This window comes from Delphinus delphis, chromosome 14 (assembly GCF_949987515.2).
Source record: "Delphinus delphis chromosome 14, mDelDel1.2, whole genome shotgun sequence".
In the NCBI taxonomy this organism is placed as follows: Eukaryota; Metazoa; Chordata; class Mammalia; order Artiodactyla; family Delphinidae; genus Delphinus; species Delphinus delphis.
In genome coordinates, this window is record NC_082696.1 from 28,080,868 (window position 1) to 28,202,763 (window position 121,896).

The 121,896-nt window shown below is 35.6% G+C and overlaps 1 protein-coding gene and 1 non-coding gene across 5 annotated transcripts; one reads left to right on the plus strand and one right to left on the minus strand.

Annotated features, from left to right (window-relative positions):
* Nucleotides 1-19,548: 19,548 nt before the first annotated feature.
* TRNAW-CCA (transfer RNA tryptophan (anticodon CCA)) lies at nt 19,549-19,621 on the minus strand. Its single transcript has one exon. It is a non-coding gene; the product is annotated as a tRNA-Trp (tRNA).
* Nucleotides 19,622-39,591: 19,970 nt separating this feature from the next.
* On the plus strand, nt 39,592-121,481 carry HBS1L (HBS1 like translational GTPase). 4 transcript variants are annotated; one of them, XM_060029926.1, is made up of 18 exons: nt 39,592-39,746; nt 43,141-43,206; nt 51,402-51,530; nt 54,638-54,832; nt 91,416-91,524; nt 95,908-96,170; nt 96,642-96,807; nt 99,514-99,631; nt 102,213-102,359; nt 104,038-104,112; nt 104,829-104,946; nt 105,580-105,648; nt 108,398-108,502; nt 111,363-111,453; nt 111,881-111,989; nt 116,064-116,164; nt 118,673-118,817; nt 120,791-121,481. In XM_060029926.1, the coding sequence occupies exons 1-18, from the start codon at nt 39,704-39,706 to the stop codon at nt 120,800-120,802; spliced, it is 2,061 nt and encodes a 686-aa protein (XP_059885909.1). In that variant the 5' UTR covers nt 39,592-39,703; the 3' UTR covers nt 120,803-121,481. The 4 variants fall into 4 exon arrangements, with proteins under 4 accessions (XP_059885909.1, XP_059885910.1, XP_059885911.1 ...); XM_060029928.1 differs by lacking the exons at nt 39,592-39,746; nt 43,141-43,206; nt 51,402-51,530; nt 54,638-54,832 and adding an exon at nt 55,970-56,034 and having other exon boundaries at nt 120,791-121,476; XM_060029929.1 differs by lacking the exons at nt 39,592-39,746; nt 43,141-43,206; nt 51,402-51,530; nt 54,638-54,832 and adding an exon at nt 56,155-56,258 and having other exon boundaries at nt 120,791-121,476.
* The last annotated feature ends 415 nt before the right edge of the window (nt 121,482-121,896 follow it).

Sequence of the window (121,896 nt, forward strand, 5' to 3'; positions counted from 1 at the left end):
CTCTCTTCCTCCCTCCCTTCTTCCCCCTCTTTCTTTTCTTTTCTGTTTTCCTTCCTCTCTTCCTTCTTTCCTTCCTTCCTTCCTTCCATCCTTCCTTCCTTCCTGTTCCTTTCTCCCTCCCTCCCTCTCTCCCTCCCTCTTTCTCTTCCTCCTTTCCTCTTTCTTTCTTTCTTTCTTTTTCTTTCTTTCTTTCTTCTCTAGTGTGTTTGTCTAGTTGCTGTGACGTTTCTTTTCCTCTTATCCAGGTTTACTTAGACGGCTTAGTTCAAACACTCTGTCTTCTATAATAAAGTGTGGGTGTGTTCTCCCTAATTCTCTTCCCACTTATCCCTGGGACCTATTTGTTCTTTCCCTTCTGGGCTAATGTTTGAGGGTAGTTTTATTCTTTCAATTTGCTTTTTCTGTAACCTAACAACAGAGAGGAAGGAAGAGAAAGAGTGAGCTTAACTTGGGCTGGTACAGTCCATGCTGGGAAATCTTATTTTGCAGAGTCTTCCTAGGGTGTTACATGTCCTGTCCCATGGCCCACTCCGGTTAGCCAGAGGTATATCTCATCTATGGGCTTTGACTTACCACCCCAAGATACCACCGCACCTATAAGATGGTAAGTACTGCTAGCCTACTGCTTCAGACAAGCTTCTAAGTTAATTTTAGGTGATTCTACTCTTGAAGAATTTCTCTTGACTTTTCCCACCACTAACAATAGGCTCCTTGAGCTTACTCTACAAAATGCTTAGCTCATTTTTTTTACTCCTTACTGATTATGTCTGGGGAAAGAATTGGAAACTATACAATGTCAAATTGTGTCCCATCAAAAATTTTTCCCTCCTAGTCACCCCTTTTCTAATTTTATAGTCCAAGTTTATTTACTTTTCCTGGTATGCTTAGAAGGGAGATTCTGTGATTCTGCTTTATTCTACAATTTTTCCCCAGAAATCTTTAGAAAAATATATCTCCAAAATAAAGATCCTTATATGATCTACACCAACATAATGCCAATCAGTGTTATTAAATTTGAAAGCTATGATATTCTAAAGCAAATAAGTGTTATAATACTTAAATACTGGTGTGAAACTATAATAAAGTTATGATTATGATTGAATAGGTAGCATAATCTTGGGGAAATTAAAAAGAAAAAAACATGGATCACAGGATTGGAAATGACCAATGAAGAACACATTTTGACTGTGTACTCTCTCTGGAGCGTGGGGCTAATTGCGTGTAGAGCAATCTGCTGTAGAGAGACTGGATAGATATAACACACACACACACATTGGGAAACAAGAGTGTAGCATGTGAACAAAGTGGCATTTCAAATCAATGGGGAAAGACAAAGTTATTCAATAAATGGTATTATAACAAATGGCTAATCATTTGAGTGAAAAAATATAAATATATAGTATACATATCTTTTTATGCAGGAGTCTCTAATGTATATGTGTATTCCTACCTCAAGTAATGTCCAAAAACAGATGCGAGAGATACTGTGTTCGTAAATGTTAAAACCAAAAAAAAAAAGTTAAAACCCAAATCTTTAACTTCCAGAGAATAACTGTTGATATTTTTACAATCTCTGGGTAAAGTGAAACTTTCCAAGTTTGATGCCAAAGGTAACAGATTAAATTACATAAAAGTGAAAACCTTGAGTTTTTTTGATAACAACATCAAAGATTAAAAATCAAAAGGAAAGAGACTGATGAAAGTATTGCTACATATGTAACAAAGGATTACTGCATAAAGAGTTCACAGAAATAAATAATAAAAATATCCAATATGAAAGTGACAAAGAACATGAATAAGCATTTCACAAAAGAAGAATATAAAAGAGAGATAAATATATTTTTAAAATTGGGTATTATTAGTAACCAAAGAAGTACAGGGGTTTAAAAACCTAGCAAGGTATCATTTAAAGAAAAACAACAACAGATAGACAAAGATTGTTTTTAGTGATAATATTTGTTGTTGGCAAGTTTTATTCACTTCTGGAAGTACTTTGGTGAGAATTCAAAGTATTTAAAATTTTGACCAGGTGATTCCACTTCCAGAATTCTATCCTAATAATTGAACTATATCTGTGCATAGGAATTTCATAGCAGTAATGCTTATAGTAGTGAATAAATTGTAAACAACTGTATGTTCAGTTAACTAAATTATTGTGTATCCATGCAATAGAATCCCACATAGCCTTTTAAGGTGATGCTGTACAGGAATATTTAATGACATGAAGATATATCTACTATAGAAGTAAAATGCAAATTATAAACATTGCATACACTTCAGAACAGTTCCCTACCCCGCCATACCACACACACACACACACACACACACACACACCCCACACACAGGCCTGTGCTTTTCTCAGAGATGGCATTTCTGGACATTTTTATTTTACTCTTCTTTTTTCCTTTGTACTTTCTAAGTTTTCTACCATAAACTCTTATAAAGAGAAAAATGTTAAATTTTTTGATAGTAAGTATCAGAAGTTTTTGCCAGTAAGTGTCTTCTGAGGGAACCGCCCTGATAACATTTTGTGGTTTTGATATTGTAACATCTGCTTTCTAGAGTGAATTTAATCCTGATGTAGTGTCAGTAGAACTCCTTAATCAGAAAGACCAAATTGTTTTGTTCTCCTGCAATGTCGCAAAATTATTTTCCCAATCAGGCTTAAAAACAGAACTTAAAAATGGTGTGCACTGAAACTATGGTGGTGGTGGTAGGTGAATGTAAAAGTTATTTAATTTGCCCCTAATAACCATAGAGGAGAAGAATAACAAAAGTGTCTGGGCAGGCTGGAAGAGAAATCTGAAGACCCAGCTTCTAGTTCCATTTGGTCCATCAGCTAAAAGAGTGATTTGCAGCTAATGAGAAAAAGAATAATAATTACAGGCATTATTATTATTAACCTCTTGATTACTATATATTACTTTCTACAGCACTTTATTATATTATCACTAATTCTCACAAGCTCTTTCTCAGGATATTAAGTATCCCAATTTTACTGCTGAAGAAACTGAGGTTTAGAAAGCTTGCTGGCTATTAGCTACCTTCCTAGTTTCAGAAAAAGGTGTGACAATATTTCCAGTTTGTTTCGTTCACTAAAGCCCTGATTGCCCCAATAAACACCTATTAAAGGCAGTAGCTTTAATTTACTTTAGATGCAGTGGCTTACAAAGAAAGGCTCAATAAATTATCCTGACCAAAAAACTTTCACTACTGTCATAATTCTATTCAACAAATACTTAATAAATGCTTCTAAATACAATGTACTGCATTCATTATGGCAGGAGCACATGATTGTTGAAAATGATCCTTGCTCTGTAGAAGTTTAAAATGCAGAGTGCTGGGTTTGGATCCCAGGTCCTTCACTTACTAGCTATGTGGACCTTTGACTTCTCTGTGTCCCAGTTCTTTATCCATAAAATGAGAACAATAATAATACCTACCTGAAACCTCTTTAGGAGGATTAAAAGAGTTATATATAATGTGTTTAGAATAGTGTTTGGTACTTATTAAGGTGCTAATATGTATTTATTGTGGTGAATTATATAATATTGATAGTGTTCATTGATAGAACTACTGGTCTACTTCTTTGAATTTGTAATTCCTTCAAGCCACATCCACATTGCTCTTGAGCAATGGCCCTGTGTGTGTGTATATATCTACGCATTGAACTAATTTATGCCTTTTTACTACCTGGTCCTCTGCTTGACTATAGTATCTGAAAAATAGGATCAGTAATATTACTAAATTCACCAGTCCATTGGCTAGGTTAAATAATACAAGATATTTGAAAAAAATTGTATTCAGAATGTGTATTTATTATTGGTATGTATCAGTCAGTTGTCTTCTCAGCAGCTTTTTTTTAAATACAGAGGTTTAAGAGAAGATAAAATTTCACTAAAAATCATAATTAGGGTCAAATCTAGAATGAACTCTCACAACAAGGTAGTTCCTAAGTGTTTGAGGTATTGCTTCTTTTAAATATGTTCCAAACATGCCAGACATTGTGAATAGATGTTCTTCTAAAATTTCACAGGATTCTGTGAGTAGGTATCGGGTGTAAGTCTTGTTTTAATACTTTAATAGGCTTGAACACTAGTCTTTTAATGAGTTTGTGATATCATACAAAGTTCTGAGTATGCATCCTCGCCAAAGTTGGCAAGTACCAAGAATATAATATTCATACATTGATAAAGACAGCCCTATTTCATAAATAATAAGAGAGTTATTCGAACAAACGTGAAGAAACAGGGGAGTAAGTGACTTGGTTAAGCACATGATGTAAATTAGTAGCAGTGCTGATTAGTTAAATATTGAAAGTCTTGGCAAGGAACAGTTTTCTGTCCACTAAGTCAGATGAGACTGTTAAACTATATATACAGAAATGCACACTTTCTTTCTTAATCTGGTTTATTTTTCTATGACTTCATTGCAATTCAAAGAATAACAAAGAACAAGGACTGACCACACTCAGGAGATGATCTGGTCTTTGGAAAATATGCTTTTGCTATTCTTTAGAGGATTTAAGGTAATTTCCTTATTCATGAATTATCAGGCATTAAGAAAAAAAACTCAATTACTAAATGGAGAGTTCAACTGTGACCAATCTACCTATCAAGTGAACTCACTAACGAACAAATGGAGTAGTGAGAATATCTGAAGTGGTTAGTATCTCAGGAGATTCTCAACCTCGGGCCAGGCCATTTTCACTTAAAATATAACCATAATCATGCACATGTCAAAACTCATTTACTATGAAACTGATATTGGTTTTGAAATAGATTTAAGTGTAGCCAGTGAAATATCTCATAGACTTCCCTACTGAGCTCTCTGTCTTCCTTTGCTCATCTTGAAATGCTCACTGTTTGAAATACATTGAAATAACATCTTATAATATAGCTTTAAAAATTCTACTTTATAGCTAACTTGCAATTTGAAAAATCTTTTTATTTTTTCAGAAAAATTCTCTAGAATAGAAACTCAAAATACATCCTGTATTACAAAAGTATAACCAAGTCTCATGTTAGACTCGAAAGGCTCAGAGTATTTAATCTTATTTACATTAAACAATGCAATAAAAATCCAACAAAGCCTCAAGTGTTTAAAAAAATTGTTTTTGGAAATAAGAAAAGCTTAATTTAAGCAGTAAAGATAATTATCATGCTTAAAAAAGAATAAGTAGCAGTGAATCACCAAGGACCATTTTACTATGAGTCATAATGATATGCGATCAGAGTTTTTAGTGGGTAGACTTTTTTTTTTTTTTTTTTTTTTTTTAAAGAATACCCTTTGGTGGTTTTCTCCTGCCTCCGGATTTTTCATAATTTGACATTGCTTTCTGGGGTTGAGACTTTTCATCTCTAGAAGATTCACTACACTATAAATACAGTGCTTGTGGTTCACATGGTACAACAGAGTTGATCATACAGATGAGTTCCCTTCAGTGTCACCTGCTAAGGTTTTTTCTCCACCCCACTCTGTCTCATGTGCAGACAAGTAAAATGTTCAGTTGATAAACAGGATGGTTTAAGGTGAAAGGTGAGAAGAGAAAAAGGATAATGTGAAGTTTTTTGAGGGTAGATATACTACATCTTTGTATTCACTCCTTGTGACTAGCATGGTTACTCTGCCCGTAATAGGACATCAGTAAATATTTGTTGACAAAGAGAATAAATGGATAAATGAGTAATCATTGAGAATTGTTTGTAACCTCTTTTTAAAATTTTTTTTATTTATTTTTTTTAATTTTATTGAAGTATAGTCGATTTACAATGTTGTGTTTAATTTCTGCTGTACAGCAAAGTGACTCAGTTATACATATATATTCTTTTTCATATTCTTTTCCATTATGGTTTATCACAGGATATTAAATACAGTTCCCTGTGCTATACAGTAAGACCTTGCTGTTTATTCATCCTATATATAATAGTTTGCATTTTGTAGCCTCTTTTATTGTATTCGGGAAAGCAATTTGAATAAAACAAAATTGTGAATAAGGACATTGGAATAATAATGTATGTTAATAGTGTTTTATAGTACATGTAAAACACTTTCACATAATTTATCTCATTTGAACCTCACAAAACTCTTGTAAAGGAGGCAAGTGTTATTATAGGTGGAAAATATAAGGTTCAGGATCAAAAGATGACAGTGTTTTTCTTCAATATCTCACTAACAAAGCACCGACCTCCGGGAGTGTCTATCTTCTGGATAGCATATCATTAGTTGTGGTCATTGTGGTGAGCAACAAACCATCCCAAAGATTAGAGTTACACCAGTTTAGGGATGAAATAATTAGTCTAATGAGTAGCTTTATGTATATGTGGACAGAGTGAAAGGGAATGGAATGGAGAAGCTTATAAATTAATATTATGCAAACAATAAACATTTAATGAGAGCTTACTATGTGCCAGGCACTTTGATAGGTCCCTTCTCATACATTTTCTCCATTTTACAAATGAGGAAATTGAGGTTTTTAGAGATTGAGTGACTTTCGCGAGGCCACATGGCAAATACATGGCAGGGGTAGAATTTTAACATCCAGAAAGAGTGATAAAGTTTTCTGTCTTAAAGAGCTTGAAATTTGGTTGGAGGAAAAACCATGAGTTACATGCATCAACTGAATAAGTAGAGATACAGCACAGAACAAACTCAGTTGTTCAAATAGTGTATATGGCATGAGCTAGAAGGATGAAGTTCTTAGGAGAGGTGGAAAACTTGAGTTGACCCTTGATAGGTGGGCAGGATTTAGTTACCTGTAATGGAAAGGTGTTTCAGACAAAGTGAAATGCATCAGTAAATTGTCAATACAGGGATGAACATAACAGAGTCAAGGGACAATAAAAAACCTGGGAGGAGTTTCATGACCATTAACAGCTATCATCTTACATGATTTAGGGCATGATGCTGGATATGTCAGAAAATTCAGAGGCATCTGACATGTGATATGAGGGATCAGAGAGGGCAGTCAAGGCCTGGGTTAGTTGAGAAAGGCATCACGGCAGAGCTGGATCTTCAGCTCAATTCTCATAAAATCTTAGAATTTAGATATTGCATAGAGGAGGAAAGAGAGACCAGGAGAATGCTCTCAATAAAGACATGCTGGGTTTATGGTGTGTTTTGGTGGAGAGCAACATTGCTATGGGCCTTGGAGTCCATGCTAAAGGGTTTGTGCTTTTTCAGTCAAAATTTCAAACCATTGAAAGTTTACAATTGCCTGTCAAGAAAGACAGACAGAGATAAGACTTTGTTTTTGTAAAACCTACTAAAGGAAAAAAGAAACAGCAGCTCGAGTTAGAACTATTAGGAGGCCATTAAAATAATTAAGCATTAACATGTGGAATGGGCAGTGGAAAAGGAAAAAATAGATGGAAAGACCTCAGGACCTATTGGACATGAATTGAGGAGAGGGCAAAGAGAAAAATGAAGGAGTCTGGTCTGGTGACAAGAAGACTGAGAGCATCTTGGTCATCTGCATGATATTCGGTAATATCCACCGTTCTTCACATTTATGATGTTATTTCACCCATCACCCTTATGATGAACCTATGGAGTGGCTATCATTTCTTCTGTCTACAAAAGAGGAAACTGAGAGGTTAAACCAGGGTCCCTAGGCCCCAGGCAAGTAATGCTTCTGAGCACATGGAGCTGGCAGTGGGGAGTGGTGGGGATGTGAAGAACTCGAAAGCATGGTCCCTATCTTCCATATTGTAGAGATTCTATCTGTTTACATTTCAACATTTTTGAAATTGGGATGCATCTTACAATGCTATAGTCTTTGTCAGTGGGGTGGCAGTTGTAATGTCCTTGCCTGAGCGTGCATGAACTTGTCACAGCTGTTTATGTTCTGGTCGCTTCAATTTAATTACATGCATGTTGATACTACATGTATTGAGTTTAATTGTCATATAAGATGTCTTTTAAAAGAGTATTATTTGGCATTGAAATTTGAAACTATTATTTGGAATTGAAATTAAAAGTGACGGTTTACAAAAAAAGGCATTTAAACAAGGCAGTGGGGCCTACCTTTGATATTTGTTGTATTAGTTTTCTACTACTTCCGTAACAAGTTTACACAAACTTAGTGGCCTAAAACAACATGTGTTTATTATCTTATGGTTCTATAGATCATAACTCTGACACAGGTTTCACCAGGCTGAAATTAAGATGTTGGTTGGGCTGAATTCCTTTCTGGAGACTCTAGGGGAGAAGCTGTTTCCAGCTTCCTGGGGCCGCTCCCATTCCTTGGCTTCTGGGCCTCTTCCTCCATCTTCAATGCCAGCAACAGCGGGTTGATTCCTCAAATCATATCTCTCTAACCTTCTATATTCACATGTCCCTCTGAGCCTGACCTTAGCTGGGAAATGTTCTCTGCTTTTAAAGACTTATGTGAGTAGGTTGGGTCTACCTACATAGGCTGGGATAATCTCCTCATCTCAAGGTCCTTAACCTTAATCTTTACACTTTTACTTCTTAACCTTAATCTTTACACTTTTACTTCTTAATTTTTTTTTTTTTTGCGGTATACGGGATTCTCACTGTTGTGGCCTCTCCCGTTGCGGAGCACAGGCTCCGGATGCACAGGCCCAGTGGCCATGGCTCACAGGCCCAGCCGCTCCGCAGCATGTGGGATCCTCCCGGACCGGGACATGAACCCGTGTCCCCTGCATCGGCAGGCGGACTCTCAACCACTACACCACCAGGGAAACCCACTTCTTAATCTTTAGATCTGTAAAGTCCCCTTTGTTTCCGTGTAATCTAACATAGTCATAGCTTCCAGGAGTTAGGACTTGGATGTCCATGAAAATTATTATTCTGCTTACCACACTGGGTAAAGCAAAAATTTGTCTTTTGAGAAATGACCGCAGCTCTATATTTCTTGCAAAGCAACAACAAATACTTTATAGCACCCCCAAAAGGAAGTTATCACAAAGCAGGTGCAACTATATTATGTTTATTATTGAGATGTAAGCAGAAGATTTTATCACAAGCCAAGCAATGCAACTAGGTGAAGGGGAAATTGTCCAGTCTGCCAGAATGGATATAAGATATTTCAGTGCCGAGAGGCTTTCCTGATAGAGATTTAGAATATCAGAAGGATAATGATTTTCTAGACTGTGCAAAACCTGAGCCACGTGGGACTTCCCTGGTGGTCCAGTGGTAAAGAATTCACCTTACAATGCAGGGGACGTGGGTTCGATCCCCGGTCAGGGAACCAAGATCCCACATGCCATGGGGCAAGTAAGCCCAAGCACCACACTACTGAACTTGGCGCGCCTCAACTAGAGAGCCTGAGTGCCGCAAACTACAGAGCCCACGTGCTCTGGAACTCGCGTGCCACAACTACAGAGCCCACGCGCCCTGGAGCCTGCGCTCCACAACTAGAGAGAGAAAACCCACACGCCACAATAAGAGAGAAGCCCACATACTGCAACGGAGAGCCCGTGTGCCACAACGAAAGATCTTGTATGCGTCAGCGAAGATCCAGGGTGCCACAACTAAGGCCTGATGCAGCCAAAAATAAATAAATAATAAATAAATAAATCTTTAAGAAAATATTCAGCATTAAAAAAAAAATCTGAGCCACATAACTTCCCACTTCTTTAGTGTCTAAATTAGCTCAGCATTTTTTGCCCAGTTAAGTTCCAAATGTATATAAAACTGGCTTTGTTAGAACTATAAATTATCCTCTCTTTGCTTCTTGACCTCTTTCTATATAAGAGTAAAAGAACGAGACTAGCTTTATAAGTCGGAGTACGTGTTATTCCTGGGCAAGAGTACGTTAGTGACAATTTCCAGTGTGGGTGGATTTGAGCTTCTGAAAGATGAATATTTTCCAGTTTGACTTTCTATCAACATCAAAGACTCTATTGTCATATCTGCCCCCATTTACGGCTTCAATCTTGGGCCTCTTATAAAATACGTTCTCAACCTTAAGATCTTTTACAGAGGTCTTGTTTCACATATTTGTTTATAGTTAATTAAATGGAGGCTTTCTGAGTACGTACCTGGGCAAAAACTGTGCTAGAGGCTTCAACATGTGTCAGCATATCACAGTTAATCCTCAGAGTGTGTCCAGGAGGCATATAGCCCATTACTGGGAGCTGGGCCTTGTTTGTTCCCAACAGTGTTCCCCATGTTACCACTCACCAACATATAGCCTGGACTTGGCTCCATATGTTATTGACTACAGTAATCATTCCTCCTCCAATATCAAAGATTTGCTAAGGTGGAGGCTATTGAAAGCTCCAGAGGCTCTGGTAGATTTTAGAAATATTACAATACATAGGCAAGACCACTGCTTTTAAGAAAATAATAGTTATTTAGATAATTGGTTTCTGCTACTTTTATTTAGCAAAAATCAGTGTTACTTTTCAGTCATATACGTGTGAGGGTTGTAGGTGGTTAAAACTAACAACCTTTTGGATCTAAAGCCCTAGCTCCTATAGATTTTCTCAACACATGTGATCACTCAATAAATGTTAGCTTACATATGTGACTTAAAAGTAAAATATTAAGCACTACCAAAACCTAAAGAGAAGTAGCTGGCTAGATAGTGCATAAATAAATAAGAAATGTGAAACAGATAACGTGTTTATATAAATTTTCAATTCCCCTTTCAATATTTCCATCTATTGCTCCCATCTATTGAGGCCCACAGAGCCTGTTTATAGAGTAAACATTATTTTCCTAGTATCAAATGAGCGACATTCTAAAATGAGAATCCGTGTTCCCAAGTCACTGTTTCCCCAGAGTGCAAATGTGAATCTATGTTCCATCACACAGCATCTTAACTATATTTTCAATCCTACGCAGATTAAAAAATTAACATGCCGTTCCTAATGGCGCTGGCTTTTCCTGGTGAATCAATTGCATGTGACTGTGTTTCATGAGCTCTCTGATTACATGCTACCAGAGGACAGAAGTTACTGTAGGTTGCTCTTTTGTCTATAGATATGATAAACCATAGCAACAATGCAATACTTAAGAATATCAAGAGTAGCCCTGGGTGCGAGGCAGCAGGAGGCTGCTGCTGGTTCAGACTGGCTCCTGAGAACTGACTGTGTACATTTCTTCTCAGCTTAGCTTCAGTGACTTCCTGATGGTAACCTGAAATGGGATATGGTAGGAGTCTTTATACCATGGAAAATGGCAAACAATGCAAATCAGGTTCATTTGTTTGTTTGTTTATTTATTTGTTTATTTATTGGGAGCTGGCCTACCAGCTCACCACTGGTGTGGGTGATTTCTCTCTCCCAAAGAAAGAAATACACACTGTCTCTCAATATTTACTCACTTTATCCCAGCTGACCCCACGCTAGGTCAGCTGAGCTCTTACCTTAAGAGTATGTAAGACTGCAGGCAACAAAAGGATCCGCAATCGTTAACAAATTTATACTGAGTGCCTGTTACACACTGTGGATGTACATGGAGGTGACAAAAGTCAGGGACGGTCCCTTGCTCCCAAGGTGCTTACAACTGGTGGAGGAGACTGATGTTAATCCAAGAAGAATATAAGTATAAAACTCAGCTGTAGTAAGAGCTGTGAAGGAGAGATAAATGATATTTCCAGTGTGTATAAAAGGAGGATTTGAACTCTTCAGGGAAGGAAGGAAAGTCCGTACTAAATGATGATTCCTTGAGATTTAAGGAACAGCTGGATTTAAACAGACGAAGATGGGGAGGTGCAGTACAAAGAAGGTGCTCAATAAAGATAAATGGTAGGTAAATTGCCTGCTTGTGTACTGGAATCTCTGTTCAACCTTGATAGCAATTTCTCGGGAAACCTGGGTTTCTTTCGATTTCAAAAGCGTATCACTCTGAGACAACAGCTGGAGGTGTCTTTCTGACCCCTCTTTGGTCTCTTAAAAACTGGCTTTCAGGGACCGTTGGCACCTGCTCACTGGAAGCACTCCAGCTCTGTGTGAGATCAGATGATAGGAAAGCCATGGCCTTTAGGTACACACCAACCACACAGGTAGCTGTGGTTTGCCTAGTTAAAAAAAAAATTATTCTACATTAGAAGCCCAGAAACTGCCAGCCTCTTGAGTTGTTGTGACGCCGTCTGTCTTCACGTCTGGCTGTTTGTTCCCATGTGCACTGTGACTCATGTTCTGTCTTGTCCCTTTGCCATATGGTTTATAGAGGTAAAATTCCCTCAAGGAAACACACACACACACACACACACACACACACACACACACACACACGCTATCATTGTTAAAGTAGCGGAACTTAGGTTTGGAATGCAATTGTATGTAGAATGTCAGAATATTTTGCTGAAAAAAAGAAAACATAATCATAATATATATTTTTTGGTGGTGAAAGGGCTAGGAGGTGTGGAAGGTAGGCAGGACACAAGTATTATTTGGTGAGAGTCATTGGTAGATATGCCAACTGGGACCTGTGGTGGGAGATCTTAGTTGCCTCATGCGGGAAGGTACAAAGCTCACACAGTAGTCTAAGAGTTGTGGGCTGGGAAGGGGAAGAAGATAGGTGTGCTCAACCATCAGGCACTGCATTAATTTAACCATTGCTGTCCTGACACTTAGCCCTCAACACTCCCAGCTCTTTCTTTCTCATTGAGTCTCATAAAAGGTTTAGAAAGTTCTGTCTTAATTCCTGTATCCATGACATCACCACAGAACACAGTTTTTCCACGGAATCATTATAAATACCCTGATCCATCTCTTAACCACTGTCTATACCATGAGCAGAAAGAGCCCCTCCTAATACTAACAGCATCCATATATTGCGTGTATACTGAGTGCCAATTATTAGAGTTCACCTATCATGCTGTAATCCTCACAGAAATGCCCCGGAGGAGGTATCATCTCCATTCCATAGATAAGGAAACTGAAGCATAATGATATTAAATAGCTTCACAAAATGCACTTACGCAGGGAGTGTGGCTATATGTGGCTCTAAAGCCTACACTCTTTCTACTATGTTAAAACAGTATTTTGTTTCTCTCTTTTTTTCCCCCATACTCTAGTCATTATGGGTAAGAATTTGGAATAAATTATTTAGTTGCTCTTTCTAAATCTCAGACTAATTTTTCCTAGTTTTAACAATGAAGTAACCATACTATTCAAGTGATGGGGTCCAGAGTAAATTTCCTTATCTTCTTTCAAATGCTGCTTGAAGTTAAGTAGAAATAGGTGTTTTTTTTTTTTTTAACACATCTTTGAAATATAAAAATCTTTAAGGGTTTCTGAGAGCCTGGGGTGTTCAAGGGAAGGTTTCTGTGCTGAGTTCCTGTTGATGGAATATCTTAAACAGAGCCACTGGTGTTGACTTACCGTGATTATCTTTGAGACTTTAAAGTCCAGAGTGTAGAACCACAACAATAGTAACAGACACAAGGTGTGTAATATAGAAACACAAAGTTCAGAAACTTTGCCAAAATCATAATGAATTTAGAACCCAGCCAATCCAGAGTAAATTATTACATAAACAAAAAGAGAAAATGCATTAAGAGAACTACCTCTGTGAAAGCAAAGTGAAAGCAGGTGACTTTGTCTCTCTACCATATAATTGCATATGCAAAACACATTAAAACATCAGCCTGAATTAGGTGATCTTGAGCAGGCCATCCTTAGAGTCAATCCGCAGAAGCATTTTTGTCTGTCTGTAGACGTGGGTGTGCCAGGGATGTCAAATCAGCATGCTCCACCCCAGACACCCCTCTGCTGAGGGCCTCCCCTACAGGCCCCGAGGTAGTGTAAAGCAAATCTTCTGAAATTAAGCCCCAGCCCTAAGCTGAGAGCTTAACTGGAGGTAATTTTACAGCCTACCTTATCTATTTGTAGGGGAAGAGGAGTCCCAGCTTTGACTCAAAGATGTATACCAATGTCACTGTTTTAAAAAAATGGGTTGTGGGCTTCCTTGGTGGTGCAGTGGTTAAGAATCCACCTGCCAATGCAGGGGACACGGGTTCGAGCCCTGGTCCAGGTACATCCCACATGCCACGGAGCAACTAAGCCTGTGCGCCACAACTACTGAAGCCTGCGCGCCTAGAGCCCGTGCGCCGCAACGAGAGAGGCCACCACAATAAAAAGCCCGCGCACCACAACGAAGAGTAGCGCCTCCTCGCCACAACTAGAGAAAGGCCGCTCAGCAACAAAGACCCAACACAGCCAAAAATAAATTTAATAAAATAAATAAATTTATTTTTAAAAATGGATTGTAATCATCATCCTCCACCTCTTATTTATCATGGATAATTTTTGCTTTGACAACCCAAAGTCTATCACATAGATTCTTTTTCTTTCTTAGGATTTTCTTGATGAAATATTTCCTACGTATAATTTTTAGTAAAAGGCAGCTCTAAGTTACAGTGATTTTACTGCTACTTATTTTGATGATTGCAGCATCTCCACCAAGTTTATAAGATTTTTCATTAATTTTGATTTTTTTTTTTTTTTTTTTTTTTTGGTCCATGCTTTAAATTTGCAGCATGAATTCAATTCTCAGCAGGTTGGTTAGAGTGAAGATTGAATTTCAGAAACTACTATCTGTCTGTCTGTCTGTCTGTCTATCTATCTATCCATCCATTTATTTATTCATTCATATATATATTTTTTGTTTTTTACTTTTTTTTTTGCGGTACGCGGGCCTCTCACCGCTGTGGCCTCTCACCGCTGTGGCCTCTCCCGCCACGGAGCACAGGCTCTGGACGCGCAGGCCCAGCGGCCATGGCTCACGGGCCCAGCCGCTTCTCTGCACGTGGGATCCTCCCAGACCGGGGCACGAACCCGTGTCCCCTGCATCGGCAGGCGGACTCTCAACCACTGCGCCACCAGGGAAGCCCCATTCATTTATTTTTTCCACTCTTCATAAAATTATGGTTTTCTATATTTGACTAATACTATAAACACTACTTCTAATTAGGACGTTTTCATGGCTATTACATCACAGTTAAAATGTATTGATTTTCAGTAAATATTTATTTGGCATCTTCCCTCTGAATAGATGAAGGGTTGAGCAACTGTAAATAAAACCTGCAAAAGATTGAAGGAAATATTCATTCTAAGCCATTATACTTATTGAAATTAGCTGCCTATGCTAATCAAATAAATGAAAATACTCAATACAATTATTACTGTAGGGCTTCCCTGGTGGCGCAGTGGTTGAGAGTCCGCCTGCCTGATGCAGGCGACACGGGTTCGTGCCCCGGTCTGGGAAGATCCCACATGCCGTGGAGCGGCTGGGCCCGTGAGCCATGGCCGCTGAGCCTGCGCGTCTGGAGCCCGTGCTCTGCAACAGCAGAGGCCACAACAGTGAGAGGCCTGCGTACCGCAGAAAAAAAAAAGTAGGGAAGTAGGGTGATCTTACATACCGATTAACCAGAGACATTTCCCATTTATGCCTTTTGTCCTGACATAATTATTAACAATGTCCTGTGTTACTCTCAAAACTGCTTTGATTTCCATGATAAATTTTATGGTCATCTTGACAAATGAGAACTCAGTGGTTTAATTTTACCACATTAAGCCAAAGAGTTGAATGAAATTTGATAATAATCACCTGCCTTTATGTTAAATTGGTATAGTCTTGTGTTAAGATTTTAATTCCCTTGTTGTGTATATATACATACATATATATAAATATTTGTTATTTCTTTAGTGGTTTCCTTGGGATTATTGTTAACATGTAAGTTTTAAGACCATCTATTTGTATTGAGTGACAATTTCAATAGTATGCAAACATTTTGCTCCAATATTGCTCTGCTTCCTCCCTCTCCATTGTGTTAGTGTTGTCATACTAATTACATCTTTATAGATTATAAGCCCATCGATACAGTCATATGATTGTTGTTTATATAGTTGTCTTTTAAATCAAATAGGAGAAGAAAAGAATTACCAAAAAAAATGCATGTATGTAGTCTTTTATATTGACCTGTATATTTTTCATTACTGGTGTTTTTACTGCTTCATATGGATTCAAATTATTATCTAGTGTTCTTTCATTTCAGCTTGAAGGCCTACGTTTAATATTTTTTGTATTTTGTTTATTTTTTAATGTCTTAATTTCCTCTTCATTAAAAAAAAATTGTTTATTTATTTATTTATTTTGGCTGTGCTGGGTCTTAGTTGCAGCGCATGGGATCTTTGTTGAGGCATGCAGGATCTTTTAGTTGTGGCATGTGGGATCTTTTAGTGGTGGCATGCAGGCTCTTATTTGTGGCATGTGAACTCTTAGTTGCCACATGCATGCAGGATCTAGTTTCCTGACCAGGGATTGAACCAGGCCCCCTGTATTGGGACCATGGAGTCATACCCACTGGACCACCAGGGAAATTCCCCCTCTTCATTTCTGGCTGGACATAAAATTCTTGTTTGACTGTCTTTTTCTTTCAGTGTTTGAATATGTTATCACACTGCCTTCTGGCCTTATTAGATTCTGATTAGAGGTCAGAATCTCACAGTTACTGAGGATCCTTTGTACATGTTGAGTCACAGTTCTCTTGGTTTTCCAAGATTCTTTATCTTTGCTTTTCTACAGTTTGGCAATGATTTGTCTAGGTCTTGATCTCTTTGAGTTTATCACATTTGGGATCTACTGAGTTTTTCGAATGTGCAGATTAATGTTTTTCATCAAATTTGGAAAGTTTTTAATAATTATTTGTTCAGATAGTCCTCCTGCTTCTTTCTCTGTCTCCTTTCCTTCTGGGACTTCCACTATATTTATCTTGGTACAACTGATGTTGTCACACAGGTCTCTAAGTTTCTGTTTATTTTTTTTCATTCTCTCAACTTCTCTGCTCTTTAGGCTGGATAATCTCAATCTATTTATCTTCAAGTTCATTGATTCTTTCTTCTGTCAGTTCTAATTTGATATTGAGCCCTTCTGGTGAAATTTTTATTTTGGTTATTGTAATTATCAACTCCAGAACTTTCATTTGGTGTATATAATTTCTACTTCTTTGTTGATATTGTTTATTTGATGAAACATCATTCTCATGCTTTTCTGTAATTCTTTAGTATGGGTTCCTTTAGTTCTTTAAACACATATGTAATAGCTGATCTAAGTCTTTGTCTAGGCAATCCGAAGTCTGTGTTTCTTCAGGACAGTTTTTATTTACTACCTTTTTCCTATAATAGCCATACTTTCCTGTTTCTTTGTGTGTACTGTAATTTTTATGTTGAAAATTGGACATTTTAAATAATATAACAAGGCCACTCTGGAAATCTATAAATCCAAGGATTTGTTGTTTTTGCTATTGCTGTCTGTTTATGTAGTGACTTTCCAAACTAATTCTATAAGGTCTATATGTTTTGTTGGGTGTGGCCAGTAAAGTCTCTGCTCAGGTAGCTTAGTGGTCAGTTAGGAATTAGAGATTTCTTTAAATGCCTTTAACTAGTAAATCTTTTGACCTTTGCTGAGGGGCTGTGTGTGTGTGTGTGTGTGTGTGTGTGTGTGTGCGCACATGTGTGTATGCCTATGGGTTGAGGTATACTTTCAACCTCAGGCGGAAAGTTTTTATTATGTAAAAAATGAATTACTTTTTATACTATACATCTTCTGTGTCTTAAGTTAAAAGCAATGTAAAAATTCCTAAAACATTTTTAAACAGCAAAAATCAGCACTGCTTCTTTCTAGTCTATACATTGCCTTTGTTTTCTAATTTAAAAAAATGACTTTCTTACTGTACTCAGACATCCCTAGAACCATGTGGCGATGCTTACAAACACCTTCTTTCTATAGCAAAATACTTGCTGTTCACAGAAATAAATGTGTCAGGCTTACATTAGACTTAGAGTGTAAATAATTGGGCAAGCAGAAGTCTTGAACAGATTGTCTGCTTAAATACCATTGTTAGTATAAAAAGTGTTACAGTGAAACCACGATCCCAAGAATTCACTATAATTCTGCAATATGCCCTCCAGCATATGGAATGGGGATGTTTCAGAATGTTTTAAAATGTTCTGTTGCATTTGATATCTTTTTGTGTATACCCCAAAGCATGATTAGACATTTAATGTTCTTTAAATTAATAAAAATTCTGAAGAAAACACTATGAAAAGCATCTGTAAAGGCTTGCTTCATCTAATTAAAGATTAAAGGGTCCTAAAGGAAATTCATGGTTAGAATTTGGAAGCACAGCTTCCACGTTCCTTTTCAAACATCTTAGCACACTACTTTTCATAGTAAAACATATGCTTAATGCACAGAAGCTGCTGACTTTTGGGGTTCTTTATATGAGAGACTAAATGAGAGAAAGGCCCCCCCCAAATAAAGCATATCCTAAATACAAGCATGATATTAAATTAGCCTAAATATTTGTGATTTGTGTTTCCCATGTTTCACATAATTAGTAACGTCTAAGTTAATTGGCACATTTTAACTGCATCAAAATTTCACACCAGGGATATGTATTATCAATGGGAACCTACAAAGGTTTCTGAATCTCATACAAGAGTTCATGCTTTAAACTGAAAATATCAATAGCAATTTAATGAATGCCTCGCTGAGATATCAAAATGTTACTTCAAAAGCTGTTTGTACAGTAGAGAATAATGAGGGAAGAATCTAAGATTTGTGGAAGAACTTCTCTTCTGAGTTACGTCTTTAACTCTGTTCCCTATTAGACACATGCATTTTCTGATTTTCAGCATTGCAGTGGTCCACTGTGTGCTGAACACCACCATATGTAATTTAGCTCTTATCACGCCAGTGTGGCACTGTATTTTTGCCAGAAACTGGGGTGCAGAGCACTCATTCCCTGCAGTTTGTGATACACTTTGTCATGTGGAAATCTAAGAGGTATCCCTAGTGCCTTGTGGGTTTTTTTGGTTTTTTTTTTCTTTTTGCGGTACGCGGGCCTCTCACTGTTGTGGCCTCTCCCGTTGTGGAGCACAGGCTCCGGACGCGCAGGCTCAGTGGCCATGGCTCACGGGCCCAGCCGCTCCGCGGCATGTGGGATCCTCCCGGACTGGGGCACGAACCCGCGTCCCCTGCATCGGCAGGCGGACTCTCAACCACTGCGCCACCAGGGAAGCTCGTGCCTTGTGTTTTATGAAGACTTCATGGATATGAGCTCTTAAGCCTGTTTACATTTTCTCTCTCTCCTTATAGGATTCCAAATTTGTCAAAGAGACCAAGCTGGGACTTGAATGCCATGCATACTCTTTATTCTCCAATCTCTCTCTATAGGCACTTGATCATTAAAATCTATTTCCTCCTCCTTGAGCCAAAAGAAATAGACAAAGAAGCAAACTAACAAATATATCAACTGATATAAATTAACTTCTCTTAGGCAAATCTCAAAAGCTCAGTAAAGATACTTAGATATCCCTGAATCACGATAATGGACATAGTCTAAGCTCAAACTGAGTTTTTTTTTCTTCTACATGTTGTACCAGCCAGGCAGCACCTCCAACTTCAGGGCTAAGTCCCAGTTCCATGAACCTCTTCCTCTGAGTTCCTGGGGTTTCAGTACCAACAAGCCATGGCTCCTCCTCAGGGGCTCTGCTGGGTCCTTCCTCTAGGCTTCCAGGTTCTTTTAAGTCTTTTGGCAGTGCCGCATGACATGTGGGTTCTTAGTTCCCAGAGCAGGGATTGAACCTGCGCCCCCTGCGTTGGAAGCATGGAGTCTTAACCACTGGACCACCAGGGATGTCCGAGGCTTCCAGGTTCTGATAACTCCTCCTTTCTTTTAGCCTTTGGGTGGCAGCTGCTCCCTGGGATTGCTTATCTGTTTTACTTCAGTGTCCCCCTTTCGCTTTTTCAGTTTTCTAATACGTATTTGATCTTTCATTTCATTAACTTGGTGTTGTTTTTGTTTTCCTGACTGGGCCCTGGTTGTACCAGTGTGGGACACCACAAGGCTGACAGGAGATGAATCATTGCCTCTGCCAGGATGAGAGACCTTTGCTGAGACAACGCCAATGAAATAGGAAGCCAACAAGAAGGGGCAAGCCCTTTCTTCAGCCCTAGCCTTCCTGCCTTCCTCTAACGTCTTCTGTTGGTTGAGCCCAGCAGGGAGCCAGATGGCAAAGGAGGAATGTGCTTTGCAGAGTCTCAGCCCCAGTAACACAAACCCAAGTATAAAGGGTGGGTTTGGGGCTGAAACCCTTTATAATCGGCACACACAGTTTTGATCATTGCTCTTGAATATTAGTGACCTCAGCTGGACTTCTGATAGCGTTAGAAGTCAATGTATTATGTTAGGCACCAGGAAAAGAGGCATTCCACAGCATTAAAAAAACACTAATTTTTTTTTTTTTGGTCTTGAATACGTATACAGAGATGTACATTTTTATTTCATTACTAAGAATTTTCATTTAGCAAAAAAAAAAAGTGAATATGTGTGCATACTTTCCAAGATAATTTGATGGTTCTATAATTTAGAACTAGAAATCAGAAGGTAATAAAGATGGAGTTGTAGAGCTTAGTGTAACGTTCTGTTGAAAGACTTGAAAGTGCATATGGACTCTGAACAGCAGAAAGTTATAGTGCTGAAGTCACAGTACTATCATGTTTTAATCTTTTTTTTTTTAAGTAGAAGGATTTTTATTTCTTTTTTATTTTTGGCTGTGTTGGGTCTTCGTTGCTGCGTGCGGACTTTCTCTAGTTGCGGTGAACGGGGGCTACTCTTCGTTTTGGTGCGCAGGCTTCTCATTGTGGTGGCTTCTTTTGCTGAGGAGCATGGGCTCTAGGCATGTGGGCTTCAGTAGTTGTGGCGTTCGGGCTCAGTAGTTGTGGTGCATGGGCTTAGTTGCTCCACGGCACGTGGGACCATCGTGGACCAGGGCTTGAACCCGTGTCCCCTGCATTGGCAGCCGGATTCTTAAACACTGAACCACAACAGAAGCCCCTATCATGTTTTAATCTTTGCTTTAAAAACTATTTTTTTATTTTACTCAACTTATTTGTTAAATTAATACTTTTTTCTTTACAAATGTTGAACCGAATCTTTTCATTCATTTGTTCATTTAAAAGTATTTATTGAGCACTTACCATGAGCCTGGAAATGTGCAGGGTATTAAGGATATAGTAGCAAAAAAAAAAAATCAGGATGTTTCCTGCTTTAAATGTCCAAAGATAGACATTAAGCAAGTGGTATAATAAAACTGTTGGGTTTTATTATAAGGAAAAATTGTTAGTTTATAGCCCGTGTACCTATGTCTATGGAGTTAGAGAAGGTCTTCCTTGTGTCCAAGGAGCATGGTTTAAGTTGAAACCCTGAAAGAGGAATAGGAATTGAACAAGGGATGTAAAGTGGGATGGAATGAAGGAGGAATGTGGAGCAAGTGAGAAGGAGTCAAGAGAAAGGGGAATGGAGAAAGAGGATTCCAGGTCGAGAATAGTTCATATTCAATGACAATATTACTTTCTCTAGATTGGACTCTCCTACAGTTTTTTTTTTTTCTTTTTGCGGTACGCGGGCCTCTCACTGCTGTGGCCTCTCCCGTCGCGGAGCACAGGCTCCAGACGTGCAGGCTCAGAGGCCATGGCTCATGGGCCCAGCCGCTCTGTGGCATGTGGGATCCTCCCGGACCGGGGCGCGAACCCGCGTCCCCCGCATCAGCAGGTGGACTCTCAACCACTGCGCCACCAGGGAAGCCCTCTCCTACAGTTTTATATTATCTTTTCTTTTTCAGTTTGTATCTCTGGTTTCTAATGAAAGGCTTATCATATAGTAGGTGTTCAACAAATGAATGAAAAATGTCTGAGTGAATGTGTTTTCCCTTTTCCCAATATTGAACCTCACTGATTTTTCTGGTGACCAAGATTCCAACGACTAGGCACTTAATAGTTTCAGGTTTAGGCATGCTGGTTTTAGGAAGCCCAGTTTAAAGTACAAAGTTCTCACCCCTAAAAAGAAATAATACATTGACTCATATTCAGTCAATAGTAGAAAAATTTGAGACAATACTAGCATTTGAGGGTTCACGAAAGCACTAGAGGTTCAGGACCTCAAAGAGGAAATCAGATGTTGTCATGCTTTGGCTTTACCTAAAACACTCAAATGTAAAATATCATCATTATTTGCTCAGTTCTCTAAAATGGAATTAAAAAATCCTTGCATCTAATTCACTTAATAATTTTTATGTTTGCACTTTAAATGGACATAGGAATAGAAAGCTATTTATTTGTACGTGAATTTTTCTAATAAAATTCTTAAAGATGTGAGAGGTGAGATGCTGTTCCATAAAGATAAAAATAAAAATAACATGAGTTTTTCCACAGGTCTATATAATCAAATGTCTAATTAGACAAAAGAAATAGGGACTTCCCTGGTGGTCCAGTGGTAAAGAATCCACCTTCCAATGCAGGGGATGTGGGTGTGATTCCTGGTCGGAGAACTAAGATCCCACATGCCGCAACTGAGCCCGTGTGCTACAATTACTGGGCTCGCGTGCTTCAACTAGAGAGCCTGTGTGCCACAAACTACAGAGCCCACGTGCTCTGGAGCCTGTGTGCCACAACTAGAGGAGAGAAAAACCTGCATGCCACAACTAGAGAGAAGCCTGTGCGCTGCAACAAAAGATTCCACACGCTGCAACAAAGATCCCATGTGCTGCAACTAAGACCTGACACAGGCAAAAAAAAAAAAAAAAAAAAACAGTCAAAAAAGAAAATAAAAAAGAAATAAGCACAAACACACAATAACCAACCAAACAAAAAATATTTAAAAGTGAAAAAAAACAAGTACTTTATTTAAATTCCTAAGTTCTTAACTAGAGGAAGAAAGAAAGGAAGGAAGGAAGGAAAGAAGGAAGGGAGGGAGGGAGGAGGTGAGGAAGAGGGGCAAGGAAGGAAGGATAATTTTTATTCCTGCTACCTCATGTCATAGTAAAATGGTAAAATGAAGTCAAGTCAAGTAGTCAACTTCTCACCTTCCTCCCTCCTTCCCCCCACGTAACACTTTGGTACGTATTATGCAAAAATATATGGTCATGGGTTTAGCCCACTTCCTGGGCTTTTCCCACCTAAACAGCTATATTTTCAAAGTCACTGAGTGCCTGACCTATCTTTGGCCCTGGGTCTTAACAGTCATCAACTCCTCTAAAGCATCACATTGACTTTCTGATTCGTTCCCGTTCTATTCTGGTTAATCTGTCAACTTCTGGTTGCATTTTTGGTTCAAGGTCCCAACCATCGTCCTGAAGTTAGAAGTCAAGTGAAAAAGTCAGGTGAAGAGCAATTAATTATCCATTCATGAAGTAAGGATAGAGATCCTAATTTACTATAATTAAAAAAAAATTTAGGGACTTCCCTAGCGGTCCAGTGGTTAAGATTCCGTGCTTCCAAAGCAGTGGGCACAGGTTCAATCCCTGGTAGGGGAGCTAAGATTCCATATGCCCTGTGGTGCAGCCAAAAAAAAAAGTTTTTTTTAAATCCCTGAGAATAGTACAGAAACCTGACCAATATGTCCAATAATAATACTCTTGTTTGACTATGTATGCATAGCTCTTGTTTCTGAGGTAGGGAGGGGCTGGCTGAAATAATTAGGAAAATGTGCCTTTTTAGGGCTGGACTTTGTGAACTTTTAAAAATGTTCCTATCTTAGATTTGTTTAATTAGATTTTAGAGGAACAGTTTTGAGACCGTGTATCGCACATTGGGACTTGAGCACACGGTCTTTTAATTAGAATCACTCACCTGGTGACTAGACTTACTGAGGCTCAGCTTCTTTGTGTCTCAGCGCAGAAGGAATTCATCGAGAGGCAAAGTGATAAGCAAGTGGATTTATTAATACAGGATGCTTGTGAGAGATGCAAGTGGGCAGGCGAGGAGGCTCTGCCCCGAGGATGAAGTGGGCTAAAATTTTATAATCAAAGGAAAGTGGGGGAGGGGAAAAGACCACCTTCTCTGAGTAGACGTCAGGCTTACATCACTAGCTCCTCCTTCGTATTGGGCAGGAGAGTGTCTGACCCTATGATGTCAGACTGTCATAGCGCTTATTCAAATCAGTAGAAGAGTGGTAACATTTTTCTTTCACCTAATGACCTGGAGCATGTCTCATGCTTTTATTTATGTCTTCATAGTTAAGCAAGCCTGCTTTGTTCCACAACGTTCCGATAGCTTTCTTGAGCGATCATCATCTTACAGTGGTCTCCCATAGTTTCCTAGGTTTCCCTATGTATAATCACCTACTGGGATTTCTACAACTACCTGCATAACTATCCTATTCTATCCCTATCAGTTTCTCATTTGAAATTTGACATAGGTAAAGTGCCCTATTAAAGTATTAATGAATATATAGAAAACCACCCTCATTTTCAGTTATTGGCTATTGGACTTGACCCACGGTTGCTACAAATAAAATTAATTATAGTGTATTTACAACTAACTAAATAAAGACTCTGGGACAAGAAAATAGGGGAAACTGGGAAATAGAGGGGAGATAGAGCACATTTTCTACAAGAGAGCTCTCCTGGACTTCCCTGGTGGCCGTGGTTAAGAATCCGCCTGCCAATGCAGGGGACACGCGTTCAAGCCCTGGTCTGGGAAGATCTCACATGCTGTGGAGCAGCTAAGCCCTGTGCCACAACTACTGAGCCTGCACTCTAAAGCCTGTGAGCCACAACTACTGAGCCTGTGTGCATGCCTAGAGCCCATGCTCTGCAACAAGAGAAGTCACCGCAATGAGAAGCCCGCGTACTGCAACGAAGAGCAGCCCCCGCTCACCACAACTAGAGAAAGCCTGCGCACAGCAATGAAGACCCAACACAGCCAAAATAGTTAATTAATTAATTTTAAAAAAAGAGAGCTCTCCCTCCTTACTAGTATGCAAAATGGACTACAATGTTTGACGCAAAGAAGAATTATAGTCCCAATTTCAAGCACACCATTTGAGAATGAGTCAGGGCAATATGTTTAATCTCAATTTTAAAATAAAGATAATGGCCAAAGTAAATAAAACCTTTCTAAAGATTTACTAATTTTTCAGGCAAAATGACAGTTTGTCTCTTTGTACTCATGTAATAAAGTCTGAAAAAACTTATTAGACAATTTTTTGCCTGGAACTTAAATAAATGTTTCTTCTTTTCATCTTGTGGCTAATGTTTTCCTATTATCAAGACTTTGCATGCTTCTAACACCCACCCAGCCCCATCACATAATTTTTTTGAGGGGGTGAGTTCTGAGTGACAAGTGCATGGATACAACTGAATCATCCTTCTGCAGGCATGTTTTTATTATCAGATTGGTTTTCAAGTAAATTTATACATTTTAAAAGTGCATCCGTTGAACAAGATTAGTCTTTGCAAGATATGACATTTATCCTAGCAATGGGTGATAGAATTTTACACTTTAGACATGTGAAGCAAACTAGATAGTAAGCTGACATATTGTTAAGTAGTTCCTTTATTTCTGGTTATCAGAGTAATCTTTCATTAACCAAAATGAAGCTGAAAGAGTGTTATCATGAAAGTTTATTGGATTAGGGCCAAGCTTCCACCCTCCTATGATGCTAGGATTTTCCAATAACCAAGCCAAGTTAGGTCTTGCCTTAATGTAAAAGAGAATTCAGAAAGGCTGACAACTGAGAGGTGGAGTGAAGAAGCAAGCAGAAGTTGATATTTTCTTGGATTTCTATGGTGAGCCTTCCAAAGAGAACCATGCAAAATATAAGAAAAGCTGGAAGTTGCTTCCTATCATGTAATTTTAGGAAAGATGCCATCTTGCTATATAAAAATAATCATATTAAATTATATTCCTAACCATGATGTTCCGTAAACATATATTGCTAACATAACAAAGATATATATTACTAAATAAAGATCCAAAATGTTATGGTTGGGAAAAATATTAACAACCTAAATTTAAAGCATCTTTTTTGAGGGATATAAAGAATCTGTGGACTTTTAGAAATCTGAGAATCACATTCTACCACATAGTATAATGGTGTGAACAACTCCAGACATGTTTTATTAGCTTTTAAGGAAGTGAAGCATGACTTCCCTCAAATAAGCAGTGGAGGGTTTAGGTGGAGAAAATAAAATTATTTGACTTGGAATTTGGCCAGGATGTGGAGATATCAGCACACCTTCCTCTTGAAGTAGTGTGTAATCTTTAACAAATACAAGTGTGTAAATGACTTAGATTTTACTTATTTTCCAGAAAATAATTCCCTTTGCTTGACGGATAAATAAAACCATTATGTGTAAGTTCTGCAGGCCTTTTGGAAAGTTCTCTCCCTTACCTTCACACAAATTTCTCTCATCTCCTTTTCCATCCATTTCTCCCAACTTCTCACCTTCCTCCCTCCTTCCCCCCCATGTCACCCTTTGGTACGTATTATGCAAAAATATATGGTCATGGGTTTAGCCCACTTCCTGGGCTTTTCCCACCTAAACAGCTATATTTTCAAAGTCACTGAGTGCCTGACCTATCTTTGGCCCTGGGTCTTAACAGTCATCAACTCCTCTAAAGCATCACATTGACTTTCTGATTCGTTCCCGTTCTATTCTGGTTAATCTGTCAACTTCTGGTTGCATTTTTGGTTCAAGGTCCCAACCATCGTCCTGAAGTTAGAATGCTTTATTATGTCTGTCTAAATTTCTTTACTGATCTTGTCTTTTCCTATTCCATTCTCTTTTTTTCTGCTAATTCCCCGTTTATACCTCTGTTACTTCCCCAATGCTTTTCTTTCAGTCTATTATTTGCTTAAAATAATTTCTTGACTTAGCTTACTATTTGATTAAAAATTGAATCATAGACCAGAGTTGCATGAGCTTTTGAAAGGACAACTAGTGCAATCTCTAACCAAATGAAGAAATAATCCTAGAATTTTCTCGGTAGGATGTTCTCCATAATGGGAAATTAACTATCTCTTAAGACATTCCATTCCATTGCTGAAAAACTTTGTTTAAATTGTCCTTGTAGTCAACTGAAATTTCGTCCTTGTAAAGCCCACCCTTCTAGGGCAACACAAAATCAATTGATTCCATTACCTATAGGGAAGTTCTTAATATACTTCATAATAGCTGTTGTAACTTCCTTTGGTCTTCTCTTCTCTAGACTAATTAGTTCCAAGCTATTCAATCATTTTTTTCTAGAGTGTGGTATTCATTTTCTTACATCAGCCCTGGGTCCAGGGCTGAGAAGAAGAAAGAGGGGCCAATATAAAGGCCAGTCTGTTTGGCTCTTCCTGTTGGACTTGTTGGCCAAATTGTGATTTTTAAAAAAGAATCCTAATTTCCAATATCATTTTCCTCTTAAACTTTTTATTGTTTTCTCTTTTTTTCCTCATTGACTGTCAGTGGTTATGACTTACCTATACTTACCAGCACATTAAAACAAATGTACGTACATTAATATGTTCTGAGTGTGGGAAAAGCATTGTCTCACCTTTTGCCAGGTCTGAAACACCTGACTGGACTTCCCTGGTGGCACAGTGGTTGGGAATCTGCCTACCAATGCAAGGGACGTGGGTTCAAGTCCTGGTCCAGGAGGATCCCACATGCCATGGAGCAACTAAGCCCGTGTGCCACAACTACTGAGCCTGCGCTCTAGAGCCTGCAAGCCACAACTACTGATCCCATGTGCTACAACCACTGAAGCCCACGCGCCTAGAGCCCGTGCTCTGCAACAAGAGAAGCCATTGCAATGAGAAGCCTGTGCACCGCAACAAAGAGTAGCCCCCACTCGCCGCAACTAGAGAAAGCCCACACAGCAACGAAGACCCAACGCAGCCAAAAATAAATTAATTAATTAAAAATAAAATAAAATGCCTGCTAGGGAACAATTAATTCTTAAGCATTTTATTAAAGTTTTAAAAACATTCTTATAGAGAATGTTGTGTATTTATTGAAATTGATTAAGACTATTTTAGTGACATGGGTAGTGGTCACTTGCTTAATTTCTTGCTCTCTTTCTCTTTCACTACTCAAAAAATGACTTAAGGAATAAAAAGTCCTTGAGATAAGTTTGAATCAATTATCAGCACAATTAAAACGTAATAACATTGTAATAATATTTTTTTAAAAAATCATAAATGACCCATATTAAATTACTTGGGAAGGGGGCATTGTATCAAACATTTCTTTGTTGAGTTGTGGTTTTTAAAAAAAGCATAAACCTTTGAATAAAATATTTGTTCCTTAATACTTTTCAGGAAATGTGTTGGGTAACATGTTAAAGAGTAGAGACTACAGGATTTCATAACATAAATTTTTAAATTAGAAAATCAAGTCCTTGTTACACTAGCCTTCCTGAGTTATTTTAGTATAAAATATCAATGGAATGGAATAAAAAGATCTTTTGTGATTATTCATGGAATACCTAGGAGGCAGTTTTCAGAATTGTGGCTAGTAACCAAAAAAAAAAAAAAAACAAACCTACCACAATACCAAAACCTCACTTAAAACAGACTGTTGAAACTTTTATTCTTTGTCATACAAATGATCATAATCAATAGTGTTGAACATTAACTTTAACTAACGTTAATATTTTTATGAATTATCAGTCTGTAGGTATGTGAAGTCTTTATTAAAACATGGCAGTATTTATTGCTATCGCCCCCTGAAATATTTTTGGGTTGATAATTATTCTGGTTATCTGTTGCTCCATATCAAATCACCCCAAAACTTATTGGTTTAAAACAAAGACAACATTTATTTTTGCTCATAAATCTGCAATATGAGTAGGATGGGTGAGGACAGGTTTTCTCTATTCCCCTCAGCATCAGCTGAGGCATCTGGAAGGCTGGGGCCTGGGATCATCTGAAGCCTCATGGTTGTAGATGCTGGCTGTCATCTGAGACCTCAGCTAAGGCTGATGCTGTGAAACACTGACACATGGTCTTCCCATGTGGCTATTTGGTGTCTTTACAATACTAAGTGGCTAAGTTCCAAGAATGAGCATCCCAAGAGGATTGGGTGGAAGCTGCATCATCTCTTATGGCAGCGTAGAAGACGCATAACGTTGCTTCCACTGTAGGCACTGGTCTACCCAGTTTTAAGAGGGGATATATAGCCCCCCTTCCATCTCTCAATGGAAGAGTGCCAGCATTCACACGGTAAGGAAAATATGTTGGACGGAATACACTGGTGCAAACATTTTAGGAAAGTATAATCTACCACAATTGTGATGGGAAACCATTAGGAGTAATTGCTCAATGTTCTACTTGAAAAGGATTAATGTCTATTCAATTATTTATCTAAATGCAAACATGGCTATAAACCTTCTAGTCATATCAATGTGATTATGTACATTTCAACCATAGTCAAAGAAACTCTTGCTTATTTAAATCATACCCCTAGAATCACAAATCAGTATAAGAAAACTAAGCAGAAAATGACTAATCACATTGAAAAATTTCCTGGTTCAAATAAAAATTAGGAGCCAAGCTCCTATATTACCTTTGGTCATAAAAAGTTAATCAGTATCAAGTGGCCTCTTCTCAGTGTGATGTTTTCAAAACTGCTAACAGATTTTATGGGATAGTGTGCAAAATCAGTGGTCTAATATATAGGCAACAGTGTTGTGTGACTGTCCCATACCCCAATTTGCCAAGATGACCAACACCTCCAGACTTATACACATATTGAGATGAGAAAGAAAAAAATACTTCCCTTCTGCTTTTCCCATTTTCCAACTTTCCTCTTAAGAAATTCTAAGAACTATCCCAAGTGGCTTAAATGGTTTTGATTTAAATTATTTTACTCTTGTCTTCTCAGAGTTTTTCCAGATTTAGGTTCCTAGACAACCCATTGACACCATACCTCATCTCTGCCTTTTCAAAGAAAACAGAGCATGACAAGGCAAGGGAGGGAAATTCCTCAAACAGTTCACTGTTCTGAATGACTTCTAATGAGACCCTATTTTACCTTTTCAAACCCTACCTTTTATGTGTATGCTTTTTTTCTCCTTTAAATTTAATTTGTAAATTTTCTTTGCTTTGAATTTTCCCTTGGGATTTAAAAGTGCTTTGCCCTTTGATGTGTTATTAATATTCTGCTGGTGCCTTGCAGCATTTTGTACCGTGGATACACCTCTTTCCCATGGCTAAGGTGCCGTATACGTCCCTAAACTAAACATAACACAGGCAGCATTCAAGAGGACACAAAGAAATGGACAAGCTGTAGATCCAAAAAGTTATGTGTGCACTAACAACGTATTTCCAGCAAGCCTGAATCGAGACCAGAATGGACAAATAAGTATTTCATCTTCTCACTGAAGTATTTCCACCCAACTATCTTTCTTGTCCAATGTTCTTCAAATTTCCCGTCAGAACTAATATGTTTCCCTTGCTCATGTTTTTTCAGACAATGCAACAATCAGACCACATGATCCTTCTTTTCTTATTTGGTATCTTCACCACTGCTCTACATTATTCCTTGTCTAAGAAACTGTAGACTTTTAAGGTGCAACTTCTGATCGATGCTTGAAGGAGAGGAGTAAAATGCAGGAAGTTAGCCCATTAATTCAGCTTATTTATCCCTGACTTTGCTTATCAAAGTAGATTCAGGTTTGGTGGGGTTTGTAGCTTATTCAGTTTTGGAGTTCTTCTTTAGGAAGAGAAACGTGAAATAATTATAAAATTATTTTGAAAAGTAGGTACATATTTAGGTTGAAAAGAAGAATCTCAAAAGATTATAAATGTATTTAAAAAGCTGGCAAATACCACCACCATCATGAAATCCTTAAAAATAACAAGACATCTATGAATTGCCTATCACACTTCTATAATACTTTTTCCTATATCTTTATTTGCATATAATTTGATTACCTCTTCCCATGACAATAATTTTGCAATATTTCCTGTAGAGAGAATAGAAAGATAATTCAATCTTTCTATTTGTATAAAATTTTCAACAAATATTTTAAAAAAATCTATTATGTGCTTGGCATCATGAAATAGGAATATGAGTTTATAGTTTGGTGAGTTCAGATTTCTTGATGACTTACTTTAAATTATGATTTGTTGGCATTTTCAACATTCTTTCAACATGCATCTTTCAAATGCATTTATGTTTCATGGTAGAATTCTACAGGTATAATTCAAAGCATCATTCCATCAGAAAGGCAACAAAGTACACATATTAACCATCAAATATAAGTACAAAATAATTCCATAGAAAATATGTTTTAGTGCTAAGGGAATGATCACTGTGGAATAAACTTATATTAAAAAAAAAGTTTTGAAGTTGTCTTGCTACAGCACAGAGCTGAGAAAACATTTAATGATCAGCCCTGCCAAGGGGCAAGAAAGTACTAAACATTCTGATGGGCCAAGAGGCCTGAAGTAATGTTGTGAAGGCCTCATGGGGGCATTACCACTGGAGGTAGTGGTAAAGTTCAAGGGTGTCAGTGTGATGGATGTCAGCACCAAGGCACAAAACCAGACCAATCCCATCTCAGTGGGGACTGACATAACATTCAAAGACAAGATGGGCTTCGGAACGCAACGGAAGTCAATGGGGCCTAAGGAGAATTGTTGGAATGCTTTCTATATAACAGGAGATGTTATATTTAAATCCTCATTGTCCTTTAAGGCTGTTCAGTTTTTATCCACCGTCTTACAGCATGGTAAATAAGGCATCAGAGGACAAGCAATTGACCCAAGATTGCATAGTTGGTAAATGGAAGAACAAGGCTTTTCACTCAGGTAGCTCTTAACCACTGTAGTAAGTTGCCACTGTGCTAGATATTTCTCCTTCTCAGCTGAGAATTTGCAGAAGCTTCTCACTGCACCCATGTTCCTCAATTTCAAGGATGAAAATTTGATCTTCAAATTGACTAAATATTTATCTGAAAGAGATTGAATTTCACTGAGACTCTTCAAAAAAACCCAGCTTTATTGATATATAATTAACATATCACCCATTTAAAGTGTACAATTTTTAAAGCGTTTTTTATGTATATTTTCAGAGATGTGTAGCCGTCACCACAATCAATTTTAGAACAAATCCATTACTCCCAAAAGAAACACCCTGCCCATAAGCAGTCACTCCCCATTTGCCCCTAACTTCCCTAGCCCTATGTAGTCATTAACCTATTTTCTTTCTCTACGAATTTGCCTTTGGGGGACATTTCTTATAAATGCAATCATGCAATATATGTTTTCTTACTGACTTCTTTCACTTAATGTAATGTTTTCAAGATTCATCCATGTTGTAGTATATTATCAGTATTTCATTCCTTTTTATTGTCAGATAATATTCTACTGTGTGGAATTACCACTTCAAAAAAGAATCCATTCATCAGTTAATGGATATTTCAGTTGATCCTGCCTTTTGACTATCATGGATAATGTTGCAGTGAACATTTGTCTGCAACATTTTGTGTGAACATGTGTTTTGTTTCTTTTGGGTATATATAAAAGAGACCTGTAATCTAGAAATTTCTACTCACAGCCTATATTTCCGTATTGTTCACTCTCTCTTTCTCATTCCTTGCAAAAAGTTTCTTTTTATCTGATTGATATTGATGTCTCCAAAGTTATGAAATTCTTCTACCTTACAAACATATTTATTTTATAAGTTATAAATTTACTCAACAATCATTCAACAAAATGTATTTTATTTTTTCCAGTTTTGTACTAGTCACTATATTGAATGCTGGAGATACAAAATAAGCTAAAGGATGTCCTGCTTTTAAGGAATTTATATCTAGCTGGGGAGATGGATAGATACTAACATAGACAATTAGAATATTATTAATATGTGTTATAACAGAGACTACCAGCAGGTACTTTGAGTGTCCAGAGTAGGGGTGCTTATTCTGTGAGAGTCAAGGAAGGCATCACAGAATGTGTGATGCTACTGGGGTTCTCCTGAGTAATATAAGATGGCATGAAGATTGAAGGGCATTCTAGGCAGAAAGGGTAGCATCTGCAAATGTCCTGGGGCAGGAGGAGCATGAAACACTAAAAGCAAGAACTATGGTGTAGATTGGCTCAGGTAGGGTGGAAGAGTGATGGCAGGTGATGTGTGAAACCAGGCAGCAGTGAAATTACAAAGGATGCCAATGCCTTTCTAAGGATTTAAACTTACTTTGTAAGTAATGTGGCTCCATTGAAAGATTTTAAACTGGAGGATTAGTTATTTTCAGAACACTTAGAACAACATGAACTTGAAAAAGTGAATCTTATAAAGAATTCCTGAACCATATTTACTGTCATATTTTATGACAAAGTGCTTGACAGTTAGACAGCCCAGGATTGGTGGTTGAAAGAACTTACCTGTGTAGGAAGGTTTTGCCCTCGCATTATTGTTTTGCTGGTATTCCCCAATGAGTGTAGTTCACATCTAAATGTAGAACACTTTGACTTCTATTTTGTTCTTGTAGAGAATCATTCTGCCTTATGAAGTTCAGGACCCCACCATTGCCTTTTCAAAGTTTTGATATGTTCTGCATTAAGCTCTATAATACCACACAGAAATTTTAAAATCACCCACTGAATTTCTTTGAAGATCTCTTTCAGCTTCCCTGAACACCTTCTTGTTTGTTTAGTTATGCTGTCAATGCTTCTGTCAAACAAGGAATCCCTGGATGGCCTCAAGCCCTTTGGGGGAAAAGCTTTATCTTGATGTAGCACCTATTCACTGGATCTTGACAGTTTTCACTCATCTATGTGCATGTTTAAAAAAAAGAGAGGGGGCTTCCCCGGTGGCGCAGTGGTTGGGAGTCCGCCTACCGATGCGGGGGACGCGGGTTCGTGCCCCGGTCCGGGAGGATCCCGCGTGCCGCGGAGCAGCTGGGCCCGTGGGCTGTGGCCTCTGAGCCTGTGCGTCCGGAGCCTGTGCTCCGCGACGGGAGGGGCCGCAATGGTGAGGAGCCCGCGTACTGCAAAAAAAAAAAAAAAAAAAAAAAAAGAGAGAGAGAGAGAGGAAGAAAGTAAGAAAGAAAATAAATGAAAGAAAAAAGGAAAGAAGAGAAAAAAATGAATAATACACGAAGATAGGGGAAGTTCCATAGAGGAGGGTAAGAATATCATTAGGTCAGACAGAGGGTTACGTAACTAATTTAGAAGGTGAGTAGGAAAATTGTCACCTGTTTATAGTTTTACAGATATTTGGTAATAATAAAGATGAATAGATGTACATTATTAATGTGTAATCATAATCACAGAACTGCAAAGGACCCCAAAAGAATCCTCTACCTACATATGTTGTTTTACATTTTGGACTATAGGCCATATTTTCCTAGGCATTTAATTAGAAAACTCTAGACTTTTCTCATATGCTGTGTCTACTGTCACAATTACAATGATTCTCCCTCTCTTCCAACTCTTCCTTTCTTAATGAGTAAGAGTAATTCCTTTATTTCTTTTTAAGAAGTATGGAGTACAGAAGTCACCATAATGTATTTTCCAAAATTCCTATGAGTATTTAAGTAGGTGCCAAAGTAGTGTTGTTTCAGCAACAATAGAAAATTCTAAATTTCAGTCTAAATTGATTGGTTTAGAATAGAAAACAGAAAACAAACTGCATTCTGGGAAATATTGATATATTACCAAATGAATTCTAACCCAGATATATCAAAGTTCTTAGTTTTTATATATATCTTAAAAATTGCACACTAAGAGGGTATAAAGGAAACATTTGAAAACTGTATGGTATATATAGTCTCTTATTCTATATCAAAGATAGGCTTGAATATACCAAGGATTTTCCCCCCATTTTTCTTTTTATTTAGTTTTTTTTATAGAGGTATAACTTATGTACTGAAAGGTGCAGATATCTTAAATATACAGCACAATAAAATTTTACATATGTATAAAACCTCCCTTGTTGTTTTTCAGTGCTGTGTATTTTCCTACTAAATGGACATGCCACATTTCATTAATCTAGTCTACTGTTGAAAACATTTGGTTTGTTTACATTTTGGAGCTATTATGAATAAAATTGTTATAAACATTCTTGTACACAAGCACTGATTTTTGTGGAGTCTGTACTTAGATGTGGCATTTCTGGGTCACAAGGCATACAAATGTTTAGTATTTGGCAATGCTGCCGAAAGTTTTCAAAGTGGTTATACCAATTTGCACATGCACTAGCTATGAGACTTCCAACTGCTCCACATCCTCGTCAACCCTTACTATTGTCAGTGCTTCTAATTTTAGTCATTCTGGTAGGGGTACACCCATTATGATTTTATTTGCATTTTTTAATGATGGATGACGTTGAGGATGCTCAATGCCCATTACAGATATTATTTTTTTGTGAAGTGCCTCTTTGGGACTCCTACTCATTTTTAAATTGTTGGGGTTTTGGGGGGGGGGGTGCATAGGCTTCTTTGTATATTATAGATACGAGTTCTTTGTGAGATATATTTGCTGCAAGTATTTTCTCCTAGTCTGCAACTTGCCTTTTTACTTTCTGAATGTTGTCTTTTGATGAACAGAAGTTCTTAATTTTAATAAAGTTCACTTTATGAATCTTTTATGGTTAGTGCTTTCTGTGCCCTGATTAAAAATCTTTGCCCCCCTTCATGCTCTAAAGATATTCTCTTATGTTTGTTTTTTTTTTCTACAGTTGTGATGAAACAACTTATTGACAAGACTATCCTCTTCCTTTCTAAACTGCAGTGGTATCTCAGTTGTAAATTAGATGATCACACGTGATGATTTCTTTCTTCACAGTGTTTCAATAGTATATTTGTCTATCCTTATCAGTATCACACTGTTGTACTTACTATGGCATTAAAGCAAGTCTTAGTGATAGTGTAAGTCTTCCAACTTGATTCTTTTCTGAGATTGTCTTGGCTATTCTAGGATCTTTGCAGCTCCATTTTTATTACAGAATATGTCAATATCCATCAAAAAACTTGTAGGATTTGACTAGGATAATATCAAATATAGATTAACTTGGGAGGAATTGACCTGTCTTCCATTTAACATAATACTAGTGATTCTTCCAATCCATGGACGTTGTATATTTTTCCATTTAATGTTATTTTATTTTTCTCAGCAATGTTTTCTAGTTTCAGTTTAGGGCTTACCCATTTTTCCTATATTCATCCTAGGTATTTGATATTTTTTATGCTAATATAGCTAATTTATTTTTAATTTTTATTTTCCTACTGTTTTTTCTTATATATATTTTGTGGGTATTGATGGTGCTAAACAACTTAATAATTTTAATAGTTTAATTATATATATTTACCTTGATATTAAAAATGTATTATTCACAACAGAATAAAAATATTATGGAATAATTAGAATTAAATCTTCAAAAGTTGTGCAAACAAGTCATTGAAAACCAGAAAGCATTACTGAAAGAAATTAGACATATGATGTGCATGTGTTGAAAGACTGCATGTTTAAAATGTCAATTTTCCCCAAATTGATCTATAGATTCAACAAAATATTAGAGTCCCAGCCAGAATATCTGTAGTAATTGATAACCTCATTTTAAAATTCATATGGAAATGCCAGGGACCTAAAATAGCTAAGAGAATTTTGAAAAAGAAGATGAAATTTGGAGGATTAACATTACCTGATTTTAAGATTTTTGAAGCTACAATAATCATGACAGCATGGTATTGGTGTCAAGCTAGATCAAAAGATCAGTAGATCAATGGAACATAATGGAGAGTCCAGAAATAGACCACACATATATGAATAACAGATTTTTGATAAATAGCAGATGTAATTCAGTGGAGAAAGGACCTTCTTTTCAACAATGGTGCTGGAACCATTGAAAATACATATAAAAAAACAATCTTTGATCCAAACCTTACATTATATACAAAAATCAACTGAAAACAGATCATAAGTCTAAATGTAGAACCTAACACTAATTTAAAAATAGGAGAAATTTTTTGTAACCTTGGGTTAAGCAAAGGTTTCTTATGTATGAAATCAATAGCACAATCCATTATTTAAAAAAATTGATAAATTGAACTTCCTCAAAACTAACTTCTCCTATTTGAAAGACACTATTAAGAGAATGAAAAGGCCAGTTACAAATTGAAAGAGGTATGTCCAAATTATATATCAAAGAAATTGTATCCAGAATATAAAAAGAACTCTCCAAAGTAAAATTAATATTGACATTAAAAATTGAAAAAAGATTCAAACAGACACTTTACCAAAGAGGATACAGAAATGTCAAACACACATAACATCTTTAGACCATACCAACTGCTGGCAAGGTTGTGAAGAAAATGGAACTATGTTGCTGGTAGGAATGTAAAATATTGCAACCACTTTGGAAAACAGTTTGGCAGTTTCTCAAAAAACTAAAGATAGGGGTTTCCCTGGTGGCGCAGTGGTTGAGCGTCCGCCTGCCAATTCAGGGAACACGGGTTCGTGCCCCGGTCCGGGAAGATCCCACATGCCGCGGAGCGGCTGGGCCCGTGAGCCATGGCCGCTGAGCCTGCGCGTCCGGAGCCTGTGCTCCGCAATGGGAGAGGCCACAACAGTGAGAGGCCCGCGTACCGCAAAAAAAAAAAAACAAAAAAAAAAAACTAAAGATAACATCATATTGATAATCCAACCATTCTGCTCCTAGGTATTGACCCAGGATTAATAGGTTTATGTCCATACAAAGAGTTGTACATGATTCAAGCACCTACATGGATGAATCTCAAAATTACTATGCTGAGTGAATGAAGCCAGAGAAGAAAATAATACATATTACATGACTTCCTCTACATAAAATTTTATAAAATACATCCTATATCTATAGCGACAGAAAGGTGATCAGTTTTTGCCTAAGGCCAGGGTGAGGAGGCAGCGAGGTGCAGGAGGGAGAGATAATAAAGATACTTGAGGAAATTTTGCAAATTTGGGTAAGTTCATTATCTCGGTTGGGTTGATGGTTTCGCTGGTGAATATGTATGTCAAAGCTCATCAAATTGTATATTTTAAATATGTGCAGTTTATTCCTTGTCAATGATTCTTCAATAAAGGTGTTAAAAACTTTATAAGGTAGTTATGCTACTTTCACTTATAATTTTTTTAAAAAAATTGATATTAAGATGAATTAGTTGTATAGTTGTTTGTGGTATTTGTTAAATATCTCATAGCAAGATATTATATCTATTATATATCTATCTTTTCAAATTCATTAATTTATTTAGCAAACATTCAAAGTGCCAGACATTAGGGTGCTAGAGAAACAAACATAAAGCTTTCCAATTAGTGGGGTAGAGAACTAGAATTTACTGAGTACTGAAGGAGTTCAGGGCATGTCACCCTAAAATATGCTTTGGTATATTGATTATTTTGAATTGAAGTAACTTGAGAAACATCAAGAAGGGCTCTCAGGCCTTTTCCTTTCCACCTAAAAGCAGGTCATAAAATTTCCTATGAGAAAACTGTCCTTCCTATACCAGAAGACAGATAAGATACCATCCTCATCAACAGAAACTAGGAATTGATGCTGAAATGGGTTTGTACAAACTTACTGAAACATCCCTTATCTTCCACTAGTTTTGCTGCCCCTCCCTTGCCCCCAGAATACTTATCCTAGTCACAATTTACAACCCATAGCCCAAACCTTTGTCTTGTCTGTGTGAAATCCTTCTACAAGGATAATTATTCACAACTCTGTACGTTACACACTATTACTATCGCCATTTTACAGACGAAGAAACAGGCTACAACATAAACATTACCTAAAAGTGTAAACACTTAAGCCATATGAAATTAGCAACTATTTTTGTGTAAAATTTTGTCTTGGAGTTACATTGAACAGGAATGATAGTTAAAAACAAACATTTGGTGGTTAGACACATTCAAACACATGTGTAAGTTACCATTCAAGCCACTTACAAATATGAGTTGAATTTGTATCATTATTTTTTTCCATTATGGATAATAAAAAGCTAAGTAAGCTTTTATTTCTAGAATTTGATATATCACCACTTCAAAAATATAAAAGTAAAACTAAAGTGTAGTTTCTTCAGTAAAATGAGGAGGTTGATTTTTTACATAGCATCATTCACTTTGTGACCTAAGAAATGATGCTTAATAATAGGTATAGGTTTATTCATTAACAACATTCATCACCATTTAAGGCCAGTATCTAAGAAGCTATATTTAGTAATCTTAGCATGTTACTGTGTTGAATGAGTGTTCACTGAATCCTCTATGATCTGATGATAATCATTTACATGGCTAAGGGCAGACAGGTGTTTACTAGAGGTATTAATGCAGGATGGAGCACATACATGAAACCACGAATTGCATACACAAATGCATGGTGACCTATTGTAGCCAGGTTCTCAATGAAAATATACCCGTTTATGAAGAGTCTTTTTTTCGCCTTTAAAACTTGGAATAATTCTTACACCAAACGTATACAAGTTTGTTAATGCCCATTAGCGCCTAAGTAGGCCGCAAAGATGAAAGCTGGGTAAGACAAGGTTCGTGCTCTTACTGAGCACACAGTCAGCTTTTTCACTAGATTATCAGAAACCAAATTTGGAAAATAATCTGGAACGCCGGCGTAGGTCAAGGATCCCGACTCGAAATATTAAGTCCAAACTAACAAATTATAAACGGTGTAATTCGTCTCCGGCGAAAGCCCCGTCAGTCAATTTATCTATGGGCGCGGCCTCGCCGAAACGCACCCCTCCCGTGAGCATGAGTGCGCATGCGTTCTCAGTGAGGGGAATGACCCTGAGAGGTTGCCGTACCCTGATAAGACGTCGTGCGTGCGCAGGCGCTCAGCGCTGAGGCCTGCCGGAAGCCAAGATGGCGTATAGGTAATCGGCAGGCCGCAGTTGGCGCCTTGTCAGTATTTGAGCTGGTAGTTTGTAAGCGGCTGTGGCGAACGCCCTCTCCGCCGTCATGGCCAGGCATCGGAATGTCCGAGGCTATAACTACGATGAAGGTAGGTGGCAGGGTTATGCCGGGCCGTCATTTTTATCGTTCCAGCCGGGATAGCAGCCGGTTGGCACTCACTTCCATATGTTAGTTTCTCGTTAGTGGTGCCAGGTTGGCGTTCAGAGGAGGCTCATTTGGAGAAAATTACAGGACGCCTGAGCTCCACCGAATGGCGTTGTTTTAAGTAGTGTTTTTTTCCTTCTGGGATTGGTTTTATTTAGGGTAGGGGAGATGCTGCAGGGCCTCATATGGGAAGGACTTTTGAAAAGGTTGGGATCCGGTGATAGTTACCCACGTAAGCATTATTACCTCTCCCATTGTTTCCCCCCAGGTCGGCTACACACTTTCCTACTTCGAGCTTCTCTCCCCGACCCTCCTTTCAAACAGGCCCATGAAACTTTCTTATTTGTAAAACAAGGATTGACCTAATGCTTACATTCAGCCGTTCTGCTGTAACTGTTAGATTTAAAGGGTAAATCTTGTGTGTTTGTTCCTACACACTTAGTGCAGAACCTGGCTTGAATTAGCTGACTAACTTATTTTGTATGCTTTTCAAGTTAAATTGGAAACTTAGGAGATGGTAGAAAAAAATACATATTAAAAAGGCCCAAAGAGTAAGTTGATCAGATGATCTTGAGGTGTGTACTCAGTTCTTGGTTGGTCATGCTGAATATAAGTGTACTTTTTGGGAAAAAAAAGTAGTATTAGAAGAAAGGGGGCTTCTAAAAGGACTTACTGATTTTAAAAGTGAAATAAAAAAATATGAATGTTGTCCAGAAGTTTAATTTCTATACAGTGGATACTTGTAGGCATCACCAAGCATCACACAAACTAAAACTGTAAACAAGTATGAAGGAGTGCAAATGAATAAAGATCTATCACTTTGTTGAGTACAGGGCATGCAGTGTGCTTAGTATATTGGTGGTGGTTATTAGCATTCCCAGCAGATTATTCTAGAACATCAGTATGCTCTAATCATAGCGGAGGGCAGCTAATACCCTTTGCTGCATTTGAAGGCAGTGATCCAGTTAGCCTGGCACGTGTTAGGTTCCTGGTGGTCACTTCAGAATGGAATTCTTTTTCAGTATTGCGGTGGATGTTAAGTATTGCCTGTGGACCACTGTTACCTGAGAAATGACTTTAGCTTGGGAGATATTTTTGCAAATATGCTGTAAAAGACACGAATAGGTCTAATTACTACTTACGCATTTCTTTAATAGATATTTATCATGTCCTCAATCAACAGTGAGTGCTTGGAGTACTGTTTGAGCTTTGGGGACCAACAGCAAGATGTTTGAGGGAGTTTAAAGAGGGAGATACACAAGTAACGGATGATTATGAAGTGCTATGGGAGCTACTTAAGTGAGAACAACTGTTCAGAATGAGTCGGAGGACTTTAAGCAGAACTCGTATGTGAAGGAAGGTATCCTGAAGGAGAGGTGCTTGGCTTGAGGGAGTGAGTGCTAAGTATCTTCTCACCTTAGCCACCCCACATCAGGTGTTCAGATTTCTTTGGAACAGTTGATGACATCATAACCAAGCTGTTCCTATAGCATTGGAGGTCCATCCCCTTTTCTTGCTTGTGAAAGTTCTACTTATTTTAAGTGTCCAGTTTTTTTCTCTTCTCAGTTAAGCTTTCCCTTCTCTCAGATAATAATTTAAAAATTCTCAAAAGTAATATAACTTCACTACAGAGATTTTTATGCTCCAAAATCTATTGGCTCCTCTCCTTAACTCTCATTGTGTTCTTCTCTGTAATATGGGTAGTAGTTTACAAGACTGCCTCACCTACTAATTAATAAAAGTCCCAGGAAGGCAAAGCCCATACTTTATTTTTATATTTACTCCATTAGCCAGTACAATGCTTTATGTGCAGCAAATACTCCAAAATATTGTTGAGGAAAAGAACCACTTGACAAAAATCCCAGGAAAGAATTCTCTTTATCTTCTGATACTCTAACACTTTTAGGGTTCATTTCAGTAGTGAAAAACTGACCCAGTATAAAAAGATTCTTGTCTTTAATATCCAAATATATTTTTTTGTGAATAGCTTCTCATTTATTTGCTAATATTTTTTATTAAGTCGGGATTGTGATCTAATAATTTATTGAATGTGTAAAAATGTACACATTTTCATCCAATAGTAGCATTTATGTAATTTTTCTTTGCCATAAATATTTGGTCTCAGCCTTTGAACATGCTGTTCCTGCTGCTGCTACATGAATACCCTCAGAAATTAGCTAACTATCCTTTAGAATTGGTTTAAAATATGATATTCCTGGGGATCTTTCCCTAGCCACCCCACTCCCAATTCTGTTTTTGTTGTTCCTATGTGTGTTCCCAGATCATTCTGTATTCTTATGTCTCAAACAGTCGTAATATCGTTTTATAATTGCTCGTTTTCTCGTCTGACTTCCCTTGTTAGATTTTAGGTTTGTAGAGATCTGGGAATGTGCCTGCCACTCAGTCTTGTACCCCAAATGTCTCTGGTAGCCCCTGGCATAGTGTTAGTGTTTGTTGAATGAATAAATACACTTATGTAAACATGTTTATGTTCTTTGTGGGGTTTTATAGATTGATTCATTAATTTATAATAAAACAAGTATTAATTTATGCCAAGCATGTGTCAGGTAGTTGTCTAGACAGTCTTGCCCTGAAGGAGCTTATAGTCAATGGAGTGAACCAGGTATGGTGCTTTGAAGACATTCAGTTAGAGGAGTGTGCTAGAGAATAAAAGTGGCAGGCAGGGCTTGCTGCTTTACCCGGAGTGGTCAGGGAAGACTTCTGAAATAGATGACATTTGAGCTGGAACCTTAACTAGGAGAAGGAAACAGCGGTAGGAAAATCTGGGCAAAGAGCATATTGTAGTCAGTTTGAAAAAAGGCCAATTAGCTAGAGCAGAGGGGAGTTTAGGATAAGCTGGGTTTTGTGCATTACCTAGCTTTACATGAAGAAAAACTGCCTTCATGGTCTGATTGTATACCCTGCGCTAGTCAGTTGTATGGAAAATAGATGTTTTGCTTAGAGCAGGCATCTGGTGAAAAAATGGATGGAAGGCTTATTTCAGATTTTTGTCAATACTGGAAGGACAATTCAAGTACATGGGGTATGGGATTATTCTTTGATCACACGAAGTGAAAACTTGGAAAAACTTCTTAAAACTCAATTAGCTTAAAAATCTAAAAACATGTATGTCTTTATAAATATAGAAAGTCGGTAAATAACTACTTTGGGTAGAATTTTTTTTGAAAAGTGGACATTCTAAGTTCCTTTAATTTAGATGAACAATTTAATTAATTTAATTTAATTTATTTCGGAGAGAATTCAGATGTTTCCTCATTAATAACTAAGAATATAAAAAGAACTTGTAAGTGAATTTATCTCTTGTATTTTTATTTTAGATTTTGAAGATGATGATCTCTATGGCCAGTCTGTAGAGGATGATTATTGTATTTCACCATCAACAGGTGAATTTTTAAAAATAATTTGATTTTCATTATTTGGGTATTTAAAAATGTTAAGTAAATGTTATTGTCATTCTAGGACAAGCATGTTCCAGGAGACTGTTATATTATGTACCCTTTAGAAAGATAATTGTATGTGAACTTTAAAGGTATATAAAATAATTTCTTAACTTACAAATGGAATTTAAAATTTTGATTCCATCATTTGACTTTAAACAGTTTGAAGAAAATTCTGAAAACTATGGTTTTCCGATATTCTTTGCAGCATGCAATTAATCTGAATTGACTAAAATGGTAATTTAGTCAATAATGCAAATCTAAAACTTCTGAAGGAAGACAGCAGTTAATTTTATATTCCCAGGAAAATCTTGAATATTAGAAACACTGAAGTGTTATGCATAGACTTCCCTTCATACAGTACTTTATCTACTGTAAATAAACCAAATACATGTAATTCAAACTTCTGATGGAACTGCAAAGTGATTTAGAGTTCAAATTCCTGTGGGATTCCAAATAAGAGCTGCATCTTCTGTCTCATTTGCTGAAAAATTTCTTCTTTGCGACCATATTACAAAAACATTTCCTATGTTCTTTACAGCAGAGACAGTGTCTTTATATATATATTTTAATGTCTTTATTGGAGTATAATTGCTTTACAGTGCTGTGTTAGTTTCTGCTTTACAACATAGTGAATCAGCTATACATATACATATATCCCCATATTTCCTCCCTCTTTTGTGTCTCCCTCCCACCCTCCCTGTCCCACCCCTCTAGGTGGTCACAAAGCACCCAGCTGCTATGTGGCTGCTTCCCACTAGCTAGCTATCTTACGTTTGGTAGTGTATATATGTCCACACCACTCTCTGACTTTGTCCCAGCTTACCCTTCTCCCTCACTGTGTCCTCAAGTCCATTCTCTACGTCTGCATCTTTATTCCTGTCCTGCCCCTAGGTTCTTCAGAACCTTTTTTTTTTAGATGCCATATATATGTGTTAGCATACAGTATGTGTTTTACTCTTTCTGACTTACTTCACTCTGTATGACAGACTCTGGGTCCATCCACCTCACTACAAATAACTCAATTTCATTTCTTTTTATGGCTGAGTAATATTCCATTGTATATATGTGCCACATCTTCTTTATCCATTCATCTGTTGATGGACAGTTAGGTTGCTTCCATGTCCTGGCGATTGTAAATAGTGCTGCAGTGAACATTGTGGTACATGAGAGACAGTGTCTTTGATCCAGACCTTTTCTCACTAATTTCCCTAAAAATGCGTTTGTCTTCAAATTTTAGCCTACTCCATAAACAGTTGGTTAAAATGCCTTGATAAATTTTACTATGCCATAAAAGTGGGTACAGTTACATATAGCTATGTACAGCATAAATATAATTCATAAAACTCACTTTCCACAAGTTGGAAGGTTTAATATAGTAATTAAAATTTCTATCAGTGTGCCTTGTCTTTAATAACTTATCGTCTCCTGAGCTGTTTTGTGAACCTGCTTTATGCCTCCTCTTAGTCTCTGAAGACCAACTATGTCCCTTCTGACTTTTTAGAATTTCTTTTTCTTTATAAAGGCATAGGTGCTCTAGAAGTTGTCATAGCACCTCTACTCTTCCTGTCATCTTTTTTCCTGTTAACTTATTACTCTGTAATGCATCTAGCTCTTTATGTGTACTTTAATCATTTAGCCTAACTAATCAGAGCCTTTCTTCTCTTCCTTTAGTGTTACACTGTTATCAGTCACGGTTTTATTAGAAGATAGAAATTACACCAGTTGTTTTGCCAGAGATTCTAATGTAAAAAGTTGTTAACTAGGTATTAGAGACAAAAAATGCAAACCGAAATATCAAGGAGGTAGTAACTTTAGGAAGCATTTATCATCTCTAGTTCCTAGGGGAACCAATGGACAAGGTTGAAGCCAACCTTTAGAATCTGGTGGGGGGCTCCTTTGAGCTGGGACCTAGATGTGTAACAAGAGGGTTCTGCTTTGTTGCTTTGCCATTGAAGTTCAGAGGAGGGACTGTAGAGCTGGGACTGAGACCTGGGGAGGGGATGCTCTGTGGCTGGTGTCTCTGAAGGGACACTGTGAAGCTGGGCTTCAGCCTTTTGAAGAGGGAATTCTAGCGGGCTGTATGATCATGGTTGAAGCTGGTTCTGGGAGTTTTGGAAAAACTGCAAACTGATATAAATTGCAGTTACTGGAACAAATGATTTCTGCAAGATGAAGTGTTGCTGGGGTGATGGTGACCAGATAAGAAACAAAAAGGAAAGGAGCATGTGTGTTCCTCTTCCAGCCTTCCAGTCTCCCTTTAGCATCTGCCCGTTGGCTCATCCTAAAAGGGAGCCAGCTGTCATAGAAGAAATGTGCTTTGCAGACTTCAACCCCAGCGTCACAGAGCAGAGTAAAGAGACTGGGTTAGAAGCTGAGAGGCGGCTTAATCAGCCTTCCTTTAAAGCTTCTTATTCAGTGATTCAAAAAGACCATATTTTGTAGGGATTAGGGATAAAAGAAATTTCAGTTTTTCCAAGGAACCTCCCAGGCACTTGTCATTTGCAGTGTGTTAAAAAAACTATGGGTTAACCTTTTGGGGTGCCTACAGTTCATTATCATCAGTTGACAAGGTGACAAAGTAATGTCTGGTAGCACTAACTAGTGTTACAAGTGAAGTAAAGGTCATGGCATGTTCATGAAACTGAGAAGGTGATGTGGGTGTGATAATTAGATTTGAGTTTTTAAAAAAAATCTCATATAATAGAGACTGGATTGAAGGTGGTACATAAGTGGTTGTAGATAGAGTAGTTAGGAGACTATTATACTAATCTAGAGGAGATGAGGATATTTCAGGACTGTGTTCTCAGAATGTGGTCCATGTATCATTTGCATTACTTGAGGATTTGTTCGAAAAGTAATTTTGGGCCCCACCCCGTAGTCAGAAACTCTTGAGGGTGGGACACAGCTACTGCTTTGAGAACCATTTGTTTAGGACAGGGGTGACAGCAGGGGATTTGCAGATTCAAGAGATAATTGCAGGAGCTAAGGTCTACTTGGAAGTTGGTTGACTATGGCTTGCACAAGGAAACCTTCATAGGGAGAGGGACTACTGAAAGACATCTTAATATTGCAGATTAATGCATTCATTTATCTAGGCTTGTCTAAATAAATCATGCTTAACCTTGAGTAATGAGCTAACACTACACAAGGTCAGGCATTCTGAAGGTGTTTTTCTGAGATTTGCTTTTATGGCCTACCTTTCTTGAGGTCATAGTTTATCCCTTGTCTCTCACAGCCCTTGATATGTGTCTTGTCTGTGGTTCATATTCAGGACAGACTGACTCTTTGAGAGTTACTTTTGTATATACTCCAGGAAGTCAACCGACTTTATCAAAGCATGAGATAGTTAAATGGTTTTGACTTTCTTCTGTGACAAACTGGTATTTTTAACAAAAGCATGTAGTTTTGGATTTTTAAATTTTCCAGAACATGTATAAAGTAGTAGTAATATCAGATCAGACACTTTTCCTCTTTAGTGGTATATTTTTCCAAGCAATTTTCAATTAAAAATGAATAGTTTTAGAAGGATACTTTCTGTTCTTAAAGAAGCAGCTAATGTCATCGAAGAGATGATTGAATTCATGGTCTAATGAATTCTGGTAATTGAATGACTTTATCAATTAATAGGAGTTTCTCTAAATTTTATTATGTATTTTTTTAACTCTGCTAAGCACAGTTTTCTTGATGGAAAGGTGATTTCTAAATGTTGTTGCTTTTTTTTTTTCTTTAGAAAGATTGACTTTGATGCTGAATATTGAACATACATTAGGGAGCTGGTGATAGCAAAAAGAGCCTATAAATAAAACTTTGAACAGTTACAAATCTTGTTTCAACTAATATAATTAGAAGTGGTAAAAGATAAACTGAAGCATATTAACATTTTTAAGAGTTTATTTGAGCAGATATCAGTTTGAATCAGGTAGCTCCAAACTGGAAGTGGTTAGGAGCACTCCACCAACAGGAGCTGGGGCAAGGTTTTTATAGAGAAGACATGAAGCAAAGCAAGGAAATTATTTGGTTGGCTGCAGCTTAACCCATTACATTATTTGGGGGAGAGTAGTTGGCTTTCTGTGATTGGTTGTTCTTAGTCCTGAGGCCTTTGCAGGATTGACTCTGGATTGGTTTTCCCTTTGCAACCAAGGCGTTAGAGCCACTTCAGTCTCATGGCCACCTTGTATGATTAATTTAACAGTAGTTAACCTTATTCAGTCCATTCCATGTTAATTTATTGAGCATCAATTAACATGTAAGGAAGCTTGTTAAAAGTTCCCTTCAAATGACAGTATGGTGGGTAAAGAAGTAGTCCTGCCTGAAGGAGTCTGGAAAGGCTTCTGGAAGGAGGTGGGATTGGGACTGGTAAATTTGGGAGTGAGAATGGCATCCTAGAGAGGAAACAACAGTGCTTGAGCAGTGGCCTCTAAGTGAGGCATGTTTGGGAAGACTCACATGATTAATGCAGTTGCAGCACAAAGAGGGCTCAGAAAGGAAATAGCCAAATTGTGGAAGATGGTTTTTAATTTTAGGTGTGTAGTTTTAGCTTATTGAAGGTTTTTTAGTTAAGGGGGTCATGTTTTAGGAAAGTAACTGATGACAGTATACAAAGTGGACTACATCTGGGACAGATGAAAGGGGAGACTTGTAGGCTCTTTCCTACCTTCCCTGATGATACCAGTCAGCTGGGAGTAATTGTAAAAATAGAGATTCCCTGCCCCATTCCAACACCACTTAACCAGAACCTCCAGGGGAAGAAGCCTAGAAAGCTGTATCTTTAATGAGTGCCTCACATGATTTTTATTTTAAGATGTTTAGGAAGCAATATTAGGCAATTGCAGAGTCAGGTTTTGAATTCTCTGAATTTTTATGTTTAGCAAAATGCTTTAAATTGTAAAAGTCACTATGGGTGTCCAATTTTTCAGAAAGCATTTCTGTCAAAGTTTGTGATTAAATTTTTAGAAAAGAAGAGCACTTTATATTTATCCTTTTCTCTCCATTGCTTTTCTCTCACTCTTTTTTATCATATTTGTTGCCTTTTGGCTCTCATTTCAACTTCAGAGATCTGGATACTTCTTTTTTCCCCAGCAACTATTTTCCCTGGGGAATTTTCCTACCCACCATCCCTCTGCACTCCTGGGCAAATCCAACCATCATTTACTTCTAAAACAATGGCCACAGTTTCTGAGTTGGATTTGTATGTGGGAGGGGGTAGGAAGCCTCCAGGAAGAATAGCTTCTTGGGGGTAGAGTAGAATTCTGGATTTTGATAACTTCCTTTTTCCCTGTCAGTATTTCCTAAGTGAAAATTGTTCACGGACGTATCTGATTTCTTCTCTCACTTAATTTTTTTTTTTTTTTTTTTGCGGTACGCGGGCCTCTCACTGTTGTGGCCTCTCCTGTTGCAGAGCACAGGCTCCGGACGCGCAGGCTCAGTGGCCATGGCTCACGAGCCCAGCCGCTCCGCGGCATGTGGAATCTTCCCAGACCGGGGCACGAACCCGTGTCCCCTGCATCGGCAGGTGGACTCTCAACCACTGCGCCACCAGGGAAGCCCACTCACTTAATTTTTGATTTGTCTTAGGTTTTTCCTCACAGTTCAGAGCTATGAGAGAAAGTTGGGGAAAGTATATTTGTTACTTTTAGGCTAAACTGAATAGTTAATTACAGCCAGGAAAGTAGTTTGAAAATCATCAGGCACAAAATGGCCTGGTTTACATTTTTTAATGCTACCACATTTTATTGTATCTAAAATGCCATGGATTGTAAGACATTGTTATTTTACGTACCACTTAAAAAATAATCAGCTGTCAGTCTAAGTATTATATAATACTAAGATGCCATTTGATTGTAAGACATCCCTCATTCTGAGATTTTTAACATATGAAAAAAGTGGTCATCTTAGAAAATATGTGAAACAGGATATTTTTCCTGCTGTTTAACTATGTTGACTTTATAATGGCAGTATTGTATTTTACTTGCACAAGAGGGAGGGAAAATAGTGATATGTATATAGCATAATATGTACATTTTTGAAAAACCTTGTGGTCTTTAAAATTGTATACTAAAAAATAGCAAAACCTCTGGGAAAAAATAGGATCATAACAGACCACTCAGCCCGTAAAGTATCAATACTAATAAACCAGTAATCATCTAATAAAAATGCTTGCACATTTGGAAAGTTACATTAACTTCCTAATAAAGATATATTCCAATATATATGGGACTTTACATTTAACAAAAAGGTAGAAGCTTGATAGAGGTGTAAGGAAGAGTTGAAACTAATGAGTAATGTTGCAAAGGCAAAATACTCACAGGTCTTAGAGAGCCAAGCGGTAAGCATGCACAAAACAGGACACATGGCCAAATGGAGCCAAAAGGAAGAATGTGGGGCTATCTGGCATTAAAGTACAATTCCAATTACAGTATAATGTTCTATGGTTGGTGTTACTGAACTTTGTATTTGCATTACAAAGTGTTGGGGGGAAAATCTCATAAACCAAAGCAACTTGAATGTTACTGTCATCATTCCCCTGTTGACCATTTGATATAAACTAGTTTATGTTAAGGAAACATGCATTATAGCAGAATAGATTAAATTCTCTCAACTGCTCTTTATTCGTCTTATTCTGTTCTCCTTGTTCAGGATGTCTTCCACCTCTTCTTCAGTTTTTCTGATGTTCTTGCCTTCTTTATTATAACTGCTCTAGTCTTCAGTGATTACTTAATCTTCTATGCTTCTGTAGCACTTGTCATCTGTACTACTCATTTGGCTTTATAAAATATGTCATTACCTTTTCTTTTTTTGCCTTTCCTGCTAATCTGTAAGGCCATCATTGATTTATACTGTAAATAAGTAGCACTTACGCCATGACCGTCTGAGTATAGGTGTTACCCTTAAGTCATAGTATTTTCTATTGTCTATATATGTGTTATCTTTACATTTTGAATGCAGTTAGAGATTCCCTTTCATGAATAGTGCCTTCCTGAAAACATGCACAAAAGTCAAATGTGGGAACTCTGAGCAATAGACATACATGTTATGTGCTCTTCCAGAAAGCTAAATAATATAAAATCCTTGATAACACCTTGCCTTTAGAATACTGTATTGATGTTTTTATCCTTCTTAAACTTATTCTTTAATTTTATTCCTTGGCAATTGAACACATTCTCCAGGACTTGAGTTCAGTGGGCATCCAGTTGACGTGGAAGAGTGAACACTTTGGGCATTCATGATGATTCTCTCCTTTGCTCACACGTATTTCGTGTATGATACTCAAGCATATGTTGGCACTTTGATATTTTGTCTTTCTACCTATTAATGAAAAATATAATGCCCAGTTATATATTGAGTAATGACACTGCCAATACTGCAGAGTAGCACAGACTTCTGTCTGAAAGTCAAAGTTAGGTATATGACATTAATATACAGTCTCAGTGTATGATTGAAGTATAAACTGTTTAAAAGTTAAGGCCTATGGGGACTTCCTGGGCGGTCCAGTGGTTAAGACTTCGCCTTCCAATGCAGTGGGTTCGATTCCTGGTTGGGGAGCTAAGATCCCACATGCCCTGTGGCCAAAAAACCAAAACATAAAACAGAAGCAATGTTGTAACAGATTCACTAAAGGCTTTAAAAATGGTCCACATCAAAAAAAAAAATCTTAAAAAAAAAATAGTTAAGGCCTATGATTTTGGTCAACTCTTGGGTTCAGGCAAAATTAGTAGTTCTTGGAAAGTGAAAATCTAGTCTGTTTTTGGTATTTTTTAATTATGCAAACGAACAAATTTGATATGAGGTTTAAAGTATTTGTATCAAAGAAACAATTTCAGAGAAGATGGAATAGCAGGCAAGGATTAGGAAAGATAATTTTTGAAAACTGTGGAGAAAGTAAGCTCAGTGTTTATGAGATAGAAGGAAAGAAGGGAGACAATTATAAGAGGCTAGTGAATGGTTAGGTTAGTAAGGACATTTGAGCAGAATTTGGGTGTGATATGTTTTGTCTTTGTTTTCATCCATTATTATAAATGTGGGCAAATGGCTGTAGGTGGTAGGTCAGAATCTTTGATTTTTATTTTAACTGTTGTTAAAGAAAAAAGTTAATGGGAAATGGCTATAGTACAACATTCTTTAATCATTGTATATTCTAGCTGCTCAGTTTATTTACTCACGACGTGACAGACCTTCAGTTGTTGAACCTGTAGAAGAATATGATTATGAAGATTTGAAAGAATCCTCCAATTCTCTTTTGAACCATCAGCTAAGCGGAATTGATCAAGGTATAGTAAAAAGTAGTCTATCTATGTTTCTTATCTGAAAATGATTAATAATCAGTTTACCGGAAATTATCAATTTTATTTTTCATAATAATGATCGTGGGTAGTAATGGTATGAACTACCATTATATCTTATATCTTCAAGGAAAATTTACATTTTATTATATTTTGTGAGGACTAGATGGTTAACAGTATGGTTGAAAAATTGTGTGGCTGTTATTTAATAACTGGAATTTTTTATTGAAATCTCCTTAGGAGAGAAACTTCAATGATTTGTTTTCTTTTAGCAATATTTATTGTTTCATAAGCTCTATGTAGAGCTTATGGTTAGATTACAGAAGCTCATTTCCTTGCAAAATGTTAGGTTCCAAAAGTCTGGTTTTTATTAAAAAAAAAAATTAAGTCTGAAGTAATACTATACAGTGTCCTGATTGGTCACAGTCATGTAAATTAAGTTTCAAGGTAGAACTCGTAAATGGTAATGGCATTGGTTCTGAGTTTGCTTCTTTTTAGTTCTCTTAAACATTTTAACAAAGATATATTATATTTTGGTTTTTGCCTTTTATAAATAAATTTCAAATATGACATTGTTTCAAACATACTACTCAAGCTATAGATTGATGAACAATGTAGTAGACCTAAAATCACCAAGTATAACAGTAATGCCATCCGTTGGTAATGAGTAGGGCTGAGCTGATTTGCTCTTTCTGTGGAGTGTGGCTTTGTTCTAGAAATGTTTTTAAATTGAAAATTTATAACAATTTAAAAACAGGAAGGGGGGAGTATATGAATCTGAGAGCTGATCTTTGAATAAATTGGTAAAATATATGTCAGCTGCTAGCCAAATCAAGAAAAATGGAGGAAGCACAAATATACAAAATTAGAAAGCGGAAAGGGAAACAACAGAGAATAAAAAAATTCATCAACTCGGCAAATACATTTGTCAATCTGGATAAAAGTTTGTAGAGGAGCTGCTGTATAAATTCCTTGATAGTTTCTATTATATTTTTAAAGACTGTGTTATAGTTGTCATTGTCGGGGGAGAGGGTAGGAATAAAGTAGAATCTCTGCTGTGCCTCAGAATGATTAAGGAGGTATGAAATTCAGAGTTATGTTTGAGAATGAAAGTTAATCATTCCCACCTGACATATGTGAGTAACTGCATGATAACAATAATGATTGTAGCTCACCTCTACTAACTGCTTTCTGGGTATTGTTCTAAGTGCTGTTCAGGTAATTGCATATTTAGTCTTCATAACAACCTTATGAGGTAGGCCAGGTATTGTCTTCATTTTACAGGGGAAAAAAATGAGACGCAAAGTTACTTGGCTGAAGTTGCACCAGCTAGTAAGTGGCATTAGGATATGAACCAAGACAGCCTGACTCTGTATGTCTACTCTTTGTGTATGTGTAGACAACAGTTACTATAATTAATTAGAAGAGGCCCTGATGCTAGCTATATACTAAGTATTCTTAGTATTACTATACTAAGTAGTATTACTATATTAATATAGTAGTATAATAGTAGTATTAGTAGTATAATAATAGTATAATAGTATAATATTATAATAGTATAATAATAATAATAGTAGTATTACTATACTAATAGTATATACTATATAGTATATATATATATACTATATACTATACTATAGTATACTATTAGTATACTAATAGTATACTATATACTAAGTATACTAAGTATTCCAGTTTTAGTAATTCATGTATTTATGAAATAGGTATAATTTTTCAAGTTTAGCTTATTAGCCTATAATTAATTTTGGACTCAAGCAAAGCAGAATTACCCAAATATTTGAGAATTTATTTTTAATAATTAAAAAAGGGAGCAATGGAAAAAGTATTAAATACTTCTTTTTTTAAAAAGAAAGTGTATTCGAGTAGATTCCTTGTTCAGTATGTAAGCATGTAAAAATGTAATGTACAGTGCATTCTGTGAACTGGTTTCATTGGATTAGGGAGTCTGAAAACTTGAGTTATATTTTGATTACTGCTAAACTTAGTAGTGCCATGATTTTCAGTCCTCTTTATGACTTAGAATTTGATATATCTAAGTCATAGAGTTACCGTGAGGATTACAAAGGATATATATACATATGTGTATATGTATAGTGCATATATACGTATTAATATTTTGAAAATTGTCAACTGCTATACAAATATAAATTAATATATTCATGCATTTTTATTTGGTGGCCCCTAGGTACCAGGTACTATTTTAGGATCTAGGGATATAAAGCCTTTGCTGTTGTGGAATTTACATCATTATTGAATGTTATTAGTAATTACTTTTTATAGTAACATAGTCATCAGAAAATAAAAATCCTTAAATATTTTAGACATCCAGATTTAAATTTTTGTGTTTAAAATGAATGTCCAGGGACTTCCCTGGCAGTCCAGTGGCTGGAAATCCATGCTTCCACTGTAGGGGGTGCGGGTTTGATCCCTGGTTGGGGAACTAAGATCCCACATGCTGTGCGATGTGGCCAAAAAAAAAAAAAAAAAAAGAAAAGAAATGTCCATCCTTTCCTTAACCTATTGGATTTCCTAATATTTATGGCATTTTTATGCCAAGTTATCTTGCCCATTTTTAAAGCATTGTTAAGGATGATTTTAGTCGGCTGAGTAGAAACTGAAGTTAGCCTAAAATAGAATGTACTTAATAATAGTTAAGGTAGTAATGCAAGAAATTTAAGAAATGTACTTAGTGATTAACTGGGTTCACTAACTCGTTAGAAATATTTTCATAATTAACCCTCCCTTTCTATACACGTAAAAACTCATCAGTATAGACCTCATCATCCTCATTGACTGAAATAGATTTTAGTGTATACAATTTACGCTTTTTTCAAGGATTAGTCAGTATTGCTTTGGAGACATTTATTGTAGTGATTTCTTAATTATTGAAATTGTTCCTCTGATAAGGGAAGCTAGGTATATTGTGGATAAAAATATAATCACTGTAATTTTTGCCAAGGGAAAATGAGTTGAACATCCTACTATAGTTTCAAATCCTTTTTTCAGTTTTGAAGATTGAGGGTTCTTTCATGACACCACGTAGTATAGATTTTAATTATTGTTGTCTGTTCTAGCTCGTCTTTTTTCATGCCTTGATCACATGAGAGAGGTACTTGGAGATGCTGTGCCAGATGACATACTGATTGAAGCAGTTCTGAAGAACAAGTTTGATGTGCAGAAGGCTTTGTCAGTGGTTCTGGAGCAAGATAAAATGCAGAATTTGAAGGTCAAGAGTGAGGGAGCAATATCTACAGGAAAGATAGCAAAAGGTATGCTTTTACTTGTTCTCTTTTAGTTTTACAGCTAATGCTTTGAAAGAGGCTTTGATTTGATTGAGCTGTTAAGAAAAATGGGCAGAAAATTTTGCATGTTATAATAATTCTTAATTATTATCAATTGATTTTCCAGTTTGTGAATTTTTAAGCTCAATGGCTGCGTTCCCTTCACTCTGTTAAAGCCTGTTTTTTAATTTCCCTGCTTGTTCTTGTAACTAACAGAATATAAGGGAAATAAAATTAGATAACAGCAAGACAGAACACTTTTTGCTTTTAATTATTGGGTTTTTTTTTAACTTTAATGGGTCAGGAGATAGAAATTAATAGCCAGACAATGTCAAAAAAATCCCTTTATGGTTATAACATTTTATGAATATAATTTAGTTTTATTTAAATATCCTAAGTATTATAATTCTACTACTCTTTCATTTCATAGCCAGATCTTTAATTTTAAATTTTAGTATTTGGGGTTAAATTTAGAACTTAGTCCACAAGAGAAGGGAACCAATTATATTAATTGGTATGATGCCTGTCAGTAGGAGCATGGTGATTTGTTAACTGGGTTGATATTTCTCATAACCTAAAGACTAGATTTTTGCCATAGCGAAATTGTATACAGTCTGTTACTATGAAATAAGGGTCATTTTTATGTAAATTAAGATTTTTTTATTTTGGTGGGGGGTGAGATGCACTTTTAACTGACCAGTAATATGAGAATGAGTCTGTAATGTGTCATCTATATTAATAGTTTATCCCAGATCACAGTAGAAATTATAGGGTATTATTTGTTTGCATGTTTTTAATACATTAAAAATACAGAAGATGAACCTAGTTCTTTCCATTGGTTTTTTAAACGTTTTGAATTTGAGACAATCCTGACTATAGTTTAAGTATCTTAAAACCTCACATTTATAAAACTTGTGAAAATTAGAACATTGACTAACTTGGTAATTACCTTTGTATATATCAGTGAACAAAGTATGAAGGTCACTTAAGATGGTTAAAGGAAGGTAAAATCCTTTTTTTTTTAGAATGTTCGCTTTTTATTAAATAATGATCAAGTGTCACTTTATTCATGCCATAATCAAAAGAAACATTTAGTAATTAAATGCCTCATTTCATGTTTCCTTTTGGTTGCTGTGACTGTCTTCTGCATATGTGAACCTATTCATCTGAAAATTAATGGCTCTTGTAAGGTAAGGAGTCTTATTATCTTCCTCTGAAGTTTCAGCTGATAATGTTCAAAGCTCTTGTCCTCAATCTGCAAACCATTTGGATTGCAGTAGCAAACCCTTTGATTTTTCTGGCCCAGTAGCGAAATATGGATTATATCATAATTCTTCGGTTGTACCAAGTCACTATTTACTCCGTAAAAAAAAGAAACTTGACAGACCTAAAAGTGAAAAGAAACTAGAATCATGTAAGTTAACAAAAGAGCTGTCGCTAGCTGACCTAATTGATGATATGCCAAGAGATTCTTGTAAAAGTCAGCCATCAGTCAGATTATCATCCACAGATAGTCTGGAGAGTCTACTTTCAAAGCGTCTAGATGCTGATTTGTTAAGACCTCATGCATCTGAATGTATTTCCAAAGATGATTCTGCGTTCAAAGGAATACCAGATTTAAAATCCTTGATGATAAAGAGCACAGCACCTAATAACTCTTTATTTATTCACAATAATTCAGTACCTGATTTGCAAAACATTCCAGTACAAAACAGTTTAGGAAGTTTAAATAATCCTTTGCTCTTAACTAGCTCATTGGAAAATATGGCTGTTGGTAATTTAAATGCTAGTAAAATGACTGAAGTTGGAAGTGTTTCTTCAGTTGAACAAAGCACCAAGAATTGCATATTAAAAAATGACAACTTGCAGTTTTTCCAATGTGAAAGTCCATCCTTAGCTGAACTGTTTCAGGAGCACAAAGAGAACAATCCGAGCCAATGCTTTACTTTATCTGATCTTTGTAACCAACCATCTGCCAGTTTCACAGATCTAAGTTTGGGATCCTTTCCCTTGTCACAACTAGCAAATCGGTATCAGTCTTCAACTGGAATATCAGAATTAACAGGATCTCTGTCATCTTTGGCGTTTTGTAAAGCTTCTCCAACAAGAGACGTTGAGAATTTGTCACTTTCTGATTTGATTGCAGAAACAATTGATATAGATAGCTCTCAGATTAAGAAAGATTCCTGTATGCTCAGTTTATGTGAAATGAGGTCACCTGGAATAGATTCTAATATCGATCTTAGTGTCCTCATAAAAGCCCCAGATTTTGTTCCAAAACGTGTAGTAGACCAATCAGTTGCTCCAATAGCAGGAACTAAAGTTCTAAGTTCAAAATTAGGGAAAAGTTCCAATTCTTCTGATGATAATAAGAAAAACAGTAAAGGCTCTCTGACTAGGAAACCACCTTTTTCTGTCTCTTGGACCAAGGCCCTTGCTGCCAGACCTTCAGCTTTTGCTGCAACACTGTGTCTTCGTTACCCATTGAAAAGCTGCAAGCGACGCACCCTTAACCTCTATAAGACTTTTCTGTATAGTAGACAAGTTCAAGACGTAAAGGACAAAGAGATAAGTCCTCTTATAGCAATAACACCATTTGACTTCAAATCAGCATCTCCTGATGACACTGTGAAAGCTAATCAAAAGAAAGCTTTTACTAGAGAATAGTAACAAAAGGAAAACTTAATAACTGTTGTAGAGCTTTTTCTTTTAAAGTCTTTATAGGATTACTTTATATTATGGGATTTAAGTTGTGATTTTTGTATTAAAATTGTCTTAAGTCAGTTGATAACTTCAGTTGCTATGTACTTTTGCACTGAACTATTTTTTTTAACTCTGTCTTCTTTTAGTGATAATTGGCTTTAAGTTGATAGCCTACAATGGGTGTATGTTTACAAAGTGCTTATGGAAACTTGATATTGTGAAGTCAAACCGCAGCTATTTTTGTTTAAAGCATTCAGCTTTATAAGTTTTTACGATGAGACATTTTCTTTTATAAAATAATTTTGTGCTTTGTTCTTAAATGAAAATGCCACCACTTGGGATTATTACGGTTTAGTGATGAAGATTTTTCTTATGATATGTGGCATAGCATAGCTGAGACCGTATTATATTTTAAAATATTAGTGAAATCATTCCCAGTTTCATTATTTTTCTGCAGGTGAGTACTAAAACTTTTCTATTAGAAAATCTTAAAATTTCTGACTTTTAATAATAGTGTGGAGGTTGTTGAAGTACATTTTTCATGATAATGAAATGAAAATCCTTTTAAGGGACCATGTACATATTAAAGATGGATTAATACATAAATTATTTTTATACATTTTCAAAACCATTTGTGCTAAATGAACACTTTAAAATAAATATATATAAAGTCTTTTCAAGTATGGTTGCATGTTCTTGAATAGATAATCTTATCAGATTTCCTTCACTTTTTTTTACTATAAGTAATGAAATGTGGAGTTTTCCTCTTTGCTACTGACAGCTTTATGTGCTATAATGACAAAGTTTCAACAGTGGCAGGCCAAATAAGAGCTTTTCTAGTCAGTAGAACAAGTACGTAATTCATCCCTTAAAGCAGTCATCCTCAACTAGCAGTCAGAATCACTGGGGGAGTTTTTTTCAAAACACAGGTACTGTGGTTTCACTCCAGCTATGGTGAAGTCAATCTCTGAGGGATGACACTTGGGAATGTGTATTTTCAAAATTGTCCCCAGTTGATTCTGATGAGTTACTTCTACTTGAGAACCGCTGCCTTAAAGAAATCAGTAGAATGAAAGAAATTACTAATGCTAAGGATAACATTGGCCAACTTGAATTTTTAATTTGTATTTTCCAGTAATTAGGAATACCAAGGAATATTGCTAATTAGGAATTTAGGGTCTTTTGCCTAAGAAGATGCTGTTTTTATATTACTAGTTATTTCTTGCAGGAAAAAATATATAAAATGTTATTTCTTAATGAGAATAAAATAGCTATATTTTCCCAGTAAAGAAATATTTTTCTCTCACAACTACTTTACTATGCATTTGATAATTTTTTTTGTTGTTTCTTGTTTATTTTCAGAATGACATTCCAATCTTTTTCGTTGTGTATGATGTTTTTATATCCAGTGTTTTGGTGGGAAAGCTTAAGCCAGCCTATGTCTTCATTGTTCTTGACCACTTTCTTGTGATATCTTCAGTTTTTGTTTTTAATTGCAGATTTCAGTATGTATCATTACTGATGCTTAGATAATATAAATCACAAGTTATATTTTATGCTTGATTTTAAAGTTTGAATTACTCCAACTGCTGATTTTGTTTTTCTAGTCTTGAACCTTAATCAAACATTTTAGTAATTTTGAACTATTAGTCTATGACTCATCAACTAGGTTTATATAGTGTAGGCAGTCTCCAGTTTAGAAGTGAATTGTATTCTAAGTGTTTGTTTGGAACTGACAATAATTCCCGATAGATTAAATGCTACACAAGTGGTCCCTTTACTTATGAATCCACAAATACTTGTTTAATCCATATTGAAGTTGAATAGTGTTACTGTTACATTACCTTCTTTTATAACAAACTAATTTTCAAGTGGAAATATACTTTTTAAACCATATAGCAGATCTTGTAGAGTGAACTAGATCTCCTTTTGTTGGCTGATCAGAATTGTAACTACTATTTATGAGATTAATTTTTTTAGGGGAAAAAGTTTCTGTATTACAGGGTGATAGGGAAGGTAACAATTTTTAAATGTCTCCCTATTTCCGTTTTCACGGCTACTGGTCTGTCAGGCATGTATCTGACATGCTCTTGTCCTGTTGACTGAGATCTCTGAGATTCAGAGACTGGAACCAAGAAGACCCACTGTCCCTTCTACCCTTGGCCATTGGCCCTAGGTAGACAAGTGCCTGCTTGTTCACGGATACATTGCTAGTGACAGCAGTTGTTTGCACTAAGTGCATATTCTGCACCAGCTGCTGTTTATTGACTGACTGCTGTCTTGGTAGCTCAGGTATGCTAAGTTTTTTGGTTTATTTTCCAGTTCAAATACCAGTTTTGAAGTGCAAAGCCATTTTTATTTGCATTGTGATCAAGTGCATTGATAGTTTAGGAATAGAAATAATGTAATTATCTTCTAAATTATATAAAATACAAAAGACTTAAAATGACCATTTTTCCTCTTCACTTTTTTTGGTTTTTAAAAGAGCTGGTGTTGATAGATGTTTTCCCCTCTTGCATTCTAAAGTCTTTAGTTGACTTTTTTGGTTATGGTTCTTACCATTAATTGCCAAGAACCAGGGTTTCACTTCTGTACAGAATATTTTGCTTAACTTTTCTTTCTTAATTGTTATATCTTTTTCCTATTTCCTAGTTACTGAACTGGTATTCTAGCCTCTTTTCCTCCCTTTAGCTTTGAATCTTTCTTTCTTAAACTTTTCTTTCACCTTTTTTTCTTCATGTAAATACTAATAACCATTTCCAGTGTGTTATATTTAACTTCTAGTAGTCAGTGAGAGGTCATAGAACTAATTGTCATACCAAGGATAAAACTAGTCCAGTGCTTTTCTATATGTGGACCATTGCAAATAAACAAGTACACAGTTTATATATTGAGGAAGAACTATGTATCAGGTTTCTGTTTTGTGTTCACACAAGTGTATATTTACTTGTAAAATCAGTTTTGTAATAACCTAGAAATTATTTTCTATTACTTTTATAAACAAAGGTAATGCTGACTAGACGGGGGGATTCATATGAATTTCTTTAGTAGTTTTCTTTTATAATTATATAAGGCTCAGTGTATGCAGTTGTATATTGTAATTTTAATTTCTAGGGTGTAAAAGACTTGTTACATTTTGAGAGTATATATACATTTTTATAAAAGTACATTGAAATAAATTATAATTCAGAGGTTTTCTAAAATCAGGTGTGAAAACATCACAATTTATCCATTAGGATTTTTTATGTAGGCTTGATATTTCAGAGTGGTATTTTAATAACTTATGATGAAGGTTTCTGTAAACAAATTGGAAAACAAGCTACGTGGTTGTGAAGACTTTCTTTGAAGATATTTGTCATTTAGAATTCTTGTTTTCCAAAAGGTAGAATTTTATGTTTTTACTTTTTAGGACTCACATAGAAACATTATTAAAGTATAGAATATGGTGACATGGGTAATATTGCAAAGATGGCAGTGGAAAGTAAAAGAATCGATAAAACTACACATTTCTGATGTTGACATGCCTGGTTTATATGACTTAAAGGAAAGTGTCATTTTAGTTATAGGACATGTCCTGAGATGAACAAAGATCTGATTCTCAAATGGGAGGGGAAAATGGGTTCTTAAACACATAATTATATTTGTTACAGTGTGTGTAGCATGCATGACATTACACTCTCCAGAGCTGACATCTTTGTCTTCCTGATCCAAGCTGCCACCTCCTCCTCTGCTTGCTGTCTTTATAAGCAATATCACCGTCTTCCAGTTGCTTAAGCCAGAAACCTAGTTAGCATCATCCTTGATTTCTCTCCCTCATTTACTTCTTATAGCTGATTACCAGTCCTATTATTTCTGCTTTACAAATAAGTAAATATATGTGTGTAGATATATAGTTGATTGTTGTTATTTGTGGTAGTTATGTTTTATAAATTCATAAATTAGTGAACGAAATATGGGAACATTGACTTGGTGAATACTGAACCATTGCTCCTACAAGAAACACAGGGTTAGGTTCCTGTGATCCTCTGGTCACAACATTTTTGTCAGCCAATCAATACATAACCTTGTTTTATGTATGTTTAAAGACACTTTATTTAATATATATTATTTATATATTATTGATTAATTGACATTGAACTCACAGCCAGTAGCACTATAACTTAATGCCTAAACAAAGTGTTATCTAACATGAATCTTTTATTTGTGAGGCATATTGCAGCTGCCTTGTGCTTAGGAACACTAAACAGTGCTTCAGACTACTCTTGAGGACCATTTTAAACAGCAAAATTACCAACTAACAGCTCAGTGTGAAAAATGTGGCAATAAAGAGGCCATGAAAAGGGCACTTGCTTATAGTATGAGAGCTGAAACAAGAAGGCAGAATATCACCTTGTTTGACCTCAGCTGGGAACGTGCCTATTGGGCTACTCAAATTTTGTCCTGCTCTGCACTTGTCCACAAGAGACTACAAAATTGTCAAAGTAATGATTTTTAGTGAGTAGTTGAATTCATGAATATGGAATCCTAAAATGAGGATTGATTGTACATTTTTTGACCCACTACTCTGTGGTCTTACTGCTACTTTTTCTCTTAAAGGCTATTAGCTTTGCAGAATTACTAAAATATTAAACTGGCTTCTTTACTTCTCAGTTAATTTTCTCCAAAACAATTTCTGCAATACAGCCAGAGTAACTTTTGTAAAATGTAGCTCTAATTTTCTGTTCCCCTATATAAACCCTTTATTTTATAAGACCTTTTATCAACTGGTTTCACTTTGTGTAACCCACTACCCAAATCCACCCAAGAACACCTACCTGAGTTTCCTCTGCTTCTATAGTACTTTGCCCTTCCCCCTCCATTTCTCCACCTGGCAATTAGCTCTTGAGGTTGTAGTTTATATTCACTTTACTCCTAATCCTGAGATAGGGGAACCTTCATATGTACCCATAATTCACTGTAGTCCTTTTTATTACCACCCCATATAAAATCATAACCCCCCCATACATATAGTTCGTTTCCTTTGTAACCCTGCTTTATTGTTCCTCACAACCCTTACATCATCTGACATTGCGTGTGTGTACACGGTTTTTATCTGTCTTCCTACTGCTCCCCAGTCTCCCCCCACCCTCCCACGCAATTTCTATGAATGTAGGGTTTTTATGTGTTTATTGCTGTATTCCCAGCTTAGAATACGTCTGGCACATAAATGTCGGAAAGGATTTTTAAAGTAAAAAGTAAGTCCCACTCTTAAATACTGTCCCACATCTTGTTCCCTAGAGGAAGCTGTAAAACCTGAAAAGAAAATTTCTTTTATATTCTTCTAGAAACTATTTGCATGTTACACATATCAAATGTATATATGTCATTACACAAATGGGAAGATATTAAACACTTCAGTGTCTATATCACTTAGCAAAGTATATTGCAGATCTTTCCTTACCAGTGTATAGAGATCAATCTCACTCTTTTTAAAAGCTGTGTAGAATTCCATAATATGTTTGTACATTAAACAGCCCCTGTTGATAAACATTTTAACTTGCTATCACTAAATGATCCCAAAATGAACATCCTATGTTTCTAGAAATTGAATTTCTATGCCAATGAGTATATACTTCAAAATTTTTGATAAATACTGCCTAATTGTTGTTAATAGCGGCTGTGCTAATTTCCTTCCCACAAGTTCACGAGTGTTTTTGTTCAGATTCTCACAGATAGGATTATTACTCTTTTTGGTGTTTTTTTCCTGATAATTGGAAAATATTTTTTTCATTTATTTATATGTCTTTAATGAGTGAGGCTGGCTGCTTTCTCACATATTTAAATCTATTTGTATTTCTCCTCCTTAGAACTACCTATTCCTAATCCTCACCCATTTGTCTGCTAGCTGTCTTTCATAATGACTTATATATGTGTGTGTGTGTATTTAATATATTCAATTTTTATATTTAAATTCTTAGAAAATCCTTTTGTTATATGCATGGCATATACTTTTTCTTACTTTCAGTTTGTCATCTTTTAAATCATTATTTATAAGACAAATTGTTGACTTTATTATATTCAAATTTACTAATCTTTTATGGGCTTTTGTTTGAAAGTTCTACTTTACTACAAGATAATTTTAAAAAATTATTTCTTATATGTTTGACAGTTTCTCTCTGTTTTTTAATTTATTTTTTTAAACATTTGAGTGTTTAGTCTAGCTGCTATTAGGGGATAAGGTAGAAATAGAGTTTTTCTGCCAACATCTTTTCTTTTTTGATGGCTGGATTTGTCACAGTTACCTTTTGTTGTGTTACACATCCTTTTTCTTTTTTAACCTGCTTAGAAATGCCATCTTTGAAATATGCTAAATTCTTCTCTCTCCATCTGTCTTGTCTGTTTTGGGACTCTGTACTATTCCATTTCTTTGTCTTGTTCTATGCCAGTATCAGCTTTTTAATTACTGTAGCTTTTTATTACTATTAGTTTTTAAATATTTTATAGGCTGTCCTATTTTTTTTCTCCTTTTTCATAGTTTTCTTGAATTACCTTACGTGGCTCTTTTTCCCACATGAGCTTTAGAAACAACTTATCAAATTACTGAAAAAAATCTAGTTCTAATTTTTATTGGGATGTTTAATGTTATCAAAAGATTTTTGGAGAAAAAAATAAACCATTTTCATAGATGTAAAAGGCTTTAGCATTACACTAATAGACAGTAAACATTACATTATTTAAATAGGTTTTCTAGTATTGGTCAACACTGGAACATTCCTAATTGGTCATGGTGGTTTATTCTTTTAATGGGATGGATTTTATTTGAAAATATTTTATTTAAAATTGTTCTATCCATAAAATTAATTTACAGTTGTGTGTGTGTGTGTGTGTGTGTGTGTGTGTGTGTTGTCAGGTTTTGGTTTCTCGTGGTTTTATAGAGAGCTTAGAAAGTTTTCCTGTATCCTATAATAATTTGAAGAGCATTAAAATTATTTGTTTTATGATAGGAATTATCTTTCTCAGTATTCTAAGCTTAGTTTGGGAAGCTTTAGTTTTCTGAGAAAGCTGTCCATTTCATCCAGGTTGACAAATGTATTTGTTTAGCATTGTAACAAACATTGTCTTACTATTATTTTAGATTCTTCTATACTGTGGTTAAATCTCCATTCTTATTTTAAATATTGTTTTCTTTCCTCTACTTTCCCCCTCTGCCTGCTCTTTTTCCTCTTGAGTTTTACCTTGTAATTTAATTTTCTTCCCCAAAGATGGGCTCCTAAATTGGTAATTAGTTCTGCTGTTTTTAATTCATTAGTTTGTGAGTTTATGACCTAATCTCTTCTGTTTTTAATATTCTACCTTTCTGAGTAGAACATTTAATTTAAATACATTAAAGTTTTTTACCATAAAAATTAATATTAATTTTTGAAATTTCAAACACAGATAATAATATAACAAACACTCATGAACCCACCCACCATTTAGTTTCAACAGAAGGTAACATTTGCCACACATACTTCTGATCTCTCTCTCTGTTCTAAGAAATAAATTGTTAGATTAGAATCCAAGTTCTACCCTTTCCTTGTTCCTCCCCACTCCCTTGAAGTTGATATGCGTGTTTCTATTTTCTCTTGCTTAACTTTTGTCTCTGTAGTTATTGTTTTTCTTATGAATACTGTGTTTGCTGTAGCATATGGGTTCTTTTAGAGTTACTGTTATTTTCTGGATAATCCACAATTTAATTTTGATTTCCTTTTTAAGCCAAGAACCTAATTATTCTTTTATTTTTTAAAATTTTTATTGGGGTATCACTGTTTTGGAATGTTGTGTTTCTACTGTACAGCGAAGCAGAGTTCCCTGTGCTATACAGCAGGTTCTCATTAGTTATCTATTTTATACATATTAGTGTATATATGTCAATCCCAATCTCCCAATTCATCCCACCACCCCTTCCCCTGCCCCCGCTTTCCCCCCTGGTGTCCATACGTTTGTTCTCTACATCTGTGTCTCTATTTCTGCCTTGCAAACTGGTTCATCTGTACCATTTTTCTAGGTTCCACATATATGTGTTAATATACGACATTTGTTTTTCTCTTTCTGACTTACTTCACTCTGTATGATAGAGTGAAGTAAGTCCATCCACGTCTCTACAAGTGACCCAGTTTCGTTCCTTTTTATGGCTGAGTAATATTCCATTGTATATATGTACCACATCTTTATGCATTCGTCTGTTGATGGACATTTAGGTTGCTTACTGTATTTGCTGTAGCATATGGGTTCTTTTAGAGTTAACTATTATTTTCTGGATAATCCAGAATTTAATTTTGATCTTCTTTTTAAGCCAAGAATCTTTTTTGTTTTTTTAAATCCCAGGTTGTGGTGGGATTTTTGTTTGCTATTTTTGTTATGATTACTGGTTTCATTGTACTGTTATCAGAGAATGTGGTCTGTACCTTTTACTCTTTGAAGTTTATTGAGTTTTTCTTTGTGGTCCAATGTAGTTTTATAATGATTTCATAGACCTCTGTCAAGTATACGAATTCTGTTTTAAGAAACCAAGATATGATATATTTCTGTTACTTTTCAAATTTTTGTAGAGTTCAGTATTCTTACTTAAATTCTATTTCCTTGATTGGCTATAGGCAGAGAGGTAAGTTAAAATATATTTTATTGCATAAGCATTTCACCCTGTACATTTTGATAGAAGATACCTGATTTTTCCGTGGATTTGAAATTTAATATAAAGTTCCTGGTTTGCTTGTTTTATGCCTTTTGCCTTAAATTCAGTTTGTTTAACATTAATATCATGTTTGCTGCTTTCTCTAAGTTTTATTTGTCCATTCTTTTGCTTTCAGTGTTTTGAGTCACTTGGGTTTAGTCGCGTTTTCTATATTTGTGTGTAATTTGGTTTGTCAGAGACAGATAGTTTTTTCCCATTTATGGCATTGATAGGATAGATGTAGTACCTTCTGTCACTTAAAAAATATGTTGTTGTCTTTTATATTTATGTATTTTAATATATGGTCTGTGTTTGTTTTGACTTTGTATATACCCTTTGATAAACTGGAAATATTGTAGTTTATCTTTTTGTTTGTTTTTTAATTTCTTTTCTTTTGGCTGCGTTGGGTCTTTGTTGCTGCACGCAGGCTTTCTCTAGTTGTGGCGAGTGGAGGCTACTCTTCATTGCTGTGTGCAGGCTTAGTTGCTCCGTGGCATGTGGGATCTTCCTGGACCAGGACTTGAACCAGTGTCCCCTGCATTGGCAGGCAGATTCTTTTTTTTTTTTGCGGTACGCAGGCCTCTCACTGTTGTGGCCTCTCCCATCGTGGAGCACAGGCTCCGGATGCGCAGGCTCAGTGGCCATGGCTCACGGGCCTAGCCGCTCCGCGGTATGTGGGATCTTCCCGGACCGGGGCACGAACCCGTGTCCCCTGCATCAGCAGGTGGGCTCTCAACCACTGCGCCACCAGGGAAGCCCCCTGGCAGGCAGATTCTTAACCACTGTACCACCAGGGAAGTCCCTATCTTTATAATGTAATAACATGTTACCATTTAAAAATTTTGCCAACTTTAAACAGTATATATGTGTTGATCTCTCATGAAAGATGAAGAAATTAACACACTTATATTTCACCTCCTCTTTATTTTTCATAATTTTTGTTAATATTTTAAGTTCTTAGGGAAAGTATTTACCTTTACACCTTTTATAATATATTTAAACTTTTATTAACTGAATTAACTTTAAACAGTTCTTTAATGAGTCCTGGCTTTAAAAGTTGAGCTTATCAGAGTTATACTTTTTCATACTTGACCTCTTCTCTCCCTTTATCTCCTAATAGTTTTAGTCATTATATACGTAGTGCCAAGATTTATAGCATTTTCTTAGATTCTGTACTCAAAATTTCCTTAGTTTTAAACCAACCATAGTTATCTTAAAATTGATTGGTTTCTCATGATTAGGCCTCTGTTTATCTCTTGTTCGACTTTGACATCTTTTCCACCTCTCACCTTCCCCTACCCCCAAAATATACATGTTTGAAATATTTCCCAAATCATTGAATGTATGAAAATGATTCTGTGACCTGTATCTGCATTATAAATAATAGTTCCTGGTTCCTCTTTCTTTCCTGGAAGGCTTTGCAGACATTGCTGTATCATTTTCTATTATTATATGTTGCTAGCTAGCCCATTCCACTGCTTCTAGTGTGGGTTTTTTTATTTCTGTAAGTAGTTTTTTTTTTTTTTTAATCTGTATTTCTTGTGAGCTCTGCTGGCTTACTTTTCAACTTTTTCTTCTGTTGTTTTTATCATCTTTTCTTTTATCGTGTGTGTGTGTGTGTGTGTGTGTGTGTGTGTGTGTGTGTGTGTGGTATGTTTTTTGGGAAAAGTGGGATAGAAACATCTTTACTTTGTCTCTTTAACTGGATATATCTTTCCGGCAGCACTTGATTAGATTAAATGCCCCTATCAACTGTGAAACTAGATTAATTTGAGAGGCTTGTGAATAATTTCTTTCTGGGTGTGTGCTATGACAGACCTTGTTCCAAAGGTTTAGATGCTTAGGTATAATAATTCTACTGTCCATATCAACATGACTTTAAAATGACATACCATTGAACAGTCTAGGAGAAGTTTCTTTTATTATACTTACTTGGAAAATTTTTCAGTATTTTTAGAATTTTGAATGAGAACTTAATATCTGTATGAAAATTAACCTTTTATCTTATAATAAGTTAGAACTCTTTAATTTCTAAAATGATGTATTAAGTGTTTATGTGTCTTCTTAGATAACATTTTAGTTCATTTTATTAACATATATAATATTGAAAGTAACCATTATAGAAAATACAAATAACCTTAGAATGGGTTATCATATAATTTTGTTATACATTCATATGGGTGAACTGCTAAAAGAGTGTATATTTAGGGGGTAAAATCATGGGACAATCTGTTTTCTGTTGGTATTTTCCTTGCCACCTTAAACCTACCAAGGGCAGGGGGATTCATTGCCAAAACTGTAAAACTAAGTAACATAGACTCTTGGGTTTTTTCCCACAAAAAATCCAGCAATTGAGATACACACAGTATTATTGTTTGAAAGGAAAATTCTGGGCAGAAAAATCTTACTATTTATGGTTTAAAATTTTATGATTAGAAGAGAAACTTGGAAGAGAAATAGTTTTCGACAAAATGGATATTACTGTTTGAAATGAGGTTTAACTCTTTTGATTGCTGTTGAGTCTTTTTCTAATGTTGGGTTTACTTTGATTCTTCTAGAAAAATAGTTGATCTAAATAAAAGTAAACATTAAAGAAAAAATAGTTGGTCCACAAATATGGAAAAGGAATCATGCGTAATTTAACATTTTGGGGACTTTCGTGGCTGTCCAGTGGTTAAGACTCTGCGCTTCCACTGCAGGGGGCATGGGTTTGATTCCTGGGGGTTCAATCCCTGGTCACGGAACTAAGATCTTACATGCTGCGCAGTGTGACCAAAAAAAAAAAAAAAGTTAGCATTTTATATGGTTCTTAAAGTTGATATTTCCATTTGCCTCACAAATAAAGTAGCCAGTAAATGTTTATATTAATCATATCATTAAGGAAATTCATTGTTTAAAAGCGTTGGAGTCTCTGGAGAAATATACTTTAATACTGGACAATTCAGGTACTATTTTTTTAATTAATTTATTTATTTTTGGCTGCATTGAGTCTTCATTGCTGCGCGCTAGCTTTCTCTAGTTGTGGTGAGCGGGGACTACTCTTAGTTGCGGTGCGCGGGCTTCTCATTGTGGTGGCTTCTCTTGTTGTGGAGCATGGGCTCTGGGCGTGCGGGCTTCAGGAGTTGTGACATGCGGGCTCAGGAGTTGTGGCATGGGGGCTCCAGAATGCAGGCTCAGTAGAAAAGGAATAGTAGAAGAGCCTGTGGTGCGTGGGCTTCTCATTGTGGTGGCTTCTCTTGTTGTGGAGCACGGGCTTACTCCGCGGTGTGGGTGACCTTCCCGGACCAGGGCTCGAACCCGTGTGCCTTGCATTGGCAGGCAGATTCTTAATCACTGCACCACCAGGGAAGTCCTCAGGTACTATTTTTGCTAAGATTTGTCTTGAGTAGCATTGGTTTGCTCATACTGTTGAGAAACCTATTATGCATCATTTTCCTTTCCCTTTGAATTTCATCATTTTTCCTTCAAACAAAGTTTTTTCATTTACAAAAAATAAAGCCTAATTTTACATAATGAGGATATAGTTATTTGCTAGCATTGTTTTGCTAGTTTTGTAGTATTAATAGTCTATTAAACAAACGTCATACGGTTTATCTGCATAGTACTATTTGAATATCTGTAAAGTATTATTTGTGACTATACTCAGATGATGATTATCATATTCTTGCATCTCAATGGCAGATTGTTCCCTAGAGAAGGTACAAGAAATTAAAGATAAAGCAGAGTTGTAAACACTTGGAACAAGGTCATTTTTTTTTTAACTTGGTTATTGTGCTGTATTTGTCTCTTTCTTCAACATTACCTGAGTAACTAAATAGGAGTGCTAGTGATGTTAGATCTTTAAGAAGAGATGTAACCTCTTTTTTCTCCCTTCTCCGGTCAAATATATTATGAGATTTTTATCCTTATCCTGGAAATAAAGACTATGATTAATTTGAAAAGTCGGCGTTACAAAGAAAAATTATTACTATAGGATGTTATGAACACTTCTGAATCTATTATGTATGAACTTTTCAGTAATGTACTTAAAATATATTATTTTGCTTTAATTCTTTTTTATATAGAGCTATATTTAACTACAGTTTTTCCGATGTCCCCTTTTAAATATATTTTTTCCTTGAAAAATATTTTCATTAATTTTTCTGTCACTGAGTAATTTTATTAAAGCAGTTAGAAGAATTTTATACTTGTACAGAAAACTTTAGAATTGGCTTTCTGCTTTAAAATTCTGTGGGCTTTTGAAAGGAAGTGGTTTACTTCAGTGAAAAAAAGTAGTTCAGAATGTTCTCAGATATGTCTTAAGATTCTCTTTGTGTATACACCTACACTGGAAAAACTGAAGCATTAATTGCTTAATTTAAAAATAATTTGCTTTAGACTCTCAAAACAGCTTATCTTCTTCGAATAGCTAGTACCATATAAGAATTGCATGAATGTTAAATGCAGTTTTCTTTTAATCCTAATTACCTTGCTTTTTTTTAAACCATAGAAATTATAATCAGATTACTTATATTTGTATATACTTTCTTGTTTCATTCCCAGGCAATTATATATACTTTTTAATATTTTTTGAGTGCTTGGCATGTGCTAAAGAATTGCTAAGTATTCAATAAGGGATTAGGATTAGAATGGGAGCCGATAAATACAATTCAGTTTAGCCAACATTTACTGCACTTTCGCTTTTTATCAGAAAAATGTGGTAGCCATTGAGGACATAGATTTAAGCCCCAGACTCTTTCTTAGAACTTTATAGTAGCCCCTCAGGGGCTAAGTCTGGTTTAATAGAAGCACCAAATATAGCCAGGATCCCTCTGAACAAGTTGCCTGTTGCTTTTTATTGGCTATGTGTAAAAGTATTCTGTTTTGGGAGCTGCTACTTCTCAAGGGAAGATAGGGAAGTGAATTAATACATTGAATGTAAACTTTGTGTCGGGCTTTGTGTATATTTTATTTGATTATTATGGGAATCTGTGAGGTAGGTGGAAGAAACTGAGGCTTATATGAAATAGTTTGTTATTTCACACAGCTATTAGAGGCACATTGTAACTCAAACTGAGTTCTTTTGAACTTGAACACCCCTTTAAAATTGTTTTTAATTTTAATTTTTTTAATTGAAGTATAGTTGATTTACAATATTGTGTTAGTTCATTACCCTTTTCATTGTTATATATTACTTGCAACAAGTTTTTATACTATAATTACTCAATCTTATTTTGTATTTGTTGGTAAGTATCTTACGGATAAAATTAAATCCCTTGTTAGGGAAACCAGTTTTATCATTAGTGAGGTACTTAAAAATTACTTTCAACTATTTTTTTCTGCTGGTATTACTTACAGACTTTGGCATTCCTATAAGAGAATTGATGTCAATTTCTAAATCCTTGCAAATTAGTGGTCCTAAGAAATGAAGTCCTTTTCTAGTTCATTTAATCTTAAATCACTATGTTGTCTTCTATTCCTTACTTAAGCAACAATTCTGTTTGATTTAAAATTCTGAAGAATTTAATTTTTTAATAGTTGCTAGCTTGGTGCCATCTTTAAGCACATGCTTAAATAATAAATAACAGTGTTTATTGAGTAAAGCTAGAAAGTCCAAATGAGCCAATGGATACCTAATCCCATTATTCAGAATTCAGAACTGTTAGCATTCTGATGCATTTAAGCAATAATAGTAGGCACTATTAATGAACACTTACTACACACCAAATATTGTACTAAACTCTTTATATCTGCTATTTTATTTAATATTAACAATAATCACATAGGGATTTTTATTTTTTATTCTCATGTCACCAGGAGGCTCTGAGGCTGAAAAATGGCTAAACACCTTGCCCAAGGCCACAAAACTAGTAAATGGTGGAGCCAACATTCAGAATAAGATGCTTCTGAAGTTCTATCTTTTATAATTTGTGTATGTGTTTCTACGTATAGGGAATATTAGTTTTTTTTTTTTAATGGAACCACTCCACTTTTTAACCCATTAACTTAATCATATGCTGCAGACTTAAAAATTTTTTTTAACTTTGTTAAATTTTATTTTTAATTGTGGTAAAATACAGAAAGCATAAAATTTACCGGGTTAGCCATTTTTAAGCCTATAGTTCAGTAGTGTTAAGTATGTTCACATTGTTATGCAACCAATCTCCAGAACTTTTTCATCTTGTAAAACTGAAACTCAATACTCATTCAACAGCTATCCATTTCCCCCTTTCTTAGTCCCTAGCAACCACTCACAGACTTTTTTGGTATGCCAATAATTTAGGCTTCATAGTATTGTTATTTTATCTACCAAATACCTATTATAGGAACTTAAGTTTTTCAATGTATTTTTACCAAAAATGCTTCAGTAAACATTTTTGTACTTTTTGTGCATTTTTTTCAATTATTTTATAAAAGATTTTTCTAGAGTAGTATTGCTGGATAAAAAGGTACAGGCATTTTTAATGCTTTTAGTACACATTGTGAAGTTACCTTTGGGAAGACTTACTAATTTACTTCTTGTATTTAACTGTGAATCATAATAGCATTGATAGCATTAGTTTATAAAGGACAATTATATTCCATGAAAGGATTTTATATTCATATTGATGTTTTCATTCATTAACAGAGTAGGTAAGAGTCAGAGATCGATTATGCCTTTTGGGTGGGGGAGCTTGTTGTGATGACAGTCACCTTTGTGTCCCTGAAAATTGTATCCATGGTGCATTGTGCATGCTGTTATAGGTTGGCAGTGTTAAAATACCATTTATTCATGAGAAAGCAGTACCTAACTTACAAGTTTCTGTAAGTAAAATAACTCATGTAATGCAATTGGCACAGTGTCTGGCACATAGAGAATGCTCAACAAGTGATAGCTGAACTTAGTTCAAAGAAATAAAGTGTTCTTTTACTACCATCTAAGGAACAAGTGCTATAAAAAGTGACTATATTAAAGTTGAATGCATTGAGGGGCTTATATTACTTCCACTCACTTTTCTTTTTTTTAAGTCATTCATGATGTTTTGATGTAAGCTCTTTTGAGGGGATTACCTATCTCCTCAGCCATTTTTAACAGCTTGATATAGATTCTTCCATGTATTTCTTTATTTTCACCTAATATATAAAAATAGACACATATACATAGAGGGATTTTTTATTACTATTGTAAAAAAATGATGTACTATAATTTTCATTTTCCTTATAATACACTGTCAACTGGAGTATTTTCCAATGTATTCTTTTTGGTAATTACATAATATTCCGTGGTATGGCTGTGCTACAATTTATTCAAGATTTCCCATATTGAAGGATATTCATTTTATTTCCAATTTTTGCTTCTATGAACTATTCTGTTTACAGAACATCTGTGTACATATCCTTAAAAACTAGGGCTTTTGATCCTATCAGATAGATCCCCTGTGGTGGGATTGCTATTTTAAAGGTATACTGTTTGCTTTAAATAGATATGGCCTTTGCTTTATGAGAGGTGTTATGTTTCATTTTGGACAGTCTGACAGGTAACAAGTTAATGTCTCATTGCTGATTTAATTTTCATTTCCATGACCATTAACGAAGTTGAGTATATTTTCATATATTCACTTGCAATTTGAATTTGTGAATTGCTAATTATATCCTTTGCCCATTTTTTAATTGGGTTGTCTTTTTCTTATTAATTGAAGTCTTGGTATTATAGATATTAATCTTTTATTAGTATATGCATTGTAAATAATTTTCCCAATCTTTTCATTTTCTTTATTTATGGTATCTTTCCAGAAAAATTTAAAAATTGGATGCCATTATATCTGTCTTTTTTAACTTACCAGGTTGCAGTCTTGGATTAAAAAAAACCCCAAAAAACCTTAACCTCTAGGTTATAAATATTCTCAGTTTTCTTTTGAGAGAACTATTATGTGAGTTTTTTACATTTAAGACATTTAATTCCTCTAAAATTTATTTCTGTGTAAAGTGTAAAAAGTGGTCGAACTTTATTTTCTTTCAGAGTTTCATTAGAATTTAAAAGATGCATCAACTTTATGCTCTGACTAGTGGCATGTGGTATAGTAGAAAAGGATGATAGCTCTCAGATTATAGTTTGTAATCTAGCTCTTTCATTTGCTATCTGTAAACTTACTAGATTTCTCTGAGACTTGGTTTTTTTCTTTAAAATGGCAAAAATATTATCTATCTCAAAGTATTATGATTTATCCTTAACCCAGCTTGTACCATATAGTAGTATCTTAAAACAATATTAGTTTCCCTTTCCTTCCCTTTATTAATTGCTTTAAAGTTCATTACATTTGTTATTATGGAGTTATTTCTGGATATTGGATAATATTGGATATTACTAAGTTTTCTTAAGTTATTTAGGAATGACTCTTTGCCCCAATTATGAATTCAAGATGAAGTGTGGAGATGGTTGTGACCTACCGTATATATTTTTTTTAATTCTTTTTCTTTAAAATTGAAGTCTAGTTGATTTACAATGTGTTGGTTTCAGATGTATGGCAAAGAGATTCAGTTATATGTATCTATTCCTTTTCAGATTTTTTCCCTTATAGATTATTATAAGATATTGAGTATAGTTCCCTGTACTATACAGTAAGTCCTTGTTGGTTATCTATTTTATATATAGTAGTATCTGTTTTATATATAGTAGTGTGTATATGTTAATCCCAGACTCTTAATTTATCCCTCCCCCTTCCCATTTTGTGTATATCTTTTTAAAACTTAAATTGTTTAGGATTATTCAAATACAGCAGCCTCTCCCTTTTTACAGTCATGTTCTTGAAAATCTCAAAGATAGAATTTAGGAAAGAAATTGAAGACAAAGTTGAAATAAGGATTAAATTGGATCTGTATAGGCCCATGTATGTGTGCACATGTGTGTATTTTACAGTCACTAAAATAAAATGGTGTAAATGACACCTAAATACTGAGAATATTAATGAAAATTCATGTCTTTGACTATTAATGCCAGTTTAATTATCATTTATCATCTCTCGCTAGTTGGACTCCTTTCTTGAAATTTTCAGCAAGGTTCTTATTAACTCTTTTCCTTATTTCAGCTCATATGCATACTATGAGCCTTTTATTTCTACTGTGCCTTTTCCTCTACCTAAATGTTTAGTGTTTCTCTGATTTTATGACTAGAAGTTGTCGATTCTCACTGCTAGTTTCCACAGTGATTTGGAAGAGCACAGCTGCTTGTGTAGACTGGATTTACATTCTAGTGGAACCACCTATCTGTTAGCTGTGTGCCCTTAGCAAATTACTTAACATCCTGTGTCACAGTTTTCTCATTTGCAAAATTAGGATAAAAATAATTCTTATTTTTTAGGGTAGTTTTGATGTTAAATGAAGTCTTAAATGAAGCCATTATAGAATTTCTTGGCAGACAGTAGGAGCTCATTATATTTAGATTATTCTGTGTTGTTGAGGAGGCATTTCTCAAATATACATTCTTAGCTTTGCCCTTAATAACATCATGCCGAAGCTTAAGACATGAAGGATTAACAGGACTTGTTAGGGAGATGCTTAAGGGTAGATAATTCCAGTGATGGTGATATAGATTAGAGCTCTCAGGGAGAGTTTAGAATAAGTTAAAACAGAAGGCCTAGGGAAGAATGGTGAGGAACACTGCTACATTTGTCTAGTTTTTTGAAAAAGGGTTTTGGTATATACAGTTTCATTCTGTAAAATAAAACGCTTTGTTTTATAGGCTGTCCTATTTCTGGTCTAACAAAATTTTTATTACAGCAATATTTAAAAATGAAATATAAATGGCTTTTTTAAAGGAAAATTATTAGTAACATAGTATTGCCTTTATTTCTTAACTCTTGAAGTAGCAAGAACTCTTATTGGTCCTAATATAATTTAAATTAATTACATGGATTATAAAATTTTGTGGATACTACTTCAAGGCATATAATCCAGCCCAATATAAGGTTGAAATCTATTCATCAAAAGTTTCTTTTAATTTTTAAGATTGCCGGCTCAATGATATTTATAGAAAATTGAAATCTGATCCCAGTGAATATTTTTTTAGGATACAACATTTTTGTCTTCTGTGTCATAGGAGATGGATACTGCATAATGGATTTGATGAGGCAGTTTATGCTATATGAAGGTTGTTTTAAAATGAAAACATAATTCATACTAAAGAAATCACAGTGTGGTTGTAATATTGAAGGAAGTGGTTTATTCTTTGTAGCCTAGTTGGTGTGCTTTCTGAATGTACATCTGGTAACTAGAATTTAAACGTGTAGTCAGATTCAGTGAAATGATTTTCTATTTGAAATAGTTTTTCATTGAAAATTTAACACTCATTTCTTTGAAATTTTGAAAATCTTTATTTTTGTGGGTATGCCCATATTGAAACATTTATAGGAACTATAATGATTGATGGCAAAAATTGTATTTACCTGGAAAACCTCAGTTTAAAAAAAAAGAACCTTAAATGTTTTTTAAACTCAGGGTGTTTTGATCTGAATGATTTTAAGTTGTAAACTTGTCTTCTATATTAACCATATAAATACAAAAAGAATTTCTTCCTTTTGAAGTCTTTCAAATCACCTATTAACTTAATATTTTCCTAAATATCAAAGTAATATATTTTTAATGTAGAAAAAGGGGAAAAATCACTCATGATTTGCTTTCTTTTTTTGTCATTTATCTATTTATTTATTTGCTGCGTTGGGTCTTCGATGCTGCGTGTGGGCTTTCTCTAGTTGTGGTGAGCGGGGGCTACTTTTCATCGTGGTGCGTGGGCTTCTCACTGCGGTGGCTTCTCTTGTTGTAGAGCACAGGCTCTAGGCGCACGGACTTAAGTAGTTGTGGCACACGGGCTCAGTAGTTGTGGCTTGCAGGCTCTAGAGCACAGGCTTAGTAGTTGTGGTGCACAGGCTTAGTTGCTTCGCGGCATGTGAGATCTTCCCAGACGAGGGCTTGAACCCATGTTCCCTGCATTGGCAGGTGGATTCTTAACCACTGCACCACCAGGAAAGTCCCACTCATGATTTTCTTACCCAAAGACAAAAATCTTGTGTTTTGCCACATTTCCTTTTAGTTTTTTTTCTATGCATTTTTATTTTTTATGTTATTAAGGTTTGTACATACAGTTATACATACAATTTTGTATCCTGTGTTTTCCCTTTTTTCATTTTCTAACTGCAGCACACATTTTTAAACGTGGAGTCAATTTTTACGTCCCAGTTTGATCCACAGACTACTTTAAAAATATTGATTAAAAAATTATAAAGGGCATTTTAAATTTAAACAAAAACTACTTTATAGGTCCTATTCAAATTTGAAATTACTTAATGCCATCAGGTAAACAAGCTTATTTTTTAAAATGTCCCTTGTAATCCTCTCATGTTTAGTTATGGATTTTATGTGAAACAAACCAAAAAACAAACCTTGGTTGTTTTTTGTTTTTTGTTTTTTTTTAACATCTTTATTGGGGTATAACCCTTGGTTGTTTTTAATTGGATTTAAGAATGTTATTTCCTAGAGAACAGTTTTAATTAACTAATACCCTATTTGATGTGGCTAATAGTATTAAAATGTTCAAACATTTTACAGCTGATGTCATTTAGAGATTTAATGATATATATGTGGGGGAGAGATTCTCACTGAATAGGCTAAGTAGTTATTTTTTAAAACTAGGAGTATGAGGGCAGGAACCTTAAAAGGTCATTTGAACTAGTTTCCTGACTTGAGACAGATCTTCAAACATCTTTTTAGTTATGAACCTCAGACCAGGCAACAAGATATAATTTGCAAAGAATGTTAAACTGGACAAATTGTTTAACTTACATGAACCTCACTTCTTCATCTATAAAATTAGTTTTATACCAGATAAGTCATTCTCAATAATTTTTTCTGTCCCAGGACACCTGAGATATACCACTTTCTTGTCAGCATCAGATCTGTCAGTGACAATGATTTTCAGAGGGGGCGGGGGCAAGGCTGTGCTTGTTTTCTTGATCTACCTTCTCCTCCCAAGCTGAGAATCCCTGGCTCAGAGAATATATTACTTTTTTCCATATATCAGATTATGTAATCTTAGTAAATATTTGAGTGCCTAGTATGTACTAGGCCACTGGACTGGATCTTGTGGAAAAAGTTTTAAAAATACACTTGGAACTCAGAGGTTAGTTGGAGAGGTAAGGCACATACTTATATTGATATTTTACAATACAGATGAAAACAATATATGCTCCATCAAAATATACAATAATGGTTTTTTATTTCAAGTCACATCATTTTGGTCTGGAATTATCATTTTCAAGAATTTGGGGGGCTTCTTTGGTGGCGCAGTGGTTGAGAGTCCGCCTGCCGATGCAGGGGACACGGGTTTGTGCCCCGGTCCGGGAAGATCCCACATGCTGCGGAGTGGCTGGGCCCGTGAGCCATAGCCGCTGAGCCTGCGCATCCGGAGCCTGTGCTCTGCAATGGGAGAGGCCACAGCAGTGAGAGGCCCGTGTACCGCAAAAAAATAAATAAATAAAAGAATTTGGGATTATCACGTGTGACCTAAAATTGATAGTATTATGCTATAACGTATGCTTTAGACCCTAAATGTCATGTTTCCCACCTAAAATGAGCATAAGCAAAAGGTGAAGAAGATAGTGTCTAGATGTTTGTTATTAGAGGAAGACTAGCCTACCCTTGTAATTTCCCACTGGAAATTAAAATTGTACTAAATAGAAACTTCTTTGTTATGCTGAGAATGATTTAACTGCTAGGCTGTAACTGTATTCTTAGGAGATTTTGAAATGCAAACGTTAAATGAAGTCAGCATTACTGATTTGAACATTATTATCAGAAGTATCTGAGTAGATACTAAAAATCAGAAAATCATGATTTGGACAGAGCATTAACATTTTATAGAGGCACTTGATTGAGCAAGTTTAGTATACTTTTAACTTCAAAATAAACCTGGTTTGGTTATCTTGGGAAATCCCCTTCCATGAGGACCTGAGGAAATGCAACCAGAAACATGGTAGAACGGAGAGGGTTCCTTGGAAACAGCCTGGAGAAAAAGACTCCATTTACCAGGCACGTGATCTTTAGAAATCTACTTAAATTTTCTTCTGTAAAATGGTGGACTGCACCAAATGACCTTTAATAATACAACCTGCAAATTTGCATGATTGCATGAACCTCGATTCCATGTAGGGACTGTACAAGGAATGTGAACGCTTATTTTCTGCCTGGCTCTGTTAGCCAGCATTCCTTCATTGGACATTTGCTACCTTCTCACCTTTCATTTTCTGTACGTTATTTCATCCATTTCCAGGTCTCAAGTTACTTCTTGTGTTTTAATGGTGCTCTCATTTCTTCTGTTCTGCAGACTCAATTATCCAGGTTTCTATCCAATTTCTATTTGTCTTGAAAGAATCTCAGATCCAATGTGTTCTATATTCATATCTAATTTAGAGCCCTAGGGATTTAGATCTCTGTTTTTTTGCCTCCCTAACATTTAATTCATCACCATATTCTGTTACTATATTGTCTCTCATGCTTGCCCCTCTTACTTATTTCCTATGCTCTAGTGCTTGCTCAGCTGTAGTCATAGCACTTGTGGTCTCATGCAAAATTCTCTTAATTTCTTTGTTTATATTTTCTTTCAGTCTTGTCATTCTACATGTCCATCACATCTAGAATGAAAGCTACCTGATAACAGAGAGTATTAGTCATCTTGTGTCCCCCATGACAAGTAAATGTTATAATTTAACTTGAAAAACTCTAAAGACCCGAGATAGTGTCTAAGCAGTGTTTAAAAAACCACAAAATATTGGTGGCAATCTCCATCTATTTAGGACGAAGCAGTTCCTCTATGGACTGCTCTAATTTTGCTCTTGAATAAAAGACTATCGAAGAGAAGCAATATCCTGACCAGCAGACTTCTTTAGCTCTCTGGAATGTATTCTCTATTGGGTAATGACATAGGCATCCACTTTTCCTTGCTAGAAAATTTGGGAACTGTTCTTTCTCTCACTTTCCTACATACATTCCGGCAGCAAACGTTCCTAATTTTACCTTGTAGTATCTTTTAAATAACCCTTTCTCCATCGCCATCGTTCTTATCTTACGTCAGTTCATAGAATTCCTTACGCATATCAGTACAACAATTTTCTATGTGCTTTCTCTCAGTCTTGTCTCCACAATTCATTTTAAAGCACAATATGGTATGTCATACCAATGCTTAAATTCTTTTAGTGACTCTTATGTTTCAAAATCAAGTTAAGTACCTAAATGTTATATGTGGCCCTAAATGAGTTGCCAGTTTTTCTGTCCTTAAGTCTCACACAATTAATCTCTTTCCCTATATCCCAGCCATGCCGATCTACTGTCAGTTGTATGCATTGTGTCACATTCCCTGAGCCCCTGTTCCTTATTTTTCCCTCCAAGATTCATTAGGAATCTTTTGAAGGAAACCTTGCCTAATTCTTCCAGTATGGTGGGTTAGTACCTTTCCTATGCACTGTCACTGTACCTGCATTATATCAGTTCATACTGTAATAATGTTTGTGTGGTATCTCTATTAGACTTAAGGTTTCTTGAGGATAGGAATCATGTCTTATTCTTTGATCTCTCTATTCCAATACCTAGCACAGTGTCATACAGCTGACAATTTCCCTCCCCACCATGAATTAATATGTGATTGTCAGAGAGTAATTTGTGTCTATAGATTCAATGTGGTGTGAATCATTCAGTACTTAATATATGCCAGGCATTACTCTAAACACTTAACATGTGTTAACTCATTAAATTCTCTTAACATACCTATTAGGTAGGTTCTAATATTGTTACCATTTTACAGATGAGGAAACTAGGCACTGAGGGAAGTGAAGTGACTTACTTGAAGTCACATAACTAAAGTGGCAGGGCCTGTATTCAACCCAGGCTATGTGGCAGCAGAGTCTATGTCTTACCTACTTTACCAGACTCTCAAGTGAGAGTTGAATTGGAGGATTTTGACATGGAGTGGTTATTGGGTGTATAATATGTATTTAATTCTTTTGTTAATAACTATTTAGAGCAGTATTCAACTGGAGGTGATTTTGCCCCACAAAGGACATTTGGCTCTATCTGTAGACATTTTGGGGATGCTGTTAAGCATCCTGCAATACCTGGGACACCCCTTTGCCTCCATCAGAGAAATATCCTGCCCAAAATGTCAGTAGTCCTGAGGTTGAGAAATCCTGCTTTAGAAAATCTGAGAAGAGCAGGATAGATTTGACCATGTTTTTTTTTCCCCGTAAGAGATGACATGTTCAAAGACGTCACATTTATAATTCCCTTTAGTTTTCACCTTCATTCCTTTAGGAATTTATTAGAGCATTGAAAGAGCTATTAGGAAATTATTTTGTTTATTCAATTCAGCATTCAACAGACATGTATAAATGAAGTGCCATGTATCACATACTTTGGTTGCGGAAATAGAAAAATCCAAAAGATTCAGTCCTTGCTGTCAAGAAGCCTCAGAGCCTAACAAGGGGTTACTTAACACAAAAGACAAAACTGTTTAGAGCATTACTTTCAGCCTTACTAGAGCATTCTGAATATAAAGTTGTCATTGGATTATTGATTGGATGAACTTTGTACCTTTGTTTCAAAACATGAAATAAGAAAAAATCAAGAGCATCTCTGAAGAATAGTATAGAAATAAGTTTTTAGTGTTTTGAAATGTTTTAATATATATGCTTCTCACTTAAAGGTTTTTAATTATAAAAATTATACATAGTCATTGTAACATAGAAGTATGTAAATTTTGATATGAAAAGTCACTTCCTCTCTTTCCTAATATCACTCTCTAGAAGTAATAACTTTTTTTTTAAACTTTTTATTTTATATTGGAGTAAAGCTGATTAACAATGTTGTTATAGTTTCAGGTGCACAGCAAAGAGACTCAGCAATACATATACATGTATCCATTCTCCCCCAAACTCCCCTCCCATCCAGGCTGCCACATAACATTCAGCAGAGTTCCCTGTGCTATACAGTAGGTCCTTGTTGGTTATCCATTTTAAATATAGCAGTGTGTACATGTCAGTCCCAAACTCCCTAACTATCCCTTCTCCCCACCCTTCCCCGCTGGTAAGCATAAGTTTGTTCTCTAAGTCTGTGAGTCTCTGTTTCTGTTTTGTAAATAAGTTCATTTGTATCATTTCTTTTTAGATTCTTCATATAAGGGATTCATACGATATTTCTCTTTCTCTCTCTGTAGAGGTAATCTCTTTTAAAAGTTCACTTATATTCTTGTAGACTTTTTAATGCCAATAACATAATAATATAGCATCTTTGCTGTATAATATTGCAATTGCTTTTCCCATTTAATGTGTTATTGTTTTCTTTTCAAGCATGTAGGTTTACTATTTTATCTGAAGCAAATTATTTCATTGTTTGGATACATCATAATTTGTTTAACGATTCCCTTATTGAGGTACATCTACAGTTTTTTTCACCATTACAGACAGCATCACGGTAAACAATGTTGTTCATATATTGTTGCACAGTAGCGTTAGTATTTCTGTGGAATGCATTCCCAGAAATATAGTGTATATAGTAAAGTTTTTTATTTTATCAAATTTTCTCCCTGCCAAAGGTTGTACCAAGGCTGTACTCTTGCCAACGGTGTCAGATAGTGCTCTTTTCCCCATTTCCCTTTGCAACGCTGGATGTTAATAAAAAAAAGTAGAAATCCTTTTACTTATTCCTCTGTGCCGTTTTTCCGTTTGTCCCCCCCTTCCACCATCTCCTCTTTTCAGTCCTCCCCTTGCTCCTCCTGCTTATCCGTCCCCACCCCGCCCACCCCCGTTTCCTCTGCCACACCTTTCTTTGACTTGTGTATTTTGAACTGGTCTATTTATTGGTTTGTAGGAGCTCTTTATACACACACACACACACACACACACACACACACACACACACACACATATATTAACCCCTTGTATGTATTTCCTCACATACTTTTATGTTTGCTTGTGGTATCTTTAATCAGGGAAAATTTTTAAAAATTTTATGTAAAATTTGTCAGTCTTCCTTATTTGAAAATCAAATATATTTTTATATTAGTCTTCATATCTTTAATCAACAAGGAATTTATGTATGAAACACCATAAACGTATGATAGAGTCTTTTTCTCAAATGGATAGCCAGTATTCCCAATACAATATTGAATATAACCCATTCTCTTCCCACTGATTTGAAACATCTCTTTGCATATGTTGAATTCCTACTTAAAACTGTGTAACCTATATATTCCTATAAGAACATTCAGTTCTTATTTTTATGTATAGCAAACATAAATATATTACTATTAATTGGTTCATTTACAGATGCTCTATTCTAATTCATCAAGCTATTTTTGTGCCATTACCACATTTTAACTTACTTCAGCTTTATGATATTTGATATCTTGGTAGTTCTAGTCCCCTATCATTATCCTTAACTTAAAAATTTTATTGGTCATTCTCTCACATTTACTTTTCCAGATGAACATCAGCTTAGCATGTTCTTCTCTTTTTTTGTATGTACTCTTGAAACTTAACTTGTATGACACTTAAGCGAATTAAAAAAACCACTGGGTTCAAGCCAAGGTGAGGTATACTTTTTGTGTTACTGCTTATCTGTGACTAGGTGCATGTTTATTCTAGCACTTTTTGATCCTATAAATGCCTAAAATCATTTAAAAAATAAAGGCGGTTAATGGGTGCAACAACATCCAGTCAAACTAAAGATACTTACAGTAAATATGTATTGACCACAAACTTCAGTAATTATTTTTGATTTATGAGTTTTCTGGCAAGGACATTCTATGAACAATGATGAGATAATTCCATAGAATAAGGTCTTTTTTGTTGTTGTTGAGAATATTTTAAAATAGTTGGTGTGCTTTTACAAGTATAATATTTATTACAAAATCTTTGTCAGGTAGATGGTATTGGTGGTGATACCCTTATTTTGCACATGGGATAAACTCAGTCTCTGGAGTATTTGATGACTAGGTCAAGGCTCAAGGTCGTGAATGTTTTGGTGGCAGAGCCTTAGATTTCCAGCCATGCTGACTAGAACTGATTACTGCAGGGTGGAAGATATCCGTAGAGTTTAAAGCACCCTAGGACTGAAGAGTGGGGGATGCCTCATTAATGGCTACGGAGAAGTTAGGGAATTATAGACTGATGAGACATGGCAGCATCTTTTATGAAGAAATCATTATTACATATAAGTTTCTATGGTTTTTCTCTTACCTCTTCTTAATTTAGCCTCTCCCATTTCTAAATAGTCTCAATTATTATCTTCCCTAATTTAGAATATTTAATATTGTTTTACTTTCTACTTATTGAATGAGAAAATAGTCCTTGAAAATAAATCTATAAAAGATCTTTTTTGTTTTAAAGAGTTCTTTCCTTCAAAGCTTCAGTTATATAGTCTTTAAAAATTTATTGATCACTGCCCAGTCTTTTTCAGAATATTTGCCCCATTAACCCTTACAAATGACTTTTCCATGTTATTTTCTCCTCCTTTTTGTTTATTTTTCAGGGTCAGATCAAATCTCATTTCATTTGTTAAGTTGTTCCTAATTACTCAGGTGCATACATAGAATACTCTTGCTTATTCTTTCTACACCTTAATCTCCACAGTGTTTATAATTGTCTCAGAATAGTGTATAAACTCTTTGAGGGACTTCCCAGGCGGTCCAGTGGTTAAGACTTCACCTTCCAATGTAGGGGGTGCGGGTTCGATCCCTGGTCAGGGAGCTAAGATCCCACATGCCTCGGGGCCAAAAAAACAAAACATAAAACAGAAGCAATATTGTAACAAATTCAATAAAGATTTTAAAAAAAAAATGGTCCACATCAAAGAAAAAAATATGATTCATACCTTTTTTTTTAATCCAGCTCTGTCACTGCCCAAGGCTGCATAATCTTTGGCAAATCAACTGTTTTGAACTTTAGTTTCTCTAAAGTAAAGTAGGAATAATTATACCCATTCTGCGTGGTTGCTGTGAAGGTAAAAAAGAGCATATAAAAACCTCCTGGCAGGAAAGCGTACAAGAGTGCCCATAGGAAGTGCCAGGTGGACTTTCTAGAACCCAGCGCTCTAAACACTAGGAGGTGGCTGGTATTTTATTTATTTATTCATTCATTCACTTATTTATTTATGGCTGCGTTGGGACTTCGTTGCTGCACACGGGCTTTCTCTAGTTTCCGCGAGCGGGGGCTGCTCTTCGTTGCGGTGCGTGGGCTTCTTATTGCAGTGGCTTTTCTTGTGGAGCACGGGCTCTAGGGGCGCAGGCTTCAGTAGTTGCGGCACCTGGGCTCAGTAGTTGTGGCTCGCGGGCTCTAGAGCGCAGGCTCAGTAGTTGTGGTGCACAGGCTTAGTTGCTCCGTGCCATAGGGGATCTTCCTTGACCAGAGATAGAACCTGTGTCCCCTGCATTGACAGGCGGACTCTTAACCACTGCACCACCAGGGAAGTCCAAGGTGGCTGATTATAAGTGCAGGAAGTAGGTAGAGAGTAAATTGAGGTTATTGCCTTAAGAAGAGAACTAAGATAACTTGCAAAAACAATAGAGATCAACTCAAGGTTTCAAAACTTAAACCCTTAGGGGTTGATCATTAAACTCTGTTTCTTGAATGCTTGTTGTGAGTAGAGCACTGTGTTGTGTGCTTTGTACTATGTGGACAGGTGTATGAGGCATTTCTTATCCTCAAAGAGCTAGTTAGTCTAATATTGATTGTGTTGTAAAGACCAAAGGAATTAGTCGAAAGAGCGTAAATCTTGTGGATATGTAAGCAGGAAGTTTCATTAAATTCAGCAAGTCTATGACAGTCGTGTGGTGCTAGGGAAATTTGGCTTTGAATCCTTTACAAAGGAATATACATTGAAAAATGTCTTCAGGAAAGGGACCTAGATAACTTCATATTCAAGAGACAGAGCCAAGTAGATTTTGCTGCTTAGATCTTAACCCCAGGAAGGAAACAGTAGAATTCTGGAAGAAGTAGTCCAGCAAGGGGTAACCACTAGGGGTAGAAGAAGCGTTGCTTTAGAGACAAATGGAGTATGAGAAAGGAGAAGTGGACAGGTAGGTGAGCTGATTAATTAAGTACATGCCCTGCTGCTAAGGTGAAGTCACTTCTTTGTTCCTTGGTTTTGTTGTTGTTGGTTTTTTTTGTCTACAAAACAAGCAGGTTGGACTTGATTAACTGGGTAGCTGTTATTTTCATCCAAATGAAAAATCTAAAAGATGATCAATTCTTCATCCTACTAGAGACTGAACACTAATCACTAATATATTAATCACTAATATATGAATCTTCAGAACATGTTTCTTTCTGGTGACTATGATTTGGTGGGTGGGTTTTACATGACTTGGGGGAGGACATTGGTACTTTTCTTTGGAATGGCACATTTTAACCTTCTAGTAGGCTATTTGATTTAAAGGACACCTTAATGGTTTGGGAGTCACAGACACATACATCCACAGAACTAGAAACCGTTTAATTTACTTCATTATGTAGACGAGAAAACGGAAGCTAGTGAAATTAAATGAACTGTTTAAGCTGTAAGGTAGGTAACAGTTAATTAGTGGCAGAGCAGGAATCAGAATCCAAGCTCCTTATTTGCATCCAGTACTCATTCCATATGCTGCCATTATTTTGGGACTTTCAGTGCTCAGTTTCTTGAGGTTGTTATACAGAAAATGAATTTGTTATTTGGTTGGGGAAGATGAAGGAATACAGTAAACATTTTACACTTTTATGTGATGGATATATGTATCTCTTACTGATCCATGACTGATTATTTTAGTTATTAGTTCATTTCTGACCTGTCAGTAGATTTTGCCTGTCATCAGCATGATGCTAGTTACGAGGGGGACTGTATAATGCGGTTGGATAAGTCAAAGTATGTCACATTGCCATTAATAACAGCTTAATGGAAAATTTACTAAATGTATGTTTTCATTGACTATGGAGAACATCAAATTGAATTAACATATTTCCAAAATAGCCTGAATCAAGGTTATCTCTCAAGTGGAGGGTTCTAGGATTGGAATTATTGAACCCCTTGAAATAGCATGCAAAATTTTGTGTGTGCTGTATTTCTCTGCCAAGAGTGTCCCATTGTTTTCATTAGCTATTTCAAAGGGGTATCTGACCTAAATAAAAAAGTTTATGAACCATTGCTTTAATGGGTTATATTCAGATCTGTAGTACTTTTTCCTCTAAAAAAATACTTTCATTTACATAACCAAATTTTTGAAATACTACATCTTAGGTTTGAGGTTTGATATCCTCTAGATAGGATCACCAGAAATGAAAAATAATATATTTACTGCATCCCCAGAAATATTACAGGTTCATATTGTGACTTTTCTTTGCTTAAAGATCCACCTACTTTTTTAAAAAAGTCAACATTAACAGTACTTCAATGTACTAAATGTATAAGTGAGTCAAGGGATTTTTTACACACAAAATAGAAGGTATTAAAATTAATCTTAATAGGAAGTGGGGATTAGCCCTGTATAGCCTGGACTGAGACGTTTTTATGCTTTACGGTTCTTTTTCCCTGTTTTGACAGAGGCCAAAGTCTGCCATGCCTCTATCAGTCAGGGTGTTCTCCCCACCTACACACACCACTGCCCTGCCCCCTCCTCTCCCTCACCATCACCATCACCATCACCATCACCATCACCATCACCATCACCATCACCATCATGCTCTCAGTTTCCTCCTTCCTTATCACTCACTCACCTCTCACTCTTTTTTACCTTTGCTAGAACTTTGGAACTGCTTTTATCCTGGAAATCAAACCCCTCCACAATTCTCAATCTGTTTTCCTAGTGTTTTTTTCTACTTCCTTGCCTTACTTCATGTATATCCTCTCAAACCCCAGGGTCTGGAAGGTCAACTTTATTTTCTTTTCTGCCTTTTCCAACAATTACTCCTTCACCCACCCTCCTTCCTTTTCTCCCCTTCCATCTCTGCTCCTTTGAAGTTTCTGTCTTTTGCCCGAACCAGCCTTTTATTACTCTTCACTGCTCTCATCTCCTGAACAATCTCATGGTTACTTTTCCTTATTCATCAAGACTTTGGAAGCTGGCTGACAGTGTTCTTCTACACCCTAAACTCTTCATGATCATAGCTTGTGCATCAATGTGAAGAAACAAGTCCAGCGGCCTGGACTTGCAGTTCCTTGACCCCCTCATTTCCAGTGACCTTCCCCTCTCGTCAGCAATTCACTGTAACTCCGCCTCTTCCGAAATCATGAAACCGCTTGTCCCATTCTGACAACAGCCACCTAGTTGTACTTCTTACATTGTTACCTTTTCTTGACCTTTGGACCCCTCAACTTTCTTTCAGTACATCAGTACTGTTCCTTTGTCATTTTATTTGTTTAATTCAGCTTAGAGCTCATTATGTATCATTTCAATAACTTTCCCCCCTTTTGTTGCCAGTACCTTCAACCACCTTGTTACTCTGCCCTTTTTTTGTACCTGTTGGGTAGAAACTTCACTCTGAATGAAGCAGTCAGTGTCTTCTCTGTGCATGTTCCTGAATGGCTGAACCTTGCTGGAAAAAGCCACATGGATAGGCAGATGGATTCCACTGCAGATTCGTTATTGCAGGTCTTAAATGGACCCTCAATACTATCCAACGATTCCCCTGTTTTTGTGTGTATTCAACTCATTCTTTGTGCAAAGATTATTGAAAACTGTATTTGCTTCACCAGTCTTTTTACTTTTCTCATTCACCCTCAGTCTCACCAGGTAACTTGTTGCTATGTTACGGAGAGAATAGAAGCTAACTGTCAGGGGTTTTCATCTTCTAGCTTCTCAACATTGTATGAGAATGTTGAGATCTGGCTTCTATTACAGTAAAAGTGCCTTTCTCCTATTTTAGTTCAGTTTCTACCTGTGCTTTATGTCCCATCCCTCTCTACATTCTCAGAAATTCTAAAATATCTGACATGATCTTTTTTCTTCCTGATATTTTCAGCCAGCCCTTTCAGTTTTATGTTCTCCATCAGATGATGCCATGTTTCCCTTTTGCTACCATTCTACCACATTCCTCCCTTTCCGACCAGATTTTTTTGAGAGGGTCATTAGTCCATATCTACAATTGCTTATCTAAAGCCCTTGGGACCAGATTTGACTCAGAAATCAGATTTTTTGGATTGAGAAAAGCATTAACGTCTGTGGTATGATCACCCCAGTGGAATTTGGGGCAGCACCCTTTAATCATCACATTGTTATTTCTGCACTGAAATGTATGGCTTTCCACTTTAAATGGGATAAATAAGGGCTACAAAAAGCTTCACTTTAGTCCAGGTCAGGTTTTGCTTCCAAATGAGTTAAAACAAAAAACCTTAATTTTTCAGAGCTTTTGGATTTTGGAATTATGCGTAAGAGATAGTGGACATGTACTTGCTGCCTGTTTTCTCACCTTCTTTTCTTTAACCCATTCTGGCTTTGCCTTCCCTCACTTCTCTCAGATGGTTCTTGCTAACTCTACCAATGACCTTTATCTAAAGGAATCGTGTCACTAGTGAATGTTTTCGGTCGTCTCACTTGACTGAACAGCAACTTCAGACTCTGGTGATGCCACTTCCCTTAGCTTCCTGGGCACCATCCTCCCCGGCCCTCCTCTGTCACCATTTTGTAGGCTTACTGTCCTCTTTCTTGCTGTCCTCTATCTGTGATTAAAGGTTGAATTTCTTCCAAGGCTTTGTCCTGAGACCACTCCTTTTCTTACTCAGTATTCTCTCCCTTGGTGATCTCACTTATGTCAGTGCCTTCAACAACTAATTATGTGCTGATGAATCATAAATATATGCTCCAGCCCAGACTTCTCCTTTGAGTTTGACCCTTTGTTTTATCTTCTCCTCTCTTTCCCTTCCCCCCACTTTCTTACATCATTTTGTTGGCTTCCAGATGTGTTAGAAAAAGCATTAGGATCTTTGCTGTGGCTTAAAGGTCCTGCATTGCCTGGCCATTGCCCCCCTCTTCAACTCCATTTAACTATGTTCCCTCTCCCCTCTGCTTTTACTCCCTCTGAAGGCCATGCTGCCTCCTACAGCAGGGCCCTCATACAGCTACTCTCTGTTTGGAATGCTCTTCCTTTCTGGGTAGTTTATTCTTGCTCATTTTTTGTGTCTTCACTTAACTCTCATTTTCCTATGGAAGCACTCTAATTCATGTGCCCTGTCACCAAATCTGATAGTACCGTATACAGACTATAACACTAATAACAGTCGTAATTTTATTTTTTGTGATCAGTTTTCTCCACTAGACTGTAAGCTCTCTCAGTACAAGGATTATGTCTGCTTTTGTTCACCACTATATTTCCAGCGTAGTGCTTGACATATAGTAAGCAAATAGCAAACATTTTGAATGAATTATGTACATTAATTTATCTTTTCTAATTTTTAAAAGTAATTTCTGTATATATATTTACCAGTGTAGCAATGCGGTTTCCATAGTTTTATGTGGACCCAATCCTGATGGTACTCTTACTGAAAATAATAAAGATACATTCTGAAGAATTTCATATATATTTTTTAAAGGATCAAATGCATAAAAGTCTTACTTTGATCTAGCTCGTAATTTATTCTCCTTCATGTTCTTAATTTACTTTTTCTATGTTGACTTCTTCCCCCGTATTCTGTGGAGATATCAAATATCTTACTAAGTCTAGTATTGTGAGCAAGTAAAATATATGCAGTATCTAGCACAATTCAGCAGCCTCTCAACTTGCTCATCAGTTTGTAGGTATCATGATTAAAAATAGTTTAGCCATCTGCTAACTGACTGGACAATTTTAGTATTGTGAAAGGGTGTGGTAGGAGAGGGAGATACAGGGTCTAGGTATAATGTCAGAATGAGGCTCAATGCAGAAACCACCTTGTGACCTCTTAATACTGAAACTTAAGAGTCAGTTCAAAATTAGGAAGAGATTTGGTGGAGGTTAAGCACAGCAGAGTCCTGACAATGGGGGATTTCCCAGAATAGGGTGACAGAAGAATTTCTTTCAGCATTTTAAAATTTCACTGAATATTTTTTAGAGAAAAAATACGTATAAAGATGTGATTCTGTGAAAATTACCATAATATGTATTTAATGTGTAATAAATATTTCTAGGAATCAATTTGAATTAACTAGACTTTTATATTTTACTCTTTCATTAGGAAAATCAATAGATTCCCAGTCATCTCGAAGTGAATCTGAAATTGTGCCAAAAGTTGCTAAAATGACTGTATCTGGAAAGAAGCAAACTATGGGATTTGAAGTGCCTGGGTAAGGTTTTTAACCCCTCCCCCCTTTTTTGAAATTAGTATTGTCTTCTTGTTAGACTGTAAGAAAGAGAATCTATTTCAATTTTGCATAATATAATCATTGAAGTATAATGGGTCCTCAGTATGGCATAGTACAAAGAAAAGGGGATGAGAAATTAAGCTTGATTCTAGACTTACCTATGTATATTAACCTACCTCACTGTCAATTTCCTTATACAAATTAAATATAGCTACTTTAACGTTAAAAACCTATGATTTTGTGAAATCTAGCACTGTGAGGTAGGGAATCCTTTGCCACTAGATGGTGTAAGCAAGCAGTGTTTGGGAATTAAATGTAGTTGGTGAATCAAGGAATCATTAATTAAAATTTTTTTACTATTATCTTTAAACTCTTTTAGATTTTCATACTGAATAAAATGGATCAGTATAACAAAGACAAAATATAAAATAAAACTTACCTAGAATTGCAAATATCTAGTGAGAAATGATAATAAGTCATACTTTAGTAGCACTCATTTATTCTTTCTTTTCACAGTCTTTAGGATTCTCTCAGGAGTTTTTATAGACAAGGAAAGTGGGTTGCTTGAGACATAACAGCACAGTTTAAAGACATTAACTTTAATTTTTTTTTTTTTTTTTTTGGCCGCACCGTGCAGCATGTGGGATCTTAGTTCCCCTAAAGACATTAACTTTAAACTTCTTTAAAAGTTTTCAGGTTTTTCAATCATTTCCTAAATCTATTATTTATAAATTATATATATTTTGTCTATCAGACACGAAACACTATTATCAAATATAAACAATAGAGGATTTTTTTCCCCCAATTTCAGGAAATACAAACTCAGCAGCCATTTTTTTCTCCCTTACAACATTCTTTTATGTAAATTAATAGAAGTATCCATGAGTCTTGGTTGGGAAGAATGTTAATGATTACCTAGTTCATTTTTTTTGTTTTATTTTATAGAAGCAAGACTTTATTCATTAGATTTCAAATTTAGTGAGGGAAAGAAGTCCATATCTAGGACATAGTAGACATTCAGTATATGTTAGTTAAATGAATGAATGAAAACGTTAATTTTTAATTTGAGTAACTTTAGCCCGTTAAAATAATTCTGAATCCTGATTCAGTAACAAAAAGCTCAATGTATGTCTTTTCTCTCTGAATGAAGGTTGGGTTGTAAGAATCATAAGTACCTTTTTTATTCTCATGTCTTGAGTGCCATTTAATCCTATTATGGAATTATTTTCATTGAGAGAGGAAAAAATAAATAGAATACACAATTCCTTGTTCTAAGGATTTTATAATCTTATGCAGAAGGTTTAGAAAGCAACATGCAGATGAGCATAGTACAAAGAAAAGGGAATGAGAAAATAGGCTTGATTCTAGACTTGTCTATGTATATTAATCTATATATTAGAAGTAAATGCATAGTTATGTGAATATTTATAAAAATAATGGGTAATAAATGATCAAGAAAAAAATAAATAGTAAATATAAGTAAATAATTCTTAGAAACCCACCTCTATGCTTTACAAGTATAATGCAAGCGTTTCAAAATCTTACAAGACTATATGCTTCATGAGGACAGGGACCATTAATGTTCATCATCATATTCCTTTCGTAGAATAGTTGTTTAAATATTTATTGATCAGAGTCCTTGGAGAAATACATTTTATTTTAAAAATAAACCTGGAAATAATATAAAGGTAAAAGGCAGCCTGTGAGCCAATATTTTGATGTGGCCCTGTGGAAGACGTCATCAGAATGTGAAAGGTCTGCAAGTACAAATGGAGATACTCAGAATGCATATAGTTGCTCAAGGACCAAGCTGTATTTACTTCAAATACTTTTATAGGATTTTGGGGGGACATTTATAGTAGGGATAATACTTAGGCTGTTGTTTTGATTTGGTCTCAAGAAAGCACAGAGAAACATAAACACTTTTGAGTCAAGATTTCAGCATCATAGATTTCTACATAGTGTGATTCCCAGTGGCAGCTTATAAAGAAAGAATAATGCATTTCTTAGAAGAAACTGAAACAGCAAACTTTTTCTTCACTAATAGTAAAGATAGTAAATATTTCTCTAGAAAGTGCAGTAAGTAAAAATCATTAGAACCTTGCATAGAGAACAAATAACTCTGTGCTTAACCTCTTCAATCTAAATTATGAGCTTTCCAGTATCATTTAAATAACTCTCAAAGAAAGATTAAGCCTCTAGATTCATGTAGAAATATTCCCACTCTTGGAAAGATGGTTTTAAAAAAAACAGACCGGTCACTTTAAAATAGTAGATAAGGTTACAAAATTATATCAGAAAGCACCTGAAAAAATATTCAACCAACCTATAGTTTCTTTTGTACCAGTCAGTAATTATAATCCTGAACCCAGAATGGTCATTTTTAGATCTCATCTTTGAGATTTTTCAAAATCTTAAAACATTAGCTTTTACTTCATATTACGCAGGAGTTTTTACTAAGTACAGACTTTCGTCGATGCTTTTCTAATTACTTTGACCCTTTTCTCTAACATTGTACAGTTTAGTGAACTAATTTGCAGTTTGCCTAAAATTTACTTGAAGGGAATGTTATTATGAAAGTGAAAGAAAAGCAAACCTTTCATGTTACTGAATTGTAAATGAAATAATCGAGTCAGGCCATGTTTTGTGACGCTCTTCCTATCCTGAGCAGGGCTGCCTGGATGGGTGGATGAGCTGAGTTTCAGGCCTCAACCCACTGTGTCAGCCATAGCTGTTCTGCTTTTATCTGTTTTCCATGTTGGAGTTAGCGTGAGCTTTCCTTTGAAGAAAAGCCTCTGTCACTGAAAACAGAAAGATTTGCAGCCAGAGATTGTGATTTCTCTCAGGTCTGATCAGAACCAGGTTCTGTGACGTGACTAGTCATTCTGGTTGAATACTTTCATTGTAATTTGTAGGGTTTTTTTTTACTCCCCTAAATGCAGAGTTATCATGTTTTTGTTTTAGAGAACTAGCTGTGGTCATTCAAATAAATGTTTGCAAATTATAGTTTAAATTTGATTTACTTAACTTGGTTGGACTCTTAAAAAAAAGAATGGGAACATTTTCCACATACTGGTATTTTTTCCCTGTAGTTTGAGATGAAGCTAATCTGTCTAAGCAGTGTTAAAAAGTGAACACCAAAGTTGGTTAGTGGAGATTTGCAAAACCAAATAAAATGGGAATGAATATGAGGCTTTTAATGAAGTTGCAAATATAACGAATGTGATTTTTTCCTGAGGCGTAGGAGGAGGTCAGTGTTGAGCATGTAAAAACACCCTGAGGGGGAACAATGAATCTGTTTTTGTTATTGTGGGCAAGAAGAAAATATTGGCAGATTCACTGTTCGTATACATTTCCATTAGCTGCAATCCTTAAGTTATTTTTGTAAACTGCTTTCTGTATGTAATTCTTCTCTGCCAGATCCACATTGAGTCACATGTAATTGGTTTCATTCTTAATAACTTGCAATTTAACCTGTTCTTTGTCCTAATTCTGTGTCCTAATTCTGTGAAGGAAAGGTAAGACAAATCGTAGTCTGGTTGATTAGATTACATCCTTTATAGCTATCCATGGCATAGCACTGTTATAGTTTCTATGGAGGATAGTCCAAGAACTATCGAAGAAATAAGATCAGTGTTTACTTTTGGAGGCAATGTCATTGTCAAGGAGGAAATAAGTTAAGCTAGATGGTATTGCTTCTACTTTACATATCTGAGTTCCTCAATAGATTGTAAGCTTTTGGGATCAGTTGATAACTTTTTCATTTCCTTATCTTTTCTTCTCAACATCAGTGCTAGTATATGTTAATATAGTTTTTAGTGAATCAAGTGTTTGTTGAATTAATGAATTAAAACTCTTTTGCCAAAAGTAATAAGAAAATGTACACATTTAGCAATATCTCCCTTAAGGATAGTGTTTGAGCAAAAAAAATTGTAAGTCTCTGTCTGGTTGGAGGAATGAGTTAGGGATAAAACTGATAAAGCTATTTTTTTAGTACTGATTTATCTCCAGGAACACAATGCCAATTTTTACAAAATATCTCCTTTATGCCATCTGTTTTGATAGGATTGTATGGCTAAGCTATGGGCTTACACATTGAATTTCAGTTATTTTATGGGATATTTTCTTCTTATCTTAGTTTTTGGTCGTCTGTTTTTCTCTTGGGATCTTCCATGTATGTATTTGTGTGGTTTGGGTCTAGCTACTTATCATTTCCACCTTAACAGACTCTAGCCACTTAGTGAAGATCATTTTTTGGTCTGCAAGTGTAAGGAATATGAAGAGACAACTTCCCTGCCCTTCTGACATTATAGGATATCAGTCGAATTGTTTTAAGCACTTTATTCCTATCTATGCTTTCTGTAGAGTAACTGCTGAAGAAAATGGTCATATTTTCCACACACCTCAAAAAGGACATTCTAGTGAAGATACCGGCCTTGTTTCTTCTGATGTACTTGAGACCGCTTCTAAATCAGCCCTTCCATCCCACACCATTCAAGCATCAGAAGAGCAGAGTTCAACACCGACACCAGTGAAAAAGTCTAGCAAGCTGAGGCAACAAATAGATATCAAAGCGGAGCTGGAAAAGCGGCAAGGAGGGAAGCAACTCCTCAACCTAGTGGTCATTGGTAATGCCCTTTGTTCCTCTGGATTGTCAGTCAACTGCTTAAGCCCAGAAACTTTCTAGTGGCAGCATGGAAACTCGTTCCACTCTGCATTTCTCTGTGGGTGTAAATAGACATGAAGCAAGGAGGCATTGCATCATAATGTCAAGTTTCCAAGGTCACTCTGGGTGAAATAATGCCAAGTCACTAAAGAGGTCATTAGACTTGGTTGTGGCATTTTCATTTTGTGAACATTTGAAAATTGCCTGTCTCACTGATAATCTTAATTTCCAGAAATAAAGGAAAATTTCTCCCCTTTAAAGAGACATGCTTTTTTCCCTCCATTTAGACATCTTAACTGTTATTTGATAAAAATTGGTATTTATTACTCTAAACACTGACATGAACTATTGAATTACATATTCCTGCAATGCCTCAATGTGAACAACATCTAGAAAATGTATCTAGTATTAATCCTCAATCAATTTTCCTTAGGTCATGTTGATGCTGGGAAAAGTACTCTGATGGGCCATTTGCTTTATCTTCTGGGTAATGTAAACAAAAGAACTATGCATAAGTATGAACAAGAGTCTAAAAAGGCTGGCAAATCTTCGTTTGCATATGCATGGGTCTTGGATGAGACTGGCGAAGAAAGGGAAAGGTAGTCACTATATTTCAAAATTTTCATTCTGAAATGGTATATAGTCTTTTAAATAAGTATGTAAATATGTTGAATATGCATGAAACAAAGCATGAAATATTTTAGAGACTATTTTTAGAAAAAAGTTTTCAATTATCAGGGAAATGTTTTTATTGTAGTTTTCATTGTAGTCTACATACATTTTTTACTCTTCCAAATTCTATGAAAATAGTTTAAAAAATGTTTATTAAAAATTTTTTTTAAAAGCAGAGAAAAAGGCAGTAAAAACCCTTAGCTAATTATTCTGTGGGAGAAGTTTCGGTTGTCGCTTCCCTGAGTATATGTCAAATTGTCTTGATTTTGAATGAAAATTATGAGCAAGACTCTTAATTTAAAATTAATATATATAATGTTAATATACATAAGATTATTATATCAGGTTATAAAGGAAAGGTAACTTTTTGTAGTAAACTGTCTTCTGTCTAGAATCAAAATGACCGGTAAATTCAAATTACCAGGCTTAATTCATCTTTATACTTTCTGTACTATGCTTTTATGAGACAGAGTCAACAAACAAGTAATTAAACCTGTCTCCTACCAGGTAGATCTAATCCATTTGGTTACTTCTGTATGTGTTACTATGTTCAATGCTAACTTTGGTGAGATTTTAGGAGAATATAGATATTCATATACCTCTGGCCAAAGTATTTCTTTTGAAGTCTTTTTAGATATTTCATGTTAGAACTGGTAGGGATGGGGAAGCCAATGGCACCTTTGTCAGGAAAGAAAGAGGACACTTATAATTAAGTGAAATGGCAAATATACCTACTGTCTCAAAATAATAAAGACTGAAGCCCTCTGAAAATCCTGAATCAACAAAGAAGTTACTCTGTTCTCTGATGTCTTCATTCTGAATATGATTAGAGAACATATTTGGATTTTCATACTTTTTAAAAGTATGTTTATTTTCTTGGAGTATTGATATAAGATAATTCTCAATAAAGCAGGTCACAATATTCCTTAGCTCTTCTGGTAAATAGAATTTTATATCATAGTGGTTTGAGTTTTGTTTTGTTTTTTTCTTGTAGGTGTCTTTCTTATTCTTCATAGTATCACAAGCTTGTTTTACAACCTAGTAAGAAAAAATAGTTGGACAGTTACACATTTTGGGAAAATGAATATTGGAAAACAGAATTTTGTATGATATCAGTATTAGAAGACTAAATTTCCACCTATCAGCTTATTAAGCAGATTATTGACATATGGCTTTTTAGTTTTTTTGTACTGTCTATTAAGTAGGTAAAGAGATTGAGGACAGTATAATTAAGTTAGAATGGCTTTGTTTGAATTTACTTCATGTGTGAGTTGAGCAGGCAAGTAAGCTAATAATCTATCTCCTAGAATAATTAATAATTTTAGTGTTTTTTTAACAATAAATCTGCTAGTTGGCTGTCATATTTTTGCTGCTGGTAGTTTTCTGTTGCTCAGCATGCTACAATTTTTAGAATATTCCTTTATTCTGTAGGTAGCAGAAGCTTCCATATACATAATGGGAGTTTTAATTCACCACTATATATTCCTTAGTAGCATTTCAAAAATACAGTGAATTGCTTATCCTACCATGTTAAATATTTATAAATCCTCTGTTCTGCTCATGTGTTGGACAGAAATTAGTAGCCTGAGTGACATTTTCATATCCTCTCAGTTACAAATGCAGAGCAGAGCTGGGTCAAAAGACTATGGTCAAAGCAGTCCAGGGAGGAGCTCAGACTCAGTCTTGGTTCATCACTATTCTCAGGCACTTACTTGGGGATTATTAAAGAGAATTAAGTATCATTTTTGCAAACTCAAATGGCCCATGGTTTCGGATTAAACTAGAATAACTTGACTAAGGAGACCCACAGTTACCTGACTGCTAGGGTGAACACATAATTTACCATTATAATTGTTGGGACACTTTGGTAGTAGAAGGGAGTGCTCATTCCTTACTATGGACTATCCTGGGCAAACCAGGATGAATAATTACCTAGTTTATTGCCCATGTGATTTCCCTTTTTAAATTCCTGCAGTCTAGAAAGACTTGCTACTTTTGTAGACCCTCCTGGGCTTCCTTATATCTGAATCTATGTTTTTGTGGCTAAGAAGAGGCACTGTGTTGGACTCCAAGAGGATGACATGGGATGTAAAACCACTACTGTCCCTGTCTCTCAATTGTTAAAAAATTGTTCATCTCCTTTGATATTTCCTGTTTGCTAAATGTGTAACATACTGACCAGCCTTACAAATGAAAGTTTTATAAGTTTATTTCTATAATTAGTGAAGCATAAATGTAAGAAAATGAGGAAAGGTACATCCTGATAGTGGTCATTCTTCATTTTTATCTTTTCTCATCTGCAATATTTATTGTTTCCCACTCCAGATATGTCCCTATATATCTTTCTTTGTTCACAATCTGTACTGCTTCTTACTGAAAAAAAAAAGGAAATGGGAAGCATCAATCATTTTGATTAAGCTCTTGTTGTATCCAAACCTTGTTTTAAAGCCATACCAGTGTAATCTGTTACAGCAGAAATTCCAGATAGCCTAATTATTCAAAATAATAGACTATATAGTAGAATTCCCATTATTACTTAAGAATTTAGACTGTCATTTCACCTATATTATTAAATAATCCATAACACTGATTATTTCTATGGTGCATTCTAACCATTTTATGTTTTCTTTAAGGGGAGTAACAATGGATGTTGGTATGACAAAGTTTGAGACCAAAACCAAAGTTATTATATTAATGGATGCTCCAGGCCATAAGGATTTCATTCCAAATATGATTACAGGAGCAGCCCAGGTACCAGATATTTTCTTAACCAAAGTACACTGATTGTACATAAAATTTCCTGATGCTGAGGTTATAATGCTAGGATTATAACTTTTAAAATATTAAAATTTTAACTTTTTAAAAAATTTGAAAAAAAATAGAGAAATGTATTTTTCATGATCTCTATTGGTGCTTTATAAAACCTTTTTTAATTTATTACAAAGAAGCAAATGTATAAAAGCTACAAATTTCTTTGTAGTAAAAATAATGGTAAGGGCTCAATGAGGCATAGCTTTATAATTCATTTATTACTAAGTTGGAGTGAATATTTCAACATCTGCCTTTTTACTATATTTATATTCAAGTCATATATCTTTTTAAAGAGCTAATTTATGCAGAAATAGTGAAGCTTGGGAGTCTTCCCCCTGTGGTTTATTTGCTTTCTTAAGATTAAAAAACCATTGCAATTTGTAAGCTTACATGATTCTTAATGAGGATACTGAAAAAACCAAAGATAGTAACTTTAAATAATTAAAACAATGCAAATAGCACTACACATATAGGACATTGATTTCTTCTATAATAGATGACTACTGGAAAATATGGAGAGTTCAGAAGTTTGTGTCACTTGGCAAAAGTGTTCAATGATTGACCATTTTCTGAGTTCTTCCACCCATTTATAGGGAATGTTTATCAACAAATGTTATGAGCATGTCAACCTAAAAAGGATGTTATATGAATAAATTAGAATATATTTGAAGATAAATAAGGAAGTATTTGATTCTATTTAAGGAAGTTGACATATAATTTCAGAATATTAATTTACAGTCCATGGACTGAATGAGATAATGAAGATTGAAAAGTAATAATTATCACGTTGATTGACTACTGAATACAGGCCAGACTCTGTACTAGGTATTTTGCATGCATTTAGTTTAATCTAATCCTTGTAACAATTCTGTGAAATACATATTAGCCCCATTTTAAATTGATATACTTCTCATTGCATTTACCAAAGGGTATATTTTTCTTTGTTTCCTTATGTGTATGTGTGTGTACGTATGTATGTATGTATGTGTGTGTATGTATGTGTGTGTGTGTGTGTGTATGTATATATGTTTTCATTCAGTGAAAACTTACTGAATGTGCCAAGCACAATGGTAGGCAGTGTGGAGATATGATGGACTACAAAGCACATTTTGATAGTTTAATGGGAGAGGCAAACACCAGAACATACAATGACACTGAAATGTTTTTTAATCCTAGAATCTTAGAGTCCGGAGTAATCATAAAGAACATTTACTCCAAACTCCTGATGGAATTAGGGTAGGAAAGGATTTTAGAGATTATTTAATTGAATTCCATTATAAGACAAATGAAGAAATAGGCTCAAAGATATTAAGTAACGTACCCAGTGTATGAGGTACTGTGGTAGGCTTTTCTGGATACAGAGATACATATAGCACATGTTGCCTCTCCTCAAGGAAATCACAGTGTAGAAAGGTAAGACATGTAACAATGAAAGGCTAACACAGATGTACTACAAGAAGAATATACACAGTATACATGATGGATGAGGAGAGATCGCTTTTTACCACTTAAAAGGCTTCCTTGAAAATGTATAGCCATTTAAGCTCCCAAAGACAAGCTGTTGCTTAGAAAGAATAGAGAAATTGCCCAGTAATGTTTTTTGAGATGTTAATAGGAAAGAGGATCAGGAAGGATACTTACTGACTTAGGTATCTTAATACCAGTTCAATGACTTTCAATTTTTAATCTAAAAAAGTAAATATAATTTGACAGTTATTAGCAAAACCTGATGAGAAGGAGATTTACAGTCATTGAGCCTAGGATTTGGATGGTCAGGGCTTTAAGTAAACTACATTTATCCCCCAGTGTTTCTGTGAGGTGAGATAGCTGTCTATTTGCCTGAGGTGTGAGACCTGCTAGTGACTACACATGAGTGAAAGAGCCAATTTTCACATTGATTGCTTTAGTTTGTGCTCTTAACTAAGAATCCTTGATCAAAAGAACTGGATCTCATTGAAGAAATTAGGAGTTTAACATTAGGAGTCATGAAGGATTGGGTATGAATGATGCACTTAAGAGTAGATATAAAGCAGAAGGAATATTTGGGTAAGAATTAAAGGAAAAAGAATAGAAATAATAGTGTAAATTGCCCCCACCAAAGTATGTACATGATACTTCTGATTTAAATTATAAAGTTCTGCTGTATCCCGAACAAAGTACCTGATAAATTCTTTACTTACTTTATGATCATTTCATTTCCTATTATGGTGTGGATTATATGATGACATGTGAAAATCTTTAAAAACTGATAGCAGAAACATAACCCCTTTGCCTGGTTATAATAATTATTATGTAATCAAATATGGGAATTTTTACTTTTTTATGTCATTATTTTTTTGGCACATGCTCGTGCCAAAATTTTAATCCATTTGTGTAATTCCTTTGATTTGCTTTGTGTTTGGTGTCAGGTTGGAGTCTGCCTTTAAAATCTCACCCACACAACTAATTTAATAATCTGTCCTTTGAATTAAAATGCTGTGACATTATTTGCTGTTTTGATTGTTATTTTTTTCTTTTTTAGGCAGATGTAGCAGTTTTAGTTGTAGATGCCAGCAGGGGAGAGTTTGAAGCTGGATTTGAGACTGGGGGACAAACACGAGAACATGGCCTCTTGGTTCGTTCTCTGGGAGTGACCCAGCTTGCAGTTGCAGTCAATAAAATGGATCAGGTATTTAAAGGCTTCTTGAAAATTCGTTTTCGATGGTAGTTAAGATGATGTTCTGCCGTACTGATGACCTCAGGTGTGACTAGTATACATTTTCTTAGTCCAGTTGTCATATTTTAAAAAATAAATTCATGATGCTAATAATAAATAAATGAGGTATTAGTAATTTTTAAGCAAGAAGATAAATTCTCACTTTCAGAATTAATTTATAAATCTTAAAGTCATTTTAAGTTATAAAAATGCATATTTATTTTAGTATAAAGAAAACCTGAAATAACCTATATTTCTAACTCCCCCGCCCAATTTTTAACTTTTCATTTTGTACTTCCATCCAATTTATTTTTACACGTAAAAATCTTTTTTTAATAATATTGGGTTCTAGTCTGTTTCATTATCTACTGTTTCAAAAAATTGACAATATTCTTGTTCATGTTTCCAAGTAATTAATAATTTTTATGCAAAGAGGCAAAGAGGTAGTTTTTATAGCTTTATTCTAGTGTATTTTAAAGATACACTAACATTTATTCAGACAGTCCCCTACTTTTGAATATTTCCAGTTTTGTGTATGTGTGTGTTTAGAAATAGTCTATTCTATGGAAATATCTGGGCCTAAGGATATAAATATATATTTTAAGACTTGCTGTACATGATGAAAATACCTTTGAGAAAAGTTCTAGTTATTTACTTCTATATGATGTGTTCACTTCCCCAAATTCTTATCAACACTGCTGTTATTAAAAGATTGTATTCCAATTTGATATATAAAACATGATTTTTCTTCTTTAAACTTACTCTTCTATGAATGGTCATAATATTTAAATATACCTTGTATATTATCATTTGTATTTTTTCTTTTGGAATTTATGTAGTTTGCTCATTTTTGAAACTTTAAAAAAATCAATTTGTAAGCTTAATTGAAAGATACTACTATTTCCTTTTGATTTCTTTCATTATGCTTAGGTATTTTCTTACCCTGGGATCAAATTCATATTCACCTAAGTTTTTCTACATGCTCTTTTATAGTATCATTATTACATATACCTTTTATTTTTTCCCAGTACTTTAGTATGTAAATTTTCAGACACAAAGAAAAGTTGAAAGAATGTTACAGTAACACCCATATTATACCTGCTACATAATATTCTGCCACTTGCTTTATCTCATTTTTGTCTATCTACCCCTGTATCCATCCATTTATCTATCTTATTTTGACATGAATTTCCATGTAAGTTACAAGTTACAGACAGTGTTACATTTATTCCTAAATACTATAGCATGGGAATGGTTATCTAGAGTTCATATTACATATACATACACTAAGATGTCTGTTTGACTTGGGGGGGGGTGTCAGTAATTTTATTTTATTTCAGCAGTTGGTCCAGGCACAATTTAATAAGTTATTCACTTTTTCTCCCCACATTTGAAGTCACTTTTAGCATATCCAAAAAATTCTATAAACATTGGAGTTTCTTTCCAGCCTTTCTGTTGTAAGAAAATTTACTTTTAGATCATATTAATAGTAAGATCTGACATTGTGAGCTTTAATTTTAATAGATTTCATATTTAATAGATTTTATAATTTTATAGTCTTGACTGTTTATATTTTATTGCAAAAATTTTAATTTTTTATATATAGCATGGTCTGAAGCATAGTTTTAAAAATAAATTGGATCTTTATCAGGTTAATTGGCAACAAGAAAGGTTTCAAGAGATTACTGGAAAACTTGGGCACTTTCTTAAGCAAGCAGGTTTTAAGGTAAGATAATTTTAAATTTATTTGGGTACTTTCCTTAAGTCTCATCTTACTGATATGAGAGAAAAAACTACTTTGCTATTCTTGTTCAGTATTTTAATTCTTTTTGTTTTTATTTCTCCCTGATATTATGTATGTCTTACATTCTTTGGATTACTTTGTTTGTTTGTTTGTTTGACTGACCGTTTATTGCCATGCCATGCGTGGCATGCAGGATCTTAGTTCCCCAACCAGGGATCCCTGCAGTGGGAGCGCAGAGCCCTAATCGCTGGACTGCCTGGGAATTCCCTGGATTACTTCATTTTAGAAAATTGCATACATTTTATAAATTGGCTTGGATCTAGTAGAAGTAGAAGACTTTTTCTCCACCTATTAAATTAGATGTATAGGTTTAGGGAAGTCACGGAGGAATGTGGAAACTAGTAGAGAGAAATTTCTCCAGCAAAAATGTGAAATATGCCTACGTTACTAGGTAAAAATGCTTGAGTGTTTTGGAAACACTCAATGCTTAATGCTTGTAAGTTTCCCTCCCACAAAATCAAGAAAGTTGAAAACTGTTGTATCAGATAACTTCAGGGCAGTAGTTCTCTGATTTCTATTATTTTTTAAAAAGTACACTGTTGCTTTTGCAAACTTGGTACAGTTATGCTAATAGTGAACCTTTTAATTTTTTAAAAACAATGTTGTATTGAGTTTCATATGTTCAATCTTTTTTATAGGAAAGTGATGTAGCTTTTATCCCTACAAGTGGTCTCAGTGGTGAAAATCTAATCACAAGATCTCAGTCAAGTGAACTTACAAAATGGTATAAAGGACTATGTTTATTAGAACAAATTGGTAAGAATACTGCCATATTAATTTTAATGCATTATGAACTTGATATTAATTATTATTTAGAGTTCTTTATGGGGGACAGTGATATGTGTGAAAAAGCATAGGATTTGTAGTCAGAGGAGCTAGGTCACCGATTTTGAAATTATATGCAATATTTAAACTGATGCTAAATTTTTCTTGTTTAATTAATGCCTGCCCTACCTACCTCACAGACTGTTGTGACATTAATGAGAAAACACATGTGAAAACATTTTATAAACTAGAGTATTATATGAATCACAGTCAATTTGCTGTTAGTATTTATTAAACAATTATTTTCTGAGAGACATGGGAGTATAGTGGACTCATTGGACATGAGTCAAAAATTACTTTAGGGCTTCCCTGGTGGCGCAGTGGTTGAGAGTCCGCCTGCCGATGCAGGGGATACGGGTTCGTGCCCCAGTCCAGGAAGATCCCACATGCCGCGGAGCGGCTAGGCCTGTGAGCCATGGCCGCTGAGCCTGTGTGTCCAGAGCCTGTGCTCCGCAATGGGAAAGGCCACAACCGTGAGAGGCCTGCGTACCACAAAAAAAAAAAAAAAAAAAAAAAAAAAAATTACTTTAAAATTAAACCTTGCCATTTTACCATTTTTTCCAGATTCCTTCAAGCCTCCTCAAAGATCTGTTGACAAGCCTTTCAGATTATGTGTATCTGATGTTTTCAAAGGTAAGTGCTACCTCTATTGGCCTACTTCAGTATGGTCCCTGCCTTTCCATTCACTCCTGACCTCTTTTGTTGGACAAAATTATTATGTTGTCTTCAGATTCTTCCTTCTTTATGCCAGTGGTATACAATTATAGTTACTTAACACCCCTGCCTAGAAGAATCTTCAATTTACTTACCATTTCCCCATCTCATACTCACCTTCCAAGTATAAAAAAACCCTGACCCTTTATCTGTCTAGCCTCATAGTTTTTTTCTCCCGTTGGATTCCTTTAGTTTCTGTATTCTTCAACTGAACTGGATCATTCAGTATTTCCTAATCACATAGGGTTTTTATTGCCACTATGTCTACCCATGTTGTGCTCTTCTGTCTCTTTACTTGTCCATTTCCTACCCATATATAGCAGTCTGGGTCAGGAAATAGACACCACACATATGTAAAATGGGAAGTTTAATATCAAGGATTATTAATATATTAAAAAGAGTGACTATAAGATACAAGGGCACTACATGGTACCCTAGGGCTGAGGAAGAGAACCCAAGGAAGGACAAACTCAGAAGAGGTGTTGTAGGAGGTGTATTAAATACCTAAGAATACATCCAGTTTAATGTGTACAAGGCCCTACACAGAAAAATATAAAATGGAAATGGAATAAAAGGTCTTAATAAATAAAAAGATGTAACTTATTATTCCAATATATAACTTATATATTGGAATAATCGGTATGGTAAAGATGTCAGCTGCTCTCCAAGTCTCCATTATCACAGAGCAGGAAGTAGAGAGTAGATTTGGAACTGAGCAGCAATAAATTGATAATTCTGGGATGATAATTGAGGTCACCCACACACATACCCTAAGGTGTTGCTCTGTGTTCTCTGTATCCTCTGTCACTGCATTTTTCATGCAGTTTTATAATTGTTCCTGTGCTGTTTATTTCACTTAGATTGTGAACTCCTTGAGGGCAAGTACTGTCACTTCTATATCCATATTTGCAAGACCTAGCTCAGTGCCTGGCGTATAAAACATACTTAATAAATGTTGTTTAATAAATGAATAAATGAAGGTGCTTCACAAAAATCATTCAATGAAATTGAAATTTATTATTATCATTTTCCAGCATTCTAGTAGAAGAGGAAGTACGGTAATTCTTTTCAAAATGCTTATTATCTATTTAAAATATAAGAGGTGCTTAATTTTCTTTTTGATTAATAGGGTTTGCTGACTCTACTTGTTTACCTCTTCTTTCTTCAGACAGCTTCCTGGCTTCTGCCTGCATTACTTGCCTCAATCTCAGTTCCCGCTGAGATTATCAAATGAACTCTTGGTTGCCAACGTCAGTACACATTTTTCAGTTCTATCTTACTTCCATCTTACTTGAATTTGGCATTACTTCTGAGGCTTGTAGCCACATCCACCTTGAAACTTTTCCCCCTTGGTTTCTGTGACCGACTTTCTCCTGCTCTTCTGTTCCTTTCACCTCTCTGTATCCTCTCTGTGGGCTCCTCTTCCCCTGTCCCTTGACTCGTGTTCTGTCACTTCAGTCCTCTTCTTATTCTACATGCTCCCTTTGGACCGACATCCATGATTTCATCTATCTCCTGCATCTTGATGCTTCCCAAATCTCCAACCCAGACCTGTTCTCACTCTGCAGATACATCTGCTAACTGCTGCTGGGCATCTCCACAGGGAGTGTGCTCCCAGGGTACCATTCTCATGGGTTTGGTGTGATTGGTGCCCCCCTGAATGCATCTTCTCCATCTGTATGTCTTGCAGATACTTCAAATTCACCAAGGCTAAAATGGATCTTGTTCTTTAATTTTCTATCTCACAGTTAATGCGCATCTCAGATTTTTCTGTTTTTGCGATTATCCCCCATTTACCTTATCACCTTAAATCTGTCATACCTTATTCTCAAATTCTTGAGTTTCTTCCCTTTCTGTAGTCCATGTATGCATTTCAATCAACCTCCCCATCTCTCTGACACAGAAACACCATCATGTCACTTTTCCATTCACAATTCTTTTCTGGTTTCCCATTACTTAACTGAGGATGAAATTCAAGCCCTAAGTGTGATTTATGAGGCCCCGTTATTATTTGTCCCATGTCTACCTCTTTTGCCTCCTGTCTTGCCCTTTCCCTCATTATTCCAAATGGTCCCCATATAAATTCCATATAAATGACACATGGGTCTTAGCACGTCCCACATTTGGTTATGACTGTGCCTTTGCACGTGCACACAAACTATCTGGTAAACTCCTGTTCCTTCTTCTAAGTGCCTTGCTAAAGTGTAGTCATTCCCCATCATCATGGATTCTTTGATGAACCTTGTTTTTTTTCCATTGCACATTATAAATAACATTTGTCTCAGGACAATGTAATTGTTTTTGCCTTTCTCTTCACTAGTGTAAACTCCTTGTAGGTAGGGGCTTATATTTTCATCTCTTTATTCCCAGAGTTTAGCACTGTGCCTGGTACTTAGTAAGTATTCAATAAATTTCATTTCAATAAAATTGAAAAAGGAATGAATTCCCACTTTTTCTAATATAAATATTTTTATTTATAAGAAAATCAAGAGTAGAATGTGGTGTGTCATATTTAGTAGATATATTAAAAATTCTGAAATGATCATTGCTTAATGGTCATTGAACTACTAGTTTTATATAACTACTAGGAAACTTAGTATAGCTAGCAGTATTAAACATAGATGATATTGTTATGTGAACCATTATAAAATTTTGGCATGTTTTGTAGATCAAGGATCTGGATTTTGTGTAACTGGTAAAATTGAAGCTGGTTATATCCAAACTGGTGACCGACTACTAGCAATGCCTCCTAATGAAACTTGTACTGCAAAAGGTATTCCTCTGCAAGATTCTTTTGTTAAATAACCCTTAAGTTGAGACAGCAGATTTTTAAAAGTAGTTTAGTTATTAACTCCAGAGTAAATAACCTCTTACTGAAATTGTAACTGACTGTCAAAATGATACTAACTGTTGAAGGTAAAAATGTGAAAACATTAAACGATTTTTTTCTGTTGTGACTATGTGTGTATAAATGTACATATAACATTCTAACTGTGGTAGCATTTTTTTTTCTTTTTTTTGACATTGATTCAAGAAGGCTGGCTAGGATTGACCCAGATGTATAGACACCTGTCAGATACATTTAAAATAATATTCAGTAGCAGAAATTAAGTCTGACCCCATCCTGGCACTAAATAGTCAATGGCAAAGCAGAGTGCTACAGTCTGTTGTTTTGAAATGTGTATTTCAGAATTACTATAAGTTAACAACCTAGATCATGTTTATACCAGAAGAAATTTTTCACAGGAAGACTTAAGAAAATAAGATGCAAATGGAGAGAATCCTAATGTTGAAAAGAGAAATTGAGCTAGTTTTAAGTGCCGCAGTTATTGCTTTTGCATGTATATGACCTTTCATAATAGCTCATAACTGTTTCTATCTTCTGATCATTTGACCTTACCTGTATACATGTTCTTCTTTTTTGAATTCTGCTTAAAAGTTTATAATTCTGCACTTACCTTATTCTAGCTTCCAACTAAACTTCTGACTTCAACATAAAACTGAAGATCTGTTTTATACTATAAAGTAAACTTGCAAACAAAAGGTCTGTGGAAAATGATTCTTTTTTAAAAAGTGTATATTATTTTTATCAAACAAAATTTTCTTGATCTCTAAGCAAGTAGAAAGAAAAAGGTTAAATGGAAATAACTTGGCTTTCATTCCCTTATTCATCTTTAAATTTAGGTTAAATTATCTCTGCTGTTGTTTCTTAAAGTGATCAAGAGCTGCAATACTATTGAAATACTAATTTCTTTATATGTTAAAGACCTTTTTGAGAATAGGAAATTTTTTTTAATATAATCAGACATGAATTAAAACCATGATCCTAAACCATGGTCATAGACCTTACAGATTGGCTCCTTTGTGAGCTCCAAAATCATAATTTGGTCACCTCTGAAAGTTCTACATTCTTTCCCTCTTTCTTTACTGTCCCTACCCTACCAGAAAAACTCCAACCACTTATCTTTAACCCAGTGGTTCTTAAAGGGAAGCCATATGAGAAGCACTGCTTCACTCCTTGAGAGCCACCCTTCTAACCCAACTTGGAGATTCTCAGTCCTCAATTTCTCACCCTAATGCTTTTGATTGATTTATTTGATTTTTTAATGCACGCTTCTGTCTGAACACTTTAGGTGCTACTATGGCTCACTAACCAGTAGTGTCCTAAAAAAGAGAACTGACTAAATCTGCTACCAACAAATGGAAATTCGAAATTACATTTTCACTTTATTAACATATAAGTTCATAGAGTGTTAAAAAAGAACTTCTTTCTCCAGTGAAGAAAGTGCTTAAGAAGATAAATATCACATGTAGGACAGTGTAACATGTTTGGGGGAAGGAAGTCAGATTATATATTATCTTCAGAAAATTTTATATTGTTAATTGAACTTCTAGTATGAAAGCTCTTAAATCCTAAGCTAAAGGCAATCTCTAGTCTATGTAAGTAGCTAGCTCCTGACTTGAATTCCACATTTCATACCAAAACTCAGATATGGTCATTTTAAATTTACATGTAAAAACTAAATGTAATTAGTTGAAAATTTGACAGACATTTTAAAATATCATAATTGTTAATGTTTTTAGAGTCAGGAACCTCTTTGATACCTTGATGAAAGTATGGCCCCTCTTCTCAGATTAATGCAGATGTGCACCTACATGAAACTTTGAATAAAACTTTAGGTTGTCTCAGAGCCCTTAAAGTTCTCCTTGAACTCCCAAAAAGTCTCAAAGAAACTCACTTAAGAGTATGCTATATGGAAAAAATAAGTATTTTCAGGAGGAGATGGGTGAATTGTAATTTACTAAAAACATGTCAATCAAGAACTGTTCCCCAGTGGTTGGTCTACATACTGTCTTCATCGTTAAGACTCAAGTTCCTATAGAAAGGAACTTACCCCACAGAATCAGAAAATATGAGAAACCTTTTAAAAGCCTTTATTCAAATACCTGAGTTTTATTGCCCTTTGCAATTATACTCTAGGATTTTCCCTAGGTAATAAAGGTAGCAATAGCTGGGATCATTTTTAAATTAAATTTTCTTACACTATTAATCTCCTCCTTTTCATAAAACTATTTATCATTGTGCATCTGTCTCTCTGGGAAGCAGTTCTTTTGAGCCATGAATAATGAAGGGGCCTGCCGAGGGTACCATCTGACTGAGTACCGATGCCCTGTGGGTTACTCAGAGATTGTTTACGTCGTTGTCTAATTAGAGCAAAACTTAAATACTACTAGACATCTTCCCCAGTCTCATCTATTATGTTTTGAAAATAACTGGGACTGTACTATTATTCCTGTATCCATTAATAGAAGAGAGGTATTAGAATGGGGCCTATTTAATGAATATACCAGTCGTATAAATGAGTTTAAAAATCTTGATTAAATAAGTAGAAATCAGCCTTTTATGGACAAATACAAGTCACTTTATGTTTAGGGTGGTGGTCCAGAAGAGTCAAGTCTAGAGGAAGTGTGTTTTCCTCAGTGCTTACAGTTAACACTTCTCAATCTCAATCCATTCATATTGAAAATGATGAGTAGTGACTGATGAGGCACAAATCAGCCAAACTCCCTTGGTTGTTATGGTTTGATATTGAGATGTTTCACTGTATGCTTTGGTTCTTACTCATTTCCAGGAATCACTCTGCATGATGAACCTGTCGACTGGGCGGCAGCAGGCGATCATGTTAGTCTTACGTTGGTTGGGATGGATGTCATCAAAATCAAGTGAGTGAGAAAATGAGTTTAAGCGACCATTGTTTTGGATGTAGGACCTCAAAACGCGTAAAATTTGCAATTCACCAGCTCAAATGAAAGAATTGAGTGTTAATTCTGAATCTCATTTGGCCAGAAATAGGCACTTGTGGAAGTGTAAGAATGATAAGCAGAACCTACTAAAATTTAAATTAATACGTGTCAACGTGTGTACCTGACATGTTCTTTGAGGGAAAACAGTAATGTATGAAAATGACATAAGGTTAATAATGGTGTAAAGCCATGCTTTAACCCAAAAGGGACTATTTAGAAAAAGTCCCTAATTTACTGGATTGTTTTACCTTGTTAATGGTTTTAAAGGTTTCCTATTGGATGTGTATTTAATTATCCCCCCAACTACCTGCTCTCCTTTTTTGTTTTTGTTTTGTTGTTGTTACAGTGTTGGCTGCATATTTTGTGGCCCCAAAGAACCCATTAAGGTTTGCACTCGTTTCAGAGCCCGAATCCTCATCTTTAATATTGAAATTCCTATCACTAAAGGATTTCCTGTAAGTTTCAAAATGTTTGTTACTGTTTTTATAAATTCAATATAACTTTATCCTAAAAAGTAGTAACTCTCTTTATAGGTGATGTTGCTATTGTTATTTTCAACTAACATTTGTATTACTCTCATCCAGAAAAACATGAAATTGGAATTTGAAAATCATCTTTATTGTGTTTTTTTTAAAATTTTGATCCTTAAGTCTGGGGATGTTTTCTTCAAAAAGGCATTGAGAAGAAATTTCATAATCAATAGGATACAAACTGATGATAAAAAAATCGTTTAGGGAAAATCGTAGACACTTTTTTGCTGAGTTCCAAATGTTACTTCTTAGATTGGGTCTTTCTGTTTTGGTTTTTTTTTTTTATAATAAGCTTATTTGTAGTTTTTCTGATTATAAAAGTAATACATTGTTATGGAAAATTTTGGAAAACACAGAAAAAATAAAAATGATAAGAAAATTCTGGGACACAGCAGTTAAGAATCCTCCTGCCAATGCAGGGGACACGGGTTTAAGCCCTGGTCTGGGAAGATCCCACATGCCATGGAGCAACTAAGTCTGTGTGCCACAACTACTGAGCCTGTGCTCTAGAGCCCTCGAGCCACAACTGCTGAAGCCCGTGCACCCTAGAGCCCATGCTCTGCAACAAGAGAAGCCACCGCAATGAGAAGCCCGTGCAACGCAACGAAGAGTAGCCCCCATTCTCCACAAGTAGAGAAAGCACACGCACAGCAAAAGACCCAACACAGCCAAAAATAAATAAATAAATTTAAAAAATCATATTTAACATCTTATTAAAAAACAGAATCTTCTGTAATTGTGTAACCTATAATTATCTGTTCTTTACATTTCAGAGTATTTTTTTGTGTACATTGGTATCTATGGGTATATTTTGGGGATGCTTGACCTAGGTAAACTTTAATTACGCTGAAGCTGTGAGGTTGGTTTGCAGGTTATCATTGACTAGCACCATTTGAACATGCACATTTATGGGAAGAGGGGAATTTTATACTATATTGTTACTTATCCAGAAAAGATACTACTTGTGAATAGCATGAATTCTTTGTTTTATGTGTAAATTTTTTTTCAGCTATTTGGGGCCGTACTCTGTTTATAGTTTGGTACCTTGCTTTTGCCATTTAACTAATGGACATTTTCCCCATTAGACTTATTTTTCTTTTCTTGATCAGCTTATTATATAGTACAGGTTCTGCATGAGAATCAAAAATGTTTCTCGGTGGAATTAAATGGCTTGCCTTTAAAAATATAAACAGATCATTTTCTCCATTTGATGCATCTTTGAAATAAAAGTAAGGGAGTAATAGTAATTGACCTTTAAACTTTATTTAAATTAGTGATAGTATTTTAAAGATTGGGAATAAATTTATTTAGCACATTTAAATTTATTTTATACCTCTGCACCTTTATTTGAGATAACCATGTGCTTTGCTTATAATTCTTTGTAATTATTTCTATGTAAACTTGATCCTATAAAATTATATTTATAAAATAGTGTTTAAGTATTTTAGTTTTATAATTATATTCCATTTCTCCCATATGCTAAAAAAGGGGAGGGGCAAAAGCTGTGTCCAAAAAAACAGTTGTTGTTGCAAATACTTCTTTTAAATATTTAAAATTCATGTGTTGATAAGCAAGAAATTGCTATGAACGAATGGCACTCATTCTTAGAAAGCAGTATGTCCAATGGAGAGAAGCTGAAGAGGTTGGTTACTGTGTTTCTACTCATGCGGCAATAATTTTTGCCAGTGGAGAGGTAGAGAGGTCAGGAGGTTGGTAGTTACTTTGAACAGTAATACTGTCTTCCTGTGTACTGTAGTTCCTTTTATGAATTAAAAGTTTTTCAGTGCTGCTTTATGAGATTCTACTTGCTTATGTTGATTCACGAATACCAGGATGAAATTTGTTTCAGAAAAAAAACATCACGTTTTGCCATTTAATCCACTCTCTGTGGGAAGAAACTTAAACAATTTTTAAAAATTTAACCAAGGAGAGGCTTCCTAAGCAATTAAATTTCACTATTTAGGGACTAGTTCCTTAATACATAAATATTTTTGTTTCCCTTAGCTTATATTGTAAACTGTCTATATATTTAAGAAGAAAAAAAAAGAATGGGTTAGACTTTAACTAAATTCATGTTTTGATTTATTGTGATAAAATATTTATAGCAGAAAATTTACCATTTTAACCATTTTTAAGTGTACAGTTCAGTGGCCTTAAGTACATACACCTTGTGCAACCATCACCACCTCCCATCTCCAGAACTTTTTCCTTATCCCAAACTCTGTACCCATTAAACAATAACTCCCCCTATCACGCTTTCCCCCTGTCCTCTGGTAACCACAGTTCTACTTTGTTTCTCTATGAATTTGCCTATTCTACATCCCTCATATAAGTGAATCATACAATATTTGTCCTTTTGTGTCTGACTTATTTCACTTAACGTAATGTTTTTGAGGTTCATCCATGTTATAACATGTATCAGAATTTCATTTCTTTTTAAAACTGAATAATATTCTATTGTAAGTATTTACCACATTTTATTTATCCATTCATACGTTGATGGATGTTTGGGTTGTTTCTGTCTTTTGGCAGATGTAAATGATGCTTCTGTGAACACTGGCATACAAGTATCTGTTTGAACCCCTGCTTTCAATTCTTCCGAGTATATATCTCGGAATAGAATTGCTTGATTGTATGGAAATTTTGTGTTTAACTTTTGAGGAACCACTAAACTGTTTTCCACAGCAGCTGCACCATTTTTACATTCCCACCAGCAGTACACAAGGGTTCTAATTTCTCCTCTTCCTTGTTATTTGCCTTTCTTGTGTGTGTGGGTGTTGGGGGGGGTGATTTTTTTGTTAGTTTGTTTGTTTATAATAGGCATACTGATGAGTGTGAAGGGGTGTATCGTGGTTTTGATTTGCATTTCCCTAATGGCTAGTAATGTTGAGCATCTTTTCATTTCTTTATGTATTTTGGGTTTTAATTTCTTATCAGTGTATGATTTGCAAATATCTTCTTCCATGTGCTGTGGGTTGTCTTTTTACTCTTAAGTATCCTTTGATGTACAAGAGTTTTACATTTTGATGAAGTCCAGTTTATCTACACTTCCTTTTGTTGCCTTTACTTTGGTGTCATATCCAAGAAGTCATTACCAGATTGAACATTAAGAAGATTTCCCACTCTGTTTTCTTCTAAGAGTTTCATAGTTTTAGTCCTTTTGTTTAGGTCTTTGATCCATTTTGAGTTAATTTTTGTATATGGTGTAAGATTCTTTTGCATGTAGATATCTAATTTTCCCAGCACCATTTGTTGAAAAGACTGTTCTCTCCCTATTGAGTGGTCTTGGCACCCTTATTGCTGCTTAACCTATTTGATATTAATTTCCTTACATATAAAACATGAACAGTAATAGCTAATATATAAGGCCGTCAGTTAACTTCAGGTTTACCATGTGTTAGGCCCCACTTTAAAATAACATTATCGGGTTTTCCTCATTTAGTGACGAGACCCCTGATGCTGGGGATATTGGGGGGAAAACGGTTATTACAGGATTTGCCCCAGATCACACAACTAGAATGTGTAAAGTTAGGATTTGAACTCAGGTCTGCCTGACTTCAAAGCCTGTCTAAACTCCCATATAATATTTTACTCTCATTATCCAGCAATGAATACAATTCGTTACTGCTGAATATCATGCAATTCCCCTTCCCTCATTTTTATGGTGAAACAATTCACATTTGTTGAACATCTGCTGTACCAGACACTGTCTCTTCTGTTATTTAGTTCTTATCATAATCCTATAAGGAAGGTTATGTAATTTACTCAAGTTTACACAGTAAGTGGTGGAGGAGAAATTGGAACTGCTTCCTATGACCTTTTCCCCTAGTGAGTTAAGGGACAACCTGATTGGAGTGGTGGGACTTAGGGGAAGCAGCTGGAGATCCTGCAACTCCAGGCAGTAGTGCTGAGGCTAACGTGATTCCGTGTGAGTGCCAGAGTAAAAGACCAGAGATGCTGCAGCGAACAACTTTGTAGTGTTACAATTTTTTGTTTTAGGTGCTGTTACACTACCAAACTGTCAGTGAACCTGCCGTGGTTAAACGATTGATTAGCGTCTTAAACAAAAGCACTGGTGAAGTCACAAAGAAAAAGCCTAAGTAAGTGTTTTAATGCATAAATAATAAACACAATTTAAGCACATTCCTTACAGATTAATTCATTTGTGTAATATTTCTCTTTGCGATAAGTGAAGTCTGTTTTTACTTGTTCCAGAAATCATTTTTTTAAAGGACTAGATGAAAACACAAAAACAAATATTTAAGCTCCTGTTTAGGTAGGAATGCTAGATATAATTTCAGTTATATATGATGGTGATGGGTGTGAATTGTAAATAAAAATGTAAATGTAAGTTTATATGTAAGTATCAAGCCCTAGATACTGATGATGTAAAAATGAAGGCATTTAAAAAATCAGTCCTACATTTTTGAAGATGAATTTGATTTATGCCTAGCCACTTGTCCCAAATTCCAGCTGATTGTGCTTCTTAACTTTCTTGTCACCCCCTCATGGGAATCATGCCCTATGCTAAGAATACCTCAGGAAGAGAGTGAACTAAACACTGTTTTTTTCCCACCTGGAAAGTACTTTTGTTTTCTGCTTGAAGTCCACCTGGTGCCTAGGCTGAGGTGGTCACCACATGTTGGTCCCCTCTGCTTACCATTAATAGCTAGGTCTAGGTGTGGACAGTTCCCCCTTGGCTGGGATAGGCACGGGATTTTTCAGAGGAGGTGCTTCCTGAGAATCTTGAGTTTCTTACTCTAATTCAACTAAAGGTTGACCACAGTTTGGTTTGGCTGCTTCAGCTTTGGGGTTTTCCTCACTTCAGCCCTATGGGGAATCCCACCCAAAATCCCCTTTTTTTTCAGTCCTGGGGTGTTCCTCCTCATTTGCACCTGTGTAAGAGGCCAAGGTGGTTAGAGGGTTAATTTAGGATTGGCTGCACGTAGAAGAAAGAATCTTCACACTGTTCTAAACCCATGCCTGTTTCTCCGTTAGTTAGAAAAAAGAGGCTACTTCACCTCTCTTTTAAAGATAATTCTTTATTTTTAACCTGAGTCTTTAGCTTCTAGCATGAGTGTCTGCCATAATGTACTGAGAAGTGTGATAGAGCTAATGGCTGATGTTTCTTGAGGACCACTATTTTCTAGGCTCTGTCATAAGTGCTTTCACATGGTTTTCATTCTCAGCAACCGTATGAAGCAGGTATTATTATGTTTCCCATGTTTCAAATGAGGAAGCTGAGGCTTAAAGAGATTGTATAACACGTTTGAGATCACAAAGCTAGCAAGTGGCAGGCCCAGGATTCTAATCTAGTTAGTTGGGTCACATAAATTCTTTTGGCAGGAGGCGGGCTGTTTGGCTTGGAAAATTCTCAATCTGACATTGGCTCATCAGATGTAATCCTGAATTTTACCCTCCCTGCTCATGCTGCAGAGTCTAGCTCAATGATGGTAACTCTAGGTTTTCATATATTCTCATGCTAGTTTTTCCTGTCACCGTATTTGTAGCTTTGTCCTTTTATTTTGCACCAACACCATTTGGCCTTTCCCCTTTGTTTCCATTCCTGGCACATTGTAGACTCGATTGCTTTATATAGGATGGAATCAAGCTTTCTAGAACCAAACTTAATGCAAATTATGAATATATTAGATGTTCTCCTTCCTAAGGAATGGGACCTTAAGCTGAAATTGCCCAAAGCCAATATTTAGAATTTTGGGAATACGTTTTTTAGAAACTTTGGCTTATTGTATCTGTCTGTCCCTGAATTAATCTTTCAGAAGGGGAGTTTATGAATGCTGTTCTCTATCCTTCTAGAACACATCAAAATTGAATTAGGGAACATTTCAGAATGTCCCCTTAGGGTTCTCCCTCTTTCAGTAAGTCTGGTGGGGCCCGTGCACAAGGATGCTTGGTGGTTTTGCTTATTTGTGTGAAGCTGTTTGCAATCAGGCCCATGCCTCATCTCCCTTCATTTCCTACAAACATCATACTGTGAAAGAATCTTACATGATTTTATCCTGAACGTCTGTTAAAGAACCACTCTTCCTATGTGAGAAAAGAGAGAGGAGGGAGGGAGAGAGAGATCTAGGGTAGTGTGTTGGCACTAGGAGATTATCCTCTTTAAAGATAACTTTTTAACACATAATCTACCAATTAGGATTTCACTATGGAAGACATAGGACATTGCATTCCTTTCTTTAAATGCAGCTGCATCACTCTTCTTTAATTTCATGAGGGAATGAAAGGGAAGACTTTGGTGGAGGTGTCTTGAGTATTTTAGATTATAGTGTCCTTCAAAGGATAGAGTTCAATTTGGAGGATTGTTTAAAACACACACACACACACACACACACACACACACACACACTCATACTCATACACACACGAACTAGCTAATATTTCTTAAATCTAGAATTACTCCTCTCATTTCTTTCAACTAACCCCCTAAAATTCAAAGGCATATATTTTCATTTTAAGAAAATCCCTTTTTACTTTTTAAGTTTTTGAAAAACTAAGTTGATGTGTAGATGGAATGTGAAATATTTTTCAGGTTTTAATTACATTTCTTTACCTTTATTAGATTTCCATTTTATTTTTCGTGATAGATTGTTGACCAAAGGCCAGAATGCATTGGTGGAGCTACAGACACAAAGACCAGTGGCTCTTGAGCTGTACAAAGACTTTAAAGAGCTGGGGAGATTCATGCTGCGCTACAGTGGTTCTACCATAGCTGCTGGTGTAGTCACCGAGGTACTTTAAAGTGACTGATTATGTATCCATGGTTATTATGTCTTTTTCTACTTTCTTGTTAAAATTTTACTTATTTATTTTTATTTTTTGGCCGCGTTGGGTCTTCGTTGCTGCGCGCGGGCTTTCTCTAGTTGTGGCGAGCAGGGGCTACTCTTCGTTGCGGTGCGCGGGCTTCTCATCGCAGTGGCTTCTCTTGTTGCGGAGCACAGGCTGTATGTGCATGGTCTTCAGTAGTTGTGGCTCGCAGACTCTAGAGTGCAGGCTCAGTAGTTGTGGCACAGGCTTAGTTGCTCCGCGGCATCTGCGATCTTCCCGGACCAGGGATCGAACCCGTGTCCCCTGCATTGGTAGACGGATTCTTAACCACTGTGCCACCAGGGAAGCCCTCTTTTCTACTTTTTAAGAATGATTACTGAGATTTTATGGCTTAACGGGAGTGCAGTTATATTAGAACAACATTTTAAAATTTTATTAAAGATTAAAAGAATGACGGGAAGAAAATGTTTCATCTTAGATCTTCTCATAACGAAACTTCCAAACTGTCTTCTCCACCAGTAATATTGCTCAAAATTAAAGGAAATCCATTGAAAAATACATCTGTATGCAGTCCAAATCATGAGAATAGACTTTAATAAGAGTCAAATGAATTGGGGGTAGTGGTTTTGTTTAACAAAGTGCCCTCACTACATTTTTTTTTTAATAACTGGTTCTCAGTTCATTCATTCAGAAAGTTAATGTATCAGTAATGTTTCTGAAACATTAATATATAATGTAAGGTACAGTTGAGTTTTGGAGAAAATAGCCAGAAATGAACCAGAATTTCAGTGATTTAAATTTTCTCCCACACTATCATGATTAATATAGATCTTATGAATACATGCATGCCTTATTTTATTGCACTTCACAGATACTGTGTTCTACAAAATGAAGGTTTGTGGCAGCCTTGCACTGAGCAAGTCTCTAGGCACCATTTTCCCAACAGCATTTGCTCACTTCATGTCTCTGTTTCACACTTTGGTAATTCTTGCAGTATTTCAGACTTTTACATTATTATTATTACATATTTGTTATGGTGATCTGTGATCAGTAATCTTTGATGTTATGCCTACAAAAAGGTTATGACTCACTGAAGGCTCAGATGATCGTTAGCCTTTTTTAGCAATAAAGTATTTTTAAGTTAAGGTATGTACATTGTTTTCTTAGACATAATGCTATTGCACCCTTAATAGACTATAGTATAGTGTAAACATAACTTTTCTATGCACTGGAAAACCAAAAAATTCCTATGACTTGCTTTACTGCGATTCTCACTTTATCGAGGTGGCCTGGAACGGAACCCACAATATCTGCGAGGTATGCATGTATTTTTAAAAGGGGCTTCATTACTTCATATGCTTGTTTTCTGCATAAAAATTACTCAGTTCATTTAACTGGATGGATACTTTGGACATAGGGCTTTAGGTTGTATCAAAATTCAGTTATACATGTACCATGAAAAAGGCTCTGGAGTTAAACTTAAGTCTAAGTCTGAGTTACTGCTCCACTAATTCCTAGCTGCAGAAGAACAACATTTGTCCTGTAATTTATCCATCTATGAAAATGGGGTAATAGAATCTACCTTCTGGAGTTGTGAAATGAAATGGTCTGCATAAAGCACTTGGCACAGTGATTGCATTTAGAAAGCATTCAGTAAATGTTACCTAATAGCAGCAGCAGCAGCATCACATTTAACTGTCAAAACATTCTTTATAAAAGAGCATTCTAAAAATAAGATGCAGTCTCTTGTGGAAAGTAATGGAGAGATTATAGAAAATCTCAAATAACAAGACTAGGGAAGGAAAAAAGTTGCAGGAAAAACAAAAAAGTTTCACCTGATGTAATGATTACTCCACTGCCATTTTTTCCTTTTGTTGTTGTTGTTCATATAATGTGGTTGGTTAAATTATAGCAAATGCTTTTTTTTTCTTTTACAGATAAAAGGCTGATGGGTCAGAATTTCTACCATGTTTCTAAAGACAGTGAGATAGTTAACCTCCATGTTTTGAAAGAATCCAGTTATTCAGTTAAAGCAACAATGTGCAATTGATATTTTTTTAAATGAGAAAATTCAAGCTATAATCAGCTGCAAAGAAGTATTATTCACCACTCCTACAAAAATTTTAAGTTGCCAACTGGCAAAGAAAGGCTAATATTGCACTTTCATTTAAAAAACTAGCTTTTCCTTTGAAATGTTACTAATGGATTTACCTTTCTGAGACTTACGGAAGTTTTCAGAAATATGTGTTAGAAGACATTGAATCATCATGACGTGAACTCTACTTCCAGCCAAACCACCAAATGTTTTCAGTTTTCTCTTTTGATTTCAACTTACAACACACATTTTTAAGGAAGAATAACTAAAATGGGTTATTGAGGTAGTTAATATTTGACCTGAGCAGTTTTTTAGTTAACTGTAAGAAAAGATTTGTTGAAGGTTAATAAAGGTATTTTGTGTTGAGCAGTGAGTGTTCTTCCTTCAACAAACAACCATTTGGAACTGCTTAGTTTGCAGTTATTGGAAATTGTTCCTTTGGTAACCAAGATATTATTTAAGGTGTAAAGCCAGCTAATAAAATGCCTTTGTTTGAGCATAACAACAAAATGTGTTGTGTTTCTTCGATGTTTATGAGATTCTAAGTAGGACTTGGGTTTTATGGGATCTTTTTCACCTGAGGGTTTCCCCAGTCTTTCACGTGAATTCTTGCTTTTTATCCTAGTAGCAGATCAAATTTAATCTCATCCATTTCTAACCATAACTTAATTTTATTTTTCCCATTCTCACTTTTATAATTACATGTATGATGACTTTATCTCGTATTCCTTGTAGATTGTAAGTCCCCTATGAGTAAGAGTCATGTTTTTCTTTAAAGTTTCAACAAACTCCAAGGTATATTTAGTTAACAGGTATTTGTTGAGCTCCCTCCTGGGTACCATTGCTTTCGAGTGGATTTTGTCCTCAGCTGAGGCTGGGACTGTGTTTTTTTTTTCCACATCTTTATTGGAGTATAATTGCTTTACAATGGTGTGTTAGTTTCTGCTT

Bases quoted from the DNA above. Each gene is read 5' to 3' on its own strand.
- HBS1L (XM_060029926.1), top strand. From the start codon at position 39,704: ATGGCCAGGCATCGGAATGTCCGAGGCTATAACTACGATGAAG. The intron at 43,207-51,401 runs GTGAATTTTTAA...TGTATATTCTAG, and splicing joins TTGTATTTCACCATCAACAG to CTGCTCAGTTTATTTACTCA. The intron at 96,171-96,641 runs GTAATGCCCTTT...AATTTTCCTTAG, and splicing joins CCTCAACCTAGTGGTCATTG to GTCATGTTGATGCTGGGAAA.